The sequence below is a fragment of the Salmo trutta genome, chromosome 7 (assembly GCF_901001165.1).
Source record: "Salmo trutta chromosome 7, fSalTru1.1, whole genome shotgun sequence".
Lineage (NCBI taxonomy): Eukaryota > Metazoa > Chordata > Actinopteri > Salmoniformes > Salmonidae > Salmo > Salmo trutta.
Genome location: NC_042963.1, coordinates 9,854,226 through 9,997,093, shown reverse-complemented (window position 1 = coordinate 9,997,093; position 142,868 = coordinate 9,854,226). Strand labels below are relative to the sequence as shown.

The window sequence follows — 142,868 nt, the reverse complement described above, 5'->3', positions numbered from 1 at the left end:
GGTGGATTCCAATCAAGTTGTAGAAACATCTCAAGGTTGATGAATGGAAACAGGATGCACCGGAGCTCAATTTCGAGTCTCGTAGTAAAGGGTGCGAATACTTATGTAAATATGGTATTTCTGTTTTTATTTTTATAAAACATTTGCAAAAATTTAGCCCTGTTTTTGCTTTGTCATTATGGGATATTGTGTGTTAAATCATACATTTTAGAATAAGGCTGTCACGTAAAAAAAATGTGGAAAAGGTAAAAGGTCTGAATACTTTCTGAATGCACTGTAATATTTGACTAAACATAATCATTTCAAACCTTGATTACATTTGTGAACATTGTCCTGCGTAGGGTACCGTCTTTGGGACAGTAAAACGGGTGTCCTGACTCTCTATGGTCTCAATCCCATGGTGTTTATTGTAGAGGTGTTCACCCCGGTGTCATGGCTATATTCCCAACCTGGCCACATTCCATCATGGTCACCTAATCATCCACCTCATTCCTAATTGGCATATATCGTTCCTCGCCTCTCCAACTGATAGTTGATGTGTGGTGAGAGTTCTGGCACAAAATGGTCGCTGTGCATCACTGAGGTGAGTGCTTCACATTGATGGTGGATGAGGTGAGTTTCCCCCTACTATGTAAAGCGCTTTGAGTACCTCAGTTGGTAGAAAAGTGATATATAAATCCAATCAAAGTAACTTGTAGCTGATTTCCTGGTATTTTTAGTCTTATGTCCAACAACAAATTAAACAATTTAATGTTTTTGGGGCTCAGAACTTTCTGGGCGAAATAAAACCACCGTCAATTGGGGAACCCTGTTGTAGACGCACTAGGGCGATGTTTTTTATGTCTGGATGTAACTTGCTGCATATGGGGATTTATCCACAGAGGCTGAGCTGAGCTCTCGCGATGAAACCAACACCGCTGAGATGATTGACCTCATGTTTGATGAGGTGCTGGAGGCTGCTGCCCAGGGAAGGATGGAAGAGGAGAGTGAAGAGGACACTGAGGATCACAACAGTGGCATAGCCACAGCGATGCGCGGAATGGTGAAGGAGAAAACGGACACAGAGTTGGACAAGGACAAAGCTGAAGAGGGTGAAGACCTGGAAAAAACCAAGGAACTGGACTCCAGTGCAGATGAGCTGCTGTCCTTCCCACCCAGCTTTATCCTCTCCCCTCTCAGCAAGTCTGTGGACGCTGTGGTCACTCCTATGGTAAGGCTCGGCAGACAGACGGTGGTGCCATGGTCACATAGTTCAATGTGATTCTGAAAGTGATTGGTATTTTACTAGGATCCAATTAGCTCTTGGGAAAGCGGCAGCAGCAGCTACTCTTGCTAGGGTCCACACATGAAACATGACATCATACAGAACATTAATAGACAAGAACAGCACTGCATACTTACAAACGGCACACACAGCCTACATATCATTACATACACACAATATCTAAGTCAATAAGGGAGAGGTGTTGCGTTCAGTTTTTTTAAACCAGGTTTGAGCAATATGAGATGGAAGTTCGACGCAATAATGGCTCTGTATGCTAATAATACTGTACGCTTTCTTGAATTTGTTCTGATTTCGGGACTATGAAAAGACCCCTGTTGGTTTGTGTGTGTGTCAGAGCTGTGTGTAAGTTGACTACGCAAGTAATTTGGAGTTTTCAACACATTAATGTTTCTTATAAGAAGTGATGCAGCCAGTCTCTCAACTCTTAGCCAAGAGAAACTGGCATGCATTAAACTTATATTAGCCCAAAAACTAGAGCCTTCAAGTGTGGTGTCAAAAGCAGTGCATCTCTTTATTATGGACAGACTTCTCCCCGTCTTTACAACCATTTAATCTATACAGTGCGTTCAGAAAGTATTCAGACCCCTTGACTTCTTCCACGCTCTGTTACGTTACAGCCTTACTCTAAAATTGATTAAATAAACAATTGTCCTCATCAATCTACACAGAATACCCCATAATGACAAAGCGAAAACAGGTTTTTTAGAAATGTTAGCAAATGTATGAAAAAATAAAAACAATACCTTATTTACATAAGTATTCAGACCCTTTGCGATGACTCATTTGAGCTCCGATGCATCCTGTTCCCATTGCTGATCCTTGAGATGTTTCTACAACTTGATTGGAGTCTACCTGTGGTAAATTCATTTGGTTGGACATGATTTGGAAAGGCACACACCTGTCTATATAAGGTTCCACAGTTGACAGTGCATGTCAAAACAAAACCAAGCCATGAGGTCAAAGGAATTGTCTGTAGAGCTCCAAGACAGGATTGTGTCGAGGTACAGATCTGGGGAAGGGTACCAAAACATTTCTGCAGCCTTCATGGTCACTAAGAACACAGTGGCCTCCATTCTTAAATGGAAGAAGTTTAGAACCACCAAGGCTCTTCCTAGAGCTGGCTCCCTGGTCAAACTAAGCAGTCGGCGGGGGGGGGGGGGACCTTGGTCAGGGAGGTGGCCAAGAACCCGATGGTCACTCTGACAGAGCTCCAGTGTTCCTCTGTGTTGATGGGAGAAACTTCCAGGAGGACAACAATCTCTGCAGCACTCCACCAATCAGGCCTTTATGGTAGTGTGGCCGGACGGAAATCACTCCTCAGTAAAAGGCACATGACAGCCTGCTTGGAGTTTGCCAAAAGGGACAATAAAGGACTCTGACCATGAGAAACAAGATTCTCTGGTCTGATTGAACTCTTTGGCCTGAATGCCAAGTGTCACATCTGGAGGAAACCTGGCACCATCCCTACGGTGAAGGAAGTATGGTGGTGGCAGCATCATGCTGTGGGGATGTTTTTCAGTGTTTGGGACTGGGAGACCAGTAAGGATCGAGAGAAAGATGAACAGAGCAAAGTACAGAGATCCTTGATGAAAACCTGCTCCAGAGCTTTAAGGGCCTCAGACTGGGGCAAAGGTTCACCTTCCAACAGGACAACGACCCTAAGCACACAGCCAAAACAATTCAGGAGTGGCTTTGGGACAAGTCTCAATGTCCTTGAGTGGCCCAGCCATAGCCAGGGCTTGAACCTGATCGAACATATCTGGAGAGACCTGAAAATATCTGTGCAGCGGCACTCCCCATCCAACCTGACAGAGCTTGAGAGGATCTGCAGAGAAGAATGGGAGAACTCTTCAAATACAGGTGTGCCAAGCTTGTAGCGTCATACCCAAGAAGACTTGAGGCTGTAATCGCTGCCAAAGGTTCTTCAACAATGTACTGAGTAAAGGGTCGGAATATTTATGTATTTTTTTTATACATTTTAAAACATTTCTTAGCCTGTCTTTGCTTTGTCATTATGGGGTTTTGTGTAGATTAAAGGAAAAAGTAATCCATTTTAGAATAAGGCTGTAACAAAACAAAATGTGGAAAAAGTTGAGGGTTTGCCATACAAGATAACACCATGTAATTTATTAGCCATACCATTCATTACCAGATTCAGCTGAGGTCTAGAGCTTAGGGAATTATTTGTACCAAATACAATGCTCAGGACCAGTTTATTACTGGCCACCCAGTCCAAAACTGACCGCAACTCCTTAAGAGTTTCAGTGACTTAATTTGCTGTGGTTGCCGACATGTATATGGTTGAATAATCAGCATACATGGACACAGGCTTTGTTTAATGCCAGAGGCAGGTCGTTGGTAAACTTAGAAAGGAATAGAGTGCCTAGAGAGCTGCCCTGCGGTACACCACATTTTACATGTTTGACATTCGAGAGGCTTCCATTAAAGAAAACCCTCAGTTCTATTAGGGAGCTCTGAATCCACAATATGGCAGAAGTTGGAAATCCGTAAAACATAAGTTATGGTCAATAATATCAAAGGCTGCACTGAAATCTAACAGTACAGCTCAAACAAATTGTATCAATTTTTTTCAACCAATCATCAGTCATTTGTGTCATTGCAGCACATGTTGAGTGCCCTTCCCTATAAGCATGCTGAAAGCATGTCAATTTGTTTGCAGAGAATTAGCATTGTATTTGGTCAAACACAATTTTTCCCAACCGTTTGCTAAGAGCTGGCAGCAAGCTGATAGGTCGGCTGTTAGAACCAGTCAAAGCCGCTTTACCAGTCTTGGGTTGTGGAATGACTTTGGCTTTCCTCCAGGCCTGAGGATTAACACCTTCCTCTAGACTCAGATTAAATATATGATAGACAGGAGTGGCCAGTCAGCTACCATCCTCAGTAGCTTTCAATCTGTCAATGCCAGGAGGTTTGTCATTGTTGTTCGATAACAATGATTGTTCCACTTCTCCCACACTAACTTTACACAATTCATAGTTACAATGCTTTTCTTTCATTATTTGTTTTTTAATGCATGTATACGATGGCTCACTGTTCGTTGTTGGCATTTCCCGCCTGAATTTCCCTACATTGCCAATGAAGTAATCACAAAAATAATCTGCAACATCAATGGTTTTGTGATGAATAAGCCATCTGATTCGATGAAAGATGGCGTTGAATTCATCTTTCTGCCCATAACTTCATTTTAAATGGCGTGGTTTTTTTCCCCCATCGTTTTTTTATGTCATTATTCTTGGCTTTCAAAGTCTGAGTCTTTTACACTTAAATGTCCCTCCACGTGTTTGATATCCCCACAGAGACTTGCAGCCAATCAGCTAGCCAACCCTCCATCCCTACTTCTGACTCCTGAAGAGCTGTCCACGCCCCCTGCTGATAGTGCCCCTCTCTACAGGTGAGTCATCTTGTCACTTCTGGACAAGCAAAACTGACAATGGTCAGCTAACATGAGTGAAATTAAAGTCATTGACTGAATCTTTCGAAATATGTGATTGACTTGTTATTTATACCTGTGACGACTCCAATGTGTTTTGTGATTGACAGCATCGATGCCTACCGCACCCAGAGACAGAGCACCAAGCCAGCCATTCAGAGAGTAACCCCAAGGGTGCAGAGGCATGCCGCTGAGAAGTCTCACCCCCAGCCCTGTGTCAACACCAAGGAAAGGATCATGGTCTGTAGTAGGACTGTTGGAACGGTTGAGTCTATTGTGTGTCTTCCGCGTCATGGAGAGTTACTAACTGTGTAGAATATCATCCAAACTTTGCGTGTCCTTTTATGTGGGCATTTACAAATGTACCACATGGATAACATTGGCTTTGGCACTGACCACATTTACATGCGCGCAGTATTCCGGATAGTAGCGCATATCCTGCTTAAGGTCTTTTTCGGTAGAAGCTGTTTCCATGCATCTTTTGATATCCCACTCATGAGTATCCCTGTATCCATGAATACAAAATAATATTTCTTATTTAAGTTCATATGGGTTAATTGAAATAGTAACTGAAATATGGACGCTGACTGTAGGCCTATAACCGCTCACATAGTGTAATATTAACTCCTTACAGTGAAATTAGACTATTTGTTGTCTTGGGAACAGGAGTGGAGAAATTATTTCTTATAGCATCTCTTGCGGAAATGCGAGTACACGTATGTGTTATCTTTGACACTGTTATGCAAGCAGACAGTATTTCAACCACATAAAATATGCACTCAAGACGAACTGAAGTTTTATCAGAAATGTGTTTCGTCATTTTCTCAGGATTTAATTTCCTTAACTGGTTAAACTGATGACATTTTGCACAGGACCGATCTTTTCACTTTTAGAGGTATTCTGTTTTCTCCCCAGTCCCTAAATGAAACGGTAAAACTGACAAATTTACCGATGTTAACTACTGTAGATTACTCATGCATTCATTCTTTTGACGTAAGACATTCTGGTGAGCTTTACTTTATTTAGTCTTTTGGGGCAACAATTTATAACAGAAGAGAAGCTGTATGTCTCAAACTATAGTTGACAACCAAATGTCGGAAATGTATAATATGGCCTACCAAATATAGGAAATTGTAAGTCAATGTAATTTTAATTTATAGTAGGCTAAATTATTATGGTGTATCGAACTGCACATGTAGTCTACTTTTTGAAGTGATTTGTTTGACAATCAGATGACATCACACAACACCCATGATATGTGAAACTGAGCCTGCACAGACCACAATAAACAACAGTAAAGGGGATGAGATGTTTACATGCCACAGTATCCCGTCTTACATCGGCATGTCCCAGGCATCTAATCCGGGTTTTTTACATAACCGGGATACAAGTGTTTTCGGGTTATTGTGAACTGGATGTTTATATGCATGAACTCAAACAGAATACTTCAGTGTCCCGAATAATAACTGGATATTGGTGTGCATGGATTTGGTATTTTAGTTATTTTATTAGGATCCCCATTTAGCTGTTGCAAAAGCTACAGCTACTCTTCCTGGGGTCCACACAAAACAATACAGAATTACATTTACATTTAAGTCATTTAGCAGACGCTCTTATCCAGAGCGACTTACAAATTGGAATCAAATCAAATGTATTTATATAGCCCTTCTTACATCAGCTGATATGTCACAAAGTGCTGTACAGAAACCCAGCCTAAAACCCCAAACGGCAAGCAATGCAGGTGTAGAAGCACGGTGGCTACGAAAAACTCCCTAGAAAGGCCAAAACCTCGGAAGAAACCTAGAGAGGAACCAGGCTATGTGGGGTGGCCAGTCCTCTTCTGGCTGTGTCGGGTAGAGATTATAACTGAACATGGCCAAGATGTTCAAATGTTGATAAATGACCAGCATGCTCAAATAATAGTAATCACAGTGAACAGGTCAGGGATCCATAGCCACAGGCAGAACAGTTGAAACTGAAGCAGCAGCACGGCCAGGTGGACTGGGGACAACAAGGAGTCATCATGCCAGGTAGTCCTGAGGCATGGTCCTCAGAGAAAGAAGGAAAGAGAATTAGAGCGTACTTAAATTCACACAGGACACCGGATAAGACAGGAGAAATACTCCAGATATAAGACTGACCCTAGCCCCCCGACACGTAAACTACTGCAGCATAAATACTGGAGGCTGAGACAGGAGGGGTCGGGAGACACTGTGGCCCCATGCGACGATACCCCCGGACAGGGCCAAACAGGCAGGATATAACCCCACCCACTTTGCCAAAGCACAGCCCCCAAACCCCTTGAGGGATATTTTCATCCACCAACTTACCATCCTGAGACTAGGCCGAGTATAGCCCTCAAAGATCTCCGCCACGGCACAACCCAAGGGGGGGCGCCAACCCAGACAGGAAGACCTCGTCAGTGACTCAACCCACTGGAAGGGACGGCATGGAAGAGCGCCAGTGACTCAGCCCCTGTAATATGGTTAGAGGCACAGAATCTCAGTGGAGAGAGGGGAACCGGCCAGGCACAGACAGCAAGAACATCATTAGACAATGACAACTACATACATTTTTTAAAAGGCACACGTAGCCTACATATCAATGCATAAACACAAACTATCTAGGTCAAATAGGGGAGAGGCCTTGTGCCGTGAGGTATTGCTCTTTTTTTAAACCAGGTTTGCTGTTTGAGCACTATGAGATGGAAGTTCCATGCAGTAAGAACTCTATATAATACTGTATGTTTTCTTGAATTTGTTCTGTATTTGGGGACTGAGAAGACCCCTGGTGGCATGTCTGGTGGGATAAGTGTGTGTAAGTTGACTATGCAAACAATTTGGGATTTTCAACGCCTTAATGTTTCTTATAAAAAGTGATGCAGTCAGTCTCTCCTCAACTCTTAGCCAAGAGAGACTGGCATGCATAGTATTAATATTAGCCCTCTGATTACAATTAAGAGCAAAACGTGCCGCTCTGTTCTGGGCCATCTGCAGCTTACCTAGGTCTTTCCTTGGAGCACTGAACCACACGACTGGATATTAATCAAGATTAGACAAAACTAGAGCCTGCAGAACTTCCTTTTTGGAGTGTGGTGTCAAAGCAGAGCATCTCTTTATTACAGCTAGACCTCTCCCCATCTTTGCAACCATTGAATCTATATGTTTTGACCATGACAGTTTACAATCCAAGGTAACGCCGAGTAATTTACTCTCCTCAACTTGTTAAACAGCCACACCATTCATTACCCGATTCAGCTAACGTCTAGCACTTAAGGAATGATTTGTACCAAATACAATGCTCTTATTTTTAATGTTCATGACCAGTTTATTACTGGCCACCCATTCCAAAACAGACCAACACTTTAAGGGTTTTAATGACTTCATTAGTGGTGGTTGCTGACTCGTAATGGTTGAATCATCAGCATACATGGACACATGCTTTGTTTAATGCTAGTGGCAGGTCATTGGTAAAAATAGAAAAGAGTAGAGGGCCAAGAGAGCTGCCCTGCGGTACACCACACACATGTAAATGTGACCAATGTAAAGAAAGAGTATTTAAATGAGTATGGCTGGTTGGAGTGAATATCCTCTCCTCCTGTGATTGGTCAGGTTCTGAATGAGGATGCTGCCAAGCTGCACATGGTCATCAAACAGACGTTGCAGGCCCTGAGCTGCTGCACTGACGAGGACCACGGCAGGGGCTCCCTGGAGGAGGCAGAGGCTGATAAACTGCTGCTTGTCTCCTGTGAGTCTCTATCCACTCCTATCCCACCCCTAGCTCCGTGACATTTTCTCTCCCCTCCCAAAATTTGTCTGCTGAATTAGTGTATAATCGTCAACCTCATCTCTCACTGCTATTGCATTTTTTTTGTCCTGTATACGTCTATGCTGGAAGGTATGATGGACTTCTTGATTTGTTTCATTGCTTGATCATCTGACTCTGTCCCCTCTGTCTCTCTTCTGTGTCAGGTGAGAAGCGGGCAGCCCTGCTGGCTGAGGTGGCCAGGCTGAAGGAGAGGGGGGGCTCAGCCTCTGAGGATCTAGAGGGGGGTGATGGTGAGGGGGACTCCAGCATGTCCCAGCAGCCCTGCAGGGGCACTGTCAGCATCACCAGTGTCCAGCTCCCTCTCAAGGTGGAGTTTGTCTGCTCTGCCCGCACACGAACAGGTACCTACAGACAGTTAGGCTACGCGCGTTATCACCTTTGTAGTATGACGTTTGTTGCTTCATTTATTTTGAACCATTTACTCTGCTGCTGCTTGCTGCCTAGGTGAGTTGTTTGCTTCATTTGGGTTAAATGTTCAAGTAGTAAAGTACAATTAATTCATTTTCAGCTCAAGACACATTTGAAACCATACCAGGTGATTAATGAACAACCCTCCTGACTATTTCTCTCCTTCTTAAAGGTCGGCCCACTCATTATTTCTTTGTCCTGATTCGTTATGGACCCTGCAACATCGTTGCGACCCCATTGGCCACGGCAGTGGACGCCCAGAATGGAGACACCATCTCCTTCCCCACCTCCATCACCCTGTGAGTCCCGCCACTGGCTCCATATGGAGGAAGTGAGGAGTAAAGGAGAACTCGCCAGACCTATTGTCTGTCTGTACAGTAGGGGGCTGTTTACTTGTCGACGCATGTGTTGTAGGGTCCATGTTGAATCGGTTTTGTAAATTACGGCCAGCACTCTGTGCAGAATCGCTAAGTTCTCTCGGCAGGCAATCCTACTGGTCTGTCTTTGCCTTTAAAGGAGATGCTTGTGTAATATCTGCTGTACTACTGCTGAAATGGCTCTCACCCCTAGTCTGTCCAACTCTTTCTGTGACTGACTGTATTATGTCCCTTCAGGCAGGACATTCGCTCCAACTTTGAGATTGATGTGGAGGTCTACAGCCTGGTGAGATGGAACATATTACTTTATTTCTCACCTAAAACGTGTGTATTCGTAAATATAGTAGATGGTCAGTGATAAGAATGTGTGTTAACAGGTTGTATGTATAATTTACAAACTGTCTTCTATTACTCAGTCCCACAGCTCAGGGAACACCTGCAATGTGGATCTCCGCAGCTCCACCAAGTCAAGGGTGAGTGCGACATCTTCTGATTTACGAATGCTATCCAATGTTCTATGGCTGAAAATGAGAGAGAGAGATCTCTATCAAAAGCTCAGTTCTGATCATATTTATTTTTTAGGTCACTCCAAGGAAGCTTCTAAGCACCATCAAGGTAAATTATCTGCTTTCTTATCTGTGTAGTGCTTGAAATGGTGAGGGGCATATATTTATACCCCCTTTCCTGTTACATGTTTCTAATCTGAAAACGTTATCTTGTTGCTTTTCAACAGAGATCCAACCAAAATGTAACATGTAAGTATTATTGTCCTAGTTGCATATGATCTGAAGATGGCATTTGTCCTGAGTGGTGACAGTTTGATTGGATTGAATCAACACCCCACAGCTTCTACCATGCCGCCCCTGAACACCCGGCGCACCAGCAACTTCTCTCTGGTTGGTTCTCACAAGATCTCCCTGGCCTCCCTGGGCCAGAGCAAGTTCCCCCTGGACAAGGTAGGCTCATCTCACCTGGCTGCCCGTCTCAGTCACACCTGCTGCAGTGCTCCAGCCTGGATGAGATATGTTTAGTGCACTCCTACAGTATGGGAAGATGTAGGGATGCATGTTTTGTTAGTCCATTCCATGGTTTTATCGTGCCTCTTGTTTTATTTTGAACCACCTGATTGCTAGATTGTATCTCACTGCCACTTGAGGATGTGTGCCACTATCTCTTAATCTATTTGGCTGAATCTACTGTATATCCTGTTATATCTTCAGATTTGCCACCCATTGTAATTTTTTCAGTTGCGAGATCGGATGGTTGTCATTTCCTCACATGATTTATTTTTCTTTTTTCTTCGTGGTGTTAGTAAAGTTTTCTAGTCTGGGCTGGGCCACTTGTAGGGCTGTGACGATTATGGATATTGGGGTAACAATTAATTGTCATGCAAATTTGATATTTATTGTAATTTTTTTGTTGACAAATATCTTTAGCTTGTAATTCATCTTTGAGAATGATCTATAACATACCTAATATAAAACAGCTTTGGTACCACCCCTGTCTCAAACTTTACCCACTTCATAAAAAATGAAAAACGATTTATTGGCTAAACTATATCTACTTGAATATGAAATTGAATCGCCCCCCCAATCTTCTAAAATGAATGTATTAAGATGTTTATGACCCCCAAAAAATTCACTCTTACTGTCGGTTACATAATTATACAATAATCATAATTATACAGCCCTAGTCACTTGGGATGTTACCTCTGTCTCTCTCCACTTGTGCACAGATGAAGTTTGAAGGCAAAATCAGGAGACTCCTGGGAGATGAGTTTCAGGAAAAGGTTTCACTTTCACTTTTCCCCACGTTGCACACTCACTTTTACCCCTTTTTTCTCTTTGCTTCTCCATTTGACTCCTTTCATGCGGCCAGCAAAACTGGTATCAATAATTAGTCTTCGCTACACTGGCTATAATATCAGTGATGGAATACTCCATAAGTAGATTAAAAGGTGTTTATAAATCTATGTTCATATGACTTTTTTTCAATTTTTCTTTATTGCATGTTTTGTTTACCTCCCTAGCTAGATAAACTACAAGCAGCTTAACCCTGGTATCCATGTAATTCTACCTCTGTGCAGGTGCCCTTCCTGTCTCCACTAGAGGGAAACATATATCTGCAACTGGACAGCGAGAGCCACTCTAATGTCCAGCACCAGGGCTTCCTTGTGAGTTTAAAAAAAAAAATTGTTAACCCAATTCGCTTCGATCTCTCAAGTGCATATTATCCTGTTCCTGTCCTCTATACTTTCTTTACTGTGATTCATCCTCCACCCACCCCTTCGTTCTCCCTTCTTCCATCCAGACAATGTTTGAGGTGGTGAATGGATTTGGAGCTTGGCATCGACGCTTCTTTGTCCTGGAGGGAAACCACATGTCCTATTGGAACCACCCCAATGACAGAGGCAGCAAGGTGGGCATTGAGCTATCACAGAGGTGACTGGAGCGCTTGGTTCCAGGCTCTCAGGTTATCAGAAGGATTTTTAAAAAAGAAACTAAGAATAACAATTCCATTTTTTATTGCATACATGATAATACACTTGATAATATTTCTGATATCTTTTCTAATATTTCTATGTACCTTCCCTGCTGCAAAATGCATTGCCTCTTGGGGACATTAACGTTTTCTCTTAACTGAATATACAAAGTCACACAAACTTGATTTAAACATTCCCTTATCTCCTCTCTACTGTTCTCTCTGTTGTACTTGCAGGCAGCAGAAGGCAGCATCTCCCTGTCTTGTTCCTCTAGTCAGAGTGTGAAGCCAGTGACGAGAGACTCCTGTGCTCGCCCCTATACTTTTGAACTGGTCAGCAGTGTCCAGACTGCACAACAGGATGACCAGGGCACTCTGGCCAAGTAAATAATATTACATATTTTCTTACTCCCTTATGACACAAGCAAATTAGCTTGACAACAAGTGGTCATGAATGTTTTCAATATTAATGTTTTGTGGTGGACTGACACTGCTAAAGTGAGCCTGTCTGTATCTGATAGACAGTGGTCTATTTTCATTGATCTTGTGATATTTCTCATAACATGTTCTCTCTGTTCTTCAGGTGCTGGTTCTCAGCAGATACTGGGGAGGATCGAGGGGACTGGATGGAGAGCCTGAACCAGGTTCTCCTGGACCTGCATACCTGGACTCGCTGCCCCCCTGAACCATGCTAAAGCACAGCTCAACAACCAGGCCAGCTGTGGGAACATGAGGGACAGCAGTCTAACACACTTATATCATATCTTTATGAATTCTTATGATTACCATTGGGAGATTATTTTAGACGTGGTGATATTTTGCCTTTCCTTGGATTTGTCACTTTCAATAGCCATTTAAAATAGAGCTCCATCTTGTTGTGTGTTGCATGATATATATACTATTTACCTGCGCTTGAAGTAGATGATTAAAATGAATCCATATAATCTACAAACACTATTAAATGCGTATCAAACCTAGTGCAGAAGAGCCCTAACGCTAAACGGATGATTAGTCTAGTTATAATTTTCGTAAGACAAACAGAAAAAAGCCAGACATGGCTAATGGACTATGGTTTCACTACTACAGCATTGCTGTAATACCCTCAAGTGTAGAAATCTGTCTCTCGGAAATAAGAAATCTGTACCTGACACACAACCTACCTAATCTAGAAACTCGTGAATTGAGTGATTCAACTAGAATTGCAGTCAAGTTGAGTTATAGTACTGTACTTGAAAATTTGAGCCCTCTGCTACGAGGTAAATATTGACTATTTCACAAGTTAAATTATTCGTGTTCCTTAAATCAATCTATTGCTGTGTTGTGCATAACACAACAGGGGCCTGTCAACAAAGATGGTACCCAAGCACTTCAAATGGACTATAGAATGATAAGGTGTACAATGTTAGTGCCTCATCTCATGATAAATCCTAGTAGGAGCCTAAAAGGTGATGAATGTATATGCTGACTAGTCAACCTAGTTTTTTTCTTTTCCTTCATGTATTTACTGTCAATCGGTCATTCTCTTTCTGTATGTGGATGTTATCCCTATAAAATACCTGTCAACATTCTTTATATGCACTTGATTGATGAAGGTACTACCAGTAAATAATACAAATGGGTCTAATGGCATACACTGTCTGAATTTGTTTTGAGTCCATGCAGTTTGTCATGCTCTTCTGTAAATTTGATATGGAAAATATTTGCCATGTTTTTGGTACACCATTTGAGTTTAAAGACCCATAAGCTCAAATATAGCCTTCGTTGTCCTCCGTCTTAAAGCTGACATCTTCCTCCATAATATAGTGATGGCAATATTAGCATATGAACGAGTGAGCCATACACTGTTTACAACATTGTAAAGTATTGAGGGAATGGTTGGCTATGGAGCAGGAACTCGGGTCAGGAATGTCATACAGGAAGTCATGCCTGTGTTTAGTGTGTACTGCTACAGAAAGAGAATTCCTGGAGCCCCTCTGGGTGGAGGTGGGGCAGTTGGGTCTCAGATCAAGGTGATGATTGGAAGAGTGGCCCAGCTGTACATCCCAGGGCCCATGCCTCAGTTTTGTGTTCAGCCAGAACACTGGGCAGAGTCTGGTAAATGACTCCATATTCCCTATTTGGTGTATTATGGGCCCTGGTCTAAAGTAGTGCACTTTAAAGGGAATAGAATGCCCTTTTTGAATGCATACTGGGGCTATAGCTAGCAGAACATTGACATGACTGGTGAGATACCCAGGGACGAGGCCAATGTTATAGGGGAAGTAATGATAGACCAGTGTCTTAAGTGATCTGGGTGGTCAGTGAGATACAGTAAGAACAATGGGGCCCTGGCTTAGTCTCACCCTAAGAGGAAATAATATCGCATCCTCTCCCCAATCTGTAACTGTCATTCCTGGTAAATTTGTCTGTCTGTTTTGTTAGATAATGTACCCTCAACCCATTATGGTACTTGGCATATGAACCCCTAAAGACATGTTACCGGAGTATTTACTTCAAATAAACCAATTGACCGTTTCACTGATTTGTGGAAGCTGCATCAACTGGATTACGTTACAAGCTGGAAAGAAAAATAGTTTTAAGAAATCCCATCACACATACAAAGGCTGTAATAATACCCCCACCTGGGGCATAGTTCTGTGTTTTGAAGAGATCCAGGAAATGGGGAGACATGAACACACAGATGGGGAGAGGTCAGAGGACTTGCTGATACACAAATAAATTCCCTTTAGAGGAAGCAGTTGTGAAATGTCCCTTGTTTGTCTCAGATCTCAACAGCTGTGGAAGATCCGCTCATCAAAGCTACCGATGTTAAGGGCAGTACAGAATTCCCTAATTGAAATGTCTTACAATGACGGAATAGAGTTTTCCCCCTTCATTTCTAATGACAAGTACTGTAGGTATGCATTCTATCAGTGAGTATGTATGAAATTCATTTGCCCATTTAAATAAAATACATTTCAAAAAGTCACTGTTGGATACAAGACCATGCTCCCACCCCCTCTGCCCCTCTCCCTCCCTCCCTGCCGGCCTCCATAGAGGATGTGTCTGGGAGAGTGAGAGGGGAAGGCCGTCAGTAGAATGGATATGTGCCTTCTCTCCTTTCTCTACTGTCTGGCTCTTCATCCCCCTCTCTCGGTGCTGTTCTGGTCCTATGTGTAGGGCTCTCTCTGTGGTGTTCTGGTCCTATGTGTAGGGCTCTCTGTGGTGTTCTGGTCCTATGTGTAGGGCTCTCTCTGTGGTGTTCTGGTCCTATGTGTAGGGCTCTCTCTGTGGTGTTCTGGTCTTATGTGTAGGGCTCTCTCTGTGGTGTTCTGGTCCTATGTGTAGGGCTCTCTCTGTGGTGTTCTGGTCCTATGTGTAGGGCTCTCTCTGGTGTTCTGGTCCTATGTGTAGGGCTCTCTCTGTGGTGTTCTGGTCCTATGTGTAGGGCTCTCTCTGTGGTGTTCTGGTCCTATGTGTAGGGCTCTCTCTGTGGTGTTCTGGTCTCATGTGTAGGGCTCTCTCTGTGGTGTTCTGGTCCTATGTGTAGGGCTCTCTCTGTGGTGTTCTGGTCCTATGTGTAGGGCTCTCTCTGGTGTTCTGGTCCTATGTGTAGGGCTCTCTCTGTGGTGTTCTGGTCCTATGTGTAGGGCTCTCTCTCTGGTGTTCTGGTCCTATGTGTAGGGCTCTCTCTGTGGTGTTCTGGTCCTATGTGTAGGGCTCTCTCTGTGGTGTTCTGGTCCTATGTGTAGGGCTCTCTCTCTGGTGTTCTGGTCCTATGTGTAGGGCTCTCTTGGTGGTGGATGGGTGGACCGCTGAACTTATGGCAGACAGAGAGAAGAATGGTGGTGACAAACCTGAAGGTACAGACGTCTACATGCTTGCGTTCAAATCACTAACAACCACCACCACAGACTGTACCAGCTGACTCACACCCACTTCTCACAACAGAGAAAATAATACAGGGCTTTAATGTGTTTGAGTTGGCTGAAAATGTGCATGCATCTAATTCTCTTACCCTCACCGAATGGAATTATTTCTGTGTTTGAAGGGAAGCTTATTCTAAGTGTTTCTCTGACAGCATCTCCAGCTTGCCTATATTTAGACTAGTCATATTTTCCATAGGTTTATTGTGCCGCAGAATTGATGATGTCACGCTTAGTCATATTTAATGCTCATGGCCACCACTGAGACAGATGGTTCTGTTTGTCTAAATGGCACATATACACACACATACAGTGGGGGGAAAAAATAATTTGATCCCCTGCTGATTTTGTGTGTTTGCCCACTTACAAAGAAATGATCAGTCTATAATTTTAATGGTAGGTTTATATGAACAGTGAGAGACAGAATAACAACAAAAAAATCCAGAAAAACGCATGTCAAAAATGTTAGAAAATGATTTCCATTTTAATGAGGGAAATAAGTATTTGACCCTTCTACAAAACATGACTTAGTACTTGGTGGCAAAACCCTTGTTGGCAATCAGAGGTCAGACGTTTCTTGTAGTTGGCCACCAGGTTTGCACACATCTCAGGAGGGATTTTGTCCCAATCCTCTTTGCAGATCTTTTCCAAGTCATTAAGGTTTCAAGGCTGACGTTTGGCAACTCGAACCTTCAGCTCCCTCCACAGATTTTCTATGGGATTAAGGTCTGGAGACTGGCTAGGCCACTCCAGGACCTTAATGTGCTTCTTCTTGAGCTACTCCTTTGTTTCCTTGGCTGTGTGTTTTCGGTCATTGTCATGCTGGAATACCCATCCACGACCCATTTTCAATGCCCTGGCTGAGGGAAAGAGGTTCTCACCCAAGATTTGACAGTACATGGCCCTGTCAAATGATGCGGTGAAGTTGTCCTGTCCCCTTAGCAGAAAAAAACCCCCAAAGCATAATGTTTCCACCTCCATGTTTGACGGTGGAGATGGTGTTCTTAGGGTCATAGGCAGCATTCCTCCTCCTCCAAACACGGCGAGTTGAGTGATGCCAAAGAGCTCCATTTTGGTCTCATCTAACCACAACACTTTCACCAGTTGTCCTCTGAATCATTCAGATGTTCATTGGTGAGCTTCAGACGGGCATGTATATGTATTCTTGAGCAGGGGGACCTTGCGGGCGCTGCAGGATTTCAGTCCTTCACGGCATAGTGTGTTACCAATTGTTTTCTTGGTGACAATGGTCCCAGCTGCCTTGAGATCATTGACAAGATCCTCCCGTGTAGTTCTGGGCTGATTCCTCACCGTTCTCATGATCATTGCAACCCCACGAGGTGAGATCTTGCATGGAGCCCCAGGCCAAGGGAGATTGACAGTTCTTTTGTGTTTCTTGAATTTGCGAATAATCGTACCAAATGTTGTCACTTTCTCACCAAGCTGCTTGGCGATGGTCTTGTAGCCCATTCCAGCCCTGTGTAGGTCTACAATCTTGTCCTTGACATCCTTGGAGAGCTCTTTGGTCTTGGCCATGGTGGAGAGTTTGGAATCTGATTGATTGCTTCTGTGGACAGGTGTCTTTTTATACAGTTAACAAACTGAGATTAGGAGCACTCCCTTTAAGAGTGTGCTCCTAATCTCAGCTCGTTACCTGTATAACAGACACCTGGGAGCCAGAAATCTTTCTGATTGAGAGGGGGTCAAATACTTATTTCTCTCATTAAAATGCAAATCAATTTACAACATTTTTGACATGCATTTTTCTGGATATTTTTGTTGTAATTTTGTCTCCCACTGTTCAAATAAACCTACCATTTAAAATTATAGACTGATCCTTTCTTTGTCAGTGGGCAAACGTACAAAATCAGCAGGGGATCAAATACTTTTTCCCCCACTGTATACACATACATACATACATACATACATACATACATACATACATACATACACACACACTAACACACCGTGCTGCGCCCCATTAACTCATAACTGCTCATGACCACACGCTCATACAAGCAAAACAACAAAACGTATCTTTCCGTAAGTACAGACAGACATGTATCCTTTTCATGTGGATCTTGTCACATATATTGTTTGATTGAATATCTGGTGAATTGAGCTTGTTTACATCTGATTGACAGATGCTGCAGCAGCGCTCTGAGGTGTGGCCAGAGGTGTGGAGGGCAGAGAGCTTGGCCTGGGACACTGCCCTGATGTGGGTATTGGGTGTGTTCTGTTGCCCTGAGCATTTGGAGAGGTTAGGACAGTACCGCAAAAGGGAATGTCTGAGGACTTCATCCATCCACTCCAGACTCAAGGTATCATGTAATTACAAACACACCTGCTCTCACTAGAAGCAATTGTCATTTCCCATGTGAAATTATATAGACTTGAGAGAAATTGATACCATTCCCCAGATCTATGCCTCGACACAATCTCAGAGCTCTACGGACAATTCTTTCGACCTCACGGCTTGGTTTTTGCTCTGACATGCACTGTCAACTGTGGGACCTTATATAGACAGGTGTGTGCCTTTCCAAATCATGTCCAATAAATTGTATTTACCACAAGTGCACTCTAATCAAGTTGTAGAATCATCTCAAGGATGATCAGTGGAAACAGGATACACCTGAGCTCAAATTCTAGTCTCATAGCAAAAGGTCTGTAAATAAGGTTTTCAGTTATTTATTTTTAATACATTTGCAAAAGTCTATAAAAACCTGTTTTCACTTTGTCATTATAAGGTATTGTGTGTAGATTGATGAGGAATTTTTTATTTAATCCATTTTAAGGCTGTAATGTAAAACAAATTGGGGGAAAATTCAAGGGGTCTGAATACTTTCCGAATGCAGTGTATGTACACTTGTTTAATACAGTGAGATTCAGAAAGGTTTGAGCATCACCGTTCATTCAAGAGCCCACATTGCTAAGTGGAGTTTGTATTGTGTAGGAGAAAAGTGTCTGGGTGGATGTATTGTGTTGGAGAAAAGTGTCTGGGTGGATGCACAAGCCCCTGGAGGTTGAGCTGACAGACTGGCAGAGAGACCAGGAACCAGACGCTGACCATGAGGGCTTTTACCGCACCAGCCTGCCAACCATCACACAGGTTAACAAACATACAATCTACATTTAGGCTGCTTTAAAATGGTCACTATATAAAATGTTTGCAATGTTATTGTGGTAAATGTTATTTTAATGCACATACTTGAGTTGCGTTGGTGATATGTTGTGGAGGGTTTTGAGGCCTGTTAGTTGTTGTGATGTTCTGTTTGTGTCGTTGTTGTGTTAGATACTGGAGGGGAATGCGCACGTGCCTCTGATGATCAGTTAGTCACTTTGGGATCAGACCACACAGGTGGGGCTCTATGAGATGGAGAACCTCCTCAATAGGTGGGTCTGTTTTTTTGTATGAGTATGTGCCTACTGTGGCTGTGTGTTTGAGAATGGGACAAAGAATTTGTGATACTTTTCCTATAACCTATATATTTGCTTGTGCATGTAATCGCTGGATCCGCTTTCTCTCTACATCAGTCTCCATGTCCAAGTCTCTCCTTTCGTCTCCCTCTGTTTCCAGTTTCCGGGAGGCGCTTGTTGAATTTGGGTAGGAGCATCGCTGGGATCAAAGCACAAATAACAAGGTCCACCACTATCTACTGGCCTCTATAAGTGACTGCATCATCCTCATCCTCTATCAACCCCTGGCTGCTCTGAACTGGATTGTGAGGATGGCCTGCCGTCTGACGATAGGCCAACTACTGCTGAAGCTCCAGCCCTTCCTGCAGGGCTCCTGTCTCGCTCTTGACTGGCCCAGGGATACATCATGCTAACTTCAAAGTTATGTGGCGTCCTGAAGCGCCATATTGAGATGTATAGTTGTGTTCGCCCACCCTGCCAGCAGACCAGTATCTTTGACAACCATATTAGTCTGTAGCTGACTTATATCAGTGTCCTGAGTAGAGGTCGACTGATTATGATTTTTCAATGCTGATACCAGTTATTGGAGGACCAAAAAAAGCCGATACCGATTAATCGGCCAATTTTTACTTTTATTGTATTTTTTTATTTGTAGTAATGACAATTACAACAATACTGAATGAACACTTATTTTAACTTAATATAATACATCAATAAAATCAATTCAGCCTCAAATAAATAATGAAACATGTTCAATTTGGTTTAAATAATGCAAAAACAAAGTGTTAAAGAAGAAAGTAATAGTGCAATATGTGCCATGTAAGAAAGCTAACGTTTAAGTGCCTTGCTCAGAACATGAGAACATATGAAAGCTGGTGGTTCCTTTTAACATGAGTCTTCAATATTCCCAGGTAAGAAGTTTTAGGTTTTAGTTATTATAGGACTATTTCTCTCTCATATACCTTTGACTATTGGATATTTTTATTTTTTTATTTTAGTCATTTAGCAGATGCTCTTATCCAGAGCGACTTACAGTAGAGAATGCATACATTTCATACAATATTTTTATTTTTTTTCCGTACTGGTCCCCCGTGGAAATCGAACCCACAACCCTGGCGTTGCAAACACCATGCTCTACCAACTGAGCCACACGGGCTCTTATAGGTGCTTTAGTATTGCCAGTGTAACAGTATAGCTTCCGTCCCTCTCCTCGACTCCTACCTGGGCTCGAACCAGGAACACATCGACAACAGCCACCCTCGAAGCAGCGTTACCCATGTAGAGCAAGGGGAACAACTACTCCAAGTCTCAGAGTGAGTGACGTTTGAAATGCTATTAGCGCGCACCCATTAACTAGCTAGCCATTTCACATCGGTTACACCAGCCTAATCTTGGGAGTTGATAGGCTTGAAGTCATAAACGGCGCAATGCATTGCGAAGAGCTGCTTGCAAAACGCACGAAAGTGCTGTTTGAATGAATGCTTACGAGCCTACCACCGCTCAGTCAGACTGCTCTATCAAATCATAGACTTAATTATAATATAATAAACACACAGAAATGCGAGCCTTAGGTCATTAATATGGTCGAATCCGGAAACTATCATCTCGAAAAAGTTTATTTTTTCAGTGAAATACGGAACCGTTCCGTATTTTATCTAACAGGTGGCATCCCAAAGTCTAAATATTCCTGTTACATTGCATAACCTTCAATGGTATGTCATAATTATGTAAAATTCTGGCAAATTAGTTCGCAACGAGCCAGGCAATGAACGCAAGAGCAGTGACACAATTTCATGTTAGCAGGCAATATTAACTAAATATGCAGGTTTTAAAAATATATACTTGTGTATTGATTTTAAAGAAAGGCATTGATTTTTATGGTTAGGTACATTGGTGCAACGACAGGGCTTTTTTTGCAAATGCGCTTGTTAAATCCTCACCTGTTTGTCGAAGTAGGCTGTGATTCGATGAGAAATTAACAGGTACCGCATCGATTATATGCAACGCAGGACACGTTAGATAACTACACATGGTTGATGATATTACTAGTTTAACTAGTGATTATGTTAAGATTGATAGTTTTTATGAGATCAGTTTAATGCTAGCTAGCAACTTACCTTGGCTTCTTGCTGCCCTTGCATAACAGGTAGTCAACCTGCCATGCAGGCTCCTCGTGGAGTGCAATATAAGGCAGGTGGTTAGAGCGTTGGACTAGTAACCAGAAGGTTGCAAAAATGAGTCCCCGAATCCCCCCTGACCACGGCAGTTAACCCCCGTTCCTAGGCTGTCATTGAAAATAAGAATGTGTTCTTAATCTGACTTGCCTAGTTAAATAAAGGTAAAAAATATATATAAATGTGGCCAAAAATTCCGATTGTTATGAAAACTTGAAATCGGCCCTAATTAATCGGCCATTCCGATTAATCGGTCGACCTCTAGTCCTGAGTAGCGTTTGCAGCCAGTGGCTGACGGTGGTGGAGTATGGGGTGTTGATGCAGAAGAGGCTGGTGTGTCAGAATGCAGAGGAGCAACGCCAGCTGGCCCAGAGAATGGCACTGGATGCCCAGTATCTGAGGGATCTCTTCCGGGGCCTGGTTGTGAGGATACACTTGAGTTTAGCCACAGCCAGTGACACCCAATCCAGTGGGAAACTCTGCCCAGCTCTGCTCTCCCCTCTATCCCACAGACTACACACCCAAATCACAGCCGGTCCACACCATACCCAACATACACCTCAAACCACACCCTCCTTCGTTTTAATTCACTGCACCATTTTATGTACAGTTTCCATTTTCACATAAATACAAATATACAGTACCAGTCAAAAGTTTGGACACACCAACTCATTCAAGGGTTTTTCTTTATTTGTACTATTTTCTACATTGTAGAATAATAGTGAAGACAAACTATGAAATAACACATATGGAATCATGTGGTAACCAAAAAAGTGTTAATCAAAATATATTTTATATTTGAGATTCTTCAAATAGCCACCCTTTGCCTTGATGACAGTTTTGCACACTCTTGGCATTCATCTTCTCTGACACCCTGGTGCCTATTCCTAGTATGCCATTCTGTCTGCCTACTGCCATCTGTGCATTTGCACCCTTTAAATTCATTAATCACACACACACACAACCTTGTGGTTTATAAGTTATATAAACTTGAAATGAACAATAATACAATTAAAATGTGTGGAATTCATGACTGCTTTATTGGAATAATATGTTGATGAATCTGATAACTTTAAGTGTTTGATCACTGCCAGAAAGAAATACAGGTAACCAAAATAAATACTTAATTAAATGGGGGATACAAAGTATATTGAAAGCAGGTTCTTCAACACAGCTGTTGTTTCTGAGTTAATTAAGCAATTAACATCCCATCATGCTTAAGGTCATTTATAAAAATGCCAAGTTGTGCATTATTTTGCCTACCAGGGCTAGAAGAGATCTCATTGAATTGACTTTGAAAAAGGGGTCCCAAAAGGTACATAGGAGACAGTGTTTTCCACCACCATCAACAAAACACCCAATTATGGAATTTTTCATGGAAGAATGGTGTCGCATCCCTCCAATAGAGAGTTCCAGACACTTGTAGAATCTATGCCAAGGCGCATTGAAGCTGTTCTGGTAGCCCAACGCCCTATTAAAGAGAAAGGAAAGGGGGATACCTAGTCAGTTGTACAACTGAATGCATTCAACTGAAATTAAGACACTATGTTGGTGTTTTATTTATTTTGGCATTTCCTTGGAGCAGTTATCTCGATAGTTAACAACAGCTAACTAAGCATTGTCATTGTTGCCTTTCCACCGGCACTGTACTGTAGATGTACTGTATTTAGGCTATCTGCAACGTTGGAAAGATGGGATTCCCCGATATTAAACAGTAGCCATGTAATTGCGACAACGTTAAAACATATTCTAAGAATAGCATAATTGACAAATAACTTGCTGTGCATAGATCTCCCCTGAAACATGAATATTTGAGGCTTATATATAAACATGTCTAGTGAGAGACCTTGCTCTGAAGTAGCCTACCTTATCCATTTGATTCCTGATTCATTGAGTGAGGGAATCATTTTATAAAGACAAAAGTATTTGGTTGTAATGTTGCACTATTTTATATCAAGTGTGTCAACCATCCTCCAGGATAGCTCCTGGTGTGCAGGCTTTTGTTCCAGCCCTGGTCTAACCACATTGTAGCCTGAACATCAGCTGCTCAACAGGACCTTGATAAGCAGATTTGGGTGTTTCAGGGCTGGATCCTGATAGAGGGTTGACAACATCTGACTAACAGTGCAGCTCTACTTTGTGTGTGGGGTGGGGTTAAGTGCCTTGATCAAGGGCACAACGTCAGGAGATGGTAGGTCTACATGGGATCAGACACTGCAGCCTTCCAGTGTCAATACGTCTTAATATTTCATGTAGGGTATAATAATGGTTGAAAGTCATGGAGAAGTCATTAAATGTTTATGAACCCCTTAACAGTGAATAACTAGAGGTCTCTATAGCATAATGTCATTTTAGAATTTCTGTAAATATAGTCTTTAATGGACTGACTTGGAAAAAGACAGCTCCTGCACTTCTTTCATCCAAAATCAAGCACTGACTACAACCAGTTAGCAAGTTGAAAATGTCAGTATGTGTTCACACTCAGATTACAAGGGGTTAATGCCGCATTCAAACAACTGGGAACGAAGGAAATCTTCGACATCAGTGCGTTCAAGACAACTGGGAACTCAGGGAAAAGCGAGCTCCGATTGGGAAAAAATCTTTTTGAACAGTCATCCGACTTGGAATTCCAAGTCGGAAACTCGGGTATCTTTCTTGAGCTCCGACCTGAAGATCACTGATGTCATGATTTGATCTCGTTTTTGTCCGAGTTCCCAGTTGTCTTGAAAGCACCATATTTTGACACCAGTGTATGACTTGGGGGATGACGTCAGGTGACATTTCTAGGGAAAACATGTCTGCCCCAGTTGAGGCAATGCTGTCATAATCCAATTTTGTAGGGATTGGTGTAAAAACATTATTCTTCTGGAATGCAATAGATACAGCATGTAAATATGCTATTTCTGTTTATTATTTGTAATAAAATAGCAAAAATGTATAAAAAACCTGTTTTTGCTTTTTCATTATGGGGTATTGTGTTTAGATTGAGGGGGAAAAAATGATTTTATCAATTTCAGAATAAGAATGTTAAGTAACAAAATGTGGAAAAAGAGAAGGGGTCTGAATACTTTCCGAATGCACTGTAGATATGCAAGCTAGCTGACCCCGTTTTGTTGGTATATCATTTCATGTTAATGTACTGCACTATGCAACGCACTAGCTACCAAAGTTTTCTGTCTTTGTCAATCACTTCAAGTCATGTTGCTAGCTATAGTTCAATTACGGGGAGTTAATCTAAATGTGTGATATCCATGATCACCTGTTTGTTTCTCAGGACCTGTTAAGCTGATATGCTGCACAATCACAATAGGGTGAGTATGTGACCTGGCAGGAAACGCTTCCTCCAATACAGCTTGTACAATAGATGGCACACTATTCTGTGAGTTGTGGAAGCTGTCTTGTTTCTTACCCTGTACGTAAACCACAATCTGTCTATCTCATAGAATGAGAAGTACTACTAGGGTATTAGTGCTGCTGTGAGCAGAGTGAAGGCATGGGGGGAGAAAGTCATAATTCTGGACATTGGCACTGGAACAGGACTGCTTTCTAAGATGGCTGTCACAGCTGGTGCTGGCCATTGCCATGCTGTGGAGGTGAGAATGACAATTCTTGACTTGCTGAACCCCAGGCATCGTTGCCTAATCTATCAGTGCATTGACAGTTCACCGTTTGTCTGATCCAATAGGTTTTCAAGCCCATGGCAGATGCTGCTCTCCGAACGGTGAAGATAAATGGCTTCTCCGACAATTTCAAGATCATCAATACACAAGTGACAGTTCGACCAAGTGAGTAAAACACATTGTACGCACAGTCCTGTAATTTGTAGTCTACAGTTGTTTTGGTTAAAACTTTACTTTTCAAATTGCTTATGCTGCAGCAATGGTAAATCGTTAATGTGACAAATTCTCTGTGACCTGAAATACAGTATTTCTGAAAAATGCTCCAGACATTGCAGTTACGTCCATTTTGCAGCACTGTTTTTTTTCTCGTCTGCAGTGAAACTTTTCAACCTGATCCAACTGTATTTTACCATCAGAATGTTAGATGAATGTGTTGTCACTGCAGATGGAGACATGCAGACTCGAGCCAACGTCCTCATCACAGAGCTGTCTGACACAGAACTGATTGGAGAGGGAGCCTTACCCAGCTATGAACACACTCATTTGGCTCCCGAGTGGCGCAGCGTTCTAAGGCATTGCATCTCAGTGCTAGAGGCGTCACTACAGATTCTGGTTCGATTCCAGGCTGTATCACAACCGGACATAATTGGGGGAGTCCCATAGGGCGGCGCACAATTGGCCCAGCGTCGGCCCGGGTTAGGCCGTCATTGTAAATACGTTTTTTTCTTAACCGACTTGCCTAGTTAAATAAAGGTTAAAAACAAATAACATTTTAAATTTGGTCCAGGTAAGTGTGTTTATGTGTGAGAGGCAGATATGTATTTCTCCTGCAGGAGGGCTGTGCCCACTAGTTCCACGGTGTATACCCAGCTGGTGGAGTCAGAGCAGTTTGTCATGCTCTTATTTGTATGTTTACATGCATATTATTATGTGAAATTATTCCAACACAGCCACACAATAAGGTATCTGTCTGTATCCATCCAGGTGTTCAGTTTGAACTCTGCAATGTTGAAGCAGGTCTTTGAACAAGTGAGTGGAATCATGTAAATAAAGCATTCACTTAGTTTAAATATATTAGCAAACCCTCAATGACCACAGGGTTGCTAGGACGTGTATCTCTGTAGTTGCTGGATGCCAACTGCATAAGGTGAGTTTTTCGAGCTGAGAGACTATGGCCAGAGCTTACCCATGATGTTGCACAACGATTTAAGTCAAGTCATCGTTTTAGTCAAAGTATGATATATTTGGACAGGAAGTGACACATGAAGTGACAAACCCGAGCTGCCCACTTTGTGCAAATCTGTGTGAATGTGTTGTCTTTTCCTATGATATGATGTACAAATTAGTTTCAGGGCTGGGTTTTAATTAAATGTTACCACTCACCAGCATGACATTGTTCATTAATCAGAACCAGCTACAAAGTTATTCCTCTTCGCGACTGACAGGAGCTGAACCAGTGTTTCCAACTCATTTTCAGGGTAAGTTGCTAGAGGCAGGTTGATTTGTTCCTAAATGACGCGGTGATGTCATTGCGTGATAACGTAAAACTGCGTCATTACGTAGAATACACAATAACGTTGCTCAAATTGACTGGCCATCTCGGCCAAAAATATGATTTGACATTTGTTCAGGTACAGACTCCCACTCTTCTCTGTACTTCTGGCTGTACAGTTTTGATTGAGACATGTTGTAAGTTCTGTTCAAGATCAAACATTCGTGACCAACTATATTCATTGGGTTTGGCTCGTAGAACCCGGACTACTACTACTGCAGTCAGTCAACAATGATTTGCAATTTGCTGAAATTGCTGCTGCTAGTGCTCGAGCTGAGCACCTGCTGCTGACATCACTCACAATGCACTTTTGCAGCCAGGCACGTGTGTTGTGACTAGTGTGTGACAGTGAAAATCGTAAAAAAAGATATACCTGAACCATTTTATAAATGGTATATTTGAGTGATATGATAGCACTTTCCAAACCCCTCCCCCTCACCCCAAGATGAATGGTTTTGACCACTAAAGTTTTGCGTCACTAAACGTTCCACTGCTCAAATCAAATTTTATTGGTCACATACACATATTTAGCAGATGCTCTTTCGGGTGTAATGAAATGCTTGTGTTCCAAGGTCCAACAGTGCAGTAGTATCTAACAATTCACAACCATACACACAAATCTAAAAGTAAAGAATGGAATTAAGAAATATATAAATATTAGGAAGAGCAATGTCTGAGTGGTATTGACTAAAATACAGTATATACATATGAAATGAGTAAAACAGTATGTAAACATTATTAGTGACTAGTGTTCCATTTAAAGTGACCAGTGATTCCATTTCTATGTATATAGGGCAGCAGCCTCTAAGGTGTAGGGTTGAGTAACCGGATAGTAGCCGGCTAGTGACGGCAATTTAACAGTCTGATGGCCTTGAGATAGAAGCTGTTTTTCAGTCTCTCGGTCCCCGCTTTGATGCACCTGTACAAACCTCTCCTTCTGGAGGATAACAGGGTGAACAGGCCGTGGCTCAAGTGGTTGATGTCTTTGATCTTTTTGGCCTCCCTGTGACATCAGGGGCTGTAGATGTCCTGGAGGGCAGGCAGTGTGCCCCCGCATCACCCTCTGGAGAGCCCTGCGGTTGCGACGGTGCAGTTGCCGTACCAGGCGGTGATACAGCCCGACAGGATGTTCTCCATTATACATAAGTTTGTGAGGGTCTTAGGGGCCAAGCCACATTTCTTCAGCTTACTGAGGTTGAAGAGGCGCTGTTGCGCCTTCACCACACTGTCTGTGTGGGTGGACCATTTCAGATTGTAAGTAATGTGTACGCCGAGGAACTTGAAACTTTTCACTTTCTCCACTGCGGTCTCATTGATGTGAATAGGGGCATGCTCTCTCTGTTGTCTCCTGAAGTCCACGATCAGCTCCTTCGTTTTGTTGACGTTGAGGGAGAGGTTGTTTTCCTGGTACCAATCTTGGAGGGTACTATTGTGTTGAAAGCTGAGCTATAGTCAATGAACAGCATTCTTACATACAGTTGGAGTCATTAAAACTAGTTTTTCAACCACTCCACAAATGTATTGTTAACAAACTATAATTTTGGCAAGTCGGTTAGGACATCTACTTTGTGCATGACACAAGGCATTTTTCCAACAATTGTTTACAGACAGATTATTTCACTTATAATTCACTATCACAATTCCAGTGGGTCAGAAGTTTACATACACTAAGTTGACTGTGCCTTTAAACAGCTTGGAAAATTGCAGAAAGTGATGTCATGGCTTTAGAAGCTTCTGATAAGCTAATTGACATCAGTTGAGTCAATTGGAGGTGTACCTGTGGATGTATTTCAAGGCCTTCCTTCAAACTCAGTGCCTCTTTGCTTGACATCATGGGAAAATCAAAAGAAATCAGCCAAGACTGGTTACGCCTGAAGGTACCACATTCATCTGTACAAACAATAGTACGCAAGTATAAACACCATGGACCCACGCAACCATACTGCTCAGGAAGGAGACGCGTTCTGTCTCCTAGAGATGAATGTACTTTGGTGCTAAAAGTGCAAATCAATCCCAGAACAACAGCAAAGCACCTTGTGAAGATGCTGGAGGAAACGGGTACAAAATTATCTATATCCACATTAAAACGAGTCCTATATCGACATAACCTGAAAGGCTGCTCAGCAAGGAGGAAGCCACTGCTCAAAAACCGCCATAAAAAAAGCCAGACTTCAGTTTGCCCCTGCACATGGAGAAATGTTCTCTCGTCTGATGAAACAAAAATAGAACTGTTTGGCCATAATGATCATCGTTATGTTTGGAGAAAAAGGGGAGGCTTGCAAGCCGAAGAACACCATCCCAACCGTGAAGCACGGGGGTGGCAGCATCATGTTGTGGGGGTGCTTTGAGTTTACTCCTCTGTCCCCAACACTTGGTGTCTTATCAGCATGACAGATGCACTGCATTCGGAAACTATTCTGACCCCTTGACTTTTTCCACATTTTGTTAGGTTACAGCCTTATTCTAAAATTGATTAAATGTAATGTTTTCCTCATCAATCTACACACAATACCCCATAATGACAAAGCGAAAACAGGTTTTAAGAATACCTTATCTACATAAGAATTCAGACCCTTTGCTATGAGACTCGAAATTGAGCTCCGGTGCATCCGGTTTCCATTGATCATTCTTGAGAGGTTTCTACACTTGTGATAAATTCAACTGATTGGACATGATTTGGAAAGGCACACACCTGTCTATAGAAGGTCCCACAGTTGACAGTGCATGTCAGAGCAAACACCAAGCCATGAGGTCGAAGTAGTTGTCCATAGAGCTCCGAGACAGGATTGTGTCAAGGCACAGATCTGGGGAAGGGTAGCAAAAAATTCTGCAGCATTGAGGGTACTCAAGAAGACAGTGGCCTCCATTATTCTTAAATGGAAGAAGTTTGGAACCACCAAGACTCTTCCTAGAGATGGCCACCCAGCCAAACTGAGCAATCGGGGGGAAAAGGGCTTTGGTCAGGGAGGTGACCAAGAACCCGATACTCACTCTGACAGAGCTCCAGAGTTCCTCTGTGGAGATGGGAGAACCTTCCAGAAGGAGAACCATCTCTGCAGCACTCAACCAATCAGGCCTTTATGGTAGAGTGGCCAGATGGAAGCCACTCCTCAGTAAAATGACAGCCCGCTTGGAGTTTGCCAAAATGCACCTAAAGGACTCTCAGACCATGAGAAACAAGATTCTCTGGTCTGTGGAAACCAAGAATAACCTCTTTGGCCTGAATGCCAAGTGTCACACCTGGAGGAAACCTGACACCATCCTTACAATGAAGAATGGTGGTGGCAGCATCATGCTGTGGGGATGTTTTTCAGCGGCAGGGACTGGAAGACTAGTCAGGATCGAGGGAAAGATGAACCGTGCAAAGTACCGAGAGATCCATGATGAACTGCTCCAGAGTGCTCAGGTCCTCAGACGGGGGCGACGGTTCACCTTCCAACAGGACAACGACCCTAAGCACACAGCCAAGACAACGGACGAGTGGCTTCGGGACAAGTGTCTGAATGTCCTTGAGTGGCCCAGCCAGAGCCCGGACTTGAACCCGATAGAACATCTCTTGAGAGACCTGAAAATGGCTGTGCAGCTACGCTCCCCATCCAACCTGACAGAGCTTGAGAGGATCTGCAGAGAAGAATGGGATGTTGGTTTTAAGTTTTGGCTTTTTGTAGCAGATGTACAATCACCGCAAATTGAATTATGGAGTGTTTCAGGTTCCGTAGTGAACATAATTGGACACTCACAAACTCGATAAAAAACAAGGGCTGAGGGGCTTACGTGCCGACTTCCCTTGCTTGGCTAATCAAATCGAATTTTATTGGTGACATGCGCGAAATACAATAGGTGTAGACATTACCGTGAATTGCTTACTTACAAGCCCTTAACCAACGATGCAGTTTTAAGAAAAATAAGAGTTAAGAAAAATATTTATTAAATAAACTAAAGTAAAAAATAAAAGAGCAACAATAAAATAACAATAACGAGATTATATACAATGGGTACCGGTAATGAGTCAATGTGCGGGGTGTACAGGTTAGTCAAGGTAATTGAGGTAATATGTACATGTAGGTAGGGGTAAAGTGACTATGCATAGATAATAAACAGCAAGCAGCAGCAGTGTAAAAATTGATATAGTCCGGGTAGCCATTTGATTAGCTGTTCAGGAGTCTTATGGCTTGGATCCACAGCTGATGCAATCTCTATTGCACTCAACACTTCCCTGAATAGACCTTAGCACGGGTACTTCCAGTTTGAGTTTCTGCCTTTCGGAAGGGAGGAGAAGGTTTGCTGAAGGGAGGGCGGGGGAGGACCATGTAGCCATCCCGGAAGGGAGAGTAACAATGGTTGAGAGTTCTTGTAGCGTGAGTACTACAGGCAATGTGTTGATAGAACTTCAGTCGCATTTCCCTCAAATTTGCTTTAAAATTCCCAGCTACAATAAATGCTGCCTTAGGATATGGTTTCCAGTTTGCATAAAGTCCAGTGTGGTTCCGTGAGGACCGCCGTGGTTCTGGCATGAGGGGAAATATACACAGCTGTGACTATAACAGAAGAGAATTCTCTTGGAGGGGTAATACAATCGACATTTGATTATGAGGTATTCTAGGTCAGGTGAACAAAAGGACCTGAGTTTCTGTATGTTATCACAATCACACCATGAGTAGTTAATCATGAAACATACACCACCTCCTTTCTTCTTCCCAGAGAGTTCTTTATTCCAGTCTGTGCGATGTACTGAGAACCCAGCTGGCTGTATGGACAGGGACAGTATATCCAGAGAGCCATGATTCTGTGAAACAGTATGTTACAGTCCCTGATGTCTCTCCGGAAGGAGATCCTCGCCCAGAGCTCGTCTACTTTATTGTCCAAGGACTGAACATTAGCGAGTAAAATACTCGGAAGCTGTGAATGGTGTGCATGCCTCTTGAGTCGGACTAGAAGCAGCGGTGTTAAGTAAAAATACTTTAAAGTATGACTTAAGTTGTGTTTTGGGGTAACTGTACTTTACTATTTATATTTTTGACAACTTTTACTTTACTACATTCCTAAAGACAATTATGTACATTTTATTCCATACATTTTCCCTGACACCCAAAAATACTAGTTACATTTTGAATGCTTAGCGGGACAGGAAGATGGTCAAATTCACGCACTTATCAAGAGAACATCCCTGGCATCTCTACTGCCTCCCTAAACACTAATGCTTCGTTTGTAAATGATGTCTGAGTGTTGGAATATGCCCCTGGCAATCCACAAATAAAAAGAAAATGGTGCCGCCTGGTTTACTTAATATAAGGAATTTGAAATGATTTATACTTTTGATACTTTTAGTAATTACATTTACTTTTGATACTTTAGTATATTTAAACCAAATACTTTTACTCAAGTAGTATTTTACTGGACGACTTTCACTTGAGTCATTTTCTATTAACGTATCCTTACATTTACTCAAGTATGACAATTGGGTACTTTTTCAATACTGACTTGAAGTCCACTCAGAATACCTATTTTCTGCCGGCGGCGTCTTGGAGCAACCTCAGGGGGTAGTGTTTTTTTTTTCTCCCCTGGTTTACATTTGCTCTTCTGCTCATTCTTTCCCTATCAACAATGGCTTGACTTGATATTACCCTAATAAAGTGTATAAATGTTTGTGAAGGTTTGGTATGGTGTGGCTATTATTATTAAGCTTTAGCTACTGCAGGCCTATGATTTGAAGGCAGTGTACCCTGGTACATTTACTGTTCAATGACAACTGAACAGTGAGGTGCAAAATTATTGTTTTAGGAAAGTTAGCTACACCCCCCCCCCTCCCAAAAAGAAATAGGCTAGAAAGTTATGCACATGCTATACATCAAAACACAAGTAATAGTGTTTTTGTAATTTGTTATAGACTGTTTTTAAGGACACCTCATTTATTGATGGTGCAGGCTGTGCCAGGTTGGATCTGAATGCGTATGGATGTCCATGAAATTTCTCAAATATCCGTTAAATTAAAATCTTCCCTGTCATGTTGTCCGGTGCCAAATTTTCTTAAAGGAAACTCTGAAATGGCATATTGTCTTTATAAAGATTTTAGAATATTGAAATTAAAATCTGTCACCAAATTGGATGGAAACCAAGCTAAAGAATCTAAGCTACCAGCCAAACAAGCTTGGAACACTTGTACTTGAATTCCCCTCTCATACTCATCTAGATGTTGAGCGTTTTTTCATCTCTATGAAAGTGTATTTACAGTACCAGTCAAAAGTTTGTCCACACCGACTCTTTAGTCTACAATGTAGAAAATAGTAAAAATAACAGTGAAGACATCAAAACTATGAAATAATACATATGGAATCATATATATTTTTCCTTTCTTTTGTGTTATTGACTGTACGTTTGTTTGTGTAACTCTGTGTTATTTTTGTCGCTTTGCTTTATCTTGGCCAGGTCGCAGTTGTAAATGATAACTTGTTCTCAACTGGCCTACCTGGTTAAATAAAGGTGAAATAAAATATAGTAAGCAAAAAAGTATTTGAAACAAATCAAAATATATTTGGAGATTTTTCAAAGTGGCCACCCTTTGCCTTGATGACAGCTTTGCACACTCTTGGCATTCTCTCAACCAGCTTCATGAGGTAGTCACCTGGAATGCATTTCAATTAACAGGTGTGCCTTGTTAATTTGTGGAATTTCTTTACTTCTTAATGTGTTTTGTGCCAATCAGTTGTGACAAGGTATTTTTTTATTTAACCTTTTATTTCACTAGGCAAGTCAGTTATGAACATTATTTACAATTACGGTCTAGGAACAGTGGGTTAACTGCCTTGTTCAAGGCCAGAACGACAGATTTTTACCTTGTCAGGTCAGGGATTCGATCTAACAATCTTTCGGTTACTGGCCAAACGATCTAACCCCTAGGCTACCTGCTGCCCCTCATATGTGGTATACAGAAGATAGCCCTATTTGGTAAAATACTTAGTCCATATTATGGCAAGAACAGCTCACATAAGCAAAGAGAAACGACAGTCCATCATTACTTTAAGACATTAAGGTCAGTCAATCTGGAGCTTTGAAGGTTTTTGCGGCTGCACTTGAAGAAACTATCAAGCACTATGACGGAACTGGCTCGAGAGAACCGCCACAGGAAAGGAAGACCCAGAGTTACCTCTGCTGCAGAGGATAAGTTCATTAGAGTTACCAGCCTCAGAAATTGCAGCCCAAATAAATGCTAGAGAGTTCAAGTAACAGACACATCTCAACATCAACTGTTCAGAGGAGACTGTGTGAATCAGGCCTTCATGGTTGAATTGCTGCAAAGAAACCACTACTAAAGGACACCAATAAGAAAGAGACTTGCTTGGACCAAGAAACACGAGCAATGGACATTAGAACAGTGGAAATCTGTCCTTTGGTCTGATGAGTCCAAATTGGAGATTTTTGGTTACAACCGCCGTGTCTTTGTGAGACGCAGAGTAGGTGAACGGATGATCTCCGCATGTGCAGTTCCATCTATGAAGTAATAGTTTCTTCATAGAGGACAGACATTTCAAATAAATCTCTAAATATAATCTAGTAAAATTAAATGCTGATAGATGTTACTTTTAGTCGTTTTATACTGTATCGCTGTTGCCCTCAATTTGTATTATTGTGCTTCTGAGTGTGAAAGTGATTGAGCGTGAGGAAATGGTTTGTGATTGGATCTAAAATGATCTGATCTGTGAACGAGTAATTAAATGCGATATCCTAAAAAAAATGAACTTGTGGCTGTGATTAACAGATTTTTATTGACAGTTAAAAAGATAGTAATATACACACGATTCATTGAACTGACAAATCGACACCTGTATGTTGTACTTTAAATATGGTGACTGCTCTGTGAAATCTTCACTGTATCCAGTAGCATACTGTAGTTTTTACATGGTCAAAGCCTGTAGCCTGGATTGATGCAATGATTATGATGTATTCAGGCATGTTTGGATACTTTAAATTCTACTCCTAATGCATGTATTACAACTGTATACAAGCAGCAATAACACATTTCTGACTGCAATTCAGTGCATTAGGCCTTCATTTCCTTAATCTCAATCTGTTTTTTGCTCTCACATAAATGAGATGTAGAACCATTCTCATCTCATTGAGAACCTGGTATTGAACAAGCACTCCAGGGCAATGTTCCCTCTAAGCTGCAAGTGGGTGCACAGTGGCCCCGAGACTGCCGTGCAGCTCCCCCGGGACTGCGGAGCAGAAGAAATATCAGCCCAAGGAGAGAAAGAAGCATGGGACTGAACTTCACTCAATTTTCTAGTTATCAGTGTTTACTCTGACAATTGTCATCGAATCAACACAATATTAGCCACTTTCAATGCAACATAACGAAACAAAACAAACCATGCAAGAGATTTTGTTGTAGGCAAAACGCAGAGTAAGATTCTATTGCATTGACACTGCACGACTCAGCCCATACTCTGCAGTCTACACAGACATAATCAGAGTTGCAGTAGGCCTATTTGCAAATTAAACATTGCCATATATGGATCTGTGCCATTTACTTTGAACTGGACTGTTTCCAGCATGAGCGGTCATTAGTAGATGCGCTTGTGTTGAGATCAAAGCGACAGCTGCATGTAGCCACGTGTGCACATTTTGTTCATATACTTTACTAGTTAGTGATTTAGGTTAAGTAGCCAATATATAGAGGGTAGCATAATTTGTCTGTCTGTAATAATGGTATGGGAATAATAAAGGCATTTTATTTTATAAAGTAGTTTCTTGCATTAAACAATATTTTTTGTCACCTTGTCTGAAGGACAAGTGGATAAACAGGTTAATGTCAAGCCCTGCATGTTTTTTTCTAAATTCTTATGGAATGTAGACCTACATTGAACACCACACATTAGCTGCTACTGTAGGCTGAATGATAGCTGTTCTATTTCCATGTTAAAATGTTACGGGATGCATTTTTCCCATTGTTTTTGATGGTAGGCCACTGATAAGCCTACATTATGATCAAATAGCGACAGTACCGTACTTGACCACTGTTAAAACTAACTTAAAGTGGGTACAGCCTCAGTGTTCACAGTAAATGTGAATTTTCACAACATTCAAGTATGTGCACAGCAGACCTGAAATTTGCCCAGTGCTGAAAAAAAAGAGGGAACATTGCTCCAGGGGGTGGTAGGTTAGCAGTGTGTAAGGAATGTAAATAATGTGACACTACATAAATATATGTGTTCCTAGGCATCATTTAGCCCTGTGTTGGCCAGGACAACCTTCTCCCCAGGTTTAAAGGCAGGCATCCCAAGATACGGACAGCTGGCACATCGGAAGGCATCACCCAGGTAACACTGAAATACAGGTCAAAAGGTCAGGTCAACAACTACAAACTGGCTTCACAAAGATACATGTGCCGACACAGATAGATAGAAAGCTACAGTATGATGGTTGCATATGGGAAAAGAGTGACACTCACACTTCCACACGCTGACTTGGGCTGGCTGATCGTCTGGACACCCTTGCTTTCCTGTTCCAACTCCTCAGCAAGACCACAAGAGCTACATAGGAGGAGTAATGACAAATTATGATACAAGGCAACTATGTGTGATTATCTCCATATTTGCTTAAGGGATATTCAATAATCAGAACTTCATCACTCATATCTCTTGGTTATGACTCCAGTGATCTTGTTGGTGTATGGATGAGCCCTCTTTTCTGTAACCAAATAAAGGGTGAGGGGTGTTTCTCACCAGTTCTTGCAAGCTTTCTTTTTCTTGGTTGTTCCGTCACCACAGGAGGGCGCCTTGAGCGAGGCTGCATCTGGCTTCTTTAGATCATCTGCATCCAGGAGAGCATCGGAGTCTACCAGGTCCTGAAGAGACAGGGGAAAGGCATATTGAGACCATCATCGAATGCAATAAATCATATAGATCTACACACAAATACAAACAAACACACACCACATCATCATCATCCATGTCATTGGCTGACAGGGTCCATGCCTTTTCAACATTGGGGTCAAGAGCTGGTTTGTCTTCTGCAACAAGAAAATGAATACATTTGTAAAGGCCAGAAGCAAGAGGAAACATTTGAAATGGTAACTGAAGGAAGGAGAACTCCACATACCTGGTTTTGGTGTCTTTTTCCCAAAGGAAAGCTTTAGCTGGCTAGAGGAGCCCACCTCAAAGTTGGGTTTAGAAGCAGACATGCGCACCCTGGAGAGAGTGTTCCCCTGGAAGCCTGTAGATGTCCTCAGGGCAGACAAAGCTTTTGGGGTCAGGGGTCCTTTACTGATCTGCCAATGTTGGTAAACAAAAAATGTGTCAGCATATACAGAGCCTGGAGGAGTGGATATTTACCATTCCAGTGCTGGTTTACTCACCTCAGTGACAGACACCAGGCCAGACAACTTCAAGGCTGACATAAGTTTTTCAGCAGTCCTCAATTGTTGGTCATTAGTTCCTGAGAAAAAGGACAGGTGTCGAGAGTCAGAGTCATTTACTATGTGTCCTCAATAATGACCATGGAGACTTTGCTCACTTCACCCCTCATACCTGTAACAGGTTCCTCTAGCACTAGTTTCCCACCAGGTTTTATCACTCTGGCCATCTCTGCTAGCGTCTCTGAGGTGTGAATGGAAGAGCTGTCAGGGAGTAGACTTGAGAGGACCCAGTCATAAGTTGATGCTGCATGTGAAGCTGAGGAAAGGAGAGGATTGCCAGGTATTTTGGTGGCTCACCTTATCGTTAGAGTAGCAAGTACAATTTTACAATACAATGCCTTTTAACAAGTGCATAGATTATCAGACCTATAAATGCAAGAGTTTTGATATAGCATTGGCTAACTGTTGAAACAGAACCTTAGGAAAGGGTCACTCACACATTAGAAGTCTCTCCATATTCTCCAGTGACACTCGGCCCTCAGAGCCAACCATGGACCCTAGACTCTCTGCCAGCTCCTTCAGGGTTGTTGGAGATGTGGGTTGGCTCCACACCAACAGCACCTTATCCCCCGCTTTTACATCAAGGTCTGCCATGGTCTCCTGCAAACAGAACAACAGTCAAAACATTAACACACTTACTAGCATGTTAAGGTAAATCAATCCAAAGAAACCACCACCGACTGTGGACACTGCCCCCTAACTGACTCCTCCCAACATTGAGATACCCGAGCGGACAGAACATATAGTGCATTCAGAAAGTACTCAGACCCCTTGACTTTTTCCACATTTTGTTACATTACAGTCTTATTCTAAAATGGAATAAAAAAAATATATAATCTTCATCAATCTACACACAATACCCCATAATGACAAAACAAAAACAAGTTTTTAGAAATGTTTGCAAATTTATAACGCATTTGAAACTGAAATATCACATTTACGTAAATATTCAGACCCTTTACTCAGTACTTTGTTGAAGCACCTTTGGCAGCGATTACAGCCTCGAGTCTTCTTGGGTATGACGCTACAAGCTTGGCACACCTGTATTTTGGGAGTTTCTCCCATTCTTCTCTGCAGATCCTCTCAAGCTCTGTCAGGTTGGATGGGGAGCGTAGCTGCACAGCTATTTTCAGGTCTCTCCAGAGATGTTCTATCGGGTTCAAGTCCAGGCTCTGGCTGGGCCACTCAAGGACATTCAGACACTTGTCCCGAAGCCACTCCTGCGTTGTCTTGGCTGTGTGCTTAATGTCGTTGTCCTGTTGGAAGGTGAACCGTCGCCCCAGTCTGAGGACCTGAGCACTCTGGAGCAGTTCATCATGGATCTCTCTGTACTTTGCACGGTTCATCTTTCCCTCGATCCTGACTAGTCTTCCAGTCCCTGCCGCTGAAAAACATCCCCACAGCATGATGCTGCCACCACCATTCTTCATTGTAAGGATGGTGTCAGGTTTCCTCCAGATGTGACGCTTGGCATTCAGGCCAAAGAGTTCAATCTTGGTTTCCACAGACCAGAGAATCTTGTTTCTCATGGTCAGAGTCCTTTAGGCGCATTTTGGCAAACTCCAAGCGGGCTGTCATTTTACTGAGGAGTGGCTTCCATCTGGCCACTCTACCATAAAGGCCTGATTGGTTGAGTGCTGCAGAGATGGTTCTCCTTCTGGAAGGTTCTCCCATCTCCACAGAGGAACTCTGGAGCTCTGTCAGAGTGAGCATCGGGTTCTTGGTCACCTCCCTGACCAAAGCCCTTTTCCCCCGATTGCTCAGTGGCCGGGTGGCCAGCTCTGGGAAGAGCCTTGGTGGTTCCAAACTTCTTCCATTTAAGAATGATGGAGGCCACTGTGTTCTTGGGGACCCTCAATGCTGCAGAATTGTTTTGCTACCCTTCCCCAGATCTGTGCCTTGACACAATCCTGTCTCAGAGCTCTATGGACAATTACTTCGACCTCATGGCTTGGTGTTTGCTCTGACATACACTGTCAACTGTGGGACCTTCTATAGACAGGTGTGTGCCTTTCCAAATCATGTCCAATCAGTTGAATTTATCACAAGTGTAGAACCCTCTCAAGGATGATCAATGGAAACCGGATGCACCGGAGCTCAATTTCGAGTCTCATAGCAAAGGGTCTGAATACTTATGTAGATAAGGTATTCTTAAAACCTGTTTTCGCTTTGTCATTATGGGGTATTGTGTGTAGATTGATGAGGAAAACATTAAATGTAATCAATTTTAGAATAAGGCTGTAACGTAACCAAATGTGGAAAAGTCAAGGGGTCAGAATACTTTCCGAATGCGGTGTATCTGTCATGCTGATAAGACACCAAGTGTTGGGGACAGAGGAGTAAACTCAAACACCCAACAGATTATCGGTACCTGATAGTAGCTGTCTCATGAGTCGTACATTCAAGATTGAGAAACAGAAATGAAAGTGACCTTGTTCCATACAGAATGCTTTACTGACTTCTTTTGGGATATCAAAATTGTTCTGAATTGGTTACTGCCAGCACCAGTTACACAGACATAAGGATGAGGGTTAGTGTAAGGTGACCAGCCCTCAGTAAGAAAAAGTTTCAATTGAGGTTGATATTCCAATAATCAAATGCTGTATCCAATCACATTTGCATGTACAAATTATGTCTATCCCTGTACCCAACAGCATAGGCTACCAAACTTGGGTGATTCAAAAATGTACGAGATAGGCCAAGATTTAAAAAAAACTGTGGAGGGTTAATCCATTGCTGTGTTATAATTAATAAAAGGACTATAGTGAAAATACATTTGTAAACATAGTTCCATGTCATTGTTTTTTTCCCACCAAGCTACAAAATTAGATCACCTTACATTAGTGTCAGCAGTTCAGAGTCCAACCTCATGAACACACGTACAGTTGAAGTCGGAAGTTTATATACACCTTAGCCAAATACATTTAAACTAATTTTTCACAATTCCTGACATTTAATCCTAGTAAACATTCCCTGTCTTAGGTCAGTTAGGATCACCACTTTATTTTAAGAATGTGAAATGTCAGAATAATAGTAGAGAGAATTATTTATTTCAGCTTTTATTTCTTTCATCACATTCCCAGTGGGTCAGAAGTTTACATACACTCAATTAGTATTTGGTAGCATTGCCTTTGAATTGTTCAACTTGGGTCAAACGTTTCCACAAGCTTCCCACAATAATTTGGGTGAATTTTGGCCCATTCCTCCTGACAGAGCTGGTGTAACTGAGTCAGGTTTGTAGGCCTCCATGCTCGCACACGCCTTTTCAGTTCTGCCCACACATTTTTGTTAGGATTGAGATCAGGGCTTTGCCAATACCTTGACTTTGTCCTTAAGCCATTTTACCACAACTTTGGAACTTTTTTATGGCGGTTTTGGAGCAGTGGCTTCTTCCTTGCTGAGCGGCCTTTCAGGTTATGTCGATATAGGACTCGTTTTACTGTGGATATAGATACTTTTGTACCTGTTTCCTCCAGCATCTTCACAAGGTCCTTGCTGTTGTTCTGGGATTGATTTGCACTTTGCGCACCAAAGTACATTAATTCCTTGGTAGACAGAACGCATCTCCTTCCTGAGCAGTATGACGGCTGCGTGGTCCCATGGTGTTTATACTTGCGTACTATTGTTTGTACAGATGAACGTGGTACCTTCAGGGGTTTGGAAATTGCTCCCAAGGATGAACCAGACTTGTGGAGGGCTACAATTATTTTTCCTGAGGTCTTGGCTGATTTCTTTTGATTTTCCCATTATGTAAAGCAAAGAGGCACTGAGTTTGAAGGTCAGCCTTGAAATACATCCACAGGTACACCTCCAATTGACTCAAATTATGTCAATTAGTCTATCAGAAGCTTCTAAAGCCATGACATCATTTAATGGAATTTTCCAAGCTGTTAAAAGACACAGTCAACTTAGTGTATGCAAACTTCTGACCCACTGGAATTGTGATACAGTGAATTATAAGTGAAATAATCTGTCTGTAAAAAATTGTTGGAAAAATTACTTGTGTCATGCACAAAGTAGATGTCCTAATCGACTTGCCAAAACTATAGTTTGTTAACAAGACATTTGTGGAGTGGTTGAAAAACGAGTTTTAATGACTCCAACGTAAGTGTATGTAAACTTCCGACTTCAACTGTAGCTACAGAATTGTTATAATGGGATATGTGATGCTCCATACCCATTACATGGAAAGCTACGCAAGGATCCAATCGCTGGGGACTTGTTTTGTACAGTGCCCCTCCTCACCACAAATGATGGCAGTCTTAGACTCATTAAGTTTAAGACAACTGAGAACTCCGGGGGCGAAGTCAAATCATGACGTCAGTGATCTTCAAGTCGGAAAGTTGGAGCTCTAGAAAGTGCGTTCAAGACAACTGGGAACCCGGGTAAAAATGAGCTCAGATTCTAAAAAAAGAATTGGTTTGAACGGTCATCCAACTCGGTATTTTTAGTCAAAACTTATTCTAGAGCTCCAACTTGGTTTCCACAGCCACAAAGTCAAAATGATCTATATCGTAAAAATGTATGAAAACAAAAAAAAAATGCTTTTTGGTCTTATTTTAAGGTTAAGGATGAGGTTAAGGTTACGTTTAAAATCCGATTTACGGTGAAAAACTGTAGAAATATGCGGGGTTTTATGACTTTGTGGCTGTGGTAGCTAGTGACACCTTCTGACCTGAAGATCACTGACGTCTTGATTTTACCAAATTTTTCCCGTATTCCCAGTTGTCTTGAAAGCACCATGTAGCTAGTCTGATGGTGCTTTCAAGACAACTGAACTCGGGATCAGAAAATTGGGTTCTAAAAAGATGCCAGAGTTTCCGACTTGTAATTCCGAGTTGGATGACCATTCACAACAATTTTTCCAGTTGTTTTGAACACGACATGAGTAGCAGGCTCTATAGCTAACATTCCACTCCTTGTCATTGACAAAAAGACTGGCCTTTCAGCAATTTCAACTTTCAATATGCGCTGCATTTACGGCAGAGTCGCTTAAAGGGTTGTTGGAAATAACATGAATATTTTCCATGACAACATGTGGAGCCTCAAATAGAATTCGAAACGTCAAAAACATTTAGCTCTTAGCTAGGCAAGTTGTTGTATTTTGAGGCTTAAACTCTAGACGAAGCTGTTTTGTGGTTGAATTGCAGTATGTAACTATTTAGTTTGAGAATTTAGACATAAGCTAGCATCTTTTGACAAACTGGCTTCATCGACTCTGGACAAATAAAAATCGGTTGCTTAGCAACCGAATACCAACGTGTTCTGTGGAGAGAAACAAGTGATATAGCTCCAATATTTGCATTATAGTTATACTTTGAGGATAGCTGTGAGAGTTATCAAATCAAGATCACACCCTCTGTTCTCGAGCTCATTAATGATATAATGTTCATATTTGAAGATGGCAGAAAGCAGTGGAGGTTACTCAGAGCAGGAGGACCATCCTACTCAGTGAATTTCATAAAAATAAAAAGTGAAACAAAAGTTATCCTTTTTAGATAAAACTACACAAAATATATTCAAGGCACCAAATAATGGATTAAAACACACTGTTTTGCAATGGTCTACAGTAGCCTCAACAGCACTCTCTGTGGTAGCACCATGGTGTAGCCAGAGGACAGCTATTTTCCGTCCTCCTCTGGGTACAACGAACTTCAATACTAAACCTTGGACACTAATGGTTCCCACCCCCTTCCATAGACTTACACAGTAATTATCATGACTTCCGGAGGACATCCTCCATCCTATCAGAGCTCTTGCAGCATGAACTGACATGTCCACCCAATCAAAGAATCAGAGAATTAATCTAGTACTGAAAGCATAAACTACAGCTAGTTAGCACTGCAGCACATAAAATGTAGTTAACTTAAAGAGAGAAAGACAATAGTTGAACAGTTTTGAACAAATTGTCTTAAATTAAGAATGTATGCATTTTTTTTCACTTTCACTTACTTAGCTAATGCACCTAGCTAATTTAGACTATTCAAAGACTTGGCTCAAACAGAGGTATTATATTTATGTTAAGCTAGCTGGCTAAGGCTGTCCAACACTGGAACTCTTCCAAGTCAAGGTAAGCTTTCGGTTGTATTAATTCATTGCCACCGGACCCGCTAGTGTAATTGATAAATTGTTTGCTGTACACTGTACTGTGGGTTTACTAAGTATTTTTTTCACCTGGTCACAGACAGCTGTTGTGGTGTTCACTGAAGTCCACAAGCGAAGGAAAAAGGTGAGAGGAGGAGGGTGCATAGATGCGAGAAGGAATTATACAACAAGTAAAGTGATGATGCTGTTTGTATGTGGCTGATATGAATGTGAACTGTGGGTGCTGGTGATCAGGGGTGTATTCATTCTGTTGGGAAGAAAAAACATTTCTTAAACGAAAGCAAACCGAACGGAGGTAGACCTAGATTGAATTTATCCAATAAACTGTCGTTTTGGTTGCAAAGCGTAACTGTTTGGATTTATGATTACACCCTAGATCAACTTGATGCAGGCAAGAGCGTGCAATGCGGTACTGAATGCGTCACTCATTTACCTTGATTACTCCCATTTGTAAACTTGAATTCGTAAGCTAGGTTATAGCAACCTCCTTATTGGTAGAGTATCATATAGTAGCCTAAACCTATCGATGTTACATTGAGCTGGGTGAATGGAACATGAATGACAGTCATCCAATATGCTGTAATAGAAATAAGGCCATGCTCATAAAATATTTTTTTTTAAATCCTCTCTAATCTTAAATGGCACAGTCTGCAACTGGCAGAAATGCCAGTCTCTTTGGCACATGACATGGAGTACAGGGAGTAGATTAGCTAAAGAGACTGATATCCAGGCTATCAAGTGTAACTAGAACATTCTAGAACTGACTAGAAACCTAACGTTTATGGCAAATTTACTACCAGTCATACAGACATCATCAAGCCCATTTTAGCACATCACGTTTAATACATTATCTTGGTCTTGAATCGTTTAATTAAAGACGTTCAAATGTGCTTTTCTCTTTGTGACAAGTTACCAACCAGCTAAGTTAGTAACTAACGTTATGTTAGTTAGCTAGCTAGTAAGCTAACGCTGTTTAGCAAACAGCTAACAAAACGTTCACATCAAAATGTATGTTTTCGCTATGCAAATTCACTGCAGATTCACAAAACGTGTGTGTGGTAGACTTTCTGAACGTGAAATAAGGCAAAAAAGGTTTTCGGTCAATGTTAGCTGACCTGCTAACTTACCTCTCCGGTCAAAACAATGACGTGTTTACGTGCTACTTAAGTGAGTCGCGTAAAAATGATGCGCCTGATGTCTAAATATCTGTTAGCAGCTGGATATGGCGGCGCTGCTACGAGGACTACGAGTTGGAAGGGCCCTGCGGGGTTTTGGCAGCGGTGAGCCAAGACTTGCTAGTTGGTCTTTGTCTGTAGGCATTAGCCAGTAGCTCAGGAACTTGGCTTTGGTAATCGTGTACATTGATTTAGGTCTAAATCGCGAGAAAACTTGGGAACAAGCTAGCCAACCAATGTCACTTTAAGCAGAAGGTGATCATGAAGGACAGAATCTGGTAATATAATGTTGGCTACTCATTGCAATCTAAATCTCAACGCAAGAAAACACATGTAGTTATCACAACTGCAAGTATTGAGCTCTTCGATCCAATAAACATAGTTAGCTAATTAGGCTAACCCAGTAAATTGTGACGGGGGTTACATTATCCAAGTATTTTCACAAACTGCTCACAGAGGGACTCCTACCCTGAAATTACCCCCGGTCACAATTTAATGAGCTTTAATTATTTGCCAATATTAGGCAACTTAGTTAATACGTGTGCTCAGTCAGAATACAGGATGCATCGTGTCAGTATGAACATCATTAGAGCATACTTTTCTGATTATTTATTGTAGTGGTAGTTCCAAAAACATCCAGTCCCCAATGCAATGGCCTGAGACGAGGCTTCCACTGTGCTGCACTTCGTCTTCAGGAGGACAAGTCCACCCCTGTCCCCCCATCCTCTGCTGCATCCTCAACTACAACCTACCACGAGCATTACCGAGCCCAACCATCTAAAAACAACACTGCGCCTGCACCCGAGGCTCCCCAGGCCAACACTAGGTGAGGTTCCACCAAACTGAACTGACACCCATTTAACCAATGCATAATAACATTACAATACCATGTTGTGGTATATGCCACTGAAACAACATTTATGTGACATTTTGTTCTTAAGTTACTTATGATGTGTGCATGCCAATGGTCTATGCTGTGTGCTCTCTATTGTCATTGCAGTTATGCAGACCAGAGTGGAGAACAAGGAGAAGAGTATGAAACAGAGGAGCAACTGCAAGCACACATCCTTAACGCTGCACTGGACTTTGTCCAACTACATGGTTGGACTCTTGAGGCCATTTCAGCAGGGGCTGAGGTAAGTGAGTGGAGGGAAGTTGGATTTACTGTAGTGGCGTGGATGGAGAGATTTATCTACGTGACTAAATGTAATTGTTTCTTTCCTGTTACTGTTTTCCTCGGAGTAGACACTGGGCCTCTCAGCAGCCTCCAGTGGAATGTTCCAGAATGGAGCAGGGGACCTGGTTTTGCACTTCATTGCTCAGTGCAATGCCCAGCTAACAGAGCAAATGGCAGAGCAGCACAACCAGGTCCAACTTGGCCAGGCTGAGTAAGCGCCCTCACACTCTCAAATTAGCAGGTGCAAGAATAGTGCACTTTTACTGCGCAGTTAGGATTTAAACATGAATGTGATTGTTATTGGTGTGTGTGAGCATGTGTTAACCACGTAATTTCTTGCAGACCAAAGAAAACTGCTGAGTTTCTTAGAGATGCTGTGGAGACTAGATTGAGGATGTTGACGCCATACATCGATAATTGGCCACAGGTATATTGCACACAACACAGTATAACAATTAGACTTTAGACATCAACTAGACACGTGACCGTTAATCTCTTCACCTTAAACCAGTTCAAGCTACTGATTGGTATAAGGTAGCCTAATCTTGTAACATCGTCTTGATACACTAGTAGAGGCAACCATTTATTACACCTGTGCATAGATGTGCCATATAGCTTACTTGATCAAATGTATCACTTTGCCATCAACATTAGTCTCCCCCAAATTATTACACTCAGTAACAGGCATCAGTTTTTTTTCTGCTGATTAAAGTATATCTTCCTTTCTCCTCTCTCCAGGCTATGAGTATTCTGCTCCTCCCACACAACATCCCAGACAGTCTGAAGCACCTCTCCACCCTGGTGGATGATATCTGGTACTATGCTGGAGACCGTTCCACAGATGTGAGTCGACCTTCTCAGCCTAAGTACCCCTCTCCCCATGTCTTCCTCACCCCCTTTCATCAGGCACCTCATACTATCCGGCCAGCCTCTGCGAAGGTTACTACTCACCACCTCTCCTCACACTGCACTCTCATTGTCCCTCTCACTTTTAACTCTGTCTACCCTATTAATCTCCATATTATATGCCCTCTCCTCTCATTTATTGTACATGTGGGTACAACTGACATTATTTGTCAATTGTTTATAAATCAGCCCAATCCAAATGTTTCCCTTGATTAAGGTTTTTGTCTTTCAACAACCACTTTAATAGTATGTCTATGTATCAAAATCTTTGTTATTCAGTTTTCACTTTTTTCCTATATCAGTTGAACTGGTATACGAAACGGGCCGCACTGACAGGGATCTATAACACCACTGAGCTGGTGATGATACAGGACTCTTCAGAAGACTTCCAGGACACCTGGAACTTCCTTGAAAACCGAATCCAGGATATTGTCAACATGGCTGGCGCCGCCAAACAGGTACCATTTCCTTAGTCAGTGCATAGTCTCTTTTAATTAGGTAAGAGGTCACTAGTGATAAAATATAAATCATTAGAAAGAACTCACTAGTATACAACCTATTAAGGGAACTAAATATGTGTAATTGACACCTATTTTGCTATTGTGTCCTGTAGGCGGCATCTACAGGAGAAGCAGTGGCGCAGGGGCTTATGGGAGCTGCTGTTACGGTGAGGGTGCTAGAGAGTTACGAATTTACATTTTAAACACTTCTCCAGGCATTGTGAAGATCTGTTGTATCCGCACAGAATATGTGCCTTGAACATATACAGCAGCATTGCTTGGAACCTTGGATTACTTTTTTTCAGAATCCTAGATTGTTTAAATGTTTGAATGTCATTCACTGTATTTGTTTAATACCAATTATATTCTGTGTGTTTAGTAGTGACTGGAGATTTCTTTTCTTTTTTCCAGCTGAAGAATCTAACAGGGATTAACCAAAGACGATGAAAGAAGACGGCTATTTCTGTTCCACCATCCCCTTCCCATCCCCTCTGATCTCTACCAGTCAGTGGTTTGTGTGTGAGGCATTGAAGATCAGCTTCTGTGCTCACAGCTCAGACATTTCTTCTCTTATCTGTAATACCCTATCGTGTTGGTTTGTTTTATTGCTTAGTCTCCTTTATCCACTATAAAAATATAATTGTGCCTTAGGTCTGGTATGAGGTTTCACTTTCGTCCAGTTTGAAACGGTTTCCCCTCACATCCACTCCTATCCATTTTCCTTTTGTATAAAGGATACAAAAATATGATTGTATTTTAAATGTTTTTGTTCAGCTCCGTTGAGAGTTCCTAAATAAATTACAGATCAGTTGCAACAAAACAATCTTGTTTATTTTTATTTTTTTCTTTCAGTTATGGATTTAGGATGAGGGGGTCCTTGGGATGAATGAACAACACTGCATGGATTTTACCTATGCTGTTGGTGCTTTCAAGACAACTGGGAACTCAAGAAAAAAAGAGGTCATGACAGCAGCGATCTTCAGTTCAGAAAGTCGGGAGTTCTGGAAAGGTGCCAGTTTCCAACTTGGAATTCCGAGTTGGATGAATGTTCAAGTTGATTTTTTCAAGTCAGAGTTCGTTTTTTTTCACGAGTTCTTAGTTGTCTGGAACGCGGCATAAGTATTTTACCTAGGCGCACTACACTTTTTTATTTTGAAGCATCTTTCTCGACGTCACGGGGGAAAGGTGTGACCCGGATGTTAAACACGCCCACTAGGACTTGGTAACCAATCACAGACTTTATTTTATTTTGGCCAATGAAGAGGAGGAGGAGTAGTCGTGGATTGAGGCCTTGGCTGCGTGCGCGGGGTTGGTGTTGTTTTTGAGACGGATCGATACAGAACTTCTATCTGTGCTTTTCTCATACGTTAACGATGCCGTATGCCAACCAGCCAATCGTGAAAATCACAGAATTGACGGATGAGAATGTTAAATTTGTCATAGAGAACACCGATCTGTCGTGAGTAACCATTTAAATGAATTATCCAAACGTTAGCTTGCTAGCGAACGAGCTCGGTACGTAGCTTGTGAGAGCGTAGCCAATGCAATGAGTAGCTGGCGCCTGCAGATACTTAATTGAAATAACTACAGCATGACATATGTCCATGTTTTAATATTAATGTATGCACGTCAATGATGACGCAGCAATGGGATGTTAGTCCAAATCATGTGTAAAGTTTTATCTAACTAACGCGTTAGGTCACTAGTTGGCTTGCTGGGAGTGAGCAGCCGAGAGACGGGTTGCCTCCCACGATGTAACCAATGTGTGTTCCAACATACACTGAATTACCAAAAGGATGCGGACACCTACTCGTCGAACATCTCATTCCAAAATCATGGATATTAATATGGAGTTGGTCCTCCTTTTGTTGCTATAACAGCCCCCACTCTTCTGGAAAGGCTTTGCACTACATGTTGGAACATTGCTGCGGGGACTTTCAGCCACAATAGCATTAGTGAGGTCAGGCACTGATGTTTGGCAATTATGCCTGGCTCACAGCCGGTATTCCAATTCATCCCGATTGGCTTGAGGTCAGGGCTCTGCGCAGGCCAGTCAAGTTCTATCACACCAATCTCGACAAGCTATCTGTATGGACATCACTTTGTGCCCGACAAACTTTCTGTATGGACATCGCTTTGTCCACAGGGGAATTGTCATGCAGAAACAGGAAAAGGCTTTCCCCCAAGCTGTTGCCACAAAATTGAAGCACAGAATTGTCTAGAATGTCATTGTATATTGTAGCGTTAACATTTCAATTTGCTGGAACTAAGGGGCCTAGCCCGAACCATGTTAAACAGCCCCAGGCCATTATACCGCCTCCACCAAACTTTACAGTTGGCACTATGCATTCGGGCAGGTAGCGTTCTCCTGGCATCTGCCAAACCCAGATTCTTCTGTCTGACTGCCAGATGGCGAAGCGTGATATATCACTCCAGAGAACGTGTTTCCACTGGTCCAGAGTCCAATGGCGGCGAGCTTTACACCACTCCAGCCGACGCTTGGCATTGCGCATGGTGATCTTAGGCTTCTGTGTGGCTGCTCGGCTATGGAAACCCATTTCATGAAGCTCCCGACGAACAGTTCTTGTGCTGACGTTGCTTCCAGAGGCAGTTTGGAACTCATAGTGAGTGTTGCAACCGAGGACAGACAATCTTTACGCACTTCAGCTCTCGGCTGTCCCGTTGTCAAATCAAATATCTTGTGAGCTTGTGTGGCCTACCACTTTGCGGCTGAACCGTTGTTGCTCCTAGACGTTTCCACTTCACAATAACAGCACTTCCAGTTGACTGGGGAAGCTCTAGCAGGGCAGAAATTTGACGAACTGACTTGTTGGATTCTTTGATGGTGCCACGTTGAAAGTGACTGAGCTCTTCAGTAAGGCTGTTCTCCTGGCAATGTTTGTCTATGGAGATTGCATGGCTGTATGCTCGATTTTATACACCTGTCAGCAACGGGTGTGGCTGAAATAGCAGAATCTACACATTTTAAGGGGTGTCCACATACCTCTGTATATACAGTGCATGTCTGGGATTTGAGACTAGTGCAGGGTCATAGTGCACGCTCATCACCCCGGAGGGCTAGCTAGATTATAAGCTTAAATTTGACATGAGATTGCTATTGGCTGAAGTTACAATGTTAATGTGTTCTTTCACGTGTTGTCTGTTTATACAGGGTTGCAAATTCCATCCGACGTGTCTTTATGTCAGAGGTTGCAACAATAGGTAAGATACTCTATCGCGTGTGCTTGTTCTTATTAATATTATTATGAATGTGTAGTGGTTTGTAAGATCCATGTCCTTGCCACAATGGTTGGTGTAAGTGTTAATCTCATGTCTCGTTTCAGCTATTGATTGGATTCAAATTGATGCAAATTCTTCTGTGATCCACGATGAGTTCATTGCTCACAGAGTGGGTATGTAGTGAATTGTACAACTTTGTTTTTGTCCCTTCTGGTGCCTCCTGTGTTCCAATATTGCACTGATAACTATGATCACATTTTCAGGTCTTATCCCCCTCACCAGTGATGATGTTGTGGACAAGATGCAGTACTCCAGAGTAAGCTTTTGAACACCTGATGAAGATGGCTGAAAGTAACATTGCCAGCCATGCTTACTTGATGATGAAACCCCTAATGCTTTGCCCTTCTCTTCCCCTTTACCGCAGGACTGTACATGTGACGATTTCTGCCCAGAATGCTCTGTTGAACTGACGCTGGACGTTCGCTGCACAGAGGACCAGACCCGGCATGTGACCTCACGAGACCTGCTGTCCAACCACCCTCGAGTCATCCCTGTGAGCTTCCATCCAACCATAGACTTCCCTCCCCTTACGATTTTCTTCAGAACTGAATTGACTTCTATATTATCTGATCTTCAGGTGACCTCCAAGAGTCGAGACAATGATCCCAATGACTATGTTGAACAGGATGGTGAGCTGCTCTTCCCCATGCTCTTCTATTACAGCATTTTATTGTAAATATTTGGTGTCTTACACACATTACCTCTGTTTCTCTCTCTCTCTCAACTCTGCCTCCTTCGTCTTGTCAGACATTTTGCTGGTGAAGCTTCGAAAGGGTCAGGAGCTGCGTCTCAGAGCTTATGCCAAGAAGGGCTTTGGCAAGGAACATGCCAAGTGGAACCCCACAGCCGGCGTATCCTTTGAGTATGACCCAGACAATGCACTGAGGCACACTGTGTACCCACGGCCAGAGGAATGGTGTGTTATATTGTAATTTTCTTTATTAAGGGAAAGACAAAGTATTCTTTGAGGGAGAGTGTCACTTATTGTTTATCCATTAGAATTGACCCTGCTATTCTCTGTCTCAGGCCAAAAAGTGAATACTCAGAGATTGAGGAGGATGAGGTGCAAGCCCCATTTGACCCCAATGGCAAACCTGAGAGGTAAATTACATTTAGGGTATGCATCATCAGCAGGAATGGGCACGGTTGTTAAAATATTCAAACAGACGTTGGTATTCGATTACTTGGGAGACTATTCATTTTTGAGGAGAACAAATATAGGCCTATTTTAACAGTAAAAAGGCTTTTTCTAAAATGGAATGAAATTATATACAGTGCCTTTGTAAAGTATTCAGACCTCTTGACTTTCTCCACATTTTGTTATGTTACAGCCTTATTCTAAAATGGATTTTAAAAAAATTATTCCGGAGCAATCTACACACAATACCCCATAATGTCAAAGCGGAAACAGGTTTTTAGATAATTTTGCTAATTTATGTGATAAATTCAACTGATTGGACATGATTTGGGAAGGCACACACCTGTCTATGTAAGGTCCCACAGTTGACAGTGCATGTCAGCGCAAAACCAAGCCATGAGGTTGAAAGAATTGTTTGTAGAGCTCTGAGACCGCATTGTGTCAATGCAGAGATCTGGGGAAGGGTACCAAAACATTTCTGCGGCATTGAAGGTCCCCAAGAATACAGTGGCCTCCGTCATTCTTAAATGGAAAGTTTGGTATCACCAAGACCCTTCCTAGAGCTGGTCGCCTGGCCTAACTGAGCAATCGGGAGAAGGGCCTTGGTCAGGGAGGTGACCAAGAACCCAATGGTCACTCTGACAGAGCTCTAGAGTTCCTCTGTAGAGATAAGAGAACCTTCCAGAAGCACAACCATCTCTGCAGCACTCTACCAATCAGGCCTTTATGGTAGAGTGGCCAGACAGAAACCACTCCTCAGTAAAAGGCACATGACATCCCATTTGGAGTTTGCCAAAAGTCACCTAAAGACTCTGACCATGAGAAACCAGATTCTCTGTTCTGATGAAACCAAGATTGAACTCTTTGACCTGAATGCCAAGGGTCACGTCTGGATGAAACCTGGCACCATCCCGACGGTGAAGCATGGTGGTGGCAACATCATGCTCGGGGGATGTTTTTCAGCGGCAGGGACTGGGAGACTAGTCAGGATCAAGGCAAAGATGAACAGAGCAAAGTACAGAGAGATCCATGATGAACTGCTCCAGAGTGCTCAGGTCCTCAGACTGGGGGCGAAGGTTCACCTTCCAACGGGACAACAACCCTAAGCACACAGCCAAGACAACGCAGGAGTGGCTTCGGGACAAGTGTCTGAATGTCCTTGAGTGGCCCAGCCAGAGCCCGGACTTGAACCTGATCGAACATCTCTAGAGAGACCTGAAAATAGCTATGCAGCAACACTCCCCATCCAACCTGACAGAGCTTGAGGGTCTGCAGAGAAGAATGGAAGAAAGTCCCCAAATACAGGTGTACGAAGTTTGTAGTGTCATACCCAAGGAGAATCATTGCGGTAGTCGCTGCCAATCGGTGCTTCAACAAAGTACTAAGTAAAGGGTCTGAATACTTACCGGTATGTAAATGTATATTTCAGTTTTTTTTTTAAATTCTAAATTGGCTAACATTTCTAAAAACCTGTTTTTGTTTTGTCATTATGGGGTATTGTGTGTAAATTGAGGGGGGAAACATTTTTAATCAATTTTAGAATAAGGCTGTAATGTAACAACGTGGAAAAAGTCAAGGGGTCTGAATACTTTCCGAAGGCACTGTATGTGACATTGCTACATAGCCTACAAGGATAGACCATTACATTCAACACATGTTGCGCCCCATAGAAAAAGTCACATCTAGCCTACACACATTTCGGTCAATCAAAGCATCGCTACAGTCAGTCTCCATGTGTAACAAGCGAAGTGAGAGATTAATAATCAATGCTAAATGAGAAGTAGGCGGCTACAATGCTCAACCAACAGGTAGGCCGTTTCATATGAACGGAGTTGTTGTTGACCAGTACGGGAAGCACAGCAAAATGTCCTCAATTAGTCATGCTACTTTAGATGGCTACTGTAGCTGGCTAGCTTCTTTAGGTACAAAGATTTGATGCGGTCAAAACATGCACTACCAGCTGGTTTGATAGATAACCTATGGCAACAATAAGTTTGTGTAACTAGCGGGAGTCGGTTTGGCTACTTTCTCTCCCTCCGTGCCCAACAGACTGTCACACACACCGGCCCCTGCTCCTCTCTCGCCCCACGCTTCTGCTGAAACAGAGCGCAGATATCTGAAAAAATATATGATTTGAATGGTGGTGAAATCAATCCAAATACCCGTCCCTAATCATCCGTGTCCACGGTCCATTCCTATGATGACAATACCTGTATGTGATAGAGGTTTTGATTGTTACAGCAGTATGTGATGACAAAGCTGGTGAATAATGATCGAGAAAGATGGCAGAGACGTCACGGTTCATTTCTGTTGTCTCAAACTTTTGCAGGTTCTATTACAACGTGGAGACGTGTGGCTCACTGCGACCAGAGACCATCGTCATGTCTGCTCTGGCAGTGCTGAAAAAGAAACTGAGTGACTTACAGACCCAGCTGAGCCACGAAATCCAGAGTGACGTCCTCACTATCAACTGAGACCTGCAGTTTTAGCCAGTCCTACACCATTGAGACTTGGAGAGCAGACCCAGTTGCAAATCGTAAACTTTTTTGATGACGACAAACCTGATGTAGGCAGGAAAAAAGTTAATTCAAGAGCTCGCCAACTGAAATCAGCAGTTTTTTTTATCGTCCACCACATTTTGTCCTTTCTCTTCGTTCTCTATGTTAATATTTGTCCTTTTGTTGAAGTTGTTTGTGGGAATATGTTTTGAATTGTTGTTTATTTTGTCTACCGAAAGAATAAACCCCAGTTTTCATCCAGATTGATTGTGCTTGCCTTTGAATATAAATAAGGTAATGAATGAGAGCATTGGTGAGCAGTCACTGATGTGACTTGGGGCTAAATTCTACAAAGGATATATTCTATATGCAACAAGCCCTATATACCTTCTCTTGCAACGTGGTCTCAGAACATTTCATATTATTCTGTATGTAAATCGGAGAGACTGCATTTAGTATGTTACAATTCATATGGTATGTATTAATAATGTTCATCCTTTTCGTATGATGTTGCGAATTTTAATTTCTTGTGGCTAACGTTAGCTAGGCTAGGGTTTAAGGTTAGGAGTTGGGTTATGTTAAGGAAAGGGTTAGCTAACATACTACTTTTTTGCTAGTTTGCAATACTTACTAAGTACTTGCTAAAAAGCAAAAGTTATCCATGATGTGGTTAACACGCAACCTTTGTGTTACACTCCTACCAACCACCCACCATACATATGAGGAAGTGGTGGCTGGTGGGAGGAGCTATTGGAGGATTGGCTCATTGGAATGGCTGGAATGGGTTAATGGAACGGTATCAAACACCAAATGTGGAAACCACATGTTTGACTCTGTTCCATTCCAGTCATTACAATGAGCCCGTCCTCCAATAGCTACCCCCACCAGTCTCCACTGATAGAACGCTGAAGCCTCTACCTATCAATTGATATAATATATACTTTACTATTAATATTTTTGATAACTTTAACTTTCACTCCACTACATTCCTAAAGAAAATGTGCTTTTTACTTACATTTTCCCTGACACCCAAAAGTACTGGTTACATTTTGAATGCTTAGCAGGACAGGAAAATCCCTGGTCATCCCTACTGCCTCTTATCTGGCAGACTCACTAAACACAAATGCTTCATTTGTAAATTATGTCTGAGTGTTGAACTGTGCCCCTGGCTATTCGTAAAGGAATAAAACAAGAAAATCGTGTCGTTGGTTTGCTTAATATAAGGATTTTTTAATTATTTATACTTTTACTTTAGATACTTAAGTACATTTAAAACCAAATACTTATAGACTTTTACTCAAGTATTTTACTGGGTGACTTTTACTTGAGTCATTATCTTTTAAGGTATCTTAACTTTTACTATGAAAATGTTGTACTTTTTCCACCACTGAGTTTTAGCCACGATGCTCCTGTAGTGCAAATGTCTGAGTGATGGAACACCATCATCCCGGAAACCCTAGACCCACTCCAATTCGTATACTGCCCCACAGATAACGCAATCTGAATTGTACTCTGCAATGCCCTTTCCCACCTGGACAAAAGGAACACCTATGTGAGAATGCTGTTCATTGACTACAGCACAACGTTCATCACCATAGTGCCCACAAAGGTCCTCAGTAAGCTAAGGACCCTGGGACTAAATACCTCCCTCTGCAACTGGATCCTGGACTTTGTGACGGGCCACCCCCAGGTGGTAAGGGTAGGCAACAACACATCTGCCATGCTGGTACTCAACACGGGCGCCCCTCAGGGGTGCGTGCTTAGTCCCATCCTGTACTCCCTGTTCACCCATGACTGCGTGGCTAAGCGTGACACAAACACCATCATTAAGTTTGCTTACGACAAAACGGTGGTAGGCCTGATCACCGTAAATTATGAGACTATAGGGAGAAGGTCAGAGACCTGGCCGTGTGGTGCCAGGACAACAACATCTCCCTCAATGTGAGCAAGACAAAGGAGCTGATCGTGGACTACAGGAAAAGGAGAGCCAAACACGACCCCATTCACATCGACAAGGCTGTAGTGGAGCGGGTCGAGAGCTTCAAGTTCCTTGGTGTCCACATCAAGACAGTTGTGAAGAGAGCACGACAACGCCTATCCCCCTCAGGAGACTGCAATGATTTGGCTTGGGTCCCCAGATCCTTTAAAAGATATACAGCTGCACTATCGAGAGCATCCTGACCAGTTGCATCCCTGCCTGGTATGGCAACTGCTCTGCATCCGACTGTAAGGTGCTACAGAGAGTAGTGCGTACGGCCCAGTTCATCACTGGGACCAAGCTTCCTGCCATCCAGGACCTCTATACTAGGCCTGTCAGAGGAAGGCCCAAAAAATTGTCAAAGACTCCAGTCACCCAAGTCATAGACTGTTCTCTCTGCTACCGCATGCCAGCGGTACCGGAGTACCAAGTCTAGGTCCAAAAGGCTCCTTAACAGATTCTACCCCCAAGCCATAAGACTGCTGAACAGTTAATCAAATGGCTACCTGGACTTTTTGCATTGACCCCCCCCCCCCCCACCTTTTTTTTACACTGCTGCTACTCGCTGTTTATTATCTATGCATAGTCACTTTACCCCTACCTACATGTACATATTACCTCAACTACCTCAACCTACCTGTACCTCTGCACATAGACTCGGTACCGGTACCCCCCTTTATATAGCCTCGTTATGGTTCTTTTATTGTTACTTTTTTACCATTGTTAATTTAGTAAATATTTTCTTAACTCTATTTTTCTTAAAACTGAACTGTTGGTTAAGATCTTGTAACTAAGCATTTCACGGTAAGGTCTACACCTGTTGTATTTGGCGCATGTGACAAATACAATTTGATTTGATTTTAAGCGGGGAGAACAGGCTCTGGTGGCTGAGGTCTCTGATGATCTTGGCCTTCCTTTTGTAGGTGTCCTGGCTTAGCTACAATACTACTACAATACTAGTTGACAACAACTATTGTGCCTGACATGACCACTAGATTGCGCTGTAGGGCTACTACATCTAGCCACAAAGGTATAAACGTGAACAGACCATCAGTCCCGACCGTGTTGACTCACCCCTATGTATTGGCCATTGAGAGGCTTGAAGCCACATTTCGGCCATATTGGCACTCCCCAGTAGGAGCAGTCCTTCATAGGAATCAATGGAGAATTCTACAGTATTTCAGTCAGCGGAGGCTGCTGAGAGGAAGACAGCTCGTAATAATGGCTGGAATGGAGTGAATGGAATGGTATCAAACACATGAGAAAAAAACCAAAACATTTGTTTGATACCATTCCATTTACTCCATTCTGGACATTATTATGTGCCGTCCTTCCCTCAGCAGATTAAACGCAGACTCAGCGATATGACGTACACGCAGAGAGTAAACATCATAGTGGGTCAATTTCTGCAACAACTAAGAGTGTTGAAACGCAAGGCTCAACGTCTATGCTATTTGGTCAGCCTGAAGCAAACCCGTGCGCATGCGCTGTGACTGTGTGAGAGTGAAGTCTTGCATCTTGCTTATTTCAATATCTGCGGTGCTGCTGGTGGCAATGTAATTTCGCTGAGTCTACCTTTAAATGTTTCAAGGACAAAATTACATGTATTAAAGTATTTTTTAATTGTTGTATGGGAGACCGAAACATTAGTGATCTAAAAATATATATACTTTAAGTTTTGTGTTATTTAATTTTTTGAATGTTTAGCTCACATAATATTAAAAAAATATACATTAAGGTGTCTGTAATAGAATAAATGCATTTCTATAGCTTCCAAAATATTTTTTTCAACGGTGGAGGGAGGACTTCAGATGGAGGCACGCTGGCTTTAACACAGCGCCCCCTATAGGGCATCTAGTGTAAATATAAATCATTGGTCCCGACAAACTGTACCATCTGCATCATGATGACTTGCACGGTAACGGAATGGTGCGTGGATCGTGAACATGCAGAAAAATGGATACTTGAGATGAGAAGATATTCATGTTCAAATGATTGCCAATATGTTTTCCACATTTCTTTGCAGAAAGATCATCAATTCGAGGCAATTGATGTCAGGTCAGAACCGACTATTATTGCATGATATCAGTCATAAAAACAGCAACGATATTGCGTTCGTTGAACGCTGCCTCGTAATCTACAAGGTGGGGGTGGCTCATGTGCAATTTATCTAAAAGCCTAATAATTCACTATGCAAATTGCTTCCCTGCCTTGACAGTAAAATTAATGTACATTTGTTTTTTTACTACTTTTGTCATTTTTACATTTATGAAGATAATAGCAATGCTTGCAAGTTGCAACAAGACAATCTCTGCTTTTTATTTCAGATAGAGAAATTGATGTGGATATCTTGATGTGCCTTTTCAACTTTGTCTGATGTACTGATGACACACCATCAACACAGAGGCTGAGATGTCTGCAGCAGAACCTGAAGCCTGTTCCTGCTCCTCTTCTTCACTTGATGTCGAAGAGAAATGTCAGTACTATGGCAATTCCAGCTCTGATCCTCCCACTGAACCACATCCAGACATGGACATGTTCTGGTACACATTAATATTAAACCTATATCTCTAAATCTCCAGATATTCCCATGATTTAATTGTTATTGACTGAATATGTTGACGTCGTTTTGTCACTACAGCTGTCACAGTGTCCAGGATTCCTTACTGAGCTCTGACAGCCGCTTCACAAACTATAGAGGGATTCTCAACTGGATCATTATCCTTCTGGTGAGTCATTCTCTCTGGATACTAAATGTGATCAAGTTCTATAAGCTATGCAGGGAAAGAGAAGAGACCAATATTGTTGTATTTTGTGTGTTGTTGTTTTTGCAGATCTTGACCCATGCTCACCTGTTCCTGGATAACTTTATACAGTGAGTACACACACAGACACACACTCGATCAGCAACTAATGTGTTTTCTTTTTTCTCTGACATACCCTCTTCTGAACAGACATGGCTTCTTGATTGACTTGAGGAAAGTCTTGGAGCACCTTATGGAGGACAATTATAACTGGCCGTCTGTCAACCTGATACTGGGTGAGGCTTTGTCACCACTGCACTATTGTCAGCTTAACCAACTGCACAAGGAATATACAGTGAGGGGAAAAAAGTATTTGATCCCCTGCTGATTTTGTACGTTTGCACACTGACAAAGAAATGATCAGTCTATCATTTTAATGGTAGATTTATTTGAACAGTGAGAGACAGGATAACAACAAAAGAATCCAGAAAAACGCATGTCAAAAATGTTATAAATTGATTTGCATTTTAATGAGGGAAATAAGTATTTGACCTCCTCTCAATCAGAAAGATTTCTGGCTCCCAGGTGTCTTTTATACAGGTAACGAGCTGAGATTAGGAGCACACTCTTAAAGGGAGTGCTCCTAATCTCAGCTTGTTACCTGTATAAAAGACACCTGTCCACAGAAGCAATCAATTAATCAGATTCCAAACTCTCCACCATGGCCAAGACCAAAGAGCTCTCCAAGGATGTCAGGGACAAGATTGTAGACCTACACAAGGCTGGAATGGGCTACAAGACCATCGCCAAGCAGCTTGGTGAGAAGGTGACAACATTTGGTGCGATTATTCGCAAATGGAAGTGTTGGGTGAAAGTGTTGTGGTCAGATGAGACCAAAATGGAGCTCTTTGGCATCAACTCAACTTGCCGTGTTTGGAGGAGGAGGAATGCTGCCTATGACCCCAAGAACACCATCGCCACTGTCAAACATGGAGGCGGAAACATTATGCTTTGGGGGTGTTTTTCTGCGAAGGGCACAGGACAACTTCACCGCATCAAAGGGACGATGGACAGGGCCATGTACCGTCAAATCTTGGGTGAGAACATCCTTCCCTCAGCCAGGGCATTGAAAATGGGTCGTGGATGGGTATTCCAGCATGACAATGACCCAAAACACACGGCCAAGGCAACAAAGGAGTGGCTCAAGAAGAAGCACATTAAGGTCCTGGAGTGGCCTAGCCAGTCTCCAGACCTTAATCCCATAGAAAATCTGTGGAGGGAGCTGAAGGTTCGAGTTGCCAAACGTCAGCCTTGAAACCTTAATGACTTGGAGAAGATCTGCAAAGAGGAGTGGGACAAAATCCCTCCTGAGATGTGTGCAAACCTGCTGGCCAACTACAAGAAACATCTGACCTCTGTGATTGCCAACAAGGGTTTTGCCACCAAGTGCTAAGTCATGTTTTGCAGAGGGGTCAAATACTTATTTCCCTCATTAAAATGCAAATCATTTTATAACATTTTTGACATGCGTTTTTCTGGATTTTTTTGTTGTTATTCTGTCTCTCACTGTTCAAATAAACCTACCATTAAAATTATAGACTGATCATTTCTTTGTCAGTGGGCAAACATACAAAATCAGCAGGGGATCAAATACTTTTTTCCCTCACTGTACTGTTAATGAATTTGAGTAATAAACTCACTCATCCTTCATGCTTCTCACACCTTTGCAGCTGCCAATATGTTTGCTATTGCTGCTCTGCTACTTGAGAGGTGTCTGGATAAGGTGAGACAGTTCTACCCTTGGCTTTTCAAATAAGAGAGGCTAGGTTATGTGAACTGTCTCGCAAAGGTTGATATGTGTGTGTTGATTCTAGGGAACACTATCCCCCAGTGCAGGGCACTGTTTACACCTGGGGAACCTGGGATTACTAACACTTTTTCCTGCTGTCATCATTCTATATGATACTTCAATATCAACAGGTAAATACCGCAAGTATGATATGCACAGATATTGACCTGTACCTGATATTCCAGGTTGTTATGGTTCCATTGCAATAGAGCATATTTAGCTTTGTGTGGATGTGCACCTCAACTTAAGATGGTGAGTCTTAAGTTGAGGTGAAACTGTTTCACTATCTGCCTATCAGGGGGAGCATATTTCTCACTCTGGACCTACACTGTTCTTGGGCTCAAGCTTTATTCTTACCAAGAAACCAACAATTGGTATCGTCAGGGGTCTGTTCCATCTCCAGGTATGTCAGTGGGAACCGTTTTTTTTTTTCTTCGTGGCTGCAGTTACCGCTGGTTGATTTCCTGCAGTTATCACTAATTGTAATTGCTGCTTAGGCTGAAGATAATTACTCTGCTGTTTGGATTTCTGGTGTGGTGAACATCTGTATCTGTTTTCCAGGAACAGACAAGTGTGTATTACATGAGACAAAAAAACATATAGAACACCTAACTATTAAAGGTGAGAACGTCATTCTTTCTCACGCGTAATGGCTTGTGCACAATTTCTGCCTGTCTAGTTGTAGACTAAGAACACATAGACAGTTAAGGACATTGACTGTTCTCTCTGTTAGACCTTTACTACTTTCTCCTGGCGCCCACTTTATGCTACCAGCGAGATTTCCCCTTCACACCAAGGGTCCGTATCAACGTTCTTTGTAAGACGCTGATAGAAATGGTGAGATAAAACCTCACCCACACAATACCTATCCCGTGTAATTATTGTGTTAAATGTTAATATGCATTGATTTTCCACCATCTTATTTTGGGCCTCTACTTTCAGGTGGTCCTTACTCAAATTATTGTGGGAATTGTGCAGCAGGTGATATGTTTTAACTTTTAGGTTTGGTATTAAATTATCCTTCTGTTTGCAAGTCTATCCATCTATCTAGGATTTATTTGAAATGGCTTTATCTTTATGTTACCCATTGTAATTCTATTCCGTGTGCACCTTTTGTTTTCCTATCAGTGGATTGAACCCATCTTCCAGAGATCAGAAAACTCCTTCTCTGTGAGTGAAAGCAATATCCCTTTTCATCAAAAATGTAATGATATATTAATCTCACATTATTTCCTCTTTGACTTTTCCTTTCCTCTAGAATATGGACATCACTACCAGGGTGGAGCACCTGATGGAGCTTGTGGTAAGCGTGTTTGTGTTTTAGGGTAGTGGAGCATTATTAGTATGTTCTGGTGGTGTCAAACAATAGCGCTGTCAATAAAGCGGTCCAATTTCCTTTACAGGCTCCCAACCACTTCCTGTGGCTGATGTTCTCCTTCCTGTTTTCTCACTCCTACCTGAACTTCTGTGCTGAACTGTTGTGCTTTGGAGACCGCCATTTCTATGGGGATTGGTGGTCCGTTATATCCTAATCATTCATTTTGGATGATCCACTTATATGTGTTTATGTGTAATAGAGTAACAGATGTGTAATAGATTCATATTTTCATCTGCAGGAATGCTAAAACACTGAAATGTTTTTGGTGGAATTGGAATATTCCTCTTCATAAGTGGTGCTACAGGTAATAGTGACACTTGACACCTAAATAGACTTTTCCATTCTCTCTCAGAAGAGGTATGGACTGTGTGTGTAAAACGAACTTCTATCACTCTTTATCCCTCTCTATCTCTGTCTCTTTTTCTCTTACATAAAGACACTTGTATACACCACTACTGAAAAAGAGGGTGTCACAAAAGCAAGCAGATTTGCTGGTCTTCCTGATGTCAGCTGCCCTTTGCGAGGTAGGACTGGTCATAGTAGGACTGGTTGTTGTTGTTATTATTATTGTTATTATTATTATGGTGTAGATGGGTGAGTACAATCAGTTCAGTTATCTTGTGCGAAATAATGATTAGTTGCTAACTACTTAAAGCTGTCCCATGTGCTACTATGAGACAATCCATGGTAATGGGTTATGTATTTACATTTTGTTTTTTGTGCCTTGCAGTATGTCATTGCTCTGCCCTTACACAGCTGTCGTCTATGGATCTTCTTCATGATGATCTTTGAGGTGAGGGAAACTGAAATACCATCAAGTATATACTGTATGTGTTTATGCTGTGTGTGTGAACATGCATGTTAACTCCTCCCTCTCTTTCCCTGTCCCAGCTCCTGGTAGATGTTTACCTTGGAGACTATTTCAAGGGTAACTATGGCAATGGGCTGGTGTGGCTGTGCTTTCTACTGGGTCCTCCCCTGGCTGTGATGACCTATTTCCATGACCACTACATGAGTCACCATGGCCAACATCCTCCTGGACTGTCCGTTGCTGAGTGTTTGTCATGATCACTGTCTTATACACAATTGGATATAGCACTTTCGGATACCTTTGAAAGACTTATGTCCAGCAATGGACCATTTGTAGGGACAGTTGGCATATCAGACAAATTGTTCCCATTTTTGTTGAAAAACTCAAGAAATCAACACCTTCACAGCTATTCATAATGCTTTTGAATTTGAACAATCTGTGGATACGTCTTGTAATGATATGACTCAACCACACGTGAAAGATATGGCTGCTTATTCACTGTATATCAACATATGGTTTTGGTTCACCCAATTTTAATGTAAGCTTATGGATTATAGCCAACTTATTTCAGACAACATTAACTGCTGGGTGAAAACTATTGGTAAACCACAACATGTTGAATTTAAGCACTGTTTGAAATATGTAGCTTCCAATTGAATTGTTTTTACTCAGTATGGGGAAATGTGGTTTTAAATAAACAGCATTTGAAGCTTTGTTATCTTTGGTTTATTGAAGGAGCAATCAGCAGTTGCTATATACATTTTTGAACTTATAAATTAATGATATGTACCCATTGATTCTTGAAGAATATCACTTGTAAATGCCTCATAAGCATAGTTCAACTGTAGTACCCCATCAGGACCGAAAATATAAGCTTGTTTTACTCCAATAAAAAAACACTTTAGTATCAAAACATGGTTCAATCTATAATGTTGATATCATGGATGGTCAGTCCTTGCATCCATAGCTCTGTCTATGAATTTATTTGAAAGTGGTTACATTTCTCCATCCCCATCCCTCATTTTTGTATCAAAACGAGTGGGGATACCGCGTTAACTGCTGTAAAGCCGTCAGATACTGTACATGTGTTTGCATGTTGTGAACCACAATTCAATGCGCTGGCCATTAATGCGAATCACGTGACCCCGTCATTGAGGCAGGCGGAAATGAAAGTTAACTAGCTAGTTGTACCAGCGGACCACAGCTAAAAAAGGTAATTATGCTAAAATTAATAAAATACGTTACCACCAATGTCAAGTAATATAGTATTGTTGAATACATTTCTTAAATAGTACACATATCCATCTACGTTTACGAGAAAATGTGACAATTATCTTGTCCTTATGCCGACAACAAAGCTGTTCGCTAGCTTGCTAGGAGCTATCATCAAAATAGCTCACCATCTTCCGTGTTTTGTTTTTGTGTGCAGGGTATTTAAATACGGAGACAATGAGCCAATTTGAGTTACTGATCTGTAGCTACAGTTAATCGATACGTTTAGCGAGCTACTAGTTTGCAGCAAATGCGATGTCTCACCTTGGAACTAGCTAGCTTACAGGCAGTTGATGTTCTCGTCTTGTCGATTTCGTTGGGTTACGCTGTTTACAAGTAACGTTAGCTAGCTACGGTTAATCGATCCGCTAGCTATATGCTTTCATAGTCGACATCAGTGATGACATTACAAGGTGATTCACAAGGACTCGGCCACGACCCAAGTTATTGGCCAAGAGATAGCAAACCTTATCAGACTAGCTAACCATCTCTTCGCGGATGTATGTGAAATCTAGCAAGGAGTTTGCTATGCTGGACGGAGGACGTGTATTTTAGGACGTGATAACACCCAGATATGAGTCGAAACTATTCGAGCTACTACTGTCTACTATGACTAGCTAGATATGTAGAGGAAATACAATCCACTGCCAGTTGTCATTGTGCCAAACAGTTCTTTCCAAGGTGGCGAGATGCCTAGATAGCTAATGTATGATCATTTGGCTGTAGTAGTGTAGATGGCATTGGTATGATATTGTTGGCTAGTTCATGTCTGTTGTAAGGATTCACTGAGACATGCTATTTTACTATGTATGTTGTTGTTTACGTTGTGGAGGGTACACAGGGGAAATGCATAACTAATTGTTTTGAATTGCAGTGTGTGATTTAGGCCTACTTTACAGTTTGCCTTCATGTCGGTTATGTGTGTTCTCTGATTGTGCCTGTGCGTGTGTCTCAGGGCTGTGATGTCATGGCAGCTGCCAGTGTGACAAGACCTGGCAATGTCCAGACCACAGAAAAATCACAGTTGACCTTGAAAGGTAATCATCAATATGAAACGTTTAATTCCTCTCATCTATCACCTTCTATTGTAACCTACTCTAATACTCATCCTCCTCTTCCCTATGTATGTCTGACAATTTCTCTCATGCCAACCACCCCCAGCTCTTTTCATCATCCATTGTTATTCCAGTTTCCCATTTGCTCTCCCTGCCATTTATTCCCTCCCTTTTGCTCTTTTTTCCCCCAGTGAATTGTTCATGAACTACTAATATGTCACCCATCACTCGCACCCCCTCTCGTATAATATCAGATAAAATAGGTTCAATTTACCTTGACAGTTTAAAAGAATTGGAAGATTTCTGGTCTATTGAAAAGATACAGCAGTAGCCTAACAGTTATTTGGCCCATGTTTTCCTTAGCGGATATTGAATTAAGTTCAAAGTTCATTCTGACATGGATAGGCAGACAGTTGTGACATTTCGCTGGCCAAGTGAGCAGCACAGTAATATGGAACAATCAACAACTAATTTATTAACAGAACATGCAATCCAAGGGGCAATATCCACCTTGTTTTGCATGTGTCAGCTAGAGGGCGATATTTGCATTTTTGTGTTTTCTTGACATACAGTTTCTTGCAGAGTAGCTGTAATAAGAATGTTTTATTACTGTAGCTTAATGGTTGATCAGAGTTCGGTGTACCACAGTCATTCAAATGGTCTCTTTTTGTCATTTGCATATATGTTCATCAACTGTTTTTTATTTTCTTGCCACAGTGGTCTCAGCAAAGCCTCAGTCACCTAAGCTGCCCACCCGTTCCAGACTCAGCTCTTTTGTGGAGGTGACTGCCGATGGCCTGACTAGTGAAACCAAGAAAACGGGAAAACGCACTGGACACCTTGAGCTACAGTGGAACGAGGACCTAACCCTGTGAGCTACAGCCCCCCCCCCCCCCCCCCCCCTCTCTCAATTCTGATACAACATGCCAATGCTATGCCGCTGTCCATTAATACCACATGAATGTGTAATGTAGGTCTATCTGTCTGTGTAGCTGATTTTGACTTGTGTGTTGTGTAGGAATGTGACGCCTCAGAGCCACTTAGATCTGAAGTTGTGGAGCTGCCACACCTTGAGGAAGGAGTTGCTGGGAAGTGCCACCATTGACCTGCTTGACACCCTGCGTACACATGATGGCAAGAGTAAGACAATAAAAGTGTATTTTTAAAGTTGTTTTAATTTTTATGTAGGCCTAAGGCCATGGATTGTTAATAGGATTCCTAGTCATGCTACTAAAGTAGTCTTTCCAGTTGAAAGTATTTGAAAGATTAAATGTTACACTTGTGAAACAGACTCCCTCAGGATGTTTTTTTTATACAAACATGTAAGAAGAAGAGAGAAAGAACTTTGGTTGCCTTTACGCAATTGATAGCGCACATCTTATCATCTCTTATTCGCCCTAATCCTTCATTTTCTTTCTCTCCTTCGTTTTCTCTTCACACTCTCCTCCATCTATCCCTCCCTCCATTCCACACTCCCCACTTTCCCTCCAGTGGAGAATCTGCAGCTCAGTCTGGTCTTGCAGACAGAGAACAAAGGCTCAGTTGTAGCAGGAGGCGAGCTGAACGTCTGTCTGGACGGCCTGGTTGTTGATCTGGGATCTTTGCCCAATGGCAGCACAGCAACAGACAGTGAGTCCCGCCTTACAACCCACATTCACACACACACGTTAACACTTACAAAAAAGTACACACTATTCTTAATGCAAACAAAATGCTCCCACACACACACACTTTCACTCTTTCTTGCATTTTCTCTCTCTTGGTCTCTGGTATATATTCACACTCATTACATTTAGTGACATGTTTGTGGTGACTTATATTTGTTCTTTTTCAGACTCCACCCAAACGAAAAGTGGGGCTCATTTGGAAAAAGCCAAAGAGTTTTTACTTTGAAAGTGTGGTGGTCTCAAATGTGATGGAATATGTGTATTTTGAGCCATCGTTGCTCGTGTGCAAGTTTGCACACAGTCTTTCACGGGTTTTGGCAGAGTCTTTCACATGTTTTGAAACATGTGGACAGAAATACTGGGAAGCACTATATCTCTGTTTGACCACTTTCCACACTTTCTTGTAGGCCTAGTTGATACTCTTGCTTAACATCCACTAGGCCTATAACTTGTGGACACACTAACATAATTAGATTTCAACAACAGTAACGGACCTGTCAATAGTTGACTACACGTATACAAACAAGGGGCGGAAAAAAAGGCCAAACAGCAGACACACTTTTTTAAGACAAAGATTGGGCTTTCCTCTAGAGTTGTTTTTAATGAATAACAACCCATTAAACTTATTTATAGGGGTTGCTTGAGTTTCCCAGTTCATGCATCTCTCATCTTTGTATAAAATAACACACAAGCCTTTTCATACTGAATCACAGAGCCAGAGTGTTTCCTAGTGAATGAACACAGCACAAGTCAGGGTTGGGTCTATGAGCATATGGTTCATAAATGTGTCTCTGTGTGTGTTTTATATATATCTAAATATGTGTGCATGAACATTAATATTGTTCTTAAAGCGCTGAATAAGCTCCACATCCTCTGTTCCTTTCGGATCTGTTACTTTGGTGTTCTCCAAGCATTGTTTCACACACGCACGACATCATCACGCACAGCCATGCGCACATGCTTGGGAGTACTTATGTGTAATTTGTTTCTCAGAATTGTGTAATTGAGTCTTATTTCTGTGAGCTGTGCAGGACAATCAACTCCTGTGATCCAGGACCGGGGGGGGGGGGGAATAGGTGTATTAAGGCAATGAAATGTGCTTTCTGATGTCATAATGTTCTTGTTTGTTGGGGATGGTTGTTAGTGAATAGAGGTCTTGAGTGTGCCCTCTGAGGTCAGATTTTTTTTTTTGGGGGGGGGGGTGTTTTTTCGGGGATGTATGAAGGTCTGGAGTGTGTGCTCTGTGGCAGGTTGGTGTATAAAGGTTCAAGTGTGTGCCCTGCTGCTGGGGGAAGGTGTGTTAAGACCCTCTGTGTTCTCTCTGAAGGCAGCTCTGTTACTTTAGTGTTTTAAATCATTTCCCCTGGCAGATAATTTTTTTTGACACGCTGACACACACTGCTACCATAAACAGGCCTTTGTGCTGCAGCCAGTAAAAAAACACACTTAGACCAGACAGTACTCACCTGTATGTAGTGGGGTCTGAAATTGACACCCTTGATAAAAATGAGCAAAAATGACTGAATAAAATGCATATTTAAAATACTGCGCTACATGTAACTGCCAAAATAAAGGATACACCAACATTTACATTTACATTTAAGTAATTTAGCAGATGCTCTTATCCAGAGCGACTTACAAATTGGTGCATTCACCTTATGATATCCAGTGGAACAACCACTTTACAATAGTGCATCTAAATCTTAGTGTCTTAATAGGGCCACCATGAGCCAGAACAGCTTCAATGCATCTTGGCATACATTCTACAAGGGTCTGGAACTCTATTGGAGGGATGCCAAACCATTATTCCATGAGGTGTTTTGTTGATGGGGGTGGAAAACACTTGTCTCAGGAGCGGCTCCAAAATCTCCCATAAGTGTTAAATCCGGCTGGGATCTGGTGACTGAGATGGCATATGGTTTACAAAGTTTTTATGCTCATCAAACCATTCAGTGGCCACTCGTGCCCTGTGGATTGGGGCATTGTCATGGTAGCCAGAATAATGGCCTGGCAAGCATTTTAATACATGACCCTAAGCATAATGGAGTCTTATGATAGGGCAACATTTAGATTTCTGCCTAAATAGACATACCCAAGCATACATTATTTTCATGAGATGGCTATAAACAATTACTGGTAATGTTGCATCGTTTTAGAAAGGTCTGGAACTCACCTTTTCAAGTAGTATTTAAAAAAAAAATAATTGCTGCGGTATACTCACTTTTGAGGACACAAGCACATTATGAAAATATGGACAGTTATGACCCCCCCCAGTTCAACCAAAGGTTGCCAATAGGGCTTGGAATGACTGAGATGCTTTCTAAATATAGTAGCAATCAAATAATGAATAACTTACGATAAGATTTCACATTTCTTCTAACTGTAAAATAAATATGATCATACTTAGTGACAGTACAATACTGGCACTATTTCATACAACTGACGACAGAATTTTCTCCTTAACATCCACTGAGTGGTGCAGAGACGCCATTCACATGTGTGCAGACTCGTTACAACTTCAGCTTTAAGCACAAAGTGATTCTGTCCGTCTGTGACAGAGAGAGAGTGGTCTTGTTTCAATGCTATGAAATTATTTAGTATTTCTTCATGTTGAGCGCTCTAAACCTTCCTGTAGGTTTTCATTCCAACCCCAGTTATAACTACCCTGATTCAGCTTATCAACCAGCTAATTATTAGAATCAGGTGCGCTAGATTATGGTTGGAGCGAAACCCTACAGGACAGTAGTTCTCCAGGAACAGGGTTGGAGAGCTCTGCGCAAGACTGTCAGATGGGGCTTACTGCCACTATAAGGCACGGGATCCACAGTGCTTTATACAATGCATTCGGAAAGTATTCAGACCCCTTCGCTTTTTCCACATTTTGTTACGTTACAAACATATTCTAAAATGTATTACCCCCGTAATGATAAAGCAAAAACAGGTTTTTAGAAATCTTTGCAAATCTATTAAAAAACAGAAATGCCTTATTTACATAAGTATTCAGACCCTTTGCTATGAGACTCAAAGTTGGGCTCAGGTGCATCCTGTTTCCATTGCTGATCCTTGAGGTGTTTCTAGAGTCCACCTCTGGTAAATTCAATTGATTGGACATGATTTGGAAAGGCACACATCTGTCTATATAAGGTCATACAGTTGACAGTGCCTGTCAGAGCAAAAACCAAGCCATGAGGTCAAAGGAATTGTCCATATAGCGCTGAGACAGGATTGTGTCGAGGTACAGATCTGGGGAAGGGTACCAAAACATTTGTGCAGCATTGAAGGTCCCCAAGAACACATTGGACTCTCATTCGTAAATGGAAGAAGTTTGAAACCACCAAGACTCTTCCTAGTGCTGGCCGCCCGGCCAAACTGAGCAATCGGGGGAGAAGGGCCTTGGTCAGGGAGGTGACCAAGAACACGATGGTCACTCTGACAGAGGCCCAGAGTTCCTCTGTGGAGATGGGAGAACCTTCCAGAAGGAGAACCATCTCTGCAGCACTCCACCAATCAGGTCTTCGTGGTAGTGTGGCCAGACGGAAGCCACTCCTCAGTAAAGGCACATGCCAGCCCGCTTGGAGTTTGCCGAAAGGCACCTAAAGGACTTAGACCATGAGAAACAAGATTCTCTGGTCTGATAAAACCAAGATTGAACTCTTTGGCCTGAATACCAAGCGTTACATCTGTAGGAAACCTGGCACCATCCCTATGGTGAAGCATGGTGGTGGCAGCATCATGCTGGGTGGATGTTTTTCAGCTGTGGGGACTGGGAGACTAGTCAGGATTGAGGGAAAGATGAACGGAGCAAAGTACAGAGAGATCCTTGATGAAAACCTGCTCCAGAGTGCGCCGGACCTCAGGCTGGGGCGAAGGTTGACCTTCCAACAGGACAACAAACTTAAGCACACACCCAAGACAACACAGGAGTGGCATCGGGACAAGTGTCTGAATGTCCTTGAGTGGCCCAGCCAGAGCCCGGACTTGAACCCGATAGAACATCTCTGGAGAGACCTGAAAATGGCTGTGCAGTGACGCTCCCCATCCAACCTGACAGAGCTTGAGAGGATCTGCAGAGAAGAATGGGAGAAACTCCCCAAATACAGTTGTGCCAAGCTTGTAGCACCATACTCAAGAAGACTCGAGTCTGTAATCGCTGCCAAAGGTGCTTCAACAAAGTACTGAGTAAAGGGTCTGAATACTTATGTAAATGTGATTTCAGCTTTTTAGAAAAACTGTAAAAACCTGTTTTTGTTTCATCCTTAAGGGGTATTGTGTGTAGATTGATGAGGGGAATTGTAATACATTTTAGAATAAGGCTGTAATGTAACAAAATGTGGAAAAAGTCAAGTTGTCTGAATACTTTCTGAATGCACTGAACACAAATGTCAGTTGGAACCGGTCCAGAACCACTCATAGTCCCCCATATGGGGGACTTAACATTTAAGACTCAGTAACCACACACTTTCAATACACTTTGTCCATTATTTTGGCAGTTGCCTGAATATTGAGACATATTATTTTGTACTAACACAATTGCTCAGAGAAAGAGATTTTGTTTAAGAGAAAAAAGTATTATTTGTTAAAGGTTGGGGTCAAAATCATTGACACCACTGTTTTCAATACCTTTCAATTCCTCACCTTATGAGAATAATGGCACTGAACCTTTTTCTTAACTGTTTAATGAGTTGGAGAACACGTTGGGAGGGATCTTAGACCATTTCTCCATACAGAATCCTTCCAGATCCCTGATATCCTTCATCTGAGCTTATGGACTGCCCTCTTCAATTCAAACCACAGGTTTTCAGTGGGGTTCAAGTCCGGACACTGAGATGGCCATTGCAAAATGTTGATTTTTGTGGCCAATTAACAATTTCTTTCTGGATTTTGAGGTGTCCTTGGGGTTGTTGCCTTGCATGAAGATTCACTTGCGGCCAAGTTTCTGCGTCCTGGCAGAGGTAACAAGGTTTTATGGCTAAAATGTCCTGGTACTGGGTAAAGTTCATGATGGCGTTGACCTTAACAAGGGCCACAGAGCCAGTGGAAGCAAAATAGCCCCATAACATCAAAGATCCACCACCATATTTTAAAGTAGATATGGGGTTATTTTCTGCTCATACGCTCTGATTTTGACACCAAACCCACCGCTGGTGTGCGTGGCCGAAGAGCTCTATTTTCATGTATGGGGGAATAGTCTAAGATCCCTCCAAATGTGTTCTCCAACTCATAATATATACATATAGATCCCTCCAAATGTGTTCTCCAACTCATAATATATACATATAGATCCCTCCAAATGTGTTCTCCAACTCATAATATATACATATTTTTTTAAAGGGTCAGTGTCGTTATCCTCGCAAGGTGAGGTATTGAAACAGGGGTGTCAATAATTTTGACCCCTACCTTATTTAGAAAAATGTGTTGTTAAACTAAATCTTTTTCTGAACAATTGTATTAGTGTAAAATAATTTCCCCCAGAAAATGTTTTTTTTATACAATATAGCTCAGTATTTTAATTATTTAATTTATACAGTAATTTTTTCTCATCTTTATCAAGGGTGTCAATCATTTCGGATCCCACTGTATATAATGGAAACACTTAAGTAAATCCAGGCTGAATCACATCCGTCCGTAATTGGGAGTCCCATAGGGCGGCGCACAATTGGCCCAGTGTTGGCCGGGATAGGCCGTCCATTGTAAATAAGAATTTGTTCTTAACTGACTTGCCAAGTTAAATAAAGGTTAAAAAAGAATATATATAATATATATGCATTCTTATATGTCCAGTGCGTACACATCAACAGAGTATATATGTTCAGAATAATTGTGAGCTGTTAAACCATATGGAAATATTGCCAATGCCAAACAGCAAACAAAATAAACTTTATTGGAGTTGGTGGGGAGGCTGGCTGCTGAGGATTGTTTTTTAGGGGAGCAGATGAAATCCAAGACGCTTTGGCTCAATTCATTGAAACATTGACTTTTGCAAGAATTTCAATAAGCAGTATTCACCAGCAGACGGTCGACCCTTTAACCACATTCCAACTTACTTTTCCTCCATCTCCGGAAAGTTAGCTAAGGCAACACAAACAAACATACATACTTTTGTATATATAGTGTATGTGGACACCCCTTCAAATGAGCGGATTTGGCTATTTCAGCCACACCCTATGCTGACAGGTATATAAAATCGTGCACACAGCCATGCAACCTCCATAGACAAACATTAGCAGTAGAATGGCCTTACTGAAGAGCTCAGTGACTTTCAACGTGGCACTGTCATAGGATGCCACCTTTCCAACAAGTCAATTTGCCAAATTTCTGCCCTGCTAGAACTGCCCCGGTCAACTGTAAGTGCTGTTATTGTGAAGTGGAAACGTCTAGGAGCTTCAATGGCTCAGCCGCGAAGTGGTAGGCCACACAAGCTCACAGAACGGGACCAATGACCGCTGAAGCGCATAAAAATCATCTGTCCTCCGTTGCAACCCTCACTACCGAGTTCCATACTGCCTCTGGAAGCAACGTCAGCACAATAACTGTTCATCGGGAGCTTCATGAAATGGGTTTCCATGGACGAGCAGCAGCACACAAGCCTAAGATCACCATGCGCAATGCCAAGCGTCGGCTGGAGTGGTGTAAAGCTCGCTGCCATTGGAATCTGGAGCAGTGGAAAAGAGTTCTCTGGAGTGATGAATCACGCTTCACCATCTGGCAGTCAGACGGACGAATCTGGGTTTGGCGGATCCCAGGAGAACGCTACCTGCCCGAATACATAGTGCCAACTGTAAAGTTTGGTGGAGGAGGAATAATGGTCTGAGGCTATTTTTTATGGTTCGGGCTAGGCCCCTTAGTTCCAGTGAAGGGAAATCTTAACGCTACAGTATACTATGACATTCTAGACTATTCTGTGCTTCCAACTTTGTTTCCACAGTTTGGAGAAGGCCCTTTCCTCTTTCAGCATGACAAAGCGAGGTCCATACAGAAATGGTTTGTCGATTTCAGTGTGGAAGAACTTGACTTGCCTTCACAGCGCCCTGACCTTAACCCGATTGAACACCTTTGGGATTAATTGGAATGCTGACTGTGAGCCAGGCCTAATCGCCCAACATTAGTGTCCGACCTCACTAATGCTGTTGTGGCTGAATGGAAGCAAGTCCCTGCAGCAATGTTCCAACATCTAGTGGAATGCCTTCCCAGAAGAGTGGAGGCTGTTATAGCAGCAAAGGGGGGACCAACTCATGCCCGTGATTTTGGAATGAGATGTCTCATGTCTCTCAGGAGGTATATGCGGACAACAGCTAGACTATGACGAGCTCTGTTATTATTGGATGATGCATTCAGAGCAGTATGACACAATGATTTCTCCCCAACTAGACCGATATGGCCTCTCACAAGGCCTTTTCAGATGGGTGAAACAGTAGCATTCCCAGGACAGACACACATGCTTGTTTTTCTCAATGATTACATGTTTACTTTTGGCAGGATCTGCGTTATCTGTAAACACATTAAAGTATTGAAGCTGTCGAGCTTCAGGAGCCAGTGTTAGGCTGCATTTGTTTCTTGGAGATTAGTTACTGCTGCCCGTGCCCCACTCCTTATGAGTGTCCCTGTTTTTATAATGAAAAGCATGTTATATGGCTGGGGTTTCAGTCAGGGGAGGAATGGACATATAGACTCATACAGTCACAGACCACATTCTATAGCAGTGGAAATGTGTCTGTGAAACAGTAACACTCGTTTCATGACCACAGGGGTTCTGGAATTTTGATCTGGTGTGATTTCCTCTTTAGATATTGGATGGTATATTGTTTTCTTACTAATGGTCATAATGAAGTTTGATGTATGGATGGTGTGTCCTTTGTCTGTCCTGTTTGTACAGAGATGCTGCAGTCGGACAGACAAAACCTGCGCAGGACCCAGAGTGAGGAAACCCCCAGTACCGCCAGCGGCCCTCACGGCAGGTGAGCAGCAAACATGCACATTTGAATTGACCTGTATACGATGTATATTTTGTTGTATTCATACCCCTACAGAGTACATACTGTATGAACAAACACTTTCACACAAATGGTCATATAGATTCATTTCACAACTTAGATGTACAGAGACTCACTGTTTCTCTACCCTCTCACACATACACACATGCACTCACACACACAAACTCTCAGAAGTCTAACTTAAAACACAAATATACTTCTTTGAGGGCAATGGTCAGTGCAGTGATCCAACACAGAGATGCCCTAATCAAATCAATGATAAGGTTCAGATAGGGAGCGTGCCCACGTGTGAGACACTAGTCTGCTCTACTACAAAGCACAGATGGTATTTTATGGTATTTCCCTGAAAACATTAGAGGGCACTGCTCTGGACCTTTTTTTACATTTTTATTCGAAACTGCCTTCAACGGCTCCATCCATCTGCCCCTAAAGAGGGGAGGAGTAGAAAGGGTGGTGTAGATGGAGGAAGGAAGAGACAGGAGGGCAGAGTTTTCTATGTCGTGTTCTTTTGTTGCTTCTGCATTCTCCCATAATGAGAACCATGCCCCCCCCCCTCCAGGGGGAAAAGGTTTCAATGTCGGGTGCTCAAAGTTAATATTTTCTCCTGTCCTTTTCCAAACGGCTGTTCCTCTGTCCCTCTTTTAGTATAGGTGGTTGGTGAGTTTTTTTGTTTTTTTTTACTGCAAAGACATTTTCAGAAGCTTTCTAATAAAGTTTCCATTGATAATTATCTAATTTTGTACTCAGAATTCCAATGTCTGTTGGGTAAAAACGGACATGTTTTCATTGTATAAAAGCACTTGTATGAAAGAATAGCTGTATTTAGCTTCAGGAAAATGAGTATATTTTGAGAGGAAAAGGAGCTCACACTGACACCTCTGTGTGCGTGTGGTGTCCCGGCGCCTGTATGTGTGGGAGCTGTGCTGGGCTGCTTTTGAAAGATCTTCTGACTCGTTTGGGTCATTCCTAAGCAGCACTCCAAAGAATCAACTGCAAACCAATTCTATATCTTTTACAGTAGAAATGCACATTTACATAAGTAACTTAGGTTTACATCACATTCTGTTCATTGTCACACAGTATGAGTTGAGAGTTCAAGGGTCATTTTGTGTGGTGTGAGTGATCCTGACCCCTCCCCTGTTTTCTGTCTGCGTTCTGGTCAGGACTCACAGACACTCTGCAGGGGGTTCGCGAGGGGGTTCCCCGGGGGGCTCTCTGACTAACGGAGAGCAGGGTGAGGAGCAGAGTCCTGGGGCTTCTGGTCACCCCCGCTCTCACAGCAGCCATGGGAGTGCAGGTACAATAACCTTGGAGACATGAAACCATGTTTCTGTCACTCTCCATTCACTTGACACTAAATGTGATTTAGTGTCAAGTTTCCTAAATCAGCTGTGAACTTCCATACTAAATACAAAGGGTTTTAATCATTATGACATGTAGCTTTTTGCTCCGGTGTGGATCAATCAACTCCTTTAACTACCCACCCCACAGGTAAAGTTGAGCTGACTGCCAACGGGCTGGAGAATGGCCGGAGCGGTCTGGCTCCTCATACACCCCCACCCTCCTCCCCGTCGGTCCGGTCCCCAGCCCCCAGCAGCAGCAGCCCCTCTCATGGGCCAGACAGCACAGTCCTCCTCCCTCCTACAGAGGCACCCCCTGCCGGCACCAACCCATCCACTGCTACAGAGCCTGTTCCAGAATCACTACCGAATGGGTAAGATTTTGCGTGTGTGTTTATGTGTGACAGATGATTGGGGTTACGTTCAATCTCTCTTTCCTCACCTGTAACTGGACATGACCTAATATGCCTCTTCTCTCTCTGTCTCTGTCAGCTGGGAGCAGCGAATCCTTCCCCATGGCAGGGTGTACTACGTGGACCACAACACAAAGACCACCACCTGGGAGAGACCTCTTCCACCTGGGTCAGTCGGTGGAAAATGTTGAAATCCCAATGTGGCCCTTGAGTCAAGATTACTGCCCACCCCTGGCCTACACACGTTGACCCCTCCTCCTCCTCCTCCTCCTCCTACCATCAGAGAAGAGTGACCACAGTTAGCCAGCCCAGTGCATGATGGGAATGTGTCTCTGTGGAGGGGAGATGTTGCCGACTTGTGAACATTCCCTGTGAAGTGGGCCCAGCAGGGAGTGGCAGAATCCCCAAATTAGACTATACTATCCAAGTAGAGGAGTCCTTTACTCACAGTATATGCGTGTCAGGTCTTTAAGTGTGTGTTTTATGTGATCATACATTAGTGATCTCTCATCTCTTTAACAGGCTCTGAATCACCAGCACTGATTATTTGAGTCCAGTGGTGTTTCTCACTGTGTGCTGCGGAAACTCAGCGCTCGCTTTTGGGGTTACCAGAGCCAAGCCTTTTATTGCCTTTTTATTTCTGTGATTATTTATTGATTTTCGCTTCCACTGTGTTTGAGGGAAAGGTCACTCATCTCATTTTTTCCACTGGAGGGAACGGGCCGGAAAACAAAAGTCCTTTCTTAGAAAGAGCAGATCTTTTTTTTGAGCCCATCCTGAGGCTCCGTTAGCGGCTTGCCTCTTGGAGGCCAGGCTGGCTCTGACTACAGCTGCAGGGTTTGGTGCTTAGTGCTTTGGCTGCATATCTAGTCTGAGTTAGCATGGCACTGCAGCCCATCGTAGTGCAGCTCAGATGAAAGGCGTGTGGTGCGGGGCTGCATTAGTGGGCTCTTCTCTAGCGGTGTTGGGTTTAACTGCTCTCAGGTTCCCCCTCTAAGGACAGACTGTATGGGAGCTGTAGTACTGCTCTGTTTGATATAGGACGAGCCATAGTACTCCTCTGTAGGATAGAGGCTGGCACAATTATCATATAACCCTGTAACCGATGGTTAGGAAAATAAAATGACCTGCATAACCGTAAAAAGGATAGGGGAGCCATAGTACTGCTCTGTAGGGGACCTGTTCTCTCAGGGGAACAGCGGGCACAGGGAACAGCGGGCACAGGGAACAGCGGGCACAGGGAACAGCGGGCACAGGGAACAGCAGCACAGGGAACAGCAGCACAGGGAACAGGGAGGGATTTTATGTTGTTGCTCTCAAAGTTATTTTTTGAGGAATTTCTCCTTTTTGAGTTCTGAGGTGTGTGTGTGTGTGTGTGTGTGTGCGTGTGTGTGCGTGTGTGTGCGTGTGTGTGCGTGTGTGTGTGTGTGTGTGTGTGTGTGTGTGTGTCAGCATATGGAGCTCTTTGCTGTTTTCTCTTCCAAATTCTGTTCTGGTTGAGTCAGAGATATGAGAATAGCAACAGCAGCCTCCACACTTGAAAAAACACTGCTGCACTTTGCTGGAAATGTGCTCATGTGTTGTTTTTACATGTGTGTCTGTGGGATAATGCATATCTTGTGTTTGCATATCCAGCCTTATCCAGCATTGTCTGTGTCCGTGATTATATATATATATGTCTGTCTGTCTGTCTGTCTGTCTGTCTGTCTGTCTGTCTGTCTGTCTGTCTGTCTGTCTGTCTGTCTGTCTGTCTGTCTGTCTGTCTGTCTGTCTGTCTGTCTGTCTGTCTGTCTGTCTGTCCATTTGTGCATTCGTATGAGTCTCACTCCTATCTCCCTGTCTGTCCCTCTCCAGTTGGGAGAAGCGTGTGGACCAGCGAGGCAGGTTCTACTATGTGGACCACAACACCAGAACCACCACGTGGCAGCGGCCCACGGAAGAATCAGTCCGGAACTATGAGCAGTGGCAGTCCCAACGCAGCCAACTCCAGGGGGCCATGCACCAGTTCAGCCAGAGGTTCCTCTACCAGGTAACTCAAACTCAATATGAAATACTGTACTGTCTGAACTTCCTCTTTAGTCCCTTTAGGTCTGGCCCTCTGAAAGCTTCCCCTCAGCAGAACGTTCTTGGTAAAACGCAAGGGTAGAGAAGGGCGTTCGTTGAGATAAAAATAATAAAGTATTCTGAATCTGAAATGGGCGTTCCATCGTACAAACAATTACTGAAATGAGCCTCACTGTCATTGGGTTATATTAAAACCTGCCTGCTCCCACCCAGGCTGCTCGACAAGCACAGTTCTGAGTCTCTTTTAAAATAACATCCACCTCCTCATGTATTCTGAGTAACAATGGGTCTCTGGGAATGAGATAGCATGTCTGCTTCTGATCAGTGTTTCCGCTGCGCTATGATGCAAAAAAATATATTTTGTATTTATTATTATTTTATAGTTTTTCAGTAAAGTATTTTTTTTTACATCATAGTTTTTCTACCAGACAATGCACATTCACTTTTACTCAGTATATAGACCATCGAAAGATGATTTATCTCTTTGTGCCACTGTGGCAGCCAAACCTGCCTGCGTGCAAAACACAGTGCACCGTCCTCGAGAGAGACCCAGTGAGCCAGCATGACACTCACTGGTTCAGAATAAATATTAGGAACTTCATCATTCCTGTTCTTCAGACTTCACCCCTCACCTAGTCAAGTCTCACCCTTCCTCTTCAGCCCTCACTTCTCCCCTAGTCAAGTATCAACCAGTGGCTTAGAGCAGTTTCGCGAGGCCCCTCTCAAGGTTCTGAGCAAAGCACCCCCCCCCCCCCCCCCCCCCCCCAATATGATATACTTTTTTAAAAAAATGTAGTGGGTAGATCAGCTTTAACATTGCAGATTGATTGTGGCTTCAATGTAATTGTCAGCATCATTTCCAACCCCCCATTTCTTTCGTAAATATATACAGTATATAATTTTATTTTTTATTTTTATAATGTTCCTTTATTATATTCCCCTAACCCTACCACCCTTCTCTTAATTGAAGTAAACTAATGGACAACAACACTTAAGCTTCTACTTCCAGCTTATATATACTGTATACATTTTACAGGCAAAGTATATTTGACATTAGTTATCTTTTGTTTGTTTTTAGTCCCGTCCTTCAGCTACCCTCAACCCCTCCCATCTGTCTCTGAACACCATCCAGTTTTGATTTCTATTTGCCATATATTTTTACACTGTGCTGTGATGTTTCACAAAAGTTCTGAACCTTTCTATTCTCATAGTTTCTACAGATTGCAAATAACAAAAAATGTTTTGTTTAAAGTAATATTATATTATTGATCGTTTGACAATTCATTTTCAAATCACCCAGCAGTGCTATTTGCTGAATTAGCTCCAGGTAAATGTTTCAATTCTTTAACCATTCCCGAACCTGCAACCAAAAACAAGGTACATTTGGAGTGTACCAAAACAAATGATCTAATGATTCGCAGCAAAATCTGCAGAGCTGGTATGGTTGTATCCCCCATATATATATTTTGGGTGCAAGAATTTTGTAAAATAATTTAAATTGAAAAACTCTACGTTTTGTATCCAGCATCGTTTTGTGTATCAGTTCATAAACCGTGTGCCATGGAATCGGTACATCGAAAATCTCTTCCTAACTATTTTGCAATCTATATGGCACAGCTGTACATTGTTTGGTCCTTAAATGAAACTGCTATACTTTTATTATTTATCACAATTTTCTAGAACCAATTTAGGTCTTTAATGCTGGGCCGACAGACAAGTTTCTTACTTTCTCCCCCTTCCACTTTTCCATTTTTGCGGTACTGCTGCAATTAGTTGGTTGTAATTTTGGGTGGAGCAGACATTTCCTTATACTTTTGTTAGCTGCATGTGTTACAAAACTCCACCAGCCCTATTTATGATATAATTTACAAGGATTATACCGTAAAAAAAAAAGACTTTCAGTTTAACCATAATATTTGTTTGTTCTGTCTTCTGGTGGATTAAACTGAAATTGCAACCAACTTTCTATTGCTTGTTTTAAAAATAGCCATATTTTGGAGATTATTTCATTTTCAAATAACCGAAAGTGAGAGGTTGTAATCTGGATAACAAGAAAAAGGCCATTCTTGAACATGGGGTGAGACATTCTTACTAATCTGCTGGAGAACCATTTCGGATTTAAGTAGAACTTTTGTATGACTGAAGCCTTTAGTGAGAGGTTAAATGCTTTAAAATGTAATAATTTCTTCCCTCCGATTTCATATTCGTTATATAAATAGGCCCATTTAATTTTGTCTGGCTTGCCGTTCCAAATAAAGTGGAATGTATTTTGCTCATATAATTTAAAAAACAAGTCGCTAGGTGTAGGCAAAGCCATAAGCAAATAGGTCAATTCGGATATACCTAAAAAGTTAATCAGGTGATTTTCCCACAAATATTATATACTTCTTGCAATTCTACACATTTTTCCTGCAAGGCTGAGCCCCTCGGGTGCGTGCTTAGTCCCCTCCTGTACTTCCTGTTCACCCACGACGCTAACACCATCATTAAGTTTGCTGATGACACGACGGCGGTAGGCTTGATCATCGACGACAATGAGACAGCCTATAGGGAAGAGGTCAGTGACCTGGCAACAACCTTTCCCTCAACGTCAATAAGACAAAGGAGCTGATCGTGATTCTACACATTTTGCCATGGCTTATGCTATCTGAGTGACAAAACAAAACATTACTCCTGAATGCATAATTTTTAGAATTATGTCTACCTTTTTGATTTTGATAATTGTTAGTTCTCAAAGATGATCTTACAAAAAAATATATAGGTCCGTTATCTTTTCTACTTACTTAATATCTGGTTTTAGACATTTAAGATTACACTGAAAAGTTTTTCTATCCCAAATTTAAAATGGAAAAAAAATAAGCGGTATTATTAGGTACACCCATCTAGTACCAGGTCAGAACCCGCTTTGCTTTCAGAACAGCCTGAATTCTTCAGGGCATGGAAACCTTGCTCAATTGATATCAAGGGACCTAACGTGTGCCAGGAAAACATTCTCCACACCATTACACCACCAGCAGCCTGAACCATAGACACCAGGCAGGATGGGGCCATGGACTCATGCTGCTTATGCCAAATTCGGATTATGCCATCAGCGTGACGCAACAGGAACTGGGATTCATCGGGACCAGGCAATGTTTTTCCATTCCTCAATTGTCCAGTGTTGGTGACCGCATGCCCACTGGAGCCGCTTCTTCTTGTTTTTATCTGCTGGAAGATAGGACCCGGTGTGGTCCTCTGCTACAATAGCCCATCCGTGACAAGGACTGACGAGTTTTGCCTTCCGAGATGCCATTCTTCACACCACTGTTGTACTGTGCCGTTATTTGCCTGTTTGTGGCTCGCCTGTTAGCTTGCACAATTCTCTTTCGACCTCTCATCAATGAGCTGTTTTCGCCCACAGGACTGCCGCTGACTGGATGTTTTTTGTTTGTCGCGTCATTCTTGGTAAACCATAGACACTGTCGCATGTGAAAAGCCCTTAAGGCCAACCGTTTCTGACATACTAGAACCGGCGCGCCTGGCACTGACAAACATACCACGCTCAAAGTCGCGTAGGTTGCCTGTTTTGCTGATTCTAATGTTCAATCGAGCAGTAACTAAATGCCTCGATGCCTTTTTATATAGCAAGCCACAGCCACGTGACTCACTTTCTGTAGGAGCGAACCATTTGTGAGCACGGTGGTGTACCTAATGAACTGCGAGTGTAAATACACAGTCTACAAAATATTAAGAACACCTTCCTAATATTGAGTTGCGTTACCCCCTTTTACCCTCAGAGCAGTCTCATTTTGTCGGGACATGAACTCTACAAGGTGTCAAGTGTTCCACAGGGATGCTAGCCGATTCTGACTCCATTGCTTCCCACAGTTGTGTCAAGTTGCCTGGATGTGAAATGGGTGGTGGTCTATTATTGATACACACGGGAAACTGTTCAGCAGGAAAAACCCAGCAGTGTTGCAGTTCTTGACACAAACCGATGCGCCTGGCACCTGCTACAATAAACCGTTCAAAGGCACTAAAATCTTTTGTCCTGCCCATTCACCCTCTGAATGGCATGCATACACAAATCACAGTTGTCTCAAAGCTTAAAAATCCTTCTTTAACCTGTCTCCTCCCGTTCATCTACATTGATTGATTGAAGTGGATTTAACAAGTGACTCACTCACACACTCACTCCACTCCATGTCAAAAATTTTAGAACACCTACTCATTCAAGGGTTTTTCTTAATTCTTTACTAATTTCTACATTGTAGAATAATAGTGAAGACATCAAAACTATGAAATAACACATGGAATCATTTAGTAACCAAAAAAGTGTTAAACAAATCAAAATATATTTTAGATGTAAGATTCTTCAAATTGCCACCCTTTGCCTTGATGACAGCTTTGCACACTCTTGGCATTCTCTTAACTTCTTACGGGCAGGTGGACGGTAGCGTCCCACCTGGCCAACATCCGGTGAAATTGCAGAGCACGAAATTCAAAAATACCAAATTCAAATATTTAACATTCTTGAAAATATATGTGTTATACATCAAAATAAAGCTTAACTTCTTGTTAATCCAGCCGCTGTGTCAGATTTCAAAAAGGCTTTACGGCGAAAGCAAACCATGTGATTATCTGAGGACAGCGCCCCGCATACAAACACATGAAAATCATATTTCAACCAGGCAGGTGCGCCACAAAAGTCAGAAATAGCGATATAATTAATGCCTTACCTTTGAAGATCTTCTTGTGTTGGCACTCCAAAATGTCCCAGAAACATCACAAATGGTCCTTTTGTTCAATAATGTCCTTCTTTATGTCCCAAAAATGTCAGTTTATTTGGCCGGTTTGATTCAGAAATACACCGGTTTCAACTCGCTTCTGGGCCTGAGTAACAGGCAGTTTACTTTGGGCACGCTTTTCATCCAGAGGTGAAAATACTGCCCCCTACCAAAGAGAGGTTAACCAGCTTCACCTGGAATGCTTTTTCAACGGTCTTGAAGGAGTTCCAACTTATGCTGAGCACTTGCTGGCTGCTTTTCCTTCACTCTGCAGTCCGACTCATCCCAAACCATCTCAATTTGGTTGAGGTCGGGGGATTGTGGAGGCCAGGTCATCTGATGCAGCACTTCATCACTCTCCTTGGTAAAATAGCTCTTACAAAGCCTGGATGTGAGTTGGGTCATTGTCCTGTTGAAAAACAAATGATAGTCCCACTAAGCGCAAACCAGATGGGATGGCGTATCGCTGCAGAATGCTGTGGTAGCCATGCTGGTTAAGTGTGCCTTGAATTCTAAATAAATCACAGACAGTGTCACCAGCAAAGCACCATCACACCTCTTCCTCCATGCTTCACAGTGGGAACCACACATGCAGAGATCATCCGTTCACCTACACTGCGTCTCACAAAGACACGGCGGTTGGAACAAAAATCTCCAATTTGGATTCCAGACTAAAGGACAAGTTTCCACCAGTCTAATGTCCATTGCTCGTGTTTCTTGGCCCAAGCAAGTCTCATCTTATTATTGGTGTCCTTTTAGTAGTGGTTTCTTTGCAGCAATTCGACCATGAAGGCCTGATTCACGCAGTCTCCTCTGAACAGTTGATGTTGAGATTTGTCTGTTATTTGAACTCTGTGAAGCATTTATTTGGGCTGCAGTGTCTGAGGCTGGTAACTCTAATGAACTTATCCTCTGCAGCAGAGGTAACTCTGGGTCTTCCTTTCCTGTGGTGGTCCTCATGAGAGCCAGTTTCATCATAGCGCTTGAGGATTTTTGAGACTGAACTTACAGAAACTTTCAAAGTTCTTGAAATGTTCTGGATTGACTGACCTTAAAGTAATAATGAACTGTCATTTCTCTTTGCTTATTTGAGCTGTTCTTGCCGTAATATGGACTTGGTCTTTTACCAAATAGGGCTATCTTCCTTATACCACCAATACCTCGTCACAACACAACTGATTGGCTCAAACGCATTATGAAGGAAAGAAATTCCACAAATTAACTTTGAACAAGGTACACCTTTTAATTGAAATGCATTCCAGGTGACTATGTCATGAAGCTTGTTGACAGAAAGCGAAGAGTGTGCAAATCTATCATCAAGGCAAAAGGTGGCTATTTGAAGAATCTCAAATATAAAATATATTTTGATTTGTTTAACACTTTTTTGGATACTACATGATTCCATATGTGTTATTTCATAGTTTTGATGGTAATAATAGTAAAAATGTAAAAAAAACATTAATTAGTAGGTGTTGAATGAGTAGGTGTTCTAAAACTTTCAAACGTGTGTGTGTGTGTGTGTGTGTATATACATGCACAACCTTTCAAAAGTTTGGGGTCACTTAGAAATGTCCTTGTTTTTGAAAGAAAAGCATTTTTTGGTACATTTAAAAATAAAATAAAATGTATCAGAAATGCAGTGTAGACATTGTTAATGTTGTAAATTACTATTGTAGCTAGAAACTGCTGATTTAAAAAACCCTTTTGCAATGATGTTAGCACAGCTGAAAATGTTTGTTCTGATTTAAAGAAGCAATATAACTGGCCTTCGTTAGACTAGTTGAGTATCTGGAGCATCAGCATTTGTGGGTTCGATTACAGGCTCAAAATGTCCAGAATAATGGGCCTCTGTACGCCTACGTAGATATTCCCATTAAATAGTACCCGCAAAACACCAGTCTCAACATCAACAGTGAAGAGGTGACTCCGGGATTCTGGCCTTCTAGGCAGAGTTCCTCTGTCCAGTGTCTGTGTTCTTTTGCCCATCTTAATCTTTTATTTTTATTGGCCAGTCTGAGATATGGCTTTTTCTTTGCAACTCTGCCTCGAAGGCCAGCATCCCGGAGTCGCCTCTTCACTGTTGACGTTGAGACTGGTGTTTTGCGGGTACTATTTAATGAAGCTGCCAGTTGAGGACTTGTGAGGTGTCTGTTTCTCAAACCAGACACTCTAATGAACTTGTCCTCTTGCTCAGTTGTGCACCGCGGCCTCCCACTCCTCTTTATATTCTGGTTAGGGCCAGTTTGCACTGTTCTGTGAAGGGAGTAGTACACAGCGTTGTATGAGATCTTCAGTTTCTTTGCAATTTCTCCATGGAATAGTCTTCATTTCTCAGAACAAGAATAGACTGACGAATTTCAAAAGAAAGTTATTTGTTTCTGGCCATTTTGAGCCTGTAATCAAACCCACACATGCTGGTACTCCAGAAACTCAACTAGTCTAAAGAAGGCCAGTTTTATTGCTTCTTTAATCAGAACAACAGTTTTCAGCTGTGCTAACATAATTGCAAAATGGTTTTCTAATGATCGATTAGCTAATCCAAGTTTATCATTTTAAAAGGCTAACACAACGTGCCATTGGAACCCAGGAGTGATGGTTGCTGATAATGGGCCTCTGTACGCCTACGTAGATATTCCATAAAAAATCTGCCGTTTCCAGCTACAATAGTCATTTACAACATTAACAATGTCTACACTGTATTTCTGATCAATTTGATGTTACTTTAATGGACAAATGTTTTTGCTTTTCTTTCAAAAACAAGGACATTTCTAAGTGACCCCAAACTTTTGTGTGTGCGTATGTGTGTATTTTATATGTATTTACTGACTGTTTAGACATATGCAGCCCTCACAAGTCTTTTCTGTGCAGAAAAAAACACTGCAGTTGTGAAGAAGGCACGACAACGGCTCTTCCCCCTCAGGAGGCAGAAAAGATTTGGTCCCTTAGATCCTCAAAAAAATACAGCTGCACCATTGAGAGCATCTTGGCTGGCTGCATCACCGCTTGGTATGGCAAGGCGCTACAGAGGGTAGTGCGTACGGCCCAGTACATGACTAGATCTGTAGCTCCCTGCCGTACTGGACCTCTATACCAGGTGGTGTCAGAGGAAGGCCCTAAACATTTTCAAAGACTCCAGCCACCCAAGAAATAGACTGTTCTCTCTGCTACCTCACGGCAAGTGATACTGATGCGCCAGGTCTGGAACCAACAGGACCCGGAACAGTTTGTACCCCCAAGCCACAAGACTGCTAAATAGTTAACCAAATAGCTACCCGGACTATCAGCATTGACGCCCCTTTGCACCAACTCCTTTGGCTCATCACATGCACTGCTTCTACTGCTTATTATCTATCCTGTCACTTTACCCTCTACTTATATGTACATACTGTATCTACCTCGATTACTTCGTAACCCTGCACATCGACTCGGTACTGGTACCCCGTGTATATAGCCAAGTTATTATTACTCATTGTGTGTTTATTCCTCCTGGTATTATCTTTCTATTTTTCTCTGCATTGTTTCACTGACGCAAGTCACCAGAGCCAGCCTTTTCAGTTTATCTACAACCCCCCCCCACTATAATTACCAGAGAAAACACTGGTGCTGATAGTCGTGTTCTGTTTTGGAATGCCTCCTCTGTTGATGGTTTGGTTATTTTTAGGCTGGTCTGTGTGAAAGTGAGGGGAGCTTGGGGAGGTAACATACACCACCTCTCTGGCCTGGGGGTTGACTCCAACCTTACAGTTGTGTGAGCACATACAAGGATAGTTAAACAAAAACACACACACACACACACACACACAATTGTGACACAGTACACAATACACCCCAGGGCATATAGAAAGTATTCACACCCTGTGACTTTTTCAAAATGTTGTGTTACAGCCTGAATTTAAAATGGATTAAATAGATATTGTGTTACTGGCCTACACACAATACCCCATCATTTCAAAGTGGAATTATGTTTTTAGAAATGTTTTCAAATTAATTAAAAATGAAAAGCTGCAATGTCTTTAGTCAATATGCATGTATGTAACAAATCACATAATAAGTTGCATGGACTCACTCTGTGTTCAATAAGTGTTTAACATTATTATATTTTATGACTACCTCGTCTCTGTATCCCATACATACAATTAGGTCCCTCAGCCAAGCAGTGAATTTTGAGCACAGATTCAACCACAAAGACCAGGGAGGTTTTCCAATGCCTTTCAAAGAAGGGCACCTATTGGTAGATGGGTAAAAGAAAAACAAAGCTGACATTGAATATTCCTTTGAGCATGGTAAAATTATTAATTAGACTTTGGATGGTGTATCAATACACCGTCACTACAAAGATACAGACTTCCATCCTAACTAAGTTGCTGGAGAGAAAGGAAACCAATAATTTCACCATGAAGCCAATGGTGACTTTAAAACAGTTACAGAGTTTAATGGCTGTGATAAGAGAACTGAAGATGGATCAACAACATTTGATTTACACCACAATACTAATCTAAATGACAGAATACAACTATTCCAAAATATGCATCCTGTTTGTAATAAGGCACTAAGGTAAAACTGCAAAAAATGTGGCAAAGAAATGTACTTTATGTCCTGAATACAAAGCATTATGTTTGGGGCAAATCCTACACAACACATTACTGAGTACCACTTTTCAAGCATGGTGGTGGCTGCATCAAGTTATGGGTATGCTTGTCATCGGCAAGGACTTGCTAGATTTTTTGGATAAAAAGAAACTGAATAGAGTTAAGCACTGGCAAAATCCTAGAGTGAAAAACACTGGTTCTGTCTGCTTTATAAACATACACTAGGAGATAAATTCACCTTTATTGTCCAACCTAAAACACAAGGCAAAATACACTGGAGTTGCTTACCTAGACAACATTGAATGTTCCTGAGTGGCCTAATTACAGTTTTGACTTCAATCGACTTGAAAAGAATCTAGGGCAAGACTTGAAAATGGCTGTCTAGCAATGATCAACAACCAACTTGACAGAGCTTGAAGAATTTTAAATGGAATAATGTGCAAATATTGTACAATCCTGGTGTGCAAAGCTCTTAGAGACACAGAAAGACAGCTATAATCCCTGCCAAAGGTGATTCTAACATGTATTGACTAAGGAGTGTGAATACTTATTTACATAAAATATTTTTGTATTTCATTTTCAATAAATTAGCTACAATTTCTAAAAACATGTTTTCACTTTGTCATTATGGGGTATTGTGTGTATGGGTGAGGGGAAATAATCTATTTAATCCATTTTGAATTCAGGCTGTAACACAACTAAATGTGGAATAAGTCAAGGGGTATGAATACTTTCTGAAGGCACTGTAGATTAAGTAACACATACACACTGGGGTTTTGTGTGAGTGTGCCTGTACGCATTTGGCCAGTAATTGCAGCTTATTAGGAACTCCCGAGAGAGCAGTCTCGGAGTCATTAACCGCTGTTTCCGGCTTCTCCCAAATCCCCCCTTTTCTACCTCCTGCTTCTTATTCGCTTTGTCCATGCTCACTAACAGAAGGACACATGCAGTAACACCACTAGAACTGGACCATTGTCTCAATACTTGACTACCTACTTAAGACATCTGTGTACACCTTTCTAAGATACCTCATTGTTATACAACCTGGTTAAAGCAAGTTTTGGTATTTTAATCACTTGATCTTAATAGGGTCCTTCTCCTATCACTCCCATTGTTTCGCACCATTTGGGTGAACTACATTTAATAGCGCTAACATTAGATACTAAATCAGAGAGACACTACAATGTATGCCAGTGTATGCAATGTAGGTCTATGTGACTTTTCCCGCTCAGTCATTCATAACTGGCCTTTTTTATGCAATTCTCTGATCCTGAAGTAGGATAGGAGTCTGTTGCTATTTACGTGCATTTATCACAAATAATATCTCAACTCAAATCACCTACTTACCACTCCATCGCCATATTTTGTGTTTTAGCGCTTTCACTTTATTATACCACGTTCTTACGACCCCGTCTTGTTTTCCCTGTCTTTTCCTCTTTCTTTCCCTCTCTCACTCTCTAGCTCTTTCTATCCCTCTTGGAACTGGTTAGGAACTGAATTATCAGGGCATAGGAGATAATGTCTTCATTTCATTCTTGTCTTTTTTTAGTTTTTTTTGTCACAAACACAGAAGGGTGGGTCTCATACATATATTGGCTGTTGATGGAGTGACATACACACATTCCCATTTAACCCCATATGCCTGCTCTTCTTCCTTCACACTCTTTACCATCTTATTCCTTACGTTCTTCTCAACGTTTCCATGATGAATTCTAGGGCTGTGATGTTACCGGTAACAAAAAATGAAAACATGACGCAGACCAATCTCTTTGGTCCTTTAGAAACCTACTGTATGTAAAATAGTGTGTGCTATAGCTTGACAAATACATGTGACTCTAGATGGGATGACAACATAACAGAGTATGTGAGTGGAGTTGAGCGGTCAGAAATCCAGCTCATCGCTCACGGAGTTCACTCCATTCATTAAAATCACCATTTAACCAACACCCATCTGTTTTTGTGACTACCTGGACCTACCATTTGGTATTGAAACCATTTGGTATTTTAATAAACAACATGACAAGGTGACTGTAAGAAGAGGTCATCATTTCAAATAGGCAACATGTCGTATTAAACAGCATATAAAAACTAAATAGATCAGGAGAAGGCTATATTAAGAAAGTCTAAATAATAAGCTTTTGTAACATGTTATTAGCCTATTATATCAAGGCTATAGCCTGCTAATAAATTGGGAAGCATTTGCAAGAGTGACACGCTAGGCTGATAGGAACATTAAGCACACAGCATTTACACCTTTATTTGTATTAAATCATTATAGTCTATACATTTTGCATACTTAGAATTAAATAAAAATCTCCCCTAAATAAAAATGAAACGAAAAGTGCCTTTATTAGGCTACAGTGCCTTTTTGAATTCACTTTTAGAAACACACGTTTGGCCAGAGTCTGTGGCTTCAGGCTCATGCGACGGTGCCTGAAGCGCAGTCCAGTAGCGGAGAATACCCTCTATGCGCTTGCAGAGCCACTGGGGATTTTTAACACCCTTCGGGCCGCTCTTGCCAGGCTGGGCAGGGATGTGGAGTTGTTGTTTAAATATTTTTTATATAGGTAGGCCTTAAGGTTTTTAGGCTAATAACACAATAAAAACAGAAAGCTCCTTGAAATGAGGTAAAATGTCAGGCCTATTGGGCCAAAATCAATGATAGCCTATTTTATAGATAATACAATGAAAATGAACTCAACTTTTAAGAAATCTGTTTTTTTGTTAATAAATACTTTGCTACAATGACACACTTAGCTAGCTACCTACCTCGTTCCTTTCTGTTGTGCATGTAGTACACCATCATGCTTTTGGGATACATGTCTTTTCAGATTCCACAATGATTATTTTAGTTGTGGACACTACATCCCAGCACTCCCTCTCTTACTCTTGGTCCTCCTAATCTTTGTAAGTCACCTTGATTTTTGGACCTGTGTTTTATCAGTTTCACATTTTTTGAAAATATTTAGCAAACTCCACGACAGTAGCTAAAGTAAGAGGCTATAGCAGCACTAGTGCTGAGCGATTAACCAAAATGTTTGTTTTTTTAAACAACTAATTGATCAACATTGAAATACATTTTGCATTGGGAGCTCAGTATGCACATTGCGCAGTTTCTCTAGCGATAGATAAATCCGATCTAGCCTGAACTGTGCAATGTAGTAGGTACAGTGCATTCGGAAAGTATTCAGACCCCTTGACTTTTTCCACATTTTGTTACGTTACAGCCTTATTCTAAAATTGATTAAATTCCCCTCCCCCCACATCAATCTACACACAAAACCCCATAATGGCAAAGGAAAAATAGGTTTTTAGAATTTTAGCAAATTTATTACAAATAAAAAACTGAAATATCAAATATTACATTTACATAAGTAACTTTTACTCAGTACTTTGTTGAAGCACCTTTGGCAGAAATTACAGCCTTGAGTCTTATTGGGTATGACGCTACAAGTGCGGCAGACCTGTATTTGAGGAGTTTCTCCCATTCTTCTCTGCAGATCCTCTCAAGCTCTGTCAGGTTGGATGGGGAGCGTCGCTGCACAGCTTATTTCAGGTCTCTCCGGAGATGTTCGATCGGATTCAAAGTCGCTCCTGCGTTGTCTTGGCTGTGTGCTTAGGGTCGTTGTCCTGTTGGAAGGTGAACCTTCTCCCCAGTCTGAGTTCCTGATCACTCTGGAGCAGGATTTCATCAAGGATATCTCTGTACTTTGCGCCGTTCATCTTTCCCTCAATCCTGACTAGTCTCCCAGTCCCTGCCACTAAAAAATATCCCCACAGCATGATGCTGCCACCATGCTTTACCGTAGGGATGGTGCCAGGTTTCCTCCAGACGTGACACTTGGTATTCAGGTCAAAGAGTTCAATCTTGGTTTCATCAGACCAGGGAATCTTGTTTCTCATGTTCTGACAGTCCTTTTAAGTGCATTTTGGCAAACTCCAAGCGGGCTGTCATGTGCCTTTTACTGAGGAGTGGCTTCCGTCTGGCCATTCTACCATACAGGCCTGATTGGTGGAGTGCTGCAGAGATGGTTGTCCTTCTGGAAGGTTCTCCCATCTCCACAGAGGAGCTCTGGAGCTCTATCAGAGTGACCATTGGGTTCTTGGTCACCTCTTTGACCAAGGCCCTTCTCCCCCGATTGCTCAGTTTGGCCGGGCAGCCAGCTCTAGGACGAGTCTTGGTGGTTCCAAACTTCTTCCATTTAAGAATGATGGAGACCACTGTGTTCTTCGGGACCTTCAATGCTGCAGACATTTTTTGGTACCCTTCTCCAGATCTGTGCCTCGACACGATACTGTCTCAGAGCTCTAAGGACAATTCCTTTGACCTCATGGCTTGGTTTTTGCTCTGACATGCACTGTCAACCGTGGGACCTTATATAGACAGGTGTGTGCCTTTCCAAAACATGTCAAATCAATCGAATTTACCTCAGGTGGACACCAATCAAGTTGTAGAAACATTTTAAGGATGATCAGTGGAAACAGGATGCACCTGATCTCAAATTCGAGTCTCATAGCAGAGGGTCTGAATACTTATATAAATAAGGTATTTTTGTGTTACATTTTTTGTTAATTTGAAAATGTACTTTTTTTTTTTTATTGAGTGTAGGTTGATGATTATTTTATTTAATCCATTTTAGAATAAGGCTTTAACGTAACAAAATGTGGAAAAAGTCAAGGTCTGAATACATTCCAAATGCACTGTAGTTTACAAGAGGCTAATATTCTACATAGTTTAGTGTATTAAACGTGGTAATTAACTGCAATGACCATAATCCATTGTGCATCTACTAGTCCTGTGTTTCTTTTACACCTGCTACAGAAGAGGCAGAATAATGCCTGATCGTGAGGGGATATAGAGAGCACCTGTTGCTTCGCTAGGTATCTACTTGAAAATACATGATCTAAGTGATTGATAGTTGGTATTCAGCAGTCATAAAAGTATGCCTTATTTACTTTGAAGAACTACAATATAGTGATTTTGTCAGACAGCATAGGCAGCAGCTCTATAGAGATGAGATGATGACTTGGAATGAAATAATAAAGTCATCAAATAAAACAAATGTAATATTCAAAACAACCAAAATATATTTTTTAAGGAAAATAATGTGAATACATGGTTTATAATTGATAAGCAGTAATGGGCAGTCACTACCATCATGGGACTTGTATTAATTGTTTTATTCTGTGTTGCAGTATTCAACCCAAATAATTTAAACCGAAATCGGAAAAAATATTTTAATTTAAAAAATAATTTAACCGAAACCGAACCAACTTCAAAAATAACTAATCGCTCAGCACTAAGCAGCACACAAGTAGACTACAAATGCATGCTGGTCCGGGCATGTCCTGACCTCGTGAAGTGAACAGTACTGGAGTGAAATTGGAGCGGGCGAGAAGGCCGACACTCCAGCCATTGGGGAAACTCAGTCCGCGCTCCAATCAAATTTGGCACGCTCCGGTCCTTGTGCCGCTCCTCCTTCCGCGCCATCTCCGCTCACATACTCTGCAACATAATGATGTTTGTTTCCAACATTAGTGCTGTTTTCCTAAAGAAGTTAAATCCGCTTCATGTTTTGTTTCCTTGCCGTCCCGGCCCTAAACAATTCTCATGAATGGGCACAGTATGAATATTCTGTGGAAATGCTGGGTGAAGTTGTGTGTTCAGTGACACATGGGCTGCTGTAAGGTACGTTTTGTTTCATTATAGAAAGAAATGGAAGACCTTCTGAGGTGAGGAGAATGAATGAATTAGGTTTGCTCTGGAATTCTTCATCCACAACTACAACTCTCATAGTCAGTCATAAAACCAACAGTATGGGCACTAACTCCTCTCAAACATCTTAAGTTACATTTCCACTTGGAGGCAAATGTACACACACACACATGTATTCAAACACAAGATCATACACATTCAATTAGTATTTGCTATACACATTTTCCGTACAGTGCCACATGCACACACACACTCTCTCTCTTTCTCTCTGTATGCACAGGCTGAATAAACCACACTGGTTCCAGGGCTGGGTGAATAAAGGTGCTTTTGTCATGAGGGGGTGGGAAGTCTGGAAAATGGATGAATGTTCCCTAAGTTGGCTCAGACATTGCGCCTCCCTGCTTACTTTCACAGCACATCTAGAAGAGGAGGACCTCTGCAGATGGGTGGGGTAGGGAGGGGTGCCAGGGGGGCAGGAGACAGGGTGGGGCTTGAAGCCAGCCAGTGAGCTCATTGGAACAGCATGTTTTTTCTATCCTGAGCGTGTAGTTTTTGGAAGGCATACGAGCTGCGTCTGAGCCTCTCTGTCAGTCTCCTGTTCCAGCTGCATGAGAGAGGCCACCTCAGCCTTCTGGGGTACCCCTCTGCTCGCTCCTGCTCCACCAGACTCGGGCTGTTAAACTGTGTGGTTTCTGTGGCATTTTGAGGCATTTGCTGCATTCTTTCTTTCCCCCCTGTATGTTTAGTTTTTTTCTACCTCACACCAGTGTGAGAAATGAGTTGGGAGCTGTGTGGACGGACAGAAGAATTTCACACAGAGCCGCTGCCATGAAGCGAGTGTGAGAAGAAGACAAAGGTGGAAGAAGGTGGAAAGTGTCCTAACTGGAAACGTATTCTCTCTCTCTCTCTCTCTCCCTCAGTCGTCTGGCGTTCCTGCTGTGGAAAATGACCCTCTCGGTGCGCTCCCTCCAGGATGGGGTGAGTGTTCCCTCCACGTACACCTATATCTTCTCACCACACTAAGACTGGTATTAATCAGTGGCTCCCAGTAGTCCCAGGACCTGAGACCAGACTGATGAGTAAAGGGAGATGCTATTGGGTCCAGTGATGCTGAAGAGGGGCATTGGCTACATCGACACCTGCACTGGTTGTTATGAGAGTGGGTTCTGATGCTTTCAAGGGCACAGGACTTTGTTTTTGTGTTGAGGGGGGAGAGTTGGTTTGTGTTTTTCTTACACGTACACTCTCACACAGACACACAGCACTGTTGGCCCATATCTATTGTTTGGTGTCTTGTAAACATTGTGATTATACAGTCTTGTCCTTAATCAAATAAGCTCATACAGAAGATCCCTTTATTCTTACATTCAGCCAAACTCATCTTCCAATCAGTTATTGGTCAACAAAATATGATTTGATTGAATTGTTGTTGTGGATTTCAGTCTTTTCTCTTATATTATTGATTAGTTGTCGGTTCAAATGTAATCTCAAGGAATTGGTTGTTATACTTGTATGGCCGTTTTGTGCTCTACTCGTATATTCCTCTGGCGCTCTGTTCTCATGCGTTCCTATATTCATTCATATTCTCAAAAGCGCATATTCTACCAAAATTGCCACCAACACAATTATACAGGGTGTACACACAAACTCCATCACTCAAAAGTAATGGTCATTGGCATTTTTTCTCTCCACCTCACATTTTCACATACTTACATTCACACTCACCCATGTGCACACTCATATTTTCTAACCATGATGCGTTTTCAACATGTTGCGGCATCCCAAGCAAAAGCCTCAATTATACATTGGACTTTAATTTGGATGAATTTCCTTTCATGCGTTTCTGTGTCATCTGTAAATGCCCTCTGTCATTAGGTCGTTGAAGAAAGGGTGGATTGAAAGAAACTCTTTACAGGAAAAAGAAAGGAGAGAAAGACTTGACCAAGCGCGGGAACAGTCAAATAAAGGAGGGCTAGTGGAATAGAGGGGGTTAAGTGAAGGAGAGGGGGAAAATTAGCAGGCTAGTAAGAGTTGCAGCGTGAGCACTACTGTTCCTGCGCTCTCCACACACATCTGCTAATGAGAACAAGATGTCAGAGAGAGAGAGGTGGGGGTGGAGGGGGCAACAACTATGGTCACGAAACCAGCGGGTCGGGACAGAAGCAGCACAGGGATGCACAAACTTCAACATATCAACGCACCCAACACACATTCTTGGTGGAGGAAGTTGACATGGTTGCCATGTTATTATCTTCCATGTAGCCATGTTATTATCTTCCATGTAGCCATGTTATTATCTTCCATGTAGTCATGTTATTATCTTCCATGTAGTCATGTTATTATCTTCCATGTAGTCATGTTATTATCTTCCATGTAGCCATGTTATTATCGTCCATGTAGTCATGTTATTATCGTCCATGTAGTCATGTTATTATCTTCCATGTAGTCATGTTATTATCTTCCATGTAGTCATGTTATTATTTTCCATGTTATTATCTTCCATGTAGTCATGTTATTATCTTCCATGTAGTCATGTTATTATCTTCCATGTAGTCATGTTATTATCGTCCATGTAGCCATGTTATTATCGTCCATGTAGTCATGTTTATTATCTTCCATGTAGCCATGTTATTATTTTCCATGTACTCATGTTATTGTCTTTCATGTTATTGTCTTCCATGTACTCATGTTATTATCTTCCATGTAGCCATGTTATTATCTTCCATGTACTCATGTTATTGTCTTCATGTACTCATGTTATTGTCTTCATGTACTCATGTTATTGTCTTTCATGTTATTGTCTTCCATGTACTCATGTTATTATCTTCCATGTAGCCATGTTATTATCTTCCATGTACTCATGTTATTGTCTTCATGTACTCATGTTATTGTCTTCCATGTACTCATGTTATTGTCTTCCATGTACTCATGTTATTGTCTTCCATGTACTCATGTTATTGTCTTCCATGTACTCATGTTATTGTCTTCCATGTACTCATGTTATTGTCTTCCATGTAGTCATGTTATTATCTTCCATGTAGTCATGTTATTATCTTCCATGTAGCCATGTTGTCTTCATGTACTCATGTTATTGTCTTCCATGTACTCATGTTATTGTCATCCATGTAGTCATGTTATTATCTTCCATGTAGTCATGTTATTATCTTCCATGTAGTCATGTTATTATCTTCCATGTAGCCATGTTATTATCGTCCATGTAGTCATGTTATTATCGTCCATGTAGTCATTGTAACCATGTAGTCATTGTAGGACTCTGACTGCTAGAAATAGAAAATAGTCAGCAAATTGTCCTTTTCCTGCTCTCCCTCAGTTTAGTTTTTTGCCCTTTACACCTCTGTAACATTCTGTCTGAGCCCTCCACCCCCATCTTTGTCCAACACCGTTTCCTTCAGAGCCAAGTCAGAAAGGCTGAGGTGGATTTTAGGAAGGGATTTTGGAACAAGTTCGAGTGAAATGCCACACCGACGCGTCAGTTTTCAGTCAGCTTTGCCAGATTCAGCCATCCTTTTTTCTCTTTCCTCCCCACTCCCAACAATTCAACGTCTACTGCGGGTGACGTTCACATCTCCCCCACACAGTCACTCTGTACTGAAACCAAATAGTAAACTGTTGATCTATCCTGTTGTTAACTGTAGTCACTTCTCTCGGTCCCTGTAGAGAAACGGCAGGACAATGGGAGGGTGTATTTTGTCAACCACAACACACGGACCACACAGTGGGAGGACCCAAGAACCCAAGGGTAAGCCAGTCTGTCTTTGCTCCACTGTGAAAGTGTGTGTTTGTTCATTTTGTGTGTGTGTGTGTGTGTGTGTATGTGTGTGTGTGTGTGTGTGTGTGTGTGTGTGTGTTCATGTTTGTACACACAGGTGTCTCAGAGAAAGCCACCATACATTGCTATTTTGACTGATATTACATTAACTAGTGTAGGATAGGGACTGGTAGCTCAAGGGCCCAACGCTATGCAGCACACTCATCAGACATCCTTATAATGATAGGAATTAATCATGTAGAGTCATAGACATAATGTACCAGTAACTGAGATCCATATTTTGAAATCATTCTGCACAGGCCAATAGGGAAGTGTCCTATGTCGCCTCAATTGAAGGCTGCATCAACATGTCTCTGAGCCGTGTGGGTGGGGTTTAGATTAGTATCTTAAGCTATTGGTCAATGAGGGACCTAGGGCATCTTCCATGGAACTAGTGTGGGTGGTACTGCTGTCCCCTAACATCAAATCGAACAACAAAACTACATCAAATGCGGATGGCCAAATTATCCAAATTGTGGGTTTTAGGACATTTAACATTTTATTCATTCATCAATTAGTAAATTCACTCCCTCATTCACCCCCTCAGCAAAGTTGAGTCATATTTATATTTTCATGTTGTTTAACTCCATCCATGTGGTCTCAGACGCATCACCACTGAGGTCAGAGGTTCTGAGTCCCGGTCAGGGAGAGCTGGTAGTGGGACCGGGCCAGGGCTGGGGCCAGGGGGGGACAGGTGTGCATCGTTTGGGGAGCCTCCCGTTTAGGCTCTGCTCACTGCCCTCTCCCTCTTACAGGATGATCCAGGAGCCCCCCCTGCCCCCTGGCTGGGAAATGAAGTACACCACGGAGGGAGTCCGATATTTTGTGGATCACAACTCTCGCGCCACCAGCTTTAAAGACCCTCGTCCCGGGTTTGAGTCAGGGTAAATATTATTCTGCAGACCCATTTTTGAGAACGGCCGTTACAGTTTCTGATCAAATCTACTGATAAAAGCACCGTATTACTCTTTCCTTCAGGGATGGTGTGTGCAGGGATTCTCTCATCATAGCCTGCTTTTGTTTGGATATCTTTCCTTTTTCTCCCCCCCTGTTTTTTTGAACCAGAGGGAAGTTACGTTGACAATCTTTTGGGCATAGATAGCTAGCCTAGATATGAGAAAGGGTATTATAAGTACGTACACACACACACACACACACACATGCAAGTACGCACACACTCTTATGAACATATGGGTCTTATAGCCCTATTTTGAAATCTTCCAAAAAAGAAAGTCATGAAAATGAACAGGGCCAACCAATCAAGTCCAAAGCAGACTGCTCTGCTATCTGACTCTGTCTGTGTGTACGTATGGATGTGTGTGTATGAGAGAGCGCAAGTGTTCATGCTGATGTTGAAACATAAGGAGGTCTTGGTGTTATATTTTTAGATGAGTGTTCATCTAGGGTTTTTAAACTGTCTTAAATGTTTTAAATTTGATACTGCTGCAGTCCATATCTGTAGCCAAAGGGTTGCCTCTGTGGTCTGAAACATCCTGACCAAAACCAAGATGTGCCTGGCAGCATTCCACAAAGCGAATAAGCGAGTATTAGAGGCCCCTCGCTCTCTCTCTTCCTCGGGCTCTGTATTTCCCCTTCCTTGCTCTCTTTCGCCCTCTCGGTTTATCCTCTGCTGACGAGGCACATATCCAGTTTGTCTGTAGTGAAGTGGTGTAGCTTCTACTAACACAGCTGCACACCAAGGCATACCTCCATCTCTGGGCTTAACCCAGTTATTTCAATCCTGCTGCCCGTCACATCTGACCACTTCAATAGAATAAGTCCTCACTGCGCATCTCGGCAACAGGGCTCAGTTCTACAGCTGGGCCCATTTTCCAGTCTCCTAAGCATATGTGCATGGGACAGCCATATTGGCCTGTCGTTTCCCAGTACAGCTACAGTATCCTTCGCTGACATGTACGAATGTAAAACCTGGCTTTGAGATTTCCTTTGTTTCTTGCTGGAACAGCAAAACATAAGCTCATTTTATTTCTCTGTAGGTCAAGGACAGGTGGTTCCCCCGGGGCCTATGATCGCAGCTTCAGGTGGAAATACCACCAGTTCCGCTTCCTGTGCCATGTAAGTGCTGACTCTCGTCTCTTAGACCTCTGTTATGAAAACAGGCTCTTACCTCGAGCCCAGTTCGCTTCTACTGTTCAGACTCGAGATCTCTATGTCTGTCTAGTATTGATGAAATGGATTTTTACACTTCTCTCTGCCTCTCCAGTCCAATGCCTTACCTAGTCACGTGAAAATCTCAGTGTCCAGACAGACTCTATTTGAAGACTCATTTCAGCAGGTAATAATGACATGGAGTCATTTTCCCTACTGGGGATATTCTATTCTAAATGTTACGTGATTAAACTTGCATGAGGGTTGCTATAGTTGGTTATGTATTCATTAGTACCACCTATTTGTATTTGAACAACTAATATATGATCGTAGGTTGGTAGTTTATTTCGGATGTGCTGTATGTGCCTGTGTTTTTTGTTCTATTTCCTCAGATCATGAATGTGAAACCCTATGACTTGCGTAGAAGACTCTACATCATCATGAGGGGAGAGGAAGGTCTTGATTATGGAGGCATTGCTAGGTAAGATGGCCGTTTCCTGCCTGCATGTCTGGCCTGCTGCCTCTTATAACATTTGTCTTTCTTTCTACTACCTCAGCTGTTAGTCTTCCTTGTCTACCCTGTGTTCCTTAATTAAATGTCCGTCATCCATCGTTCATCATCTCCCTCACAGCCCCCGTCTCTTGCACTGTCATCTGTTGTCTGTGTGTTTTGGTGTTTGGGGACTGGTGACAGTGTGTGTCCACTTCTGGTTGATGTCAGCGGTGGGATCCCGGGCTTTGTTCCTCCCCCTCCTCCTACTCCTCCTCCACATGGTCTGTGTTTGCGTGTGTCTCTGTCTCTGGTGTCGCGCCAGTGGTTTTACCCTATGGTAGGTTACGTCATGCTGTTCTACCACAGGGTAGAACCACGGACGGGATGTTTGGAGGTGTCTGCACAGCCCCGGTACGACCCCCGGGACTGGCTGGCCAGCCGTGGGGGCAAAGGTCAGGGGCTTGGTGGTGGCCGGGGCTTCATTCTCTACATGCATTTCATGTTCCACATTATACTGCTTGTCTTCATGGTGTTTTGTGTATATGTATATCTGTGCTTAGTGTGTACGTGTAATGATTTTAAACAACAATTCAGTGATTGGACCATTCCCCAGTGTAGCAACTTTTATTTTCTTTTTTGCTGACAGAAAATTGACATTTGAAAGCCATTTCTGAGTTTGGTTATGGAGTTGCTATATGAACATTGTTTGGGGTTCATTAGCATACACTGCACTACATTTACACCACTTAGTATGATGCTAAATGGAAATGTCATGACCAGAAGAAAATCAAGACATGTTCTTCAGGAGTACACGTTTTTGTTGAAACTGCCGAACTGTGAATAACCTCCATATGTAGAATAATTTGTGAATTTGACATTTTTGTTTTGCTTGTTTTAGTTGCAGGTGTGTGCATAAACCAGACCCCATTTTGACAAAGTATTTTGAAATTATACCATCTATTTTAACAACCATGCAACTTTTTTGTGCTGTCAAAGTCACTGATTGTGTCATGTTTGCTGCTGGTGTCAAATGTTGTGTGGTTTTGTAATGTAGGAGATGTTTTGTAAAATTCTGCACGACTCAATTCAAGGAACAGGTATGGCAATAAGTAACAATTTGTAGCCCTCACGCATAGGCAGAAGGGTTAAAGGGTTGTAGTAAGCCTGTACATACCCTGCTTTTCCACGAGGGAAAACAATGTTCTGTCTCTAGATATAGATGTGTAATGCCCTGTCTCTCCCCAATACAGAGAGTGGTTCTTCCTGCTGTCCCACGAGGTGCTGAACCCCATGTACTGTCTGTTTGAGTACGCTGGGAAGAACAACTACTGTCTGCAGATCAACCCCGCCTCCTCCATCAACCCTGACCACCTCACATACTTCCGCTTCATAGGGCGATTCATCGCCATGGTGAGCAATGCTTCGTTGGCAAATTTTGCCCAGATCTGCAACAACAACAGAAGTCAACTACAACAATAGTTATGGTTAGAATTGAACATATGGTGAGGATGTGTAGCACAAAATGTTTTTTGTTTTTTTAGGAACAGGAGCAGTGAGGACAGTGTACGAGTGTCTGTGGGGGTGTGTTCTTCATCTGTCAGTCGTTTCTAAAGCTGTGTGTCCCTAAACCAAGTGAATAAGTCTGTTATACTAAGAACCCTCCCCTCCCCCACCGCCCATCCTGCCAAACCCAACTCTCTCTGGGACACTATCCAGAAGCAACAGGCCCCAAAACCAACAGCTCCCCCCTCTCAATCCCCTCCTCTCCTCCAGAGCATGACCTCACTGCCACACACAGCCCACACCCGCCAATAATGGCCTATATTTAGTCTGCTAGTACACTTCACACAACACCCCTTATAAAGATGCTTGTCTCATCTAGCCCATGTCTTCTCTCCCTCTTTTCTGGGCTCCTTTTCTCCTCTTTTTCACTGCCCTCCACCTCCTCCTGCTCCCCACTTCCCCTCTCTCCCACTTTTCCGTCTCTCCCTCCCTGCCTCATGTCCTGTTGCTCAGAGCAGAGGATGACGCTAATACTGACGGTGCAGACTGAACAGACTGAGTCACTCAGTGGAGGGTGTCTGTTGTTTTTGGACAGATATACGCTGGGGCTCTGTGCTATTACATTATACAGTCTGGGTCTTAGCCACCGCTTCAGTACTAACTGAATCAATCAGTCTTTTCCACACAGAGACAGACTTGTGACTGACTCTTTAAGTGTTGTGTGGTTAGGCTAATAGGCTATATCAAATCAAATTTTATTTGTCACATGCCAAATACAACCTGTGTAGACCGTATCGTGAGATGCTTACTTACAAGCCCTTAACCAGCAATGCAGTTTTAATAAAAGTTAAGAAAATATTTAATAAATAAACTAAAGTAAAAATAAGTAACACACTAAAATCCCAATAACGAGGTTATATACAGGGGGTACCGGTACTGAGTCAAATGTGCTGGGCTTCAGGTTAGTTGAGGTAATTGAGGAAATATTTACATTTAGGTAGGGGTAAAGTGACAATGAATAAATAATAAACAGAGTAGCAGCAGCAACAAAAAATATTCCAGGTGCCATTTGATTAACTGTTCAGCAGTCTTATGGCTTGGGGGTAGAAGCTGTTCAGGAGCCTTTTGGACTTAGATTTGGCACTCCGGTACTGCTTGCCATGCGGTAGCAGAGAAAATGGTCTATGACTAGGGTGGCTGGAGTCTTTGGCCATTTTTAGGGCCTTCCTTTGATTCCGCCTGGTACAGAGGTCCTGGATGGCAGGAAGCTTGGCCCCATGATGTACTGGGCCATATACACTACCCTCTGTAGCACTTTGCGGTCGGATGCCGAGCAGTTACCATACCAGGCGGTGATGCAACCGGTCAGGATGCTCTTGATGGTGCAGCTGTAGAACTTTTTGAGGATCTGAGGACCCATGACAAATCTATTCAGTCTCCTGAGTGGGAATAGGCGTTGTCGTGCAGTCTTCACGACTGTCCTGGTGTGTTTGGACCATGATAGTTTGTTGGTGATGTGGACACCAAGGAACTTGAAGCTCTTGAGCTGCTCAACTACAGCCCTGTTGATGTGAATGGTGGAGTGCTCGCCCCTCCTTTTACTGTAGTCCACGATCATCTTCTTTGTCTTGATCACGTTGAGGGAGAGGTTTCTGTCCTGGCATCACACTGCCAGGTCTTTGACCTCCTCCCTATGGGCTGTCTCATCATTGTCAGTGATCAGGCCTACCACCGTTGTGTTGTCGGCAAACTTAATGATGGTGTCCTGCTTGGCCGTGCAGTCGTGCGTGAACAGGGAGTACAGGAGGGGACTAAGCACGCATCCTTGAGGGGCCCCTGTGTTGAGGGTCAGATCTGTTGCTGCCTACCCTTACCACCTGGTGGCTGCCCGTCAGTAAGTTCAGGATCCAGTCGCAGAGGGAGGTGTTCAGTCTCAGCTTCCTTAGCTTAGTGATGAGCTTTGAGGGCACTATAGTGTTAAACTTTGAGCTGTAGTCAATGAACAGCATTCTCACGTAGGTGTTCCTTTTGTCCAGGTGGGAGAGGGCAGTGTGGAGTGCAATAGAGGTTGCGTCATCTGTGGATCTGTTGGGGCGGTATGCGTTATTGGAGTGGGTCTATGGGATGATGGTGTTGACGTGAGCCATATGTGTCTGTATCTATGTGTATTGGCCTATAGGAGGGATGACGCTTATGGTATATTTTAGTTGTGGTATGGTACTTATTGCAACCTCCCCTCTCCCTTTTAGGCCCTGTACCATGGCAAGTTCATCGATACTGGCTTCACTCTGCCATTCTACAAGCGTATGCTCAACAAGAAACCCACTCTGAAAGACTTGGAGTCTATTGACCCTGAGTTCTACAACTCTATCATGTGGGTCAAGTAAGTACACCGCTCCTTCATTATGTGTGTGTGTGGGATTGTTTGAATATGGGCGCCCCTTGTGGTAAACTGTGTATGTGAAGAGCCAGATGGAAGTGTTTGACATAGTTTTGTAGCTTATAAAGCTTTAATATGTGTATGGTGCGTCTGTGTGTTATGTCTACAGAGATAACTGTCTGGAGGAGTGTGGAGTGGAGCTGTACTTTGCTCAGGACATGGAGATTCTAGGGAAGGTGTCCACCCACCAGCTGAAGGATGATGGAGAGAATGAGCTGGTCACCTCGGAGAACAAGGAGGAGTACATCAGGTCAGCCATCTCCGTCATTACTTTGACTCCCGTCTGTATGCCTGCCAATCACTGTGATACCAGACATTGGTACTCCACAGACGAGCATTAATGTTTCACGTTGTCAATAAACATGTCAATAAATATCCTCCCTTGTTGCTTAGAAAATGCTATATCTCATCCCTGTTTCTTCAGTCTGCTGACGGACTGGCGCTTCATGCGTGGTGTGGAGGAGCAGACTAAGGCCTTCTTGGATGGCTTTAATGAGGTCGTGCCTCTGGAGTGGCTACGCTACTTTGATGAGAAAGAGCTGGAGGTACGTAAAGAGTCTGGAAGGACATGCTGGGTTAGCTAGGGCGGTGTTATTGGTTATGAAGCTTTCGCAAAGTCTTATAAGTTGGTAGAGGGACTATTTGTTGCATATTCCTTCTCTTTGACTGTGGATTAATGGTATGGTCTCATTCCTTCCTCCAGCTGATGCTATGTGGAATGCAGGAGATAGACCTCAGTGACTGGCAGAAGAACACCATCTATCGGCACTATACCAAGAACAGCAAGCAGATACACTGGTTCTGGCAGGTATGGTGGCCTCTCTTCACAGCATCTTGTGTGTATATGAGACTGTCTATATCTCACTATGTGCATCCTGACATGTCTTACCTGTGTGTTATACAGGTGGTAAAGGAGATGGACAATGAGAAGCGGATTCGCCTGCTCCAGTTTGTCACAGGAACATGCCGTCTGCCAGTCGGAGGCTTTGCTGAACTCATAGGTCAGTTGTTCCACCCATTCGGTGCCTTTTCAGATGTATAACTTGGTGAGAAAAAAACCCAGTTTGATTTCACCTAATTTAAACATTGTGTCATACATTTTCAACTTAATAAAAAAAACATTCTCAAGAGGTTACATTTAAAAAAAAAAACTCTACTAAGTGTATATTAAGTGCCAAATAAAGTAACAGTGTTGACAATTTTGTCTTAAGTCAGCCATGAATCCCCTTGTGACAGGGGGAATGGTAGGTTGTGTACAGCAGGAAGTGGCAATTGGATACAAAAACAAGTATATAGTTAAAACATTTAGAGCCTGTCTATCTATGGGTAACAGGGTTGATGTGTTATGCTCGACCCGCTCAGTCTTCCACCACAAAACACCAGAAAGTGGTCAAAAAGAGAATCAGCTGTTCAATGTTTGTTTTGAAAAAATTATTTAAAAAATATTTATCATATTAAAACGAGAGTTCAGATCAAGTAACAGGATTGACCTTAAAATGAGGGACATGTTATTTTTGTCATCGAATGAATGACTAATCACATTAAATTAATAACAATCTTCAGAAATGACTTCGTCAAAGCAACAAAATAACAAAAGATTTACAATGATGGTGAAAACTTGGAGACATTTTGGGGTTAAGTGGGTTAAAATCTTCCTGGAACTATGGGTTGCAAGGAGGGACATGTCAAAATGCAGAATTTTGGCACTTTAGCTAATCTTTATTCAAATAAAAAATGTATTTATTGAATTCTCCATTGCCTGCCGTTGTGCCCTTGAGCAAGGCACGTAACCGCCCACAACAACTGCTCCACGGGCACCTAGTGTGGCAGCTCCAACCTCTCTAACCTGTATAAATATGTGTGTCTTTCAGAGGGGTTGAAATAAAGCTGAAGTCAAATTTTGGTTTGGACGTTGTGTACAATTGGCAAATAACTTTATCTTAATACAATAACCACCTTTATTGTCAAATGTCTTTTGACAGAAATGTAATTCCCTGCCCAATAATCTAACATGGTCTCTCTTCCCCTTAGGGAGTAATGGACCACAAAAATTCTGTATAGACAAAGTGGGGAAGGAGACTTGGCTTCCAAGAAGTCACACCTGGTGAGACTGACATTTTCCTAAATTCCTCTGCCAAAGTTGATTTATCGTTCCCATGACTATGTCCATTACTTTTGTATGAATGTACCCCTGCTAACCACAAACCCTCACTGTCAATTTTCTTTTCATGTCGAACACTCACACAGCTTCAATCGTCTGGACCTGCCACCCTACAGGAGCCTGGAGCAACTGAAAGAGAAACTTATGTTTGCCATCGAGGAGACAGAAGGATTCGGGCAGGAATAAGGGAAAAATAGAATATTATCACATTATGAGTGAGGGAAGGTGGATAGAGAAAGAAGAGTCATTCATTCAAATAGTTTTTTTTGTCAATCATAGGGATATGAACTCCGCAATCATCTAAACCTCACTTCCAGATCATATGTGGTTGGGAGACCATAGAGAACCATAGGACTGTGGGTGCCCACCTGTATCTATCATACTAGGCTGTGGAGGATGCTGGGGGGTACAAGGGAACCAGTAGGGAAAAAAAGGTGTGTGTGCTGAGGGGATGGTCCAGACAGGTTAGTGTTATATTATATGACCATAAACCCCCTCTCCTGCCTGAAGACCTCACCCACTAGATTTAGAGACACACCAAAAACATAAAGGATAATGTCTTCAAATAATTATATCAACTGCAAATCGCAACAACAGCACAGCTACAGCAACTATATCATATCTTTTGAAGAGAAATGAACATTTTAAAAATGAGTGTATGTGAATGGAAGAGAGAAAGAGGTTATAATTAGTGACCTCTTAAGAGGATTGATTGGTGGAATGTGATTTTATTTATTTTTTGTTCATTGTGAAATTCAACATTACCTGTACATAGCTCAAATAAATGGCTCAAATCTTAGTGGGTTGATTGTGATGGTAAGAAATCAAAACATTTTCAGGGCCTTGGTTAATTGTTTTTGACCTGAATCTGATTTTGGTTAGAATGTCATTCTACTGCTAGAACACTAATTGGGTTATCCAGCCAGCCATGTTAGTCTGCTAACAGTATTACTGTGAAACAGCTGTGCCCATGACTTTCCATTTCAAACAGAAACTTCAACTGCTGATACTGACAGGAGACAATGACAATGTAAGCAAGTGATATACATGATGACACAATCGCCATTGCACTGCACACTGCCCTATCCCATCTTGACAAGAGGAATACCTATGTAAGAATGCTGTTCATTGACTAAAGCTCAGCCGTCAACACCATAGTGCCCTCCAAACCTCATCACTAAGCTTGGGGCCCTGGGCAGATGTGTGTATTCATGGATGCCAAGGGAAGCCAGGCTTCCCCCAAAAAATTATCAAGAAAAAAAACGTATCTTTTGTCTCTCTGTGTTTCATACATTTCCTTCAATTCGCAAGAGGCGCAAGGTATCTCACCCGGAGAAAGCATCCAAGCAAACTAAACAGCGCCCCTCAGTGTCTGTGTGTAGCCCATCTGTGCTGTCTGGTCAAAAAGAGTATGACATTGTTGCCACCCGTAGCATTGAATGCAAGGAAAGCCAGTGAGCATTTGGCCTCCCTTGATAATTTTAAAAATAAAATAATAGCCAATCAGCGTTGAGCTAAACCGAGTGAGCTCAGTTGTGAAAGGTTCTAGGCACACCCCAAAAAAGCTTGAAGGGAAGCCAGTTTGTATTTGGCTTCACACCAATCACATCACGTTAGAAGCCAAACACCATTGACAGAACTTGAATTGTGTCGTTGTCCTCCGGTGGCTACCTAGCTAGCTAAAATCGGCCTTTTCCTAAATTTGCCATGGATGGAGATTTGGACTTGTGGTTTTACTCCATTCTCCATACTGGCCAATGTTTATGACGACGATTCTGATCCAGCCATAAATTCATACATTGTGCCCTTGACTTGAGAAGATGGAAGTTTACTACTAGATGTAGTAACGGCTAATGTTAACTAGCTGGCCTGGCGCATCGTTGCCCATGAAAGGAAGTTATGCTAGTGAGCAAGCATTTTAGCAAGGTAGCCTAGGACAACAAAAAATAAAAGTGTGCATGACAGGGTCATAGACCGTTTAGGCAACATGAAAGAGTAGGATGGCATTGGCCTTTCTCTACAAGTAGCGAGTCAACATGTTTTTTCTAATTGCATGCACACACACACATAAATCAGTACCATGGACAGCCATACCATATTTAGATTAGGTTTGGATATTTTTGAATTGTCATTGTATAAGACTAAGCATAGGTGATTAGATTATGTTGAAATTGTGCTACAAAACTGGAGGCAGCGCCTGTTTACTTTACGACTTACGGTAACAATCCATGGTTCTAAATCAACATTTGTTCAGTAGTCTGAAAATGTTGGAAACTTGCTTGACCATGCTGTAGGTCATGTAACTGTTTGTTACATGCAAAATGTTTTGTGGACTTCCCCGGACAGCTGTTGCTCTCCGGTTTTGTAACGAAACAAAGGTGTGGTTGAATTTATTCTGCAACTGTGTCTTATTGTCTTGGCCTTAGGCCTATATATCATGGTGTTTTTTATGGCTTGGCTTCCCTGGTGATTTTAACCATGCACTGATATTGGCCCTGTGTCAGAATCCCGCCCTGATAAACTGGATCCTGGACTTCCTGACGGGCCGACCTCAGGTGGTGAAGGTAGGCAACAACACCTCCGCTATGCTGATCCATGGGGGTCCCACAAGGGTGTGTTGTCAGCCCCCTGCTGTACTCCCTGTTCACCCATGACTGCGTGGCCACGCATGCCTCTAACTCAATCATCAAGTTTGCAGACGACAACAGTGGTAAGCCTGATTACCAACAATAATAATACTGTGAGTTTCCTAGCCTTTGTTCTGGACCTGGGGACTGTGAAGTGACCTCTGGTTGCATGTCTTGTGTTGTACCGATGAATGTCCGAACTGTGTGCCAACTGCTTGAACAGACAGTTTGGTACCTTCAACACACCAATACCTTGTACCAAGACCAATAGTGATGCAGTTAATCTCTCCTCAACTTTGAGCCGGGAGAGACTGACATGCCTGTTACTGACACTTTCCCTCCGTGAACATCTAAGTGCGATATGTGCTGCTTTGTTCTGGACCAACTGCAATTTACTTATGTCCTTTGTTGCTAATGAGCACACAGCTGGGCAGTAGTCCAGGTGCGACAAAACTAGGACCTGTCTGGTCGACTGACATGTCGAGAAGGCAGAACAACGCTTTATCACGGACAGACCTCTTCCCATTTTAGCAACCAGTCTATATGTTTTGACCATGACAGCTTGCTATCTAGTGTTACACCTGGCAGTTTAGTCTCCTCAACTTGCTCAATTTTTTTTCAATAATGGATCTAAATGAGGTTTTGCATTGAGTGAGTGATTTGTCCCAAAAAATGATGCTTCGTTTTTGAGATGCATCATTCTATTGTTAGTTACCCATTCTAAAATTGACTGGACCTCTATTAAGTGTCTGTTATTTATTTTACTGTTGCAGCCAACGTGTATATTATTGAGTCGTCAGCGTACATAGACACATAGGCTTTATTCAAGGTCAGTGGAATGTCATTTGTAAAAACAGAAAACAATCAAGGCCCAAGCCAGCTGCCCTGCGGTAAACCACACTCAACTGAATTTGCATGAGAGAGGCTTTCACTAAAGAAACCCCTCTGTGTTAGGGGTAACTCTCAGTCCGTAATAAGGCAAAGGATGCAAATCCACAACACCTGAGTTTATTTCAGCAATAGGTTATGATCAATGACATCAAAAGCTGCACTGAAGTCTAACAAAACAACTCCCACAATCTGCTATCAATTTCATTCAGCCAATCATCAGTGCCGAGCATGTTGAGTGCCCTTCCCTATAAGCATGCTGAAAGTCTGTTGTAAATTTGTTTTCTGTAAAATATGATCAAACACTATTTTTTCCAAAAGTTTGTTAAGCACTTGTAACAGGCTGATTGCTCAGCTGTTTGAACCATTAAAAGGGGGGCTCTGCTATTGTTGGGTAGCTGAATGACCTTTGCCTCCCTCCATGTCTAAGGTCACACACCGTCTTCTAGGCTTAAATTGAAGATGTGGCAAGCTGGACTCACAATGTATTCCGCTACCAACCTCTGCCATTTACCATCCAGGTTGTTGGTACAAGGTGATTTATCCTTATTTATAGATAGATGGCAACAATTGTTTCACCTCTTCCACACCCACCTTGTGGAACTCAAAACTACAGTGCTTGTCTTTCATTATTTGGTCCATTATGCGCTCAGCGTTTATACACAATTTTAGGTCCAGTCTTTGGAACATCGGTATTTCTAGATATGGCTATTATATTATGATCACTACATCTGCCAGATATCTACTGTAGGTTCGTCCGCCCAGCTAGATAACTAGGTCCAACCGGCCAGATAGCTACAGTTGAAGTCGGAAGTTTACATACACTTAGGTTGGAGTCAATAAAACTCGTTTTTCAACCACTCCACAAATTTCTTGTTAACAAACTATAGTTCTGGCAAGTCAGTTAGGACATCTACTTTGTGCATGACAAGTAATTTTTCCAACAATTGTTTACAGACAGATTATTTCACTTAATTCCAGTGGGTCAGAAGTTTACATACACTAAGTTGACCGTGCCTTTAAACAGCTTGGGAAATTCCAGAAAATGATGTCATGGCTTTAGAAGCTTCTGATAGGCTAATTGACATAATTTGAGTCAATTGGAGGTGTACCTGTGGATGTATTTCAAGACCTACCTTCAAACTCAGTGACTCTTTGCTTGGCATCATGGTAAAATCAAAAGAAAACAGCCAAGACCTCAGAAACAAAATTGTCGACCTCCACAAGTCTGGTTCATCCTTGGGAGCAATTACCAAACACCTGAAGGTACCACATTCATATGTACAAACAATAGTACGCAAGTATAAACACCATGGGACCACGCAGCCGTCATACCGCTCAGGAATTCTGTCTCCTAGAGATGAATGTAATTTGGTGCAAAAAGTGCAAATCAATCCCAGAACAACAACGAAGGACCTTGTGAAGATGCTGGAGGAAACAGGTACAAAATTATCTATATCCACAGTAAAGCGACTCCTATATCAACATAACCTGAAAGGCTGCTCAGCAAGGAAGAACCCACTGCTCCAAAATCGCCATAAAAAAAACAGACTACGGTTTGCAACTGCACATAGGGACAAAGATCGTACTTTTTGGATAAATGTCCTCTGGTCTGATGAAACAAAAATAGAACTGTTTGGCCGTAATGACCATTGTTATGTTTGGAGGAAAAGGAGGAGGCTTGCAAGCCAAAAAACACCATCCCAACCGTGAAGAACGGGGATGGCAGCATCATGTTGTGGGGGTGCTTTGCTGCAGGAGGGACACTGGTGCACTTCACAGAATAGATGGCATCATAAGGCAGGAAAATTATGTGGATATATTGAAGCAACATCTCAAGATGTCAGTCAGGAAGTTAAAGCTTGGTCGCAAATGGGTCTTCCAAATGGACAATGACCCCAAGCATACTTCCAAAGTTGTGGCAAAATGGCTTAAGGACAACAAAGTCAAGGTATTGGAGTGGCCATCACAAAGCCCTGACCTCAATCCCATAGAACATTTGTGGGCAGAACTGAAAAAGCGTGAGCGAGCAAGGAGGCCTACAAACCTGACTCAGTTACACCAGCTCTGTCAAGAGGAATGGGCCAATATTCACCCAATTTATTGTGGGAAGCTTGTGGAAGGCTACCCAAAACATTTGACCCAAGTTAAACAATTTAAAGGCAATGCTAGCAAATACTAATTGAGTGTATGTAAACTTCTGACCCACTGGAAATGTGATGAAAGAAATAAAAGCTGAAATAAATCATTCTCTCTACTATTATTCTGACATGTCACATTCTTAAAATGGAGTGGTGATCCTAACTGACCTCAGACAGGGAATTTTTAGGAGGATTAAATGTCAGGAATTGTGAAAAACTGAGTTTAAATGTATTTGGCTAAGGTTTATGTAAACTTCCGACTTCAACTGTATGTCTGTTTGGCCAGTGGACCAAATAGGTAGCTCCGGCCGGACAGATTAAACAGCATGATCATTACATAGTTGAATCTTGTGCTTGGGACAATATAAGGCCACTCTAAAATGTGCAATTTTGTCACACAACACAATGCCACAGATGTCTTACGTTTTGAGGGAGCATGCAATTGGCATGCTGACTGCAGGAATGTCCACCAGAGCTGTTTCCAGATCATTTAATTTCTCTATCATAAGCAGCCTCCAATGGCATTTTGGAGAATTTGGCAGTATGTCCAACGGGCCTCACAACCGCAGACCATGTGTAGTAACCACGCCAAAGCCAGGACCTTCACATCCGGCTTCTTCACCTGCGGGATTGTCTGAGACCAGCCACCCGGACAGCTGATGACACTGAGGAGTATTTCTGTCTGTTATAAAGCCCTTTTGTGAGGAAAAACTCATTCTGATTGGCTGGGGCTGGCTTCCCAGGCCCACCCATGGATGCGCCCCTGCCCAGTCATGTGAAATCCATAGACTAGGGCCTAATCATTTTATTTCAATTGACTGATTTCCTTATATGAACTGTAACTCAGTAAAATCTTTGAAATTGTTGCATGTTGCATTTATATTTTTGTTCAGTATACTATCCCCTATAGTATAAAAGTTTACCTATTCTATTGGTCAACTTGTCCTACTGTGCGAGAAATAAATATTCCAAAACACACTCTGGGAAAGTTGTGGGATGCAATCGATCTCAAATTAATACAACCACCTTTTAAACGCAATGAGACTGATGCAACAGATCAGAACGTTTAGCTTAACATGTTGATAAACTATTAGGATATTTCTTCACATTATAAGCGCAGCACTAATGTTCCAAAATGCAATTAATTAGCGAGAAATTACAGTTCTCAAAAGTGAACTGGACATGATTTGGAAAGGCACACACCTGTCTATATAAGGTCCCACAGTTGACAGTGCATTTCAGAGTAAAAACCAAGCCATGAGGTCGAAGAAATTGTCCGTAGAGCTCCGAGACACGATAGTGTCGAGGCACAGATCTGGGGATGGACACCAAAAAATTCTTAAATGGAAGAAGTTTGGAACCACCAATACTTCTTCCTAGAGAAGAAGTGCCTTGGTCAGGGAGGTGACCAAGAACTCGATGGTCACTCTGATAGAGCTCCAGAGTTCCTCTGTGGAGATGGGAGAACCTTCCACAAGGACAACCATCATTGCAGCACTCCACCAATCAGGCCTTAATGGTAGAGTGGCCAGACGGAAGCCACTCCTCAGTAAAAGGCACATGACATTCCGCTTGGAGTTTGCCAAAAGGCACCTAAAGGACTCTCAGACCATGAAAAACAATATTCTCTGCTCTGATGAAACCAAGACTGAACTCTTTGGCCTGAATGCCAAGCATCACATCTGGAGGAAACCTGGCACCATCCCTATGGTGAAGAATGGTGGTGGTAGCATCATGCTTTGGGGATGTTTTCAGCCGCAGGGACTGGGAGACTAGTCAGGATCGAGGGAAAGATGAACTGCGCAAAGTACAGAGAGATCCTTGATGAAAACCTGCTCCAGAGCTCTAAGGGCCTCAGACTGGGGCGAAGGTTCACCTTCCAACAGGACAACGACACTAAGCACACAGCCAAGACAATGCAGGTGTCACGATTCTCTAAGACAGAACCCAGAAGCAGACCAGGACAAGGTGAGTAAAATTAAGGTGAGTATTTATTGGTAGTCTTGATGTGTAAATTGAATAATCCAGGAGACGGAACGGCAGCGGAGGTGAGTTGATGAGAGTGAATGGGTTGATCCAATGAGTAACCGGCAACAAGTACAGAATAACAAAACAAACTCAGGAAACATGAGGCTGATACGCTGGCACAACATACTGTTCATTGCTAACGATCCGGCAGGGAATGGATGTCAGGTCAGAGCTTATGAAGAGAAGAGGTGATGATCAGGACCAGGTGTGCAGATGGCTGATGAGATGCAGGTGCGGGTAATCAAAAGTTCTCCCGCCTAGCTTCGTCGCCTGGCAACCAGACAGGGTGCGTTCAGGAACCTCAGACAAAAGACTCCAAAACAAAAAACAGTCAGCTCAGGCAGAAAACAGACTCAGGAAGCGGGATTCCTGACAGCAGGAGTGGCTTCAGGACAAGTCTCTGAATGTCCTTGAGTGGCCAGCCAGAGCCTAGACTTGAACCCGATCGAACATCTCTGAAGAGACCTGAAAATAGCTGTGCAGCGATGTTCCTCATCCAACCTGACAGAGCTTGAGAGGATCTGCAGAAAAGAATGGGAGAAACTCCCCAAATACATGTCTGCCGAGCTTGTAGCGTCATACCCAAGAAGACTTGAGGCTGTAATCGTTGCCAAAGATGCTTCAACAAAGTACTGAGTAAAGGGTCTGAATACTTACGTAAATGTGATATAATAAAACAATTTTCACTTGTAAACATTTCTAAAAATACGTTTTTGCATTTGTCGTTATGGGGTATTGTATGTAGATTGATGAGGGAAAAAAACGATTTTATCCATTTTAGAATAAGGCTGTAACGTAACAAAATGTGGAAAAAGTGAAGGTGTGTGAATACTTTCCGAATGCATTGTATATCAGGTAATATGCAGTCCACAAGAAACCGCAACAGATAACTTATAATTTAAGATACTAATTGCATAAACAAGGTAACGGGAGTATAGTACAGTAATAAACTAACGTCATTAAAACAACACTTCTATATGTTATGATTATGCTACCATAGTCGTTCCATTAACTCGGGTGATCTGAAATTCACCAATGTGAAAAATGACACTTTTGGAGACTATAGTGGTAGTTTAGAAATGTTATTTCTGGCCAAGTCGGGATAGGAACTAAGGACCTTCAGGTCCTCTCTTCCCCTTCCTCGAACATAGGAAAAAACATAATTTTCATTGTTTTTGAGCTTATCATAATGAATAATAAACACATATTATGTGCCTAAATAGCATTTAAAAAAAAAAAAAATCCTAATTTCTTCCTTCTTTTTCTTCTACCCCCTTTCTTCCCCTTCTTTCTCCCACTTAACATACTATTGTTCCCCAGCTTCACCAGAAGCAATGCCAGGATAGTGGGTTTGATTCCCTGGACCACACATACGTCAAATGTATGCACGCATGAAAGCGTCTGCCCAATGGCATATACAGTATTATTATATTATGTTGCACCGTAAACAATTTGCTGTACATTGTGTCACAGTAAAATGGTGGTCCATTCTACTCAGGAGCAAATCCAAAAGATGCGATGCATCCACATAATTTACACACCCAGCAGCGTCGCTGATACATTTTCAGCCGTTAAAGAGTGACCAATCAGATTGAATGCAGTATGTTTTTCATTTTGGACATACATATTGCACCGTACATAATTGCCTGTATGCTGTGTCACAGTAAAAGGTCGGGTCCATTCTAGTTAACAAATCCACAGAGTTTACACCCCAAGGAGTGTCACTGCTCATTTTGAGGCCCTTAAAAAGAGTGGCCAATCAGCTTAAATGCTGTACGTTTTTCATATTGAAAATGAGTAGTGACACTCCTCGGGGTGTAAACTCTGGATTTGGAAACAAGAAGTGCTCCTGAGTAGAACAGCCCCATTTTACTGCGCCACAAAGTACAGGCAATTATCTACAACACAATATGTAGAGTGACTTATTCCACATTTTGTTGTGTTACAGCCTGAATTTAAAATGGATTAAATATGTATTCCCCCCCCCCCCCCCCATCTACACACAATACTCCATAATGACGAAGTGAAAATATGTTTTTTGAAATGTATGATAATTTATTGAAAATGAAATACAGAAATATCTAATTTACATAAGTATTCACACCTGAGTCAATACTTTGTAGAAGCACCTTTGGCGAAAATGACAGCTTTGAGTCGTCTTGGGTATGTCTGTATCAGCTTTGCAGCTCTGGATTTAGGGATTTTCTCCCCTTCTTCCTTGCAGATTTTATCAAGCTCTGTTAAATTAGATGGGAGCGCAGTGAACAGCAATCTTCAAGTCTTTCCACAGATTGTTTAATGAGATTTGGCTGGGCCACTCAAGGAATTTCACATTCTTCTTCTGAAGCCATTCTAGCGTTGCTTTGGCTGTATGCTTTGGGTTATTGTCCTGTTGGAATGTAAATCTTTGCCCCAGTCTCAGGTCATTTGCACTGACATGCTATCATGTGCCTTCTTCTCAGGAGTGGCTTCAGTCTGACCACACTCCCATAAAGCCCAGATTGGTGAAGTGCTGTAGAGACTGTTGTCCTTCTGGCAGGTTCTACAATCTCAGCCAAGGAACTCTGTAGTTCTGTCAGAGTGGTCAGTGGGTTCCTGGTCACCTCCCTGACCAAGGTCCTTCTTGCCCGGTTGCACAGTTTGGTCGGACGGCCAGCTCTAGGAAGAGTCTGGGTAGTTCCATATTTCTTCAATTTCCCAATGATGGAGACCACTGTGCTCTTGGAAACGTTCAACACTCTATAAATAGTTTTATACCTTTCCGCAGATATAAGCTTTCTTACAATTCTATCTTTGTTCTTTGGACTTCATGGTATTGTTTCTGCTCGGACATGCACTGTCAACTGTGAGACCTTTATATAGATAGGTGTTTCTTTCTAAATCAAGTTGCAGTGACATCTCAAGGATGACTAAAGAAAATGGGATGCACCTGAGGTCAATTTGGAGTGTCTTCATAGCAAACGGATGTGAATACATATATAAATTAGATATTTCTGTAACACAACACAATTTTTAAACAAGTCAAGGGGTATGAATAATATAAAAAAACGATTGGCCACTCTTTAAGGGCCACAAAATGAGCAGAGACTCTCCTTGGGGTGTAAACTCTGTGGATTTGGAAACTAAAAGTGCTCCTGAGTAGAATGGACCCCACTTTTACTGCAATACAATGTTCAGGAAATGTTCAGGAAATGGTTGACCACTTAGGCTTGAAATAAACAAATTAATCACATACCTTGTAGAAATACTTTTAATTATTATTTGTATGATAACTACAGGTCTATCGATAATTGTATACATTTTCGCCCTAATTATTAATTTACAAAGTATACAGGACGGGACTCTTATTCTGAAGGATTTCAAATATCCGTGACCTGGAAGTGCTTAGCTGTTCTTGCCTGTTTCACACGGAGCGTGTCATGTGTGCAAACAAGAGTGTGTGTAATGCAATGAATATTGATTGTATCGTTGAGGTACAAATTTAAGAGAGACTACGAATAACCTTTTTTTTTTTTATAATTCACTTTACGTACCTTCACAACAGGCTGCTGCCACCGTAGTTAGATAGCTAGTTTGTTTAAAACTCGCTGCAGTATGTGGACCGCCGATGAGATTTCCAAACTGTGCTACAAGCGCTTCAGCGAGTTGCCCAAGAGAGGAAAGCCCGAGCCGGGCAGAGAGTGGACGCTTTTGGCCGCCGTAGTAAAATGTTCAGTGTCCCCGAATCAAGAGAAAGGTGAAATATAAATGCATGTCGTTAGCTTTGCGTCATCCCCTTCAGTTCATGTTAATACAAATATCGTACTTGTACTTGATTTTCTACCAGAGTCAATGTCAGTACAATAAAGGCTGTTTTATCTCCTTAACAGTTGAGGTAGTGTCATTGGGAACTGGCACTAAGTGTATTGGGCGCTCAGCCATGAGCTCAAGGGGTTGGTATACCTACACACATACACACACAAACTTACACACACAAGGCAGACAGGTAGTGGCTCACTCACTTTCTCATCCAATCAGGAGATGTGCTCAATGACAGCCATGCAGAAGTCATTGCCAGGAGGGGTTGCATTAGGTGAGTGTGTCATGTGTGAGTGACATTTGTTTGTGTGTATGTATGTTTTACCCATTATAACATAAGCCTACTTTGTTTGTGCAGGTATCTGACTGAGCAGCTGCGGATGGCAGTATGTGGGCAAGGCAGCACTGTGTTCTGTCAGGGAGAGGAGATGGGAAAGTGGAAGGTGCAGTCAGGGGTGTCTTTCCTGTTCTTCACAAGTCACACACCATGTGAGTTGGTTGTTTGCCATTTTGTTGTTCATGAGAACAATAGGCCTTATAGTCCCAGTCAGTATTAAAGTCCAGGTAGCAGATAATGGACCCTATCAGATATTTATGTAGTTGGTGCTGTATATTTAAGCAATAAGGCCCAAGGAGGTGTGATATATGGCCAATATACCACGGCTAAGGTCTGTTCTTAATCACGACGCAACGCAGAGTGCTTGGATACAGCCATTTGCCATGGTATATTGGACATATACCACAAACCCCCGAGGTGCCTTATTGCTATTATAAACTGGTTACCAAAGTAATTAGAGCAGTAAAAAGTAAAAATCATACCTGTGGTATACGGTCTGATATTGAACCTTTATTTAAATAGGCAAGTCAGTTAAGAACAAATTGTTATTTACAATGACGGCCTACCCCGGCCAAACCCGGGTGACGAAGGGCCAAGTGTGCGCTGCCCTATGGGACTCCCAATCATGGCCGGTTGCGATACAACCTGGATTCGAACCAGGGTGTCTGTAGTGACGCCTCTAGCACTGACATGCAGTGCCTTAGACCGCTGTGCTACTCGGGAGCCCAAAATATACCACGGCTTTCAGCCAATCAGCATTCAGGGCTCAAACCACTCAGTTTATAATAACTAATATACATGGGTTCTAACTTGAAAAATAATTTGTTAGTTGACAATTCATGCTACCCGCATATAAAAACCACCAAGACTGCCAGAAAGGCCCAAACGCAAGATCGCAATTTTGAGGACTCACACGGTGAGCCAACCGAAGCATACTGTACATGGTAAGCTGTGGCGCACCAAGTTGTACTTCACGTTTTAGTATGGGAAACGGCTGTGAGGATTTTTCTACAATATTCACAACATATTGACACAATTACAATCTTTATAGAATACAAATCTAATTGAATCAATGACATGTTATGAGTGAACATTATCAAGCCAGCAGCAGATGAAACAAAGTTAATTAATTAATTATCTCCCTATCTCCCTGGTTTTAGCTTGCGGCTATCTCTGTCTAGATGGCTAGCTTTAGGATATTTACTTGCCCATACCAGTGACAAACTTGGATATGTTGTCAACTTACACAAACAAAATGTAGCTCACTTATTTGCCAACTAGAAAGGAAACAGACACAAATGAATTCAGAAACGGATAGCTAGCTCCCCCAGCGCCACAGACGCCATCCAACGAACCAGTTCACAAAAACTGCATTCACTGGTAACATCAAGTATATATTTAGAAATCAAGCTACTACACGGATAGAATCTATGGATAATCTTAAAGGAGATCTCCTTCACTTTATTGGTCACCATAAATTTGTGTGGAGTGAGCCAAGCACGGCGCCAGTTTACATCAAACGATGAAGCCCAACAAAATATCGCAGAGTGAATAGACTTCCCGTAGAAAATATCCCTTAATAAACGATTGTTGAATTTCGTATCTAGTAGACCAATGCCATTCACCTGAATATCGCTTACAATCGGAGATAATCCAAAATGTGTATTATTCTGAAGTAAAATGTTTATCCCACTAGGTATAGCTTTAATAAGTGTCATAGTCCTTGCTTAACAAGTGTTGCTACACCTTGCTACCAAACAAAGCTTGGCCATCTTGATAAATAAAAATGCAATTGCAAGCTGGCTCCATTAGGTGGGGGGCAAAGCCGGAAACCGTGAAGTTGATCAATCCCCGTCGAAGGAGGAGCAGAATTATTTTCTACATGACAGTAAAACATTCTTATGATGACTGTAAAATGTGTTGGTACCTACAATTTTTGCACATTCTCTCATAAAAAGTATATTTGAACACTGTCTGCTCAGGCAAATTTTCCGAACTGCTAAACTTGCAACCAATCAGAACTCCCGTACATACCCTTCACGATGAAGGCAGCCAATGGCCTGCTTCTGTCTACGATGTAAAAACAGCCTCATAGATTTAGCCGGTGGTAACTTGTGGAATAGACACCAGCTGGAATGCGATTTTAACCAATCAGGATTAGGGCCACCCGTTGTATAAAAATACATTCTACCAATGTAGAAAAGTCTGTATACATACAAGTACATATATATACAATGATAACATATGCTAAGGGGTAAAACAAATGACAGATTATACAAAGACCTTAAGAAACACACATTGATTGTTTTAACAGCTTTCTTATTAGAAGAATGGAGAATGGTCTTAATGTACTGCTCGAATTCCTGATAGAAAACACAACCAACCTGTCTATGAAGGGTGAGCCTCACTGTGACGCTGACCATTGTGGGATTGTTTCCAAAGTTAAAGCTGATTTGGAGAACACCTCAAACCCAACTTTTAGAACAATATTACAGTACTATAAAAGTTTATTTTAAGCGTTTGTAATTTGGGAACGTTCTCTCGGGGTGCTCTAGGTTACCATTATATGTGTTTCTGGCATTGAGGAATAGCTCATAATGTCGTTTAAATAGAATGTTGCGGCCCTGCCCGCCTGTGGAGAAAACAACCCATGTTAACCTATTGGCTCACTGGTTGTTTTGGTCAATTACAAATCTACATGTAAGAAAAGTACATGCTTAAAAATGTATTTTCACCTAGGCCTTCTCCCAAGTGTTGTAACTAATTAGAAAAAACATAATAATTTTCCTTTCCTCAGTTTCATGACGGCACTAACGTTAGCCACGTGAGTGCTAGCTACCGTACCAACCAGAACTTTAAGCTAGCCAAGACCAAAAACGCAAACAAACTGACTAGCTATAAAGCTACAACTAGTGAGTGGAGTCACAAACGGACTATGATAAAATAGTTAAATGTCATACCAGTGATGCAATGTTTTCCACACACATAGCTACGTGTAGCCTACTTGGACACCGGATCCCCACATTTTTCCCGCTGTTCCACACCGAATAGCCTTAAGCCACAGGGCTCTTCTTGCAGAACCTTTTTAGCATGTTTTGTTATTTCTGTAAAAAAAGAAATCTACGACCAAGTTGGCTCATTTGCAATGAGGGTCAATCAAATTGTATGGGTCACATACACATGGTTAGCAGATGTTAATGCGAGTGTAGCGAAATGCTTGTGCTTCTAGTTCCGACAGTGCTAACAAGTAATCTAACAATTACAATGAGGGTCAATGGGAAAGAATGTTTGTTTCCCCAATTTCCAACTGAGTTATGTGTTTGCTAGAATTATATATACGTACATGCATAGTTGACATACCAGTTTGCTATGATGATTAGAAGTTGTTAGAGCTGATATGCTTAATCAGTATGTTTCGCTGTTATGTATCCAGGTGGAGATGCCTCCATCATTCCCATGATGAGTGACCGCCAATCCCAACCCTGCCCACCAATAAGGTCAGATGAGGTCATCCCCAATGGAACCAATGAAAAAGCAGGAAGAGTGAACCTGAAACGCAGAGCGGAGACACAGACTGATGGGATCAATAAGCATCCTCGATTAGAAGAACCGGAGAAGTCAGAGGATGAGCTACAGTGTGGTGGGAGCCTGGTTGAAAATCTTACTGACAACCCTGCACAGGCCCCTGCAGAGAGTCCAAGGTCGGAGGGGGAGAATGTGCTGACCGTGGTGTTAAAACAAAGGGACAATGCTTTGACACAACAGTCTCTACAGGACATACACCGGACAGGTGCTAAGTGTGTCCCTGGAGGACCAGAGGATCCCCTCCAGCCCGGGTTAGGGTACCACAGTACTGGGCTGCTGAGAGTGAAGCCTGGTCGGGGGGAGCCCACTCTGTCTCTCTCCTGCAGTGACAAGCTGGCCAGGTGGGCAGTGCTAGGTTTCCAGGGTGCGCTGCTCTCCCATTACCTACAGGGGGCAGTCTACTTCAGCGCAATAGTGGTGGGGAGATGTCCATACAGCCATGAGGCCATGCAGAGAGCTCTGATCACCAGGTGAGCTAGCTACTACATATGGAAAGGGGGATACCTTAAGGGTTTAGGACTCTGAAAGAGTAAGAATAATGGGAAGTTGAAAGAAGATGTTAGAAGATGTTCAATGTGGAGGTGGGGCAGCTGGGGTATGAGAACAGTTAGTAAATACAGAGGGTTACAGTTGAGTGGGAGGGACACCAATCTTTAAATTCCCACCATGTCGTCAATGTCCTGTTCGGCCTCTTTGCTGGCATGTGTTGTTTGTGTCATGTTTGTGTGAGCCACCAGCTGTGGTTTCGTTGACCACCATCTCTGGTGGCTCATCATGTTACATGGCTGCTCACTAAGCCCTGGTGGTGTGAATTGTGAAGGAGCAAAGTCTATATAACCTGTTAATGATATAGCCTTGCAAACTGCCTTTTTATGTCCCATATTTGTGTTTTTATCTTTCTGTTTGGATGTGTGTGAGACAGAGTAGGGAAACAGATAGTGATTAGTGAACCCTCTGTTTAAGCAGATTTTAGTATAACTAGAAGTGATTGGTTCCTCTGTGTTTCTACAGGTGTTCTGAGGTGACAGCCCTGCCTGCTGGCTTCACAGTGCAGCCTCCAGAGCTCCTGCAGTCCAGCCTGGAGTTTGCACACAGCCAGGCACAGACTGAGCACAATCATCAGCCCGGCAAGGGCAGAGTCTCACCTTGTGGCGCAGGTGGGATTTTTTATTAAAACATTTTTTTACCCCTGTCTGTAGCTAAAAGGCCCAATGCAGGCTTTTTTTTAATGTCAATATCAAAAATAATTTATGTTTAACAATTAAGTACCTTAGTGTAATAGATGTCCATTAAAATGGGCAAAAATTGCTTTTTAGCTAACATTTTGGGAGTGGTCTGAGTGGGAAGGGGAAAACTGAAAACAAGCTGTTATTGACAGAGAGGTTTGGAACTCTTTGTTATTGGTCTATTAACCAATTTACCACATGGTGATGTCACCATGGAAAGCTGAAACTCCCGCCCATGCAAACCTGTTGATTAGAAGTTCCTGTGTAGATTGTATTTCCAACCAGCAACTAACACTAATTAAAAAAAAAAAAATCCCACTTTTACGGTGTTAGTTTCAGCTGTTGTACAATGTAATGTAAAAAAGAGGGGGAAAAAAATGTTTGACTGCAATGGGATTTTATTTTTTAGAAATTGAATAATTTAGAAATAATCAATTTTTCGCATAGAACATAGATGTGACAATTGCCTGCTACAGTGCCTTTCCATTTAGCGATCTTGTGACGATTTAAAACAGCTTGATGTAATGACATCACACAAAAAAAAATAACTAGAATGTGGATAATATAAAATTCCACAGGGCACACACACCACATAATTTCAACGTTGATAATTGGGGTTAAGTATCAATACATTTATTTAATTGTTTTTTTTATTCCAATCTACACACAATACCCCATGACAAAGCAAAAACATATATATATTTTTTTGTTGCTAATTTATGAAAAATATAAAATTTGAAATGTCACATTTACGTAAGTATTCAGACCCTTTACTGAGTACTTTGTTGAAGCACCTTTGACAACGATTACAGCCTTAAGTCTTCTTGAGTATGACGCTACAAGCTGGGCACACCTGCACTGTGTGCCCTCAGGCCCCTACTCCACCACTACCACATATCTACAGTACAAAATCCATGTGGACGTGTGTGTAGTGCGTATGTTATCGTGTGTGTGTATGTATATGTCTGTGCCTGTTTGTTGCTTCACAGTCCCCGCTGTTCCATAAGGTGTATTCATCTAATTTTACTGCTTGCTTAAGTTACTTGATGTGGAATAGAATTCCATGTTGTCATGGCTCTATGTAGTACTGTCCGCCTCCCATAGTCTCTTCTGGACTTGGACTGTGAAGAGACGTCTGGTGGGGTATGCATGGGTGTCCGAGCTGTGCGCCAGTAGTTCAAACAGACAGCTCGGTGCATTCAACATGTCATTACCTCTCATAAATACAAGTAGTGATGAAGTCAATCTCTCTTCCACTTTGAGCCAGGAGAGATTGACATGCATATTATTAATATTAGCTCTCTGTGTACATCAAAGGGCCAGCCGTGCTGCCCTGTTTTTAGCCAATTGCAATTTTCCTAAGTCCTTTTTTGTGGCACCTGACTACGCGCCTGAACAGTAGTCCAGGTGCAACAAAACTAGGGCCTGTAGGACCTGCCTTGTTGATAGTGATTTTAAGAAAGTAGAGCATCGCTTTATTGTGGACAGACTTCTCCCCATCTTAGCTACTACTGCATCAATATGTTTTGACCATGACAGTTTACAATCTAGTGTTACTCCAAGCAGTTTAGTCACCTCAACTTGCTCAATTTCCACATTATTCATCACGAGATGTAGTTGAGGTTTAGGGTTTAGTGAATGATTTGTCCCAAATACAATGCTTTTAGTCTTATAAATATTTAGGAATAACTTATTTCTTGCCACTCTGAAACTAACTGCAGCTCTTTGTTAAGTGTCGTAAATAATTTCAGTCACTGTAGTAGCTGACATGTATAGTGTTGAGTCATCCGTATGCAGATACATTGGCTTTACTCAAAGCCATTGGCATGTTGTTAGTGAAGATTGAAAAAATGAAGGGGCCTAGACAGCTGCCCTGGGGAATTCCTGATTCTACCTGGATTATGTTGGAGAGGCTTCCATTAAAGAACACCCTCTGTGTTCTGTTAGACAGGTAACTCTTTATCCACAGTATAGCAGGGGCTGTAAAGCCATAACACACATACGTTTTTCCAGCAGCAGACTATGATCGATAATGTCAAAAGTCGCTCTGAAGTCTAACAAGACAGATCCCACAATCCTTTTATCATCAGTCATTTATGTAAGTGCTTGTTGAATTTCCTTCCCTACAAGCATACTGAAAGTTTGTTGTCAATTTGTTTACTGTAAAATAGCATTGTATCTGGTCAAATACCATTTTTTTCCAGAAGATTACTAAGGGTTGGTAACAGGCTGATTGGTTGGCTATTTGAGCCAGTAAAGGGGGCTTTACTATTCTTAGGAAGCGGAATGACTTTTGCTTCCCTCCAGGCCTGGGGGGCACATACTTTCTAGTAGGCTTAAATTGGAAATGTGGCAATATCGTCTGCTATTATCCTCAGTAATTGTCCATCTTGGGGAAAAAAATACTACTACTCCCTTCACAGTACAACGCAAACTGTCTCTAACCGGAATAGAAAGAGGTGTGGGAGTACATTTATGTGTCTAGTTTGAGAAACGGACACCTCACAAGTCCTCAACTGGCAGCTTCATTAAATAGTACCTGCAAAACACCAGTCTCAACGTCAACAGTGAGGAGGCGACTCCGGGATGCTGGCCTTCTATGCAGAGTTCCCTACCATTTGATTTACAGTTGTACACCGGGGCCTCCCACTCTTTCTATTCTGGTTTGAGCCAGTTTGCGCTGTTCTGTGAAGGGAGTAGTACACAGCGTTGTATGAGATTTTCAGTTTCTTGGCAAAACCTCACATGGAATAGCCATAATTTCTCAGAACAAGAATAGACTGACGAGTTTCAGAAGAAAGGTCTTCGCTTCTGGCCATTTTGAGCCTGTAATCGAACCCACAAATGCTGACGCTCCAGATACTCAACTAGTCTAAGGCCAGTTTTATTGCTTCTTTAAATCAGAACAGTTTTCAGCTGTGCTAACATAATTGCTAAACTTTTTTTTTAATGATCAATAACCCTTTTAAAATGATACACTTGGATTAGCCTACACAACGTGCCATTGGAACACAGGAGTGAGTGATGGTTGCTGATAATGGGCCTCTACGGCTACATAGATGTTTTCAGCTACAATAGTCATTTACAACATTAACAATGTCTACACTGTATTTCTGATCAATTTGATGTTATTTTAATGGACCAAAAATGTGCTTTTCTTTCCAGAACAAGGACATTTCTAAGTGACCCCAAACTTTTGAATGGTAGTGTACTTGGATGTGTGGTGTCAGTGTTTGTTGCTGGCATGTCATGCCTAAGGTTGCTCATCTTGCCAATGAAAAAATCATTAAAGTAGGTGGCAATATCAGTTGGGTTTGTGATGAATGAGGCATCTGATTCAATGAATGATGGAGCTGAGTCTCTTTTTTCCCAACATTTTATTTAAGGTGCTCCAAAGCTATTTACAATCCTTCTTTGTCATTTATCTTTGTTTCATAGTTTAGTTTCTTCTTTTTATTCAGTTGAGTCACCTGATTTCTTCTTTTGCAATACGTTTGCCAATTGGTTGTGCAGCAAGACTTATTTGTCATTCCTTTTGCCTCATCCATTCCTTTTTGCCCTTAATGGGTGCATGCTTATTAGTAACTGGAATAAGCAATTTCATTTATGTTTCAAGTGCAGCATCTGTTTGCTCCTCATTACACACCACGGACCAACACATATATTCTTTACATCAACAACATAGGAATCACTACCAAAACCTCTTATTCACTATATTAGGCCCAGCCTTTGTAGAATCATATCAATGATAATGAATGGAAACAGGATGCACCTGAGCTCAATTTTGAATCTCATAGCAAAGGGTCTGAATACTTATGTATGTAAGGTTTTTCTGTTTATTTTTAATAAATGTGCTCATATTGTCATGGGGTATTGTGTGTGTGTATATTGAGGAAAACAATTAATTTAATCAATTTTATACTAATGCTGTAACTTAACAAAATGTAGAAAAAGTAAAGTGGTCTGAATACTTTCCAAATGCGCTGTATGTACATACAGTGGCTTGTGAAAGTATTCACACCCCCCCTCCCTACCCCTTGGCATTTTTCCTATTTTGTTTCCTTACAACCTGGAATTAACATGGATTTTTTTTTTTGGGGGGGGGGTTGTTGTATCATTTGATTTACACAACATGCCTACCACTTTGAAGATACAAAATATTTTTTATTCTGAAACGAACAAGAAATTAGACAAAAAAAACAACTTGAGTGTGCACAACTATTCACCCCCCCTCCAAAGTCAATACTTTATTGACCCTCCTTTTGCAGCAATTACAGCTGCAAGTAGCATGTTCTGGGTATGTCTCCAGAAGCTTGGCACATCTAGCCACTGGGATTTTTGCCCATTCTTCAAGGCAAAACTGCTCCAGCTCCTTCAAGTTGGATGGGTTCCGCTGGTGTACAACAATCTTTAAGTCATACCACAGATTCTCAATTGGATTGAGATCTAGGCTTTGACTCGGCCATTCCAAGACATTTAAATGTTTCCCCTTAAACCACTCGAGTGTTGCTTTAGCAGTATGCTTAGGGTCATTGTCCTGCTGGTGAACCTCTATCCCAGTCTCAAATCTCTGGAAGACTGAAACAGGATTCCCTCAAGAATTCCCTGTATTTAGCGCCATCCATCATTCCTTCAATTCGAACCAGTTTCCCAGTCCCTGCCGATGGAAAAACATCCCCACAGCATGAGGCTGCCACCACCATGCTTCACTGTGGGGATGGTGTTCTCGGGGTGATGAGAGGTGTTGGGTTTGCGCCCGACATAGCGTTTTCCTTGATGGCCATAAAGCTCAATTTTAGCTCATCTGACCAGAGCACCTTCTTCCGTATGTTTGGGGAGTCTCCCACATGCCTTTTGGCAAACACCAAACGTGTTTGCTTATTCTTTTCTTTAAGCAATGACTTTTTTTCTGGCCACTCTTCTGTGAAGCCCAGCTCTGTGGAGTGTACGGCTTGAAGTGGTCCTATGGACAGATACTCCAATCTCCGCAGCTCCTTCAGGGTTATCTTTGGTCTCTTTGTTGCCTCTCTGACTAATGCCCTCCTTGCCTGGTCTGTGAGTTTTGGTGGGCAGCCCTCTTTTGGCAGGGTTGTTGTGGTGCCATATTCTTAAACATTTTTAATAATGGATTTAATGGTGCTCTGTGGGATGTTCAAAGTTTGATATTTTTTTATAACCCAACCCTGATCTGTACTTCTCCACAACTTTGTCCCTGACCTGTTTGGAGAGCTCCTTGGGCTTCATGGTGCCGCTTGCTTAGTGGTGTTGCAGACTCTGGGGCCTTTCAGAACAGGTGTGTATGTGTGTATGGATGGATGGATGGATGGATGGATGGATGAGATCATGTGACTCTTAGATTGCACACAGGTGGGCTTTATTTAACTAATTATGTGACTTCTGAAGGTAATTGGTTGCACCAGATCTTATTTAGGGGCTTCATAGCAAAGGGGTGAATACATATGCACGTAAAACTTCTCCGTTTTTTTTGTATTTTTTAGAATTTGAAACGCGTCATTTTTAAAAATTTCACTTCACCAATTCAGACTATTTTGTATACGTCCATTACATTAAATCCAAATAAAAATCAATTTAAATTACAGGTTGTAATGCAACAAAATAGGAAAAACGCCAAAGGGGATTAATACTTTTGCAAGGCACTGTATCGATCTTAATTACCTCGTGTGTGTGTATATAGCCAAGTTATCGTTACTGATTGTTTATCTATTATTACTTTTATTATTACGTGTTTTATTTTTCTATTATTTCTCAATTTTCTTTGTCTGAATTTTTGGGAAGGGCCTGTGAGGAAGCATTTCACAGTTAATCCACACCTGTTGTTTATGAAGTATGTGACAAGTTAGATTTATAGTTACATGATGATATCACATGCTCCGCATACCTTCAAAATTATTTGGCAATCATCGTTAATTCGATAAAACACAGTTTCCATAATTTTTTTTAGACCAGTTCTGCTGTAGCTGTCGTTTCCATTACACATGTTACGTCTTTTTTGCGATATTGCTTTTGTTGAATAAACCTGCATACTGTCTCAATACGTATCACCTTGTTCTTCCTTCTTCACCCTATTTGTCCTCTGTCATCTCAGTTCACCGCATTTCACCGCATGTGCTCTTTCTAACTATCCGAATTGTTTCTCAACCTAAGGGTCTTGTCTGTTTTTATGTAATCTATTTGCTGATCTACATGAGTCATGAATGTTAACTCTCCTGTTTTCAGCTATCAGCTGGTGCGCTGTGTCAGATCAGCCACTAGATGTCACTGCTAATGGCTATAAACATGGAGTGACCAAGAAGGCTCTGGGCACATCAAAAGCAAGGTAAGAGCCAGTACTTTACAAAAACAAATAGGTTTGTTGTTTAGGCACAAGTTAGAAATATGTTATCTGGCCAGTTCCTTTTTCATGTGTCAACCCAGAATTATTAAAAACCTTCTGTGCACCCTAAATGAAAGCAGAGGCTGCCTCTCATCACGTTGGTATCTGTATTGTGTTAAGTCCCCTGAACTTCAGACTGACCGCTGACTTTGTCTTTTCAGGTCTCTTATTTGCAAAGTGGAACTCTTTCATTCTTTCCTGTCACTGCTGGCTGTCACTGACAAGTCCCACCTCCCTGAATCTATAAGGTAATTGTCCCTCTGAGAAGAACAGATGGCTGCTGGTATCATAATGTAATTTCTAAATATCCTGTTCTCAACCATTTTATTCTGTTTGATTAGTGGATAGCGTGCTGTCTGTGTAAAGTTCCAAAAATATTCTATAAATTAATTTAAGAGGGGTTTCAATTTCCTGCATATGATTTGATATTAGATCAAACGTGTGTGTCTGTGAGAATCCATTAACAACAAATATAACAAAATATACAGTCACTTTACAACACAGTATACAAAAAAGTACAGCCTTTATACACAAGGGTATACACATTTAAACAAAAATGCATAAGGCTTCACGGGCATTTAGAGTTCGCTTTGCTTATCTGTTTAAATTTTTTTTAAAGTAATTTCAATATGTTACATTTTTCTTTAGCCCACTTCCATTTATGTATAAAATATTTACCATACATCGTAAAAATATTATATGTATACTTTGTTCTGATCCAAATCCTGATTTATTAAGTAAAAGTAAAATATCCTTACCATTAAGCTGAACCCTAGAACCAGTTGATCTAAAAAATAATGCTCAAGATCTGTCCCAAAAAATCTTAGTGGCAATACAATCATAGAATAAATGACTTGGAGTTGAATTTTCTATTTGACAAAAAGCACACTTTAAATCAATATCAATTTAAAATCTTGGAAGTACCTGGTTAACTGGATAAATTAAGTGAATGATTTTAAAAGACACTTAATGGACTTTGTTAGTGACGCTATACTTTTTATTTCAATTCCATACCACTGGGGGCCTCCCGAGTGGCACAGCGGTTTAAGGCACTCCATCGCGGTCTAAGGCACTGCATCGCTGTGCTTGAGGTGTCACTAAAAACCCGGGTTCGATCACAGGTTGTGTCACAGCCGGCCGTGACTGGGCCATGAGGCGGCACACAATGGGTCCAGCATTGTCTGGGTTAGGGAGGGTTTGGCCGGCCGGGATTTCCTTGTCTCATTGCGCTCTAGTGACTCCTTGTGGCGGGCCAGGTGCCTGCAAGCTGACTTTTAAGCAAGCAGTGTGTCAAGAAGCAGTGCGGCTTGGCAGCGTCGTGTTTCGATGTACGCTTGGCCCTTGACCTTTGCCTCTCCCGAGTCCGTAAAGGAGTTGCAGCGATGGGACAAGACTGTAACTACCAATTTGGATATCATGAAATTGGGGAGGAAAAAGTGAATTCCGTATACTGGAGGAAGAAGAGCAGGCTCGGTACATGTCTTCCGAATATCACTAGTGCACTTCTTTTTTTTATCCTTGAGGCACACATCATGTAATGGGACGCTAAAATGTAATTCCTCTCATAAACATAATTTCCCTGTCTTATAAGACCTGTAGGTATTGTGTCAAACTATGGCATACTCCTTCACATCACTGGAATTCCATATTTATTAAAAAACTCAACAATTTATACAGTTGTCCATTTTCATTAAATAATTGTCTTTTCAGCATCTGTGCTCTCTGAAATAATGGCAGGGATTATACAACAAGAAGAGTAAGACTAAAAATGATATCCTGCACACTAACATTATCTCGATTTATTTGTCCTATTGGAGTGTATCAACATTTTTAATTGTTCATGGGAGCAGTATGCCCAATGAGTGCTTTCTATTTTTTTAAAGGGTCAAGTTACCAGTTAATACGATTTGTAAAAGTTCAAATACATTCACATAGCTATACACACACCATTCACATAGCTATATACACAACACACACTGCTGCTAAAGTCTGAGCCTCTCCACTGGAGAACTCAGACACAGGAAATTAAGCGGTGTTGGCGGGGCATGGAGGATTGAGGTGGATGTCCAGGCTGATGAAATGCAGGGTCTGGGCCTCAGAGCCCCTAAGGGCATCTTTACACTACTTTGACGCCACAAACTAGGTCAATTAGAGATACTTGTGTAGTGTAAAGAGACAGATCTAGATTCAAATCTCTCACTACCTCCGGCGGTAGTGTGGGAGACATCTATGCTAGAGGTATGATTCTGGAACAGGACTCCCGCGGGTCTTGCCGGAATGGGAGTGAAGTTCAAGAGTAAAGTTCGGGACAGGATCGACAGTCATAAACAGTTTTTTTAAAACAGTAGCTCTCAAGACTGAGGGTTGATCGCATGTGTTTTATACCGTTGCCTAACAGGCATTCTAATTTCTGGGGGGTTAAATGCCTTGCAGAACGACAGGAGATGGTACATGGGATCAGAGAGGGGGTTATAGGACTGTTGCCGGATTGGGACAGGAATGAATTTTTGCTCCTGTGTCATCCTCTAATCCACACCACATACAGTAGTACCCCCCCCCAGAGTAGTACAGTCAACAGCTCTCCCACACCACATGTCCCTGCAAGAATTACCTTAAAACCAATAGACAGCATTTTTGCTCTGTTATAAGCAGTCTCACATTGCCCTTTATGCTTGTAAACTGTGTACGGGTTGATAATGCCCTAAATTGGAAAGCAGTGGCTGTACTGTAACTGTAATGCTATACACTGCTATTCATGCTTGACCATTTCTACTCCCCTTTCTGGGATGGCTACAACGCGCCCCCCCCCCCCCTTCGGCAAATCAGATCATGCTTCCATTTTGCTCCTCCCCTCCTACAGACAGAAATTTAAACAGGAAGTACCTGAGGTAAGGACTGTTCAACATTGGTCAGACCAATCAGAATCTATACCTCAAGATTGCTTTGATCACGCGGACTGGGATATGTTCTGGGTTGCCTCTGAGAATAGTATGGATGTATACACTGGCTGTGACAGTTTATCATGAGGTGCATAGAGGATGTTGTTCCCACTGTGACAATCTGAACTTACCCAAACCAAAAACTGTGGATCGATGGCAGCATGCTCCAACAGATTCATGAATGACGCAATCGACATCGCACTGCACACTATCCCATCTGGACAAGAGAAATGCCTTCGTGAAACCCTCATGAACTTATACAGTTGCACCATTGAGAGAGAGTCCTGTTGGGCTGAATCACCACCTGGTATGGCAATTGCACCGTCCGCAACCGCAGGGCTCTCCAGAGGGTAGGGCAGTCTGCCCAACTCATCACTGGGGACACACAGCCTGCCTCTAGGACATCTACGGCACCCGGTGTCACAGGAAGGCCAAGAAGATCATCAAGGACCTCAGCCACCTGCGCCACGGCCTGTTCACCCCGCTACCAAAAAAAACAGCTTCCATCTCCAGGCAATCAGACTGTTAAATAGTCACCACTAGCCGGCCTCCGCCCAGTCTCCTGCCATAAATTTAGTCACTGTTACTAGCCGACTACCACCCGGTACTCTACCATGCACCTCAGACTGCTGCCTTATGTACATAGTCATTGTACATTGTCACACTGTCACTTTAATAATGTTTACATACTGCTTTACCCACTTCATATGTATTTACTGTATTCTAAAGGCTCATCCTATATAACTACTGCTGTACACACCTTCACTATTCATATACTATCTATACACACCATCTACAGTACATTTGTAAAGTATTCAGACCCCTTGACTTTTTCAACATTTTGTTACGTTACAGCTTTATTCAGCAATCTACACACAATACCCCATAATGACACACTTAAAACAGGTTTTTAGAAATGTTTGCAAATTTATTAAAAACAAACATATCTTATTTACGTAAGTGTTCAGACCCTTTGCTATGAGACTCAAAATGGAGCACCATTGCATCCAGTTTCCATTGATCATCCTTGAGATGTTTCTACAACTTGATTGGATCCACCTGTGGTAAAGTCAATTGATTGGACATTATTTGGAAAGGCACACACCTGTCGATATAAGGTCCCTCAGTTGACAGTGCGTGTCAAAGCAAAAACCAAGCCATGAAGTCGAAGGAATTGTCCGTAGAGCTCCGAGACAGGATTGTGTCAAGGCACAGATCTGGGGAAGGGTACCAAAACATTTCTGCAGCATTGAAGGTCTTCAGGAACACAGTGGTCACCATAATTCTTAAATGGAAGAAGTTTGGAACCACCAAGATGAGCAATTGGGGGAGAAGGGCCTTGGTCAGGGAGGTGACCAAGAACCCAATGGTCACTGACAGAACTCTAGAGTTCCTCTGTGGAGATGGGATAACCTTCAGAAGGACAACCATCCCTGCAGCACTCCACCAATCAGGCCTTTATGGTAGAGTGGCCAGACAGAAGCCACTCCTCAGTAAAAGGCACATGACAACCCGCTTGGAGTTTGCCAAAAGGCACCTAAAGGACTCAGACCATGCGAAACAAGATTCTCTGGCCCGATGAAACCAAGATTGAACTATTTGGCCTGAATGCCAAGCATCACATCTGGAGGAAACCTGGCACCATCCCTACGGTGAAGCGTGGTGGCAGCATCATGCTGTGGGGATGTTTTTCAGCGGCGGGGACTGGGAGACTAGTCTGGATCGAGGGAAAGATGAACGGAGCCAAGTACAGAGATCCTTGATGAAAACCTGCTCCAGAGCTCTCAGGACCTTCGAATGGGGCGAAGGTCCAACTTCCAACAGGACAACGACCCTAAGCACACAGCCAAGACAACGCAGGAGTGAGAAACAGACACCTCAAGTCCTCAACTGGCAGCTTCATTAAATAGTACCCGCAAAACACCAGTCTCAACGTCAACAGTGAAGAGGCGACACCGGGATGCTGGCCTTCTAGGCCCTCACCACCTCCCTGTAGGCTTTCTCATCATTGTTGGTAATCAAGCCTACTACTGTTGTCTTCTGCAAACTTGATGATTTGAGTTGGAGGCATGGGTAAACAGGGAGTACAGGAGGGGGCTTAGCACGCACCCATGTGGGGCCGCGGTGTTGAGGATCAGCGATGTGGAGGTGATGTTTCCTACCTTCACCACCTGGGGGTGGCCTGTCAGGGAGTCCAGGACCCAGTTGCACAGGGCAGGGTTGAGACCCATAGCCTCAAGCTTAATGATGAGCTTGGAGGGTACTATGGTGTTGAATGCTGAGCTATAGTCAATGAACAGCATTCTTACGTAGGTATTCCTCTTGTCCAGATGGGATAGGGCAGTGTGCAGAGTGATGGCGACGATTGCATCGTCTGTGGATCTATTGGGGTGGTAAGCAAATTGAAGTGGGTCTAGGGTGGCAGGTAAGGTTGAGGTGATCCTTGACTAGTCCCTCAAAGCACTTCATGATGACAGGTGAGTGCTACGTGGCAAATACTTATTGACTCAAGACATTTCAGCTTTTTTTAAATTAGAAAAACATAATTCCACTTTGACATTATGGGGTATTGTGTGTTAAGGCCATTAAGACAAAATCAGAATTTAATCAATTTTAAATTCAGGCTGTAACACAACAAAATGTGGAAAAAGCCCATGGGTGTGTCTTACATCAGTGTGTCGCTTAGGAGTGACACGATCTGACGTAAGACAATGCCCACAGAGGTCAGGAATCCTTGGGGCATGTTTCCACACCCTGGGAAAAAATCTTTAATTTCCTCAGTAGCATGACAAGGGTTCATTCCACATAAATATAATTACTTATTCTATAGTTCATTTATCTAATGTCTTGTGATTTGAGGTTAATATGCCATGGTAACTGCCACTGAGGTTCCGTGTTTGTTGATTGTGTCTGTAGGGGAAAGGAGCTCCAGACGTACTGGGACTACAAGCAGGTGGCTCAGTCGTACCAGCAGGCCTCGCTGCAGCTGCGCTCACAGGCCTTCCCACTGTGGCTCCGCAGTGATCGCGACCTGCTGCAGTTTCACTGAAACACAGCACAACTGTGTACTAACCAGAAACCGGTTAGTACAGAATGCTGTGTGATGATTAGAGGGACGTAGCCAAAAACAGGTGAAAGGACACACATACTGTCGTGAAGCATTATTGTACTTGTAGATGTGCCAAGGAGGCGATGATCAATTTTGGCAGGACATGCAAAGGCATGAGTTTAGAAAGGGCTTGGAGCTCACATGGTCAGTATCTCCATCTAGCCTATTCAGATATAAATCGCTTGGCTTGGAATGCGTTAACATTCCACTAGAACAATGCCTGACCTGTTTTTTAAACTTATTTGTTATCTGTTCATTCTCACATTATGTTCTTGAGATCTGCGTCATTGATTTGTGTGGCAGTCTATGTTCCTGTATATCCAGAATTTTATGTTTTATTATTACAGTTTTACTTCTGAATATTTTTCTGTTGCTAAAAATGGATTGGTTGTTTTGAATGAGTACAGATAATAAAGAGTAATTTTGTGTTTTTATTGATTAGGTAGTCCAGCTACCTTTCGTTTCATATATTCAAAATGTTTGCTATATATTGTCTTTAAAGATAAACAAATCCAACATTGTTAAATTAAAACAAAAGTTATTACTGTATATAACTGATTATCTTTAACTGCTAATAGTACTGCAATAACATTGTTAAACGTATTTTTCCTTTCCCTAAAAGTCATGTTAAACAGCCATCACTAGCACAGAGAGGCAGCTGCCTACTTAGACATGATATCATTGGCAACTTTAATAAATGGAACACTAGTCACTTTAATAATGCCACTTTAAGAATGTTTACATATCTCACATTACTCATCTCATATGTACAGTTGAAGTCGAAGTTTACATACACTTAAGTTGGAGTCATTAAAACTCGTTTTTCAACCACTCCACAAATGTCTTGTTAACAAACTGTAGTTTTGGCAAGTCAGTTAGGACATCTACTTTGTGCATGAAACAAGTAATTTTTCCAACAATTGTTTACAGACAGATTATTTCACTTATAATTCACTGTATAACAATTCCAGTGGGTCAGAAGTTTACATACACTAAGTTGACTGTGCCTTTAAACAGCTTGGAAAATTCCAGAAGATTGTCATGTTTTTAAAAGCTTCTGATTGGCTAATTGACATCATTTGAGTCAATTGGAGGTGTACCTGTGGATGTATTTCAAGGCCTACCTTCAAACTCTGTGCCTCTTTGCTTGACATCATGGGAAAATCAAAAGAAATCAGCCAAGACTTCAGAAAAGAAATTGCAGAACTCCACAAGTCTGGTTCATCCTTGTGAGCAATTTCCAAATGCCTGAAGGTACCACGTTCATCTGTACAAACAATAGTACGCAAGTATAAACACCATGGGACCACGCAGCCGTCGTACTGCTCTGGAAGGAGACGCGCTCTGTCTCCTAGAGATGAACGTACTTTGGTGCGAAAAGTGCAAATCAATCCCAGAACAACAGCAAAGGATGTTGTGAAGATGCTGGAGGAAACGGGCACAAAAGTATCTATATCGACATAACCTGAAAGGCCGCTCAGCAAGGAAGAAGCCACTGCTCCAAAACAGCCATAAAAATAGCCAGACTACAGTTTGCAACTGCACAGGGGGACAAAGATTGTACTTTTTGGAGAAATGTCCTCTGGTCTGATGAAACAAAAATAGAACTGTTTGGCCATAATGACCATCGTTATGTTTGGAGGAAAAATGGGGACGCTTGCAAGTCGAACAGTACCATCCCAACCGTGAAGGACGGGGTGGCAGCATCATGTTGTGGGGGTGCTTTGCTGCAAAATGGCTTAAGGACAACAAAGTCAAGGTATTGGAGTGGCCATCACAAAGTCCTGACCTCAATCCTATAGAAAATGTGTGGGCATAACTGAAAAAGTGTGTGCGCGCAAGGCGGCCTACTAAACCTGACTCAGTTACACCAGCTCTGTCAGGAGGAATGGGCCAAAATTCACCCAAATTATTGTGGAAGGCTACCTGAAACGTTTGACCCAAGTTCAACAATTTAAAGGCAATGCTACCAAATACTAATTGAGTGTATGTACACTTCTGACCCACTGGGAATGTGATGAAAGAAATAGAAGCTGAAATAAATCATTCTCTCTACTATTCTTCTGACATTAAACATTCTTAAAATAAAGTGGTGATCCTAAGACAGGTAATTTTTACTAGGACTAATGTCAGGAATTGTGCAAAACTGAGTTTAGATACGCCTTAGCCAAATACATTTAAACTTACAACTTCAACTGTATATACTGTATTCTACACTATCTATTGCATCTTAGCCGCTCCGTCACTGCTCATCCATACATTTATATATTCTTATCCCATTCCTTTACTAGCTTGTGTGTATTTGGTTTTGTTGTGGAATTGTAAGATATTACCTGTTAGATACTGCTACACTGTCAGATCTAGAAGCATAAGCATTCCGCTACACTCGCAACATCTGCTAACCATGTGTATGTGACCAGTAAGATTTGATCAAATGTACAATTTATAGTTTCAATATGATACTGAACTCAGCAAAAAAAGAAACATCTTCTCACTGTCAACTGCGTAAATTTTCAGCAAACTTAACATGTGTAAATATTTGTATGAACATAAGATTCAAAAACTGAGACATAAACTGAACAAGTTCCACAGATGTGACGAACAGAAATGGAATAATGTGTCCCTGAACAAAGGGGGGGGGTCAAAATCAAAAGTTACAGTCAGTATCTTGTGTGGCCACCAGCTGCATTCAGTACTGCAGTGCATCTCCTCATGGACTGTACCAGATTTGCCAGTTCTTGCTGTGAGATGTTGCCCCACTCTTCCACCAAGGCACCTGCAAGTTCCCGGACATTTCTGGGTGGTATGGCCCTAGCCCTCACCCTCCGATCAAACAGGTCCCAGACGTGCTCAATGGGATTGAGATCTGGGCTCTTCGCTGGCCATGGCAGAACACTGACATACCTGTCTTGCAGGAAATCACGCATAGAACGAGCAGTATGGCTGGTGGCATTGTCATGCTGGAGGGTCATGTCAGGATGAGCCTGCAGGAAGGGTACCACGCTAGGGAGGAGGATGTCTTCCCTGTAACGCACAGCGTTGAGATTGCCTGCAATGACAACAAGCTCAGTCCGATGATGCTGTGACACACCGCCCCAGAACAGGACGGACCCTCCACCTCCAAATCGATCCCGCTCCAGAGTACAGGCCTCGGTGTAACGCTCATTCCTTCGACGATAAACGCGAATCCGACCATCACCCCTGGTGAGACAAAACCGTGACTTGTCAGTGAAGAGCACTTTTTGCCAGTCTTGTCTGGTCCAGCGACGGTGGGTTTGTGCCCATAGGCAACGTTGTTGTCTGTGATGTCTGGTGAGGACCTGCCTTACTACAGGCCTACAAGCCCTCAGTCCAGTCTCTCTCAGCCTATTGCGGACAGTCTGAGCACTGATGGAGGGATTGTGCGTTCCTGGTGTAACTTGGGCAGTTGTTGTTGCCATCCTGTACCTGTCCCACAAGTGTGATGTTCGGATGTACCGATCCTGTGCAGGTGTTGTTGCACGTGGTCTGCCACTGCGAGGATGATCAGCTGTCCGTCCTGTCTCCCTGTAGCGCTGTCTTAGGCGTCTCACAGTACGGACATTGCAGTTTATTGCCCTGGCCATATCTGCAGTCCTCATGCCTCCTTGCAGCATGCCTAAGTCACGTTCACGCAGATGAGCAGGGACCCTGGGCATCTTTCTTTTGTTTTTTTTCAGTCAGTAGAAGGGCCTCTTTACTGTCCTAAGTTTTCATAACTGATCTTAATTGCCTACTGTCTGTAAGCTGTTAGTGTCTTAACGACCGTTCCACAGGTGCATGTTCATTAATTGTTTATGGTTCATTGAACAAGCATGGGAAACAGTGTTTTAAACCCTTTACAATGAAGATCTGTGAAGTTATTTGGATTTTTACGAATTAACTTTGAAAGACAGGGTCTTGAAAAAGGGACAGTAATACAAATGACACCGTGAGGTTTTTCTTCCACACAAATTTCTCTATTTTGATAGTGATACAATCAAGATTTTCTGGAACAAATGAGGGGGTTGTGTCAACTCTAAAGTTGTGTGAAGGCCTAAAACCAAATTTGTTTTTTCCACTGTACACCACGTACAGAAAGCCGTCCTGGTCTCTCGCTCTCATACAGCTGGCCCATTGTCAGACTCCAAGACAGAAAGACATAGGTCAAACATTTTGAACATACGTTTTCAAGAACACATGAATATTTAACACATTCTTCTCCATCCAAACACACTCAGAACCCAAACTGATGCAAATGCATTCACTCCTATACTAGTCTCGCATTGCTATACTCACAAGTCTTGTGGGAAAGCTGAAAATCAAGGTTCCTCTTAAAAGTACACCACACACAATACACATGCAACAACTCGTCTGATATCCGAGTCAACCGTGATTTGTTAGAAAATGTAATCTGACATCAGAATGGCATTGTCTAGAAGAGACGAAGCCATTGCATAAGGAAGCCAAGTTATCCATCTAATTTCAAGGCCTATTCAATCAAACCCATAACTATGTGTACCGTCTACCCAAATAATGCATTAGTAGGTACAGTGCCTTCAGAAAGTTATTCCACATTTTGTTGTTACAGCCTGAGTTCAAAATGTATTAAAAGGATTTTGTATCTCACCCATCTACACACATTACCTCATAATGACAGTGAAAACATGTTTTATATATTTTTAGCACATTTTATTAAATGAAATACAGAAATGTCTAATTTACATACGTTTTCACACCCCTGAGTCAATACTTTATAGAAGCACATTTGGCAGAGACTAAAGCTGTGAGTCTTTCTGGGTATGTCTCTAAGAGCTTTGCACACCTGAATTGTACAATATTTGCACATTATGCTTTTTAAAATTCTTCGAGCTCTTTTAAGTTGGTTGTTGATCATTGCTAGACAGCCATTTTCAAGTCTTACCATAGATTTTAAAGCCGATTTTAGTCAAAGCTGTAACTAGGCCACTCGGTAACATTCAATGTCATCTTGGTAAGGACCTCAAGTGTATATTTGGCCTTGTGTTTTAGGTTATTGTCCTGCTGAAATGTGAATTTTCCTCCCAGTGTCTGTTGGAAAACAGAATGAACCAGGTTTTCCTCTAGGATTTTTGCCTGTGCTTTGCTCTATTCAGTTTCTTTTTATCGTAAAAAAAACTCAAGTCCCTTGCCGATAACGAGTATACTCATAGCATGATGCAGCCACCACCATGCTTGAAAATATGAAGTGGTACTCAATGATGTGTTGAATTTGGCCTTAATATAACGCTTTGTATTCAGGACTTAAAGTTAATTTCTTTGCTTCCTTCTTTTCAGGATGTTTTGGAATATTTTTAATTCTGTACAGGCGTCCTTCTTTTCTCTCTGTCATTTAGGTTAGTATTGTGGGCTCCTGAGTGGTGCAGCGGTCTAAGGCACTGCATCTCAGTGCTAGAGGCTTCACTACAGACCCTGCTTCGATCCCGGGCTGTATCACAACCGGCCGTGATCGGGAGTCCCATAGGGCGGCGCACAATTGGCCCAGCGTCGTCCAGGTTAATGGAGGATTTGGCCGGGGTAGGCCATCATTGTAAAATAAGAATTTGTTCTTAGCTGACTTGCCTAGTTAAATGAAGGTTAAATAAAATAAACTACAATGTTGTTGATCCATCCTCAGTTTTCCTATCACAGCCATTAAACTCTAAAACAGTTACAAAGTCACCATTGGCCTCATGGTGAAAGCATTGAGCGGTTTCCTTTCTCTCCGGCAACTGAGTCAGGAAGGCTGCCTGTATCTTTGTAGTGACTTGGTGTATTGATACACCATATAAAGTGGAATAACTTCATCATCCTCAAAGGGATATTCAATGTATGTTTTTTTTTTTTTATTTGACCCATCTACCAATAGGTGCCCTTTGCAAGGCATTTGTAAACATCCCTGGTCTTTGTGGTTGAATCTGTGTTTGGAATTCACTGCTTGACTGAGGGACCTTACAATTATCTGTATGTGTTGGGTACAGAGATGAGGTAGAAATAAAAAATACCAGTTTAACACTATTATTGCACAAGGCGTGAGTCCATGCAACTTATTGTGACTTTTTAAGTGAATTTTTACTCCTGAACTTACTTTTGTATATGTAGTGTATGTGGACACCCATTCAAATGAGTGGATTTGACTATTTCAGCCATTGTTGAAATACCCATTGCTGATAGGTGTATCAAATTGAGCACACCGCCATGCGATCTCCATAGACAAACATTGGCAGTAGAATGGCCTTACTGAAGAGCTCAGTGACTTTCAACATGGCACTCTCATAGGATGCCACCTTTCCAAATTTCTGCTCTGCTAGAGCTGTCCTGGTCAACTGTTAGTGCTGTTATAGGAGCAATAACGGCTCAGCCGCGAAGTGGTAGGCCACACAAGCTTGCCACCATTGGACTCTGGAACAGTGGAAAAGCGTTCTCTGGAGTAATGAATCATGCTTCACCATCTGGCAGTCTGACGAACGAATCTGGGTTTGGCGGATGCCAGTAGAATGCTATCTGCCTGAATGCATAGTGCCAAATGCAAAGTTTGGTGTAGGAGGAATAATGGTCTTGGGCTGCTTTTCTTGGTTCGGGCTAGGTGCCTTAGTTCCAGTGAATGGAAATCTTAACGCTACAGCATACAATGAATGACATTAGACAATTCTGTGCTTCCAACTTTGTGCAACAGTTTGGGCAAGGCTCTTTCCTGTTTCAGCATGACAATGCCCTCGTCCATGCAAATGGTTTGTCGAGATTAGTGTGGAACAACTTGACTGGCCTGAACAGAGACCTGACCTCAACGTCATCAAACGCCTTTGGGATGAATTGGAACGCCGACTGCTAGCCAGGCATAATCGCCCAACATCAGTGCCCGACCTCACTATTGCTCTTGTGGCTGAATGGAAGCATGTCCCCGCCGCAATGTTCCAACATCTAGTGGAAAGCCTTCCCAGAAAAGTGGAGGCTGTTACAGCAGCAAAAGGAGGGACCAACTCCATATTAATGCCCATGATTTTGGAACGAGATGTTCGACGAGCAGGTGTCCACATACATTTTGTAGTGTATGTGTGGAATTATTTTTGATTAGAATGGCCCACAGCTCATTCATCACAAAGCCTACTGATATTGCAAACTACTTTAATGACTTTTTTATTGGCAAGATAAGCAAACTTCGGGATGACATGCCTGTAACAAACATTGACACTACACATCCAAGTATATCGGACCAAATTATGAAAGACAAGAATTGTACTTTTGAATTCCGTAAAGTCAGTGTGGAAGAGGTGAAAAAATTATTGTTGTCTGTCAACATTGACAAGCCACCAGGGTCTGACAATCTAGATGGAAAATTACTGAGGATAATAGCAGATGATATTGCCACTCGTATTTGCCACATCTTCAATTTAAGCCAACTATAGAGCGTGTGCCCTCAGGCCTGGAGGGAAGCTAAAGTCATTCCGCTACCCAAGAATAGTAAAGCCCCCTTTACTGGCTCAAATAGCCGACCAATCAGCCTGTTACCAACCCTTAGTAAACCTCTGGAGAAAATTTGTGTTTGACCAGATACAATGCTATTTTACAGTAAACAAATTGACAACAGAATTTCAACATGCTTATAGGGAAGGACACTCAACAAGCACAGCACCTACACAAATGACTGAAGATTGGCTGAGAGAAAATGATGATAAAATGATTTTAGGGGCTGTCATGTTAGACTAAAGTGCAGCTTTTGACATTATTGATCATAGTCTGCTGCTGGAAAAACGTATGTGTTATGACTTTACACCCCCTGCTATAATGTGGATAAAGAGTTACTTGTCTAACAGAACACAGAGGGTGTTCTTTAATGGAAGCCTATAAAATATAATCCAGGTAGAATCAGGAATTCCCCAGGGTAGCTGTCTAGGCCCCTTG

At 42.2% G+C, this 142,868-nt stretch overlaps 7 protein-coding genes across 25 annotated transcripts in view; 6 read left to right on the top strand and 1 right to left on the bottom strand.

The window, feature by feature from the left end:
- The window catches only part of LOC115196895 (anillin), a 20,871-nt gene extending 7,291 nt beyond the window's left edge, over positions 1-13,580 (top strand). For 8 of the 9 annotated variants that reach the window (XM_029757895.1, XM_029757892.1, XM_029757891.1 and 5 more), the window contains 16 exons: positions 882-1,210; positions 4,603-4,697; positions 4,847-4,976; positions 8,348-8,483; positions 8,708-8,905; positions 9,145-9,271; positions 9,587-9,635; positions 9,766-9,822; positions 9,932-9,964; positions 10,083-10,104; positions 10,196-10,305; positions 11,085-11,138; positions 11,436-11,522; positions 11,660-11,767; positions 12,068-12,213; positions 12,414-13,580. In XM_029757895.1, coding sequence (XP_029613755.1) covers positions 882-1,210; positions 4,603-4,697; positions 4,847-4,976; positions 8,348-8,483; positions 8,708-8,905; positions 9,145-9,271; positions 9,587-9,635; positions 9,766-9,822; positions 9,932-9,964; positions 10,083-10,104; positions 10,196-10,305; positions 11,085-11,138; positions 11,436-11,522; positions 11,660-11,767; positions 12,068-12,213; positions 12,414-12,525 — 1,793 coding nt within the window. In that variant the 3' untranslated portion in view covers positions 12,526-13,580. The remainder of the gene's footprint in view (positions 1-881; positions 1,211-4,602; positions 4,698-4,846; positions 4,977-8,347; positions 8,484-8,707; positions 8,906-9,144; positions 9,272-9,586; positions 9,636-9,765; positions 9,823-9,931; positions 9,965-10,082; positions 10,105-10,195; positions 10,306-11,084; positions 11,139-11,435; positions 11,523-11,659; positions 11,768-12,067; positions 12,214-12,413) is intronic. The other variant, XM_029757890.1, reaches the window with a different exon arrangement.
- A 21,986-nt stretch (positions 13,581-35,566) lies between these two features.
- LOC115196893 (anamorsin-B) lies at positions 35,567-44,271 on the bottom strand. Of its 2 annotated transcripts, none has more exons than XM_029757884.1 (9): positions 44,145-44,271; positions 37,350-37,512; positions 37,025-37,168; positions 36,853-36,932; positions 36,597-36,765; positions 36,431-36,507; positions 36,221-36,342; positions 35,947-36,028; positions 35,567-35,821 (listed from the first exon to the last, which is right to left on the bottom strand). In XM_029757884.1, the coding sequence occupies exons 2-9, from the start codon at positions 37,504-37,506 to the stop codon at positions 35,711-35,713; spliced, it is 942 nt and encodes a 313-aa protein (XP_029613744.1). In that variant the 5' UTR covers positions 37,507-37,512; positions 44,145-44,271; the 3' UTR covers positions 35,567-35,710. The 2 variants fall into 2 exon arrangements, with proteins under 2 accessions (XP_029613744.1, XP_029613745.1); XM_029757885.1 differs by lacking the exon at positions 44,145-44,271 and adding an exon at positions 43,087-43,106.
- Positions 44,188-47,598, top strand: LOC115196892 (ubiquinone biosynthesis protein COQ9-B, mitochondrial-like). Its single transcript, XM_029757883.1, has 9 exons — positions 44,188-44,297; positions 44,811-45,018; positions 45,193-45,328; positions 45,438-45,580; positions 45,712-45,796; positions 46,108-46,212; positions 46,578-46,733; positions 46,889-46,942; positions 47,187-47,598. Exons 1-9 carry the CDS (start codon positions 44,240-44,242, stop codon positions 47,220-47,222), a joined length of 981 nt encoding a protein of 326 aa, XP_029613743.1. The 5' UTR covers positions 44,188-44,239; the 3' UTR covers positions 47,223-47,598.
- Positions 47,599-48,008: 410 nt separating this feature from the next.
- On the top strand, positions 48,009-53,974 carry LOC115196894 (DNA-directed RNA polymerase II subunit RPB3). The gene is made up of 9 exons (XM_029757886.1): positions 48,009-48,234; positions 49,948-49,997; positions 50,120-50,188; positions 50,279-50,331; positions 50,440-50,568; positions 50,653-50,704; positions 50,823-50,991; positions 51,102-51,176; positions 53,543-53,974. The coding sequence occupies exons 1-9, from the start codon at positions 48,149-48,151 to the stop codon at positions 53,685-53,687; spliced, it is 828 nt and encodes a 275-aa protein (XP_029613746.1). The 5' UTR covers positions 48,009-48,148; the 3' UTR covers positions 53,688-53,974.
- A 3,595-nt stretch (positions 53,975-57,569) lies between these two features.
- Positions 57,570-63,185, top strand: LOC115196890 (diacylglycerol O-acyltransferase 1). 6 transcript variants are annotated; one of them, XM_029757880.1, is made up of 19 exons: positions 57,570-57,618; positions 57,716-57,747; positions 58,017-58,232; positions 58,331-58,418; positions 58,524-58,564; positions 58,644-58,729; positions 60,164-60,216; positions 60,308-60,413; positions 60,581-60,685; positions 60,844-60,903; positions 61,016-61,119; positions 61,225-61,263; positions 61,411-61,452; positions 61,541-61,585; positions 61,686-61,798; positions 61,899-61,964; positions 62,097-62,184; positions 62,391-62,453; positions 62,552-63,185. In XM_029757880.1, the coding sequence occupies exons 3-19, from the start codon at positions 58,102-58,104 to the stop codon at positions 62,726-62,728; spliced, it is 1,407 nt and encodes a 468-aa protein (XP_029613740.1). In that variant the 5' UTR covers positions 57,570-57,618; positions 57,716-57,747; positions 58,017-58,101; the 3' UTR covers positions 62,729-63,185. The 6 variants fall into 6 exon arrangements, with proteins under 6 accessions (XP_029613740.1, XP_029613737.1, XP_029613739.1 ...); XM_029757878.1 differs by having other exon boundaries at positions 57,606-57,618; positions 58,094-58,232; XM_029757877.1 differs by having other exon boundaries at positions 57,576-57,747; positions 58,094-58,232.
- Positions 63,186-63,606: 421 nt separating this feature from the next.
- LOC115196889 (NEDD4-like E3 ubiquitin-protein ligase WWP2) lies at positions 63,607-106,678 on the top strand. 3 transcript variants are annotated; one of them, XM_029757875.1, is made up of 24 exons: positions 63,607-63,684; positions 64,699-64,780; positions 65,516-65,669; positions 65,817-65,938; positions 66,290-66,427; positions 74,339-74,420; positions 75,620-75,753; positions 75,948-76,170; positions 76,289-76,378; positions 78,064-78,238; positions 94,265-94,322; positions 97,023-97,104; positions 97,929-98,057; positions 99,171-99,249; positions 99,398-99,469; positions 99,675-99,763; positions 101,026-101,185; positions 103,528-103,661; positions 103,828-103,968; positions 104,143-104,263; positions 104,422-104,526; positions 104,623-104,719; positions 105,750-105,822; positions 105,966-106,678. In XM_029757875.1, exons 2-24 carry the CDS (start codon positions 64,711-64,713, stop codon positions 106,063-106,065), a joined length of 2,628 nt encoding a protein of 875 aa, XP_029613735.1. In that variant the 5' UTR covers positions 63,607-63,684; positions 64,699-64,710; the 3' UTR covers positions 106,066-106,678. The 3 variants fall into 3 exon arrangements, with proteins under 3 accessions (XP_029613735.1, XP_029613734.1, XP_029613736.1); XM_029757874.1 differs by having other exon boundaries at positions 74,330-74,420; XM_029757876.1 differs by lacking the exon at positions 97,929-98,057 and having other exon boundaries at positions 74,330-74,420.
- Positions 106,679-116,948: 10,270 nt separating this feature from the next.
- Positions 116,949-135,478, top strand: adat1 (adenosine deaminase tRNA specific 1). 3 transcript variants are annotated; one of them, XM_029757870.1, is made up of 10 exons: positions 116,949-117,299; positions 117,433-117,495; positions 117,581-117,635; positions 117,720-117,850; positions 121,132-121,753; positions 122,295-122,440; positions 127,770-127,802; positions 128,747-128,846; positions 129,065-129,151; positions 134,759-135,478. In XM_029757870.1, exons 1-10 carry the CDS (start codon positions 117,158-117,160, stop codon positions 134,889-134,891), a joined length of 1,512 nt encoding a protein of 503 aa, XP_029613730.1. In that variant the 5' UTR covers positions 116,949-117,157; the 3' UTR covers positions 134,892-135,478. The 3 variants fall into 3 exon arrangements, with proteins under 3 accessions (XP_029613730.1, XP_029613732.1, XP_029613731.1); XM_029757872.1 differs by lacking the exon at positions 117,433-117,495; XM_029757871.1 differs by lacking the exon at positions 127,770-127,802 and having other exon boundaries at positions 116,951-117,299.
- Positions 135,479-142,868: the final 7,390 nt, after the last annotated feature.

Excerpts from the sequence above, each read along its gene's own strand:
- LOC115196893 (XM_029757884.1), bottom strand. The coding sequence starts at position 37,506 with ATGGCAGACCTTGATGTAAAAGCGGGGGATAAGGTGCTGTTGGTGTGG. Across the intron at positions 36,933-37,024 it reads GCTAGAGGAACCTGTTACAG|GAACTAATGACCAACAATTG; the intron begins GTATGAGGGGTG and ends CCTTTTTCTCAG. Across the intron at positions 36,343-36,430 it reads ACATGGATGATGATGATGTG|GACCTGGTAGACTCCGATGC; the intron begins GTGTGTGTTTGT and ends CTGTCTCTTCAG.
- LOC115196892 (XM_029757883.1), top strand. The coding sequence starts at position 44,240 with ATGGCGGCGCTGCTACGAGGACTACGAGTTGGAAGGGCCCTGCGGGGT. Across the intron at positions 44,298-44,810 it reads CCTGCGGGGTTTTGGCAGCG|TGGTAGTTCCAAAAACATCC; the intron begins GTGAGCCAAGAC and ends TATTTATTGTAG. Across the intron at positions 45,019-45,192 it reads GCTCCCCAGGCCAACACTAG|TTATGCAGACCAGAGTGGAG; the intron begins GTGAGGTTCCAC and ends TTGTCATTGCAG.
- LOC115196894 (XM_029757886.1), top strand. The coding sequence starts at position 48,149 with ATGCCGTATGCCAACCAGCCAATCGTGAAAATCACAGAATTGACGGAT. Across the intron at positions 48,235-49,947 it reads ATAGAGAACACCGATCTGTC|GGTTGCAAATTCCATCCGAC; the intron begins GTGAGTAACCAT and ends CTGTTTATACAG. Across the intron at positions 50,992-51,101 it reads TACCCACGGCCAGAGGAATG|GCCAAAAAGTGAATACTCAG; the intron begins GTGTGTTATATT and ends TCTCTGTCTCAG.
- LOC115196890 (XM_029757877.1), top strand. The coding sequence starts at position 57,681 with ATGATTGCCAATATGTTTTCCACATTTCTTTGCAGAAAGATCATCAAT. Across the intron at positions 60,217-60,307 it reads TTGAGAGGTGTCTGGATAAG|GGAACACTATCCCCCAGTGC; the intron begins GTGAGACAGTTC and ends TGTTGATTCTAG. Across the intron at positions 61,586-61,685 it reads AGCACCTGATGGAGCTTGTG|GCTCCCAACCACTTCCTGTG; the intron begins GTAAGCGTGTTT and ends TTTCCTTTACAG.
- LOC115196889 (XM_029757874.1), top strand. The coding sequence starts at position 64,711 with ATGGCAGCTGCCAGTGTGACAAGACCTGGCAATGTCCAGACCACAGAA. Across the intron at positions 78,239-94,264 it reads GCCAGAGGTTCCTCTACCAG|TCGTCTGGCGTTCCTGCTGT; the intron begins GTAACTCAAACT and ends TCTCTCCCTCAG. Across the intron at positions 104,264-104,421 it reads TTGATGAGAAAGAGCTGGAG|CTGATGCTATGTGGAATGCA; the intron begins GTACGTAAAGAG and ends TCCTTCCTCCAG.
- adat1 (XM_029757870.1), top strand. The coding sequence starts at position 117,158 with ATGTGGACCGCCGATGAGATTTCCAAACTGTGCTACAAGCGCTTCAGC. Across the intron at positions 117,496-117,580 it reads CTCAGCCATGAGCTCAAGGG|GAGATGTGCTCAATGACAGC; the intron begins GTTGGTATACCT and ends TCATCCAATCAG. Across the intron at positions 129,152-134,758 it reads CACCTCCCTGAATCTATAAG|GGGAAAGGAGCTCCAGACGT; the intron begins GTAATTGTCCCT and ends TTGTGTCTGTAG.